This window comes from Acipenser ruthenus, chromosome 11 (genome assembly GCF_902713425.1).
Source record: "Acipenser ruthenus chromosome 11, fAciRut3.2 maternal haplotype, whole genome shotgun sequence".
Lineage (NCBI taxonomy): Eukaryota > Metazoa > Chordata > Actinopteri > Acipenseriformes > Acipenseridae > Acipenser > Acipenser ruthenus.
The window spans coordinates 30,859,041-31,003,219 of record NC_081199.1 but is presented as its reverse complement, the minus strand read 5'-3'; the positions used below and the strand labels follow the sequence as shown (position 1 = coordinate 31,003,219).

The following is a 144,179-nucleotide window of genomic DNA, read 5'->3' as shown; positions in this document are numbered from 1 at the left end:
GCATGCAAGGGTTAAGGCTAATACATTTTATACACACAGGCATGTCTGTAGGTTTCCTAACTAAGGGGTCCTCAGCCCCCTGCTGAGAAATCATTTGGCCTATAATTTTTTACAAATGTTTGAGGATGTTTATGAACCTGAGAACTGGCAGGCTGCATAAGAAATAATTGGGCCTGTCATTTGCCTGTTAAAAGTTGTTTTGATAAAGACCAGAGCCTACCCTAGGTTGTCCACTAATATAATGCCTCTCCTGAACATTTGAAAGTGTGGAGAAACAGGATGTAGAAGCCAATTGTATTTTCAATCTCAGGAGGGGGTCTCCGTGGTAACCTGAAAAATAGGTTTGGGAAATGAGTTTATGTTTATAGCAATACTTAATTAAAAAAAAAAAAAAAAAAAAAGATTTTTTTTTAACAGACACACATTAAAAAAACACCTTAATATCTTATAAAAAAAAACTGACAGGCATGAGTACAGTATTCTCTTATAAGGTTGGTTAAACAGTATCACTTCAAAGAAAGCCTAACCCAACCAGATTAATAATACTGGCAGATGACAATAGACATTCACTAAGAAGCACAATCCCAGTGTTCAATATCATTTTCACAAGTGTCCAGTATGTGTATTTATGGATTTGCTGAGGGATGCTGTCTTGGCTAAGTTACATATGTGTACCGTTATAGCCTGCTATAATTATTCATCAGAGATTGTTTATAGCATACTTTATGACGTGTTTATAGATGAAATGACTAATAGGAATTAGATATGGGTTTCCCAATAGTGAAACAGCAACACCACTAAAAAAAGAAGATGAAACTTTGCAAAATGAGGACGGCAAATACTCAACACAAAAGAAATGTGATCAGCTCTTAAACACAGCAACAGACAGAGACAGAAAAATGTAGACCAACACAAACGTTTAGAGCACTCTAGCGTAAGGTTGAGGAATAAACCGGAAGCATTGTGGTACTAACATGGATCATCATCACTCACATACACACTTTAACCATGCAGAGTAATATATTTTAAATGCTCAGCTTCATATCTGTATTAGACATTGAACACCTACATCCTTTACATCACAACGTATAGATGTTATAGGGTACACAAAAAATAAAATCAATGTATCTTTAAGCAGCATACAGTACAATACTGGTCATTTTTTAAAAGCTTGGTTCATTGACTGTATTAGATGTATGACCAGGCTTTGAATCGTGATGTATACACAGCACAATCAGTTTTCAGAATGCAAATAATACTAAATACAGCTGATGTATCCTGACATTTTAAAATATGCTCTCTTCTATACAGTAGACCAAGCATGCAATGTAATATCTGCCGCAGTGGTATTAGACCAGATGGCTGCCTCATCACAGCATCGAGATTGCGAGATAATGTATGCAGCTTGGTATTATTAGATTATGTGAATTTAAAGAGGTCATGGTGTGCATACAAGAAAAGCAACCTGCTTCATCAGTAAGACATCAGCGTCAGGCTAAAGGCTATTTGAAGATTATACCCTTAATAGCTTTTTTGGCCCTATAGCTGTGATGGGGTACTTCAGATTTTGTAGAAGGTGATGCTAATATTTAAAAAGACTAACAAGAAATAAACAATACACCAGCATGTTGATAATTTCCAACACGTATATATTTCCCCCTCTAAAACCAGTTACATATGTGAACTAAACCGATATTACAATAATAACTTATCTGTTTAAGCCACTAGAATAAAAGTCTTTATGGAAGAAATAATTTGATTGAAAAAGTTAAACCTGTCCATACAGTAATGTTGTTTTTCTAAGTATGCTTGTTTCAACGATACTCATTTCACTAAAACATGTAGTGCTCTATAACAGATTATACACAATAATCCTGCAGTGAGGGGCTCCCGAGTAGCGCATCCGGTAAAGGCGCTCCGCGTGGAGCGCAGGATGTGCCCTATAGCTTGGAGGTCGCCGGTTCAAGTCCAGGCTATTCCACTGCCGACCATGGACAAGAGCTCCCAAGGGGCAGCACACAATTGGCCAAGCGTCGCCCCGGGTGGGGAGGGCTTAGGTCGGCCAGGGTGTCCTCGGTTCACCGCACACCAGCAACCCCTGTAGACTGTTCGGGTGCCTGCGGACTTGCCTGCAAGCTGCCCAGAACTGTGTTGTCCCCTGACGCGGTAGCTGCATGGTGGGCCTGCAGAGTGAAAAAAGCTGGGGTTGTTGCCGTGAGCTGAACCTAAAAATAATTGGTTATTTCAATTTGGGAGAAAAACGGGGTAAAAATCAATTGGCGACCACTGAATTTAATTTAAAAAAATGTAAAAAACTAAATAATAATACTGCATCCCTGTGCATATTGTGTGTTATGTTGTTATTATTATAATTTTTTTTTTTATTTAGTCGTTGCCAATTAGTTTTTATTATTTTCTCCCCAATTTGAAATGCCCAATTATTTTTTAGGCTCAGCTCACCGCTACCACCCCTGCGCTGACTCGGGAGGGGCGAAGATGAACACACGCTGTCCTCCGAAGCGTGTGCCGTCAGCCGCCCGCTTCTTTACACACTGCGAACTCACCGTGCAGCCGCCTCAGAGCTACAGCGTTGGAGGACAACGCAGCTCTGGGCAGCTTACAGGCAAGCCCGCAGGTGCCCGGCCAGACTACAGGGGTCGCTGGTGCGCGGTGAGCCGAGGACACCCTGGCCGACCTAACCCTCCCACCCCCCGGGCGACGCTCGGCCAATTGAGTGCCGCCCCCTGGAAGCTCCCGTCCACGGTCGGCTGTGGAATAGCCTGGACTCGAACTCGCGACGTCCAGGCTATAGAGCGCATCCTGCACTCTAGCGAGTGCTTTAACTGGATGCGCCACTCGGGAGCCCCCATGTTGTTATTATTTTGAACGTAGGGGCCTATGTAGTGGTGCACGGAGTGTGGGTTATATAGCATGGGTGATTTAAAATGTATATTTGGATTTGGGCATGGGGGATTGCACAATCACTTCACGTGCAGATTAAAGTGGGTATTTCTATGGGGGCACGAGGATTCCATAAATTAGTTCATGTGCAGACTGTGCCAGGATTCAAGTGAATGATTGATTAAGCAAGCGAGTCCCAGCACAGCTGCATAAAAGAGTCAGTTTTCACGCCCACAGGGTTGGTGTGTTCAGAGGCAGAATGAGAGGCGAGAAGTAAAGACAAAGTGAAACTAAAAGAGAAAACAATTGCTACACGTGCTAGTTTTAGACTAGCACGATACTTGTTTTGTCCCGTGTCTGTTTGTCTTGGCCACTTGCCATTGTGCTTTGCCTTGTTTAAACCTTTTATTTATTATTATTTATTTATTTATTAGCAGACGCCCTTATCCAGGGCGACTTACAGTCGTAAACAAAAAATACATTTCAAGAATCACAGTAGAATTTATACATTAAACGTGCACACCAGCGCTTCAATAACCATTCTGTGTCATTCAGTTTCTGTTTATTTAACATCATTTATCCATTATGTTTTGGTAGTTTTTCTCTAAATTGTGAAAAAATATCACGAATTTGACCTGCTAAATACAGCCATTTAAATTCAAAGGAAAAAAAATGACAATCTTTTTTCTCTTTCAAGTAAAGATGCAGATAAGTTTATGACTGATGATAGCTTTTTAATGTTAAAACTACATGAGTGAGATGTTATTGCTTTTTCATTTCCTGGACAATCTTGCTCATGGCTCAGTTTGTTCCAGATTTTGCACTGTTACCCTCCTCCTTTCCTCAGCAGTGTTATTAAGCACAGACTTTGGCACAATTGAAGATCGTTGATATGCAGAAAGTGTTGCTTGCATAATGTGTCAGGGTGATTGGAGCTGGTTTTGAAATGAGATTTGAAGTTCTTACTGGTTTGATATTCCCGATAGGAAGACATGAATGATGTGCATAGAATTGTACTATATGACTTTTTATTATTTTTGGTTTGTAAATGTTAATGCTGTGTCAAACCTAACTCATCCGTGTGCCTGAACTGCTCATTGCAAGAACAGCAAAAAAAATAGTTGCTGGCATTGCATTCAATATTTTAATGAAGGCTTAAGTATTGAAAAGCTGACCTATTCAAATAAGTAAAATCATTTATTACATTCAGTGTTGACCAAAGAGTATCAATCTTCAGTAAATGCAAAATATAAAAGTATGTGGGAATTCAGCCTTCCCATAAAACAGAAACTTTTATGAAAAAACAAGGCAAATTTTTTTTTTCAAAATATTTAAAATCATTAAATCCAAATTACAAATGGAGTAAAAATAAAAGTTAATAAGGAAAGTTTACACTTTTCTGTCCCAGCAGTATTTAAATCCAGGGAGCTACAGCTGTGCTCATTGAAGCAAGACTTTAATTTGCTGCACCATGCCAGGGTATTAATGGACAATTATTTATCGCAAATCTAGACCATTTATACCATTTATTGCCTGACAGATTGGAGAATTTTGATCCAAATGTTAATGTATTCATGAAATTGTGTAATTACAAATATTTTTTATCCGTTTAGAAAGAACCAAGCCTGCAGTTTTGTTAAAGACTTTTTAAAATTGTTCTTTTATTTTAAAAAATGCCAGTATTATAAACAAACTGCTTCAATGAGGAAATACACAGGTCTGGCTTCTTGATTAGTTTATGTATAGATAGATAGATAGATAGATAGATAGATAGATAGATAGATAGATCTATAACATTGTCACCAGTCAAACAAATAAACAGGCACATACATAGTATGAGGCAGATTCAATTTTATTGCTAGTTAAAGGTGATTTTAAAAACAACCTTACAAAATAAAGAAGGCTGTACCTTCCTGTAAAACATGATTATAACAAAAACACAATTCACACCAAAAAATTGTACTTTTATGTAAAACAAATACGACACCTCTGCTTTTCCTTAACGGATCTATTTTAATGATCTAATTAATGGCAGATATTAATTTATAAACCTGATTTTTGCTGACGCTATTTCAGGGTATTTTTATTTTGTGTAGTTATGTTAATAATATGTACATTTCTATGTAAGAATCAGTCATGGAGAGGGGGAAAGACAGCATGGCAAATAGCTTCCACTGTTTAGATAATTGAAATAGATCCGGCCAGTTTTATATGTTTATATCTGCTTTATTTAATAAAGGAAAACAACCTTTAATGACTTAGTTAGACATCTAATATATATATATATATATATATATATATATATATATATATATATATATATATATATATAAGAAAAATCCCAGGCAAAACTACACAACATGTTAATATAAAATAAGTTGCACAAATTACAAGGAGCGTTGCATACTTCTGACGCCCCAACATAAATTGAAACAAGGCACTGCACAAGTGATTTTCTTCAGCATGATTCACTAAAGCAATTGCGCACGAAATTACAGAAGCTTATTCTTCAGCTAATAAATGATAGCACAGTGTAACAATTTTTTTTTTATTATTATTCCTGGGTAGTAAGTGTTATTTCCTAATTGCTTATGCCTCAAAAGTATAGAAAATGGCTATTATTCCCCACAAACTTTGCTTTTGTGACCAGGACAGTGATATTTTGAAATGTACCTATTTTCCTGAACATTCCAGATAGATTCAGTGCTGAGTAAACTTGGAGTAACTTCTAGAACTTTCTAGAAGTTACTCCAAGTAACTTTCCAGTAATATAAATAGTAGTATAAATACAGGGGCCTTAAGCCCACCAGTTCAGTTTAGTTCCAGCTGCCTAAGTGGATACATATCTGCATTTTTCTGAGATGGCTTCAAGAGGCTGCAAGCATCCGGCAGACGCATTTTGCTATGTCTGCGGCCAATTAATCAAGACAAGAGCGAAAAGGTACTCCGTGGAAGCATCTGCTAAGATGTGTGAGGCCTACAAGGCATATTTCGGCATGCCTGTCGGGGATCAAGACAAACCCTGGGCACCTCATTTCACCTGCGAGCACTGCAAAAAAAAACTCTGGAAAGTAAGATGGACAATTGTTGCTTGGAATTTTATGTTATAAAATTTGTTAAAATTTTTTAAATTGTAAAAGTTTTTAATTTTAAAATGTTTTACAATTTTCAATGTTATTGAAAAAATATATCATTTATGAAAAATGTTGCGAGAATCTCTTACACATTAGTCATGGGTGAAATAAATGTATTTTTGTAGGATGGTACAGAGGGGAAAAGAGAGCCATGAAGTTCGCTATGCCAAGAATTCGGTGGGAACCCACTGACCACTCAAGCAACTGCTACTTCTGCATGGTGGACCTTTCCAAAAGTCGGACTGGCAAGAATGCACCTGCTTTCATGTATCCGGACCTTCCTTCATCCATCGCCCCGGTGCCACACTGCCATGAGCTCCCCGTACCTCTGGAGAGAGAGCAGCCGTCTTTAGAAGAGAGCAGCAAGTCAGAGAGCGAGGAAGACGTTGTAGATCCAGATGACAATTTCAGAGGTGGAGCTGAGGAGAGAAACCCATACTACCCTAACCAAAAAGACCTCAACGACTTGATTAGAGATCTTGGTCTCACCAAGTCCAATGCCGAGCTTTTGACGTCTAGGCTCAAGCAGTGGAACTTGTTGGATGATAGTGTGCAAGTTGCAGATCAGAGGAAGCGTCACCAACCTTTTTCCAGCTTCTTCACCCGTCAAGATGGGCTCTGCTTCTGCCACAATGTGACCAGTCTGTTTGAGGCAATCAGAATCGCCTGTAACCAGAAATCTCGAAAAACTACTCACTTCTAAATCTTTTGTAGTCATTTTTGTATTACTTTAGTATAAATACATGTTAATTTGGATTCATATGTTGTTTTTTTCTGACTTTATGTGAACGAAAAGACACAAATTCACCCGTTTTCTCATTGAAAATAGGTAAATTTCAAAATATCACTGTCCTGGTCACAAAAGCAAAGTTTGTGGGGAATAATAGCCATTTTCTATACTTTTGAGGCATAAGCAATTAGGAAATAACACTTACTACCCAGGAACAAAAATTGTGTTACATAGTGTAGTTTGTTTCAGCTGAATTTACTCCCAGTGTCCAGGTATTCAGAGTTTTAAGTTTAGAAATCATGTTAAGAAGAGCTGTTATTCATCTGCTTTAATAATATACTACAAACATAAAAAACACTGCTGCGGTTATTGTTAATTCACATTCTGAAAAAGGAATGTTGTATGTTATCATGAAATATTAAGCATATCGGTATGTAATAACTTGAGAATTGATCAATTATAATGATTGGACAATGCTCTATAAAGTATACAGATATGAAGTTAATAATTAACATGAGTAGCTTCCAAAAACGGAGGGAGCATTTTAAGCCCTAGGAAAACAGTTTTGTCGAGAATGAATTGTATTGTACATTTCTCAGTTATAAAAAACAGGGATGGCTGTATATTTTAAGATAGTAAAAACACATCGGCAGCAAAATTGGATTGATTGTTAAAACTTCGCCTGATGATCCCATAGACATTTCTGAGGTGAAATTACGTAATAGTGCGCATGTACAGACTACCTGAAAGTACAGCATGTCAATGTAATATGGCAATTACTTCAAACAATTCATCTACAAACCCGTAAATAGAATACCCAAAAAGTACAGAGATAAATCAGTAGTTTACATGTGCAGTACTTAAAACATGTAAAAGATTTTAAAATTGTCATGGAAATGATGACATTGACTAACATTGCAGGTTTTGTATAGCATATTTAATAACATTCTTTTTTTGTAAGTTCTCTAAAATAACAGAGCATTATATTTGGTTGCAAGAGTATGTACTTATATTTATTATGAAGAGAATAATGTGTTGTAAAACACAGTGGACTGCAGATATTGCTGGCTGAAGTAAATATATAATAGCCTATTGAATAGCTGCTTATAGCTAAATAAGAATAATTAAACAGTATAGCTAATTGTACCAGGATGCAATTTCCATCTGATACAAATTATCTGAAATACAAAGAAATTTCAGATGGCTGTATCACATAAATAGCAGGGTCTTCTATATATATATAAGTTTTATCTGATGAGTCAACTTTATTCGCTTCTATCAAAATGCAATACGACTCAATTTAAACAGTCTACTGCCATCTTCTGGGTGTTTTGAAAGTTTCTTACAATGCAATCAAGCCTGTTATCAATATAAATCTATTAAATGCTATTAGGTGAGGTTTTGTTGAGAAAAAAACATTGTCATTTATTTTAGAGTTTAAAATATTGACAAAAATGTTAATTAAAACCTGTTTAATTCCATACAAATATGTCAGGGAGACACTTCAACTCTGACCACAGACCAGGGTGTTTTTTATTGCCTAAATCAATAACAATTATAATTAGATTTGGCAAAATTACAATCACTATACATTTCACTTTCTGGACTTGAATCCTGGACCCATTCAAATGCAGAAGAGCTTATATATCTGAACACATTTACCATATCTAGGCTACTGCTGATGGCTGCCTTATTGTTCCTTATATGTATTAGCCTTTATAACTCTATATTTGGTCAGAAAATGTCCATCGGGTTGTATCCTGTAATAAAAAAGTGTAAATCCCTTTTCAGTTAATCTGCTACATAGTGAGATAAGTAACGGCTCTTCAGATGATTCGTGATAGATTAGTGATATATATATATATATATATATATATATATATATATATATATATATATATATATATATATATATATATATATACAGTATATATATATATATATATATATATATATATATATATATATATATATATATATATATATATATATATATATATATCTACCGATGGCAGTTAATTTCCCCTAATTGAAACACTGCAGACAAAGGCAGGGGAAATAGCCCTCAATGACAAACCCTTTCAACTGTCTGTGTGTTCTGCAGGGCTAAACTGTTCATTTCTGCAGTGGCAATAAAGTGAAGAGAGTGCAGAGAGGACAGATGGTATCTCTTGCACTGGCTGAAATAAAGCAGGGAATTAGGGCACCCCGAGGTGTATGTACCTATGGCAATTACAAGAAATAAATGGGCACAGAGCCTTAAAGATGCTCCAACAAACTACACAGGAGACAGATAGTGCATCTGCTGAAGAGATTTTATCACACGCTGGAAAGTTATAAACATTTGTGTTGAACGCAGGCTCCTTTCCCCTCAACAACATTATGTTCCTGTTTATTTTCCTAAAAGGTATTTTATCAGTAGGTTAAAACTAGTAAACTAATAGATATTTGTTCTGCAAAAGTCTGCATTGTATATTATTTGGCAATGAGGTAGCAAGCATCACTATATTGTAGTAAATAAATATAAACAGATTTTCTTTATTATAATGCAACGCATAATATAACCCTTAAGCAGTAGAAAATTATCTGCACAATACATCTTAGATGTTCAAAATCATACTTTCTAAGCTTATTTATGACAAATTAGGCTTTCTATCAAAGGTGTTGTCCTAGAAAACATCAGCAGGCAGTAAAACTTGAATAAACATCCCAATGAAATATAATTTGACAACTGACCCCCTGACGTTGAAAAGTAATGCATTTTAAAGATAATGCAGATTGATGGGGACAACAATCCAGCCTCTTTAAAAAAAAAAAAAACACCAAACATACAAGTAGAAAGCACAACACTATTGGCTACTGGATGTATTTGTGACACTTCATGTTAAATTACTGGAAGAGTACTGAATGTTTTAAAATCTGAAACCTATATTACCATAAGAGGCAAACCTAACATCACAGAAGAAAATAAACCTTTTGAAAATATGAGTAAATGTCAACATAATTTACATTATGTATAATTTATTTTATTATTATTACATAATCCATGCCACATGAGCATGAAATATGTACTAATTACATACTGAATTCTTGTTATACAAAAACCATGTACCAGCCCAGGTGATTTTAGTCATAATTTAGTTAATAGAGTAGAATGAAAAAAAAAAAAAAAACACAAGACCTTAACCTTTAAATTGAAAGGCCCTTACTATATATTTTTCTGTTAACATTATTTCTAATTGATCACAGACTCCCTACCCCCACAGCCAGCTCCTACCTCAAATATGTCTGCTATTGGTTGAAGACGACCTGATTAGCAGTCACACAGCAACGTTCTTCTAATGTAATACTATGTTATACTGGAAGAAAGTGTTTTACAGTTGGGAGTGTACACCAGTCCATATTCATATATACTGTGTGATGCATAGTCCATATTCATATATACTGTGTGTATACTGTGTGATGCAGATCATCAACAAAACATATCATTGCATTTATTTTAATGATTTATATTTTGTTGGTCTTCTTTGGTTTTTTGCCAATTACCATGAATGGCTGTACGAAGCAACACCCCTGCATGACAATCACTTAGCATGGTGTTCCAAGAATATGGCATTGAAATGTTAGCAGAGGATACTAATTACAGCCTTTCACTTCTAATAACACAACTTACATTTTTGAGGAAAGGGGGTAATAGTTATTATTTAGTTTGACTTTAATCTTTCATTCACTTTGGCTGTTTTAGTACTGTTTAATGTCCATTTAATCGCTGATTTAAATGGCTGCCACTTGCGCAGAACAGTATAAAATAGAATACAATAGTTGTACTGTTTGTCCTATATTGTTAATTGTGACATTAATATAGAGGGTTTTACAGTATGTTAAACACTCATTTCTAACACAAGGCATTGCATACATATATGCAGAATGTATATATGTTGATATTGACGTTTTGATTTATTTGTATGTATTCCTTGAAGAAGTCTATGAAAATGTATTGCTTACAAAGTAGTCATCAATAACATTTTACTCCAATAAACTTGGTGCAATAAAACTATGTGCAATAAGATTGTCTTCAAGAACCATTATATGAGATTGACAGTGATATCTTAGAATGCTGCATTCAGTATGCTATCTATTAATTATAGAGGTATATTGAAATAAAAAGCCTACTGGCAAAAAAGCAGCTCCATAAAAATACTGAGATAAGAATCATAGTTTTTAAAAAGCATTGAAAGACTACATTGTCTGCTGTTTCATAATCTGTCCTAATGCTGTGTTTAATGAAAGGCTCAAGCTAACTAGTTAATCACTAACAAATGCTGGACTTCTTTTTTTTCTTTTCATTTTCTCTCTCTGGTGTGTACCTTTTCTATTTATTTTGTTGAATTAAATTCTGTATTTTCTATTGAAGGCTTATATAATTTTATTAGCTGGTGAGTAGAAGCCAAAAGTGTATCTTCTTTGTTTGCATTATAATGCCAAGTAAAGATTTTTCTGTCACCAGCAAGCTAATACAGTTTATCATTTGCCTGCCCTTCCAATACTGAACTTTCCAGTTACTCTCAGAGATAAGAAGAAAAAAAAATCATTGAATATTAGATTTTTCTAACAGTAAGCATATACCGGTTTTATTTCCCTGTGTAATGCATTTCTAATGGGAGAATGTCTGTGCTGTTGAGAAACACAGCACAGGCTAGGGTTCATAGAACCTAGAAATAGGATTCTCAATTAAAATGTTTTTTTTTTCCTACTTTTGACAAATTAAGTATTATGGCTGAAGTACTGTGTCTTCAAAAGTACAACACATGGCTGTTCGGGGTAAAACATACAATGTTTGGTTTACTCCTGTTTACGTAGTTCAATGCAGTGGATGGATGTGAAACACAAACTGGATCAAGGTGAAGATTAGGAATTAAACAGCTAGATATTGATAAAAGCTCTAGGTTCTTGCAGGAATATCCAAGTCCAAATCTAGGTCCCTTCCATGTTTCATGCCCACCCAAACACAGCCCTGGTAACTCTCTAAAAATAAATGCTTATGATGTCACAGTAGGACTTCAAAACAACCAAGCCAATATTTTGAGTTCTCATTTAGCAAACACTAACCTTGGAAGAATACATTCTGAAAAAACCTAGCAAATGAGATGTGTTTCAGTTAATGAGCATATTCAGAATGTAATCAATTACAGTTTTCAGATTGAATGTTAAAAGAATAGGTTTTTAAAAAGCAAACCCTCCAGTTTTTTTTTTTTATAAATGTGAAAATACAAGTTATTTTTCAGATCAATCCTTTTAAAAAGGAAAAGTCCTGGCTGAAGTTATTTTCACCTTAATCACTTCTACAGAATTTTTGGCATTTTCGGTTTTGGCGTAGAAATAGCTCATTTGAGAGCTTGATTTGAGAATGAAGTCATTTTTGGGGTGACTCAGGCACTATATAAACACAGTAGGAGTGCTCGCACAGTTGGAAGTTTAGATGATTTATCAATACGCTTTCAAAGTAAAACAGATTTAAAAAAAAGAATATAAGGTTAAGCTAATGAAATGACAAACATAGCATCTGGGGACCTACAACAGTCTGTATGTGATCAGAAAGACAGTGGTTACTGTTTATTGGTCTATTTATTTATTCACCATGTATATATATATATATATATATATATATATATATATATATATATATATATATACATATAGTAGTTCATGGCAGACTGAGTATACAACCATGGGCAAAAGTTTTGCATTACCCTATTGAATTAAAAAATAAAGTCCATTGAAACCTAGCTGCTTAATGTTAAGTTGACATATTGAATTACATGTCACGAAAAAATGACAAATTGAAAAATATGTGACTTTTGAAAAAATATGAAATTTAACATGATATACTATACTAGTATTATGGCTTCCGATAGACCTTTGCACAAAAATGTTGTATTCTTTTTTGATTACATGGTGTTAAATAAAAGACCTAAATGATGTTCATATATTGGTATTTTATTTTTTATTTCTGGGTCACACATTTAAGAGAGAAAATTGGATTTAAAAGCATTTTTCACTATAATTCATATACATCTATACCTGTGATACAAACTATTAAACTTTTTTTGTTTGATTTGAGAACTAAATGGTTTACCCAGGTAATTAGAGTAAGTTGTTTTAAACAGGTGGTATGTTAAGCTTCCAGACTAAGGCATTCCATTTTGAGTGTACATGTTAATACAGTAGACTGCAGAAACCCAATTATCGGTAATTGGAGCTCTCAGTAGACATTTTATATTTAATTTGGCACAGAAACGTTATATTATTTGTTCCATCAGCTGATTTCTGATATACTGTAAATATTTTGAAACAGTGTCTAAAAAGAAATCTGGTTTTGATAAATTTTGCAATGCATGATAATTGTATATTTCGTCAGTGGAAATCTTTCCAAGATATACAATATTATTACAGATGATTTGTCTCACAGTCATGTTCAATTTCACATTAAAATAGAATTCCTTAGTGCCTGTTTACTACATTCCCATGCTAGGTTAGCATTCGATGCAATCTATCTAGACACCGTTGACAATACACTTCCTTTACATTTCACAAGTTTGTATATATATATATATAAAGTGGTATTGTGACAGGTTGGCTCGTGTGGTGATGCCAGACCAGGAAGAAGCATTCAGAAACACAAGTAGTGCAGGGCAAAACTGCACTTGTATTTATTACATTAAATAATACAAAACAAAAAGGCACAAGGGCCAAAATAAACCAACACAAAATTAAACACAAACACAATAAACAAAACGAGTACCTTTCAAAAAATACACCGGTAGCATTCATTTTCTTCTCATAAACAGATTTCTCCTGGCTTTTATAGTATGTGGCTAGAGCCCAATTAATTAATAATGAACAATTACCTAATTAAGGCTCCAGCCACATTCTCACATGTATTTCTGGCAAGGAGGAATTTAACCCCCTCCCTGCCAATCCAAACAATATATATATACACTTAAAAATGGAAATAAATCATAACAATAACTAAATAATATATACATTAATAAAGGGGCATGCACCCAGTTATAGGTATATTACAAAAGTATACAACATATGAGAAAAATACATGATGTCTATCTAATACAATTACAGTGATCTAAGTAAAAGCTCTCCCAATTACATTTTCCTTGAAGTAAAAAAGTAACCTTGACTTCTGACCTTGGTGCACCAAGTGAGGTCATTAGCTGCTCTTGAGTCTCTGACACTCAAAAAGTCTTTCAGATGTGTGGAGATATTAACCTTTAACCTGATGGGATAAATGGTCTATGACCTTTGACATTTAAGTGTCTGGTAAAGTCTCAGATATCTACTAACCGAGACAACCTACAATTCTATTTACAGCACCATTTCTAATTAAATATTAAAAGTAAAACACTTTAGAATGCATTACAAAAATGCATTTCCGTCCTTCCGATGAGGCGTAAAGCTGAGGTCCTATTGTAAGTGATACATAGTTCACCCCAAGTCTCTGTAAGTCACTTTGTATAATAGTAATAACAAAAAGTACAAAAACAAACAATGTGAGAGGCAACCAGGCCTTAGCAGTTCTAAGCCAGGCTCCAAAAACAAAAAACAAAACAAAAAAACTGTTGAGTGAAATCTGTAAATGAACACTGAATGAAACTTTATGGAATGTAGTAAATCAGACTTGCAGTAAAATAGGTGGCAGAATGGACCAAGTCACACAACACAGTCTTAGGGGTAACTGAAGCTCACAAAAGCCTCTGCTGCATTCATATATCTGAAAACATACAATGTAGTATTGGTTAATGTACAATGCAGAAATATATATTTAAAATGTAGGCTCAAGACACAATTGCGGCAGCATGCACAAATATTGAAACAGCTGGCAGTGTATTTTGAATTACCTAATCTTTTAATGTAATTTTATTTCCTTACAAAAATATGAAAACAGACTGAGGAAATGTGTAATTCTGGTGCCTTGGCACTATCACCTTGATTTGTCTTTCAACACATTCAGTTCCTTCCCATGGAATGGGCACAATACACTTCAGTCCATAGTGCGGTGTCACTGTCGACAATATATTTCTGCTTGGAACTTGGCAGAAAGCCATTACCACTGGAATTAGTTGAAATCCTTTGTGTTTTATTGGGGCTTTTTTTGTTTGTTTTGGTGACATTTACAAGCTTTCCTTTGATGCATGTTGCCAAGGGGTCCTTGCCTTGATCCTTTTTGCACCAACAAATGGAAAAAATAACACGAAAACAGTGAATGAAAAATCATATAATAACATCGTCAACAATATTGTAAAGCCTTATGCTCACTAAATGTGCTTTCCTATTGCAAGCAACCATTACATGTGTAATAACCAAGGCTTCCAGAGCAAACGTCTTGCTATATTATCACAGGTCCCCTAATATGTATCATGAATATGCAGATGTTTTTTTGTTTGTTTGTTTGTTTGTTTGTTTTTGTTATCAAGCACCACTCCAGAGGTTTGTAATTGGAAAGCTCTTCCTGATACATTCTTGTGTGTGATTCACTCATGAGGTCCTTTGGCCTAAAGGTGGAAATTGACCTTTACCTTAGGAAGTGATATGATAACAGGAAGTAAGTGTAGATTTTATTTTGCTTGAAAATCTGCTTCTCCCCAATTAAAAAACAACAATAGCATTCACACCTCTAAATGTGTCATCAAACGACCACTTGAAAAGGATACAATGTGTAAAAAAGAATAGTCTGTGTACCTCCATTTTGGGAATACAAGAAGAATCTGTTTCTTTAGTTACTGAACTGCACATACTATATGCATATCATTAATATACTGGCATTTATAAAAACATGTTTTGGTGTAATTAAAATGAATGCATGCACACGGATACAATTGTAGACTCATTCAGTTATAGTTAGATACTCACCTGGGATTTTAAGCTTGCCTTTTTCATTTACCCAGGTGGCCGATGCTGTGATATACCACTATCAATGATTATAACTCATGAAAAATAAACTAATAAACGGAGATCATAATAGATATTTGGGATCTGCGAAATAATGTTCCAATATCCCCAGTGAATATTTAAAGCACAGGAGTCTTATCTTTTCTGCCCTTATTTCAGATTTTATAACTGGATGACATTTGTCATCTGTCAAATTGTTGTATAATGTGTGTTGTATTCATTTGTCAAACCACGGTTTTCTGAGGTTGCTGAAGATCAGCGTTCATTGTAAATACAGGTTTTGGAAGAAATAAACATGTATTATTTAGATGGCTATTTTTAAGGTCTAAGACAAAACCATAGCATTTTTCAAAGTTAAAATGCCGACAACAAGCTGTTTACTCCAAATCGTCATCAGTACCATTTTTTTTTTTTTTGGAAAGGAAAAACAACATATTGCAATAAAATGAATCAAAAATGTTTAAAAACTCCAGCTACTTACAAGTCCCAATATTAGATGTATGGGATGTTTATGTCTGATTTGGTAACTTTATCACAGGAGTTTGAGTTTTTCCTTTCTGAAAAACATCAAGACAATTTGTAGTAAATAGCCTTAAATCTGATACACTTACCAATAGCTGCTGTATATTCATTAGAGTTCAGCCAGCCACACAACTAAAAATTACTACACTAATGAGAAATAGTCTAATTTGCCTATTATAAAGAGAATTAGGCTTGTAAGTTCATTTGAAAAGATAACCTTGAAGCAAACACTATAGTCACGAAGGTCTGTCTACTTGACATCAACATCCTTACACCACAAACCAATGAAGCATTTCCATTGTAATCCTCTGACATCCTAGAGATACTGAAATATCCCACTCTCCAGTAGTGTGGTGCTTATACTCTTGTGACTCATAGGTAAAGGGTTACATACTTCAGTTTTAGGTAAAAACATAGATAATATAATGAAACCGTGCATTTCTTAATTTTCTATGGGACATAACCGAAGCATGTAGAGAAAAAAAAGAAATCAACCTGGATGATTTGTAATTTGACGCTAGTTTGGTAAATTGAGAATTACTGCCAGCTTCAGCCAGGTCCCCTGCACGTGAATATTTTCTCTGATGTGGTGTGATCAATGCTGTAGAAAACCATTTTGTCTAATTCTCCTAGCTACTTAGAGGCACTGCTGAATTATGGGCAACGAATCCAACACATTCATTCTTCCTCTGACATTTTTATAGTCCTCATTATCCGCTTTGCAGCCATCGAGCTGATGTGAGACCTGCAGAGTTTTATGGGTGCCCAGCAGCCCCATTCAAGGCTGGTTTTATATCCTTTAAACATTAGGAAAGAGTGAATGTTGTGTACATGCATTCAAAACTCCCTAACAAAGGTAGCAGGGATGTCGATACATCAAAATGTCCTCTGTAAGAGTTTGTTTTGGGTTATTTACATTCAACGTGATTGGCTCATTAAAATGCTACTAATGTATGCCAGATTCCCCAACATACCTTTTTGTTAGATGTCAAACATGGACATGTGGTGCTTCAGGAGTGTCGTTGAAATAAAAACCATGCATTTGCAATCCAAACCCATCCTGGGATTAGAATACCCTTTCTGGGCTGAGCAGATTTGGGATTTATGGTGCAGCTTTAGTCAGTCATACAACTGCTCACTCTGCTTGGAACATGACATAGGAATCTTTTACTACAGCACCTCACAATGACTAACTTTGTTCTGCTTATTGTGGTTCCAGTGCATTTTTTCAGAAATCCCTGTAATCAAAGCACAATAAAGAATACATTTCTTTCTTTCTTTCTTTCTTTCTTTCTTTCTTTCTTTCTTTCTCTTCATAGGTTTATACCAAGTCATGCCAAACCAAGCTTTTTTTACAGTCAGACCAAGCCTTTCTCTGATTTGAATATACTTCACCTCATATAACAGCACTCGGTTTGAATTTTGAAACTCATCAGTTTTTATATTTGTATTGGTACCGTACTTGAAGTGAAAAGTGAAGTGCTTTGAAGCTTGTTTGACATTCTTGTGACTCCAATGCTTTAACACAGATCATTTTCATTAATCCGTCCCTAAAATTCAGGGCTACCTAATGGGTGTTGTAAGTCTTTTTTTACTATCAATTACTATCGAATAAAAAAGCTGTAACAAGCTTCCACTTGTAAATTCAACAGTTTAAAAGGCACTCAATCATAACCTTCGGCCTCCGTCCGTGATCGTTGGGCAAGGCATTCATGCTCTCTTTTGTCAAACATTTCATCGCACTTGGCTTATAGTGCATTTTCATTTTAAGGAAAGTTAATAATAATAATAATAATAATAATAATAATAATAATAATAATAATAATAATTATTGGGATACAAATCTCAAATATTACAGGATAAAGACTTTTTTGTACATTTATTTTTCTTTTTGCATGGTGAGAAGTTTCACAGTTGCTTTATAGTGCATGGTTAATGATTATTAATTAGGCCACAGAACGTTAATTATTACATTCTGAAGTTTAAAAGGCATTCAGAGTAATGGCTTTCTGTTACTGTTTCACTGTAGTTTTAATAGTTTGCTTAAAACATGTAGACACATACTTGACCTTCTTTATTACAGTCATGTTGGTAACGTCTTTCATTTCCATGCCAGGTCTTAGCTTTGATATAAAGTATTATATACTTTATAAAGTAGTTATATTTATAAAACTGTATATTTAATATATTTCCAATCAAAGCACACTGTATTTGTCAGGCCCTCGGGCTTCAGAAGGAATAAGCAGGTTGTGGGTTAGGACTGGCATATTTCCTAATTTACCACCACAAGTGCATGTGTTCCTCTGTTACAGCGTTTGTTCTACTTAGGGAGTTAGCTGTTTTATTGAGAGAGAGGTAATGCACAGAATTGTGATGATGTATTTGCAGATATTAAATAAATTAAAACACCTATTTATTAACGTGTTGATTTCAAAACAAGAAAAGCTGCCCTTCCCTCGCCTTTACAATTGAGTCCCAATCAATGGTAATTACCTTCCACATTGAGTGTTTTAACAGCCATTTGGAAGAGAATTTTCATCCCATCTGGGGTGCTGACATTTTTATTGCCGTACTGACATTTCCTTTTCTTAAAACTTGAACTGTGGAAGCTGGGATATGTATTGCCTTCTCAACCTTTAATCAGTCATAACTCCTTGCCCAGGACTGCAATCCCACGATGCACTGCAGAGCTGGCACATTTCTAAGGAAACTATGGAAAGTGGGGAAAAAAGGATGAACTTCAAATTCCGTAAAGGTAATTATTCGGAAAATACAAGTATCAGTACACCTATACAATGTAGTTTATTTTGTAAACTTTTTACAGGGTACCTTTTTACAACGTATCATTTGAAGCATTTTTTTCCAAATGGGATTGTTTTGTGAATCTGGTGTTTGTTTGTAGCTTGAAGTTTGTTTGGGGGAAATATATAAATCATGTATACTATATGTGGCAATTTCATATTTTCTTTCTATAATTCTTTTAACATGTCCCAGGGACAACAGAGCTCCACCTCTTCTTCCACCGCACAGAACTGGAATGAATTGTTAGCATCAATTGGCATATTGTGCAATAAGTAATGGATATAGTTAACAAACAACATAAATGTACCGTACCGCTTTAAATACAGACTTTTGTTTGAATGTTTATAATATTACAAGACATCCACGTTTCATTATAGTGTGTGTGTGTTAAGCGGATTCTGCGCCTGGCACTTCTACCGCAGCTGCAGACCAGCAGTCACTGGCTTCTCGGAGCAGAGGCAGGGTATAGGGACCGGCAGATGTGCACAGGAACATTAGGATGCTCAGCCTGGTACTCCACCTATAGAACTGCCAGTGCATGAAGCTGCTCAGGAACCTCGTATGTATTTTTACATATCCCCCTGTTCTCAATCTTATATTCATATAGGCCTTATTGTATTGTAGTGTAACCCCCCGTGTTCCCACATTTTCCACATACATTTATAGACTACTTGAATTAAATACAACTTTTAGATGTTACGCATATCTATTTTGTAAGTACTTAGTAGTTGTACTTAGTAGTTTTATTTTATATACGTGTGTGTGTGTGTGTGTGTGTGTGTGTGTGTGTGTGTGTGTGTGTGTGTGTTGGAAAGGTAACGAAACACAAACAGGTAATGCGTGATAATTCAGAATGTGCGCGACAAGAAGTTAATTATTTTCTTTTGTTAAATTTTTTAAATCTTCATGGCAACGCATGAAGCTCTCCTCACGATATTCAGAGTCGTTCTTTTCCTAATTACTAGGCAGACACGGACATTTAAATATCCCCTCCCCTAAATTACTATGAATTGGTAATATTTTCCTAAATCAGAACAGCATAGCAACGCATTTCCTGAAAAGTACGGCAAAAACATTGTGAGGAAAACTGTCATGACTTGTCCATGTAAACGCCGTCAATGTATCAGCATAAAACATTGAATTAAAATAAATACTAAAAAAAGCAATAGATTCTTCATTTTGTATAAAATGCACCAAATAAAGTTACTAAGTCAGAAATAAACAACAGACATTTCATTTTGTTAGTAGCCTGAAGTTGATTTTTGTTTTTTTTTCATGTTTGGAATTGTATGTAGTGTTTTGTTTAGTTTTCAACTAAACAAAACACTACATACAATTCTTTTTTGTTTAGTTCACTCAGAAAACATGTGCTAATAACTAGCAAATAACTTTGAAGAAAAAGGGAGAGGTATATTTTTTACGGAATGCAGAATAGTTTTAAGTACTGTACAGTATCCTTCTGTCAGCCCATAGACAGCTCAGGAATGCACAGATTTCTTGAGAGTTATGAGCCTTTTCTAACAGAGCCTTCCTTCCTCAGTGGATGGAACCAGGTTCATTCAGCATGAAACATCAACAATACCAATTGAAAAGAAGAGCGTCACTGTCTTTTCTGTTTTTTATGAGGTTGGCCTTCCACTACAATAGAGTGAATGTAGACCTTCAAACAAAATAATTTATGACCTAAGCTAAATTTGACCTAGGGTCTTCCAGAAATGATAGACAAGTGTTCCCAGCTAATCCTGAAAGGCAAGTATTGTGAGCTTTGTTTGTCAAAAGTCAAATAATTCTTGTCCTTATAAGAATTTTTTTTTTTTTTTTTTTTTAAGTGGCATTACTGGCAGCTTTCAAAATCACTGGTTAAGGTCCACCTATACAGTATACTGTATCTTCAAAAAGTCTTTTATAAATATCACTTTTTGTTCTGACAGATCTTGATTTGAAAACATTTGAATCATTTTAGTTTTTTTAAGTGAAAATGCTGACATAGAACTGCAAGGCTGATTGAATTAATTCAAAGACAGTCCCTAATAAAACTTATTTGTGTGAATTGGCCCCAATATTACTTGATGTTGTGTTTGTGTAGATGTAGTGCTATTGGTGTCATCAAATGTATATTGTTCATCATTATATAGTTATGTTGATTTAAAGTAAAAACAAAATGTTTCACTTACTTTAACTCATTAAATGAATAACCTATTCAAAATAAAGAAATACATTAAATCATTTCCAAATTGTATGGGTTTTTTGGGGGGGGGTTGTATTTTAGTTAATAATAAAGTTAATCTTATGTAATTACAGTTTGAAAGCTTTATGAACTGTTTATGGAAATAATAAATAAATAAAAAGTGTACATGCTTTAAGCAGACAAACTGTACACAGCTGTAAATTATAGAATTGTGTTTTAGAACAACAATGTTGTGGTCTTTTGTAATCTTGCTATCTTAAAAAGTATTATCATTTTTATACATGTGCTATTTATCGTGGAAGTGAAACCTCAAGTGTGAAATGAAGCACATGAAGTATGTTAGTTATAAGATTTTTGTACCAGCTGAACTCAATACCCAAATAGCACTGTCCATATGGCGAAGTGTTGAGTCCAGATGCTTGTTATATTCAAACCAATCCTTTTTTTATTTGTGTGATATATTTTTTTAATGTTATGGTACAGACCTTTACCTTAGCTATTTTATAGTTATTGCTTTCAAGAGCATATTTACATAACAGTTTGTGCACAGAATTACACAATAAAAAAGCAATGCAGCGAATACAATACTCTTGAATAACACAGTACAGAAAGATGTTGAAGCACATATTAGACTTAACTCATGGCTATATCTGAAACAGGTTAAAACTCAACAGATCAACCAAATGAGCAGCATGTTTTTAACCTCAGAACTGCAGCTGGAGCTGATGTCAGTCTCATGCAGAGTACATCAGAGATCACAAAGCCAGCTTAAATAATGTGATAGCCGTTTTGTCTCTAAAAACAGCAAGGGGCATGCATGCGCTTTAGCAGCTGGCGCTGAGGTTGTGATAACTTCACTTGGAGTCTTGTAATATTGATAACAGAGATTAAAGATATTAATATCTCTGCATTACTTAAGGTCTGCTGTATGAAGCTGCTCTGGCTTCAAGCCTCTTTAGGGAGCAATAAAAGGTCAGCCAAACTCGTATTGTGTTACTGACTTGTTTCAGTCTTTTGTTTCATACTTTAATCTTGAACTCCTGAGCTGAAACTCCATATCATATTGTCCAGTGTGGCTGCTTTAATGAATCAAGTTCACATGGTTTCGATTTATATGAAGGCTGTAAAGGTGTAAACATTCAAACAGTAAACAGCTACACACATCCTAAGCTGGCTCTGTATTTCACTAAACTTTTAATCTTTTCAAAAAGTTAAAACTTTTATAGTGGATGCGTTGTTAACCACTATTTGAAAAACACAATACGATTTTAAATATAAAAGTAATATAAATGTGACTATAAAAACGAAACAGTCTTCTTTTTCTTTGAAAACAGCCATTTACTCAGCAGTTGTAAATGTTTATTCATTAAACATGCCTTAATTGAACGTCTTTAATGTGGTTTGAATTCAAATAATTTCTGTGGCTGCCCTTTTGTATTTTTCATCTGTCGACATACCCACATAGCTACATAGCTGTTTCTAGGTGGAGCTGAACAGCTAGTTTTTGTGCTATTGTGTGTTTCCCTACACGCCTTTTTCCCACAGCACAAGGGGCCCTACAGTCTTGCGTGCAGGGGCAGGGGGTAGGAACAGCTTTGGCTGAAGTTAAAAATAAAGCCGTCACCAGCACACCCTTCCCAATAGAAATGCTGTTTTTCCATTTCACTTCAGCAAACAGCAAAGATATCTCTGTGGTGTTGGCACATTAAAACTGATCGCAAAATTATAATAAACTATGTTCGCCTGAAATCACGTAATAGGTAATCAGAGAAAGACAGTGGAGTCTATTCCATAGATTTTAATGTCAGGAGACCTAAATACAGCCGTCACTTTAAATCATTAAAATAGAACCCTCCCTGGCATTTTACATGCTTATACAGATACACACTAATGAGACCCATTAGACCCATACATTTCATAACCTCGGTACTCAAAGGACCCTTTATTAATTATCTGAACAGTGTGATATTTAGATACACTGCTGTCTAACTCAATTCATTATGAATATAACCCAGCTCCTGGGTGTCATTCAGACCAGGTCAGGCTTATGTGACCTATATACTTTTTCTTGAGGGGAGAAATATTTCCTTTCCTACTAGTGTTCTGCATGTTGGGAAATGTATAAATAGTTGTGGCAATGTGCCCCGTCCCTGTGTGCATTTGTGTGTTGCGTGCGTGTGTAAATGTTGGTGTATAGTCATTGGTACACGGGATATAAACGGGTCTGTGTTTCACGTGTATTTAAAAAGTGTAGATTTGTATTTAGGCACGAGGAGAGCACAAATCACTTCACGTGCTGGTTAAATGTAATATGTGAGCACGGGGTTGCACAGAATTAATTCACGTGCTGGGATTCAAGTGAATAATTAATTAGTAATTGAATACCAGCACAACAGTATATATAGATGCACGTTTCTTTCACTCAGGGTTGGGTGTTCAGTGAGTGGAGAACGGGTGTGGAGCGGAGGTAAATGTTAATGAAAAGAAGAAGAAGAAGTAGTAGTTGATTTCACTCTGTCACTTTGTTCGTTTGTCTGTTTAAGTGTTTAGTACGTTTTGTTTGTCTATTTATTTTGGCGCAAGTGCCGTGTCCTGTGTTTTTGTTACAACCCGTTTATTTTCTGTCTGTTTATTCATTAAATGCTGAGCGAAAGCATTCGCTCAGCTCCACCAAACTCCACATCTCTCTGTCGTTTGTGTTCCTGTTTCTGGTCTGACGCCACCCACTCCGGCCGTCTTTGTGACAATAGTACATTTAGATAGTGTTGTGGCTGACAAAATAATTTCATAAAGCTTACTTGCCATGCACTACCATTTGTATATAGGTCTCAAGTGTGCACTTAAAAAAACAAACAAACAAACAGATGGATAGTACTAGATATCATTTTATTAATGAAAACAAGCTGCACATTTGAGACCTTGTGATAAAGAAAGAAAGAATTGGAGCTGTAAATCTCGGTGGGCGGAAACAGCTGCACGTACGCGAAACGATTCCCATGCAACGTTGCCAGATCAGAGGTTTTTTCCTAATTAAAAATGTTCAAATTTAAGATGAAGTCAACGCCAAGCATTCCCTTTACAAATATATGGCAGACGTAGTGGTAGAAGTATCACGTGCCAATATGAGAAAACGGTTCAATTCCAGCTAAGGAGAAAGATACAATCGAACAAACAGAAATATACAAAAGCTTGTGAAGCTGAAGAAGCTTTCAAAGGTGAATTAAAAGCACTGACATCAAGCCTCTAGATCCAGACTGTTCTATGTATAGCTGTTTTTGTGTACCTTATTCCGAATGAAAATCTAATCTGTTATATTTGAATTAATGTTCGAACTGTGATTATTAATTATGTTCGTGATACGGCTGGAAAAAAAATCCTGTTTATTTTTAACTTTCATACTATAGTCCGGTTGTGCAGAGCCTAGTTTCACAAATACAGGCCTTCATCACATGGTAACAGGCCTAAGCCTTTACCACATTCCCGCCTGCATGGTTTACAGAACAATGTAATGTTAAGGCAATAATTAGGCCTACTGAAATAATAATAACAATAATATGGGTAGTTATTGCAGTTCTAACACGCTTATGAAAATGATAACCTCATGTAAATCTGGTCATCTTAACGATAAATCATTAATAGAAACTTTCAAGACGCACCCATGTAAAGTAGATTACTGTGAAATACTGTAATGTTATGTAAAGCCTAGTTTATTTGACTTCACAACTGAAAATCATATATCACAGGGGAATTAATTTTGTTGTGGGAAAAGGATATCTAGCCCTAAGGATAAATAATTATATAATTCCCTACCAGTTAACTGTATATGTGGCCTTGTGCTTTTAGTTAGACAGTAGGTACACTGTGATTTGAAAATGAAAGCTATCTCTTCACTGCTAGACGTGGGATACAAATGTAAGATTTAGGTTTCTCTTTAGTACTTAATACATTTTTTTAACGTAACTTTAAAAAAGGAAGATATGGCAGTATTTTAAAACATAAATCTGTTCAATGTTCTGAATACTGGTCGTTTTCCATCATTTCATGTCAATATTGTACAATTAAAAATTTGGAGGGTTCCAGTCCAAATCTAGAGGTTTGTTCTACCTTGGACAGAGGTTTTTTTTGTGTGTGTGTGTCTGATCTGGCAACGTTGTTCCCGTGCAATCAGCTGCGGGCCAAGCAGTAATTGGATAAACAGGGGCGACGGGCTGATTGCAGGGAAGAGTTGGGCAGTACAAAGGGGACGCAGCTACGTGAGTACGGCCCCCTTGCGCTGAGAATGTAACTGACGGCTGGAGCTCTGTTTTGTTTTGTTACGTGTTTGTGTGTTGTGTTTTGCAGAGGAGGAGTAAGGAGCCCGGGGCTGACTCTTTTTAGCCAGGCAGCACACCTGAGCACTGCCCTCACATCAAAGCACCAGCACTCGCCACAACACCAGGGGTTTGAAGAGCACACTTTCGTGCACTGGGACGTGGATTGGGGATAATATTGTGTGTTTTGTTGAGGTCTGCAAGCCTGCCGTGTACCCCCCGATACCATCGCTGGTAGAGGGGTGGCTCTTTTTGTTTATTATTTGTAAATAAAACACAGACGTTTTGGGAGAAAGTATTGTCTGGACATTCACTTTGCTCACTACACCACTCACCCCATTCACAGACCTACAGTATATAATTAGAAGAAATTATTTTGTTAGCTGCAACCACTTTAACCTAATAGAAAGATTCCTGTTTAAAGAGCCAGTGTCACCATCATAGAAGTTACAACAATCCCTGAGAGATGTATTGGATCTTGCTGTGCTGTTTCCTACAGTATCATGATCATTTGAAATTACACTTTTTATTAATTTCTTCAGCGAACTCCAAGTCATCCCGAAACGTGATGGTATATTTACATTTGATGGTATATTTTCATTCTTTCCAGTCAGGTAGTAACAGGTGCACCACGATAACAGTCAATAGATGCACCTATTATTCGGGAATTCCCCTGAGCTAAATTACAAACAGTAGCTGCACAGGTTGCTAGCAGTGTTGCCAAGTCTCACAAGAAAAAAAAAAAGCCCAACCCATTTCAGAGGGAGGGGCGTAGGGGTGTTTATACAAATTCCGTATTTTTTATGTAATAACAGAAAAAAGTATTACACACACACGTTGGAATTATTAAAATATCAACTAACTCTGAAAAAAATAATCTTTCTGTATATTGTGGCAGCAAGAAATAAAACAGAACAGTATTTCCCTATTTTAGTTTTTTTATACGTGTGTTATTATTATTATTATTATTATTATTATTATTATTATTATTATTATTATTATTATTATTATTAGAGCTACAACATTATAATAACTGTTGCACTGACAATTGTATGTGTAGACTAGATTTTATTTTGCTGATATTAGTAATTGTATTCTCGACTGCGCTCAGGACCACAGGTCTTGAAAACGCACTCTGTAATAAATAATTTGTTATCTTGAAATAATCCTGGTGAACTAGATTGCTTAGGTATGGTAGAGCAACAGGACCTTGGGAATACCTTGTACATGTTCATGCCAAGAAAAACATGCCCAAATCATTATCTGCTACCAGCACCTTGGCCAGCTTACAAACCATAATCTGGGTGCAGTGCTTCGTGAAGCTGTTTGAGTTCTCTTATCCTTCCATAAATATTAAACATAGTGAAGGCTGATTGGTCTGATCACAGAATGTTTTTCCTGTCATTCACCAGGGTGTTACCAGAGGGTTTCACACAACTGGATAAATACATCAGTATCCATAATGGCAGTCTATCACACTACACTGGCAATTACACCTATGCATTATCACCACTGTTTTATGGGTAAGAGCAACAATGTGACCATTCTCAGATATTGTTGGTGTTACTATCAAGTTCTCAGTTTTATACAACGAAATTAACAATACATTCATGGTTAGTCAATTCAGAGCATTATATAGTGCTCAATGGTGTACAAGGGATAAATATGTACTTCATAAAATGAAATATTAATCTGAAATTCAAAGGTTAGATGAAGGAATAGAAAGACACTGTAGGCAAAACAGTAAGCATTACATATCCTTGTAAGCTGGTAGTTTTCTGTAGTATTCAAGCCAATTGACCCGATACGTGAATAAACTAATTATTTTTGCTTAAGTCAGTGATATAGCATGATATAGCTGTGACGTGGCCTAGGAAAGCCATAATATGTAATATAATTATGAACTAGTTATAATTATAAGTGCCTCAAAAATGTTGTAAAATATCAGTGATATATATACCTTGTGGCACCCTATCAACAAAATTAATTGCTCAATATCAATTATACATAGTTGTATTGTCAGTTGGAACACTGATACTGTCACATAAAAATATGCACAAAATGTTGCAGTACAGTAGAATGTGACTTAATATTGTTATATCTCTGTGATGGGGTGCAGCCTAGTTTGTGGTGGTTTGGGTTTTTTTGTATTGTTTAGAGTGGATATGAGTGAGTTTGGGATGTGGTTCAGTGAATTTGTGTGAGGAATGTGTGGAATGTGCCTGGGCTAATGAGGTGCGAATTGCCCAATTAGCCCAGGCACCTGTATAAAAGGGTGGTTGGGTATGTTAGTGGGAGAGTGTTTGTAACTGTGAGATGACGTGTGTGAGAGAGAGTGTGAGTGGTTCTTTTTGGTTTGTTTAAAGCCTGTTTTTGTGTTTGTCTTTTTGGTTGGCCATCGTGCCTTTTTATTTGTGTTTTGTTAATTAAAATATTTTGGTTTCACTGCACTTTCTGTCTCTGAGTCTTCCCTCTGCTGCTATCCTGCCACAGGTTGGTGTCAGAAGTGGGATAGCGCCCCCTGGAGACTCAGAGCGGAAGTGCAGTTTTTTTGTTTTGTTTAAAAAAAAAAAAAAAAAAGGGAAGAGAGGATGAGGTGGAGGAAAATGGAGCTGGCCCAGGAGGAGGCAGATGACAGCTGGGAGCTATTTTTAAAAGGGCTCGCGGCAGAGTTGTGCCCCGGCTGTGGGGCATATGGACACACAGTGGCCATCTGCCCCACCCAGTATGAGGAGGAGGAGCTGCCGCTGCAACAGCCCGAGTGGGAGGAGCCCGAACGTCCACAGTCTGAGTGGGAGGAGCCCGAACGTCCACAGCCCGAGAGGGAGGAGTCGGTGCATCCACGGCCCGAGAGGGAGGAGTCGGTGCGTCCATGGCCCGAGAGGGAGGAGTCGGTGCGTCCACGGCCCGAGAGGGAGGAGTCGGTGCGTCCACGGTCCGGAGGGGAGGAGCCAGTGCATCCTGTGTCCGGAGGGGAGGGGCCAGTGCGTCCTGTGTCCGGAGGGGAGAAGCTGAAGGCCCAAACCCCTATTTTGTTTTGGGAGGGACGAGGGCGTGAAGCTCAGGCTCCACAGCAGCCGTTGTTTTTGCTGCTGAAAGGAGCCCAGCGGAGACGCCCGCCACCAGCCCTACCCCCGCTGTCGGAGGAGCCGGCAGCGCCACCAGCCCTACCCCCGCTGTCGCAGGAGCCGGCAGCGCCACCAGCCCTACCCCCGCTGTCGGAGGAGCCGGCAGCGCCACCAGCCCTACCCCCGCTGTCGGAGGAGCCGGCAGCGCCAACAGCTCTAACCCCGCTGTCGGAGGAGCCAGCAGCGCCACCGGAGGGAAACGAGCTGCTGTTCCCGCCTCCGCCACCAGAGGGAGACGAGCTGCTGTTCCCACCACCACCACCCGAGGGAGAGGAGCAGGAGCTGCCTCTGCCTCCACCACCACCACTCGAGGGAGAGGGGCAGGAGCTGCCTCTGCCTCCACCACCACCCGAGGGAGAGGGGCAGGAGCTGCCTCTGCCTCCACCACCTCCCGAGGGTCCGCTGCTGCTGCCGTCGCCTCCCGAGGGTCCGCTGCTGCTGCCGTCGCCTGGGGTCGCCAGGGATCCTGCTTCGCCTGGGGTCGCCAGGGATCCTGCTTCGCCTGGGGTCGCCAGGGATCCTGCTTCGCCTGGGGTCGTTGAGGGTCCTGCTTCGCCTGGGGTCGCTACACTGTGGCCGGAGCCCCATGGAGGGGAGCTGCCGGCCATGAAGAAAGGGGGGAGATCAGGAGACCAGTTCCCCTCGCAGCAGTTTCGCTGCCGGAGATCGTGTGCTCGGAGCCCCACGGAGGGGAAATGCCGGCCATGAAGAAGGGGTGGAGGTCAGGAGACCAGCTCCCCCAGCTGCACTTTTGCGGCAGGATAGTGTGTGGCGGAAGCCCCGGAAGAGGGAGCTGCCGGCCACGAAGAATTGGGGGGTGCCGGACCTCCCACCATGGCCACCCCCATGGACACTGTGCTTCCCTCTCTTCCGGGACTTTGAGACTGAGGGGGGAGGTGGCCATGTAGGCCATGTTGTGCTGCGCACAAGGAGGGGAGGTGTGTGATGGGGTGCAGCCTATTTTGTGGTGGTTTGGGGTTTTTTGTATTGTTTAGAGTGGATATGAGTGAGTTTGGGGTGTGGTTCAGTGAATTTGTGTGAGGAATGTGTGGAATGTGCCTGGGCTAATGAGGTGCGAATTGCTCAATTAGCCCAGGCACCTGTATAAAAGGGAGTGGTTGGGTATGTTAGTGGGAGAGTGATTGTAACTGTGAGACGACGTGTGTGAGAGAGAGTGTGAGTGGTTCTTTTTGGTTTGTTTAAAGCCTGTTTTTGTGTTTGTCTTATTGGTTGGCCATCGTGCCTTTTTATTTGTGTTTTGTTAATTAAAATATTTTGGTTTCACTGCACTTTCTGTCTCTGAGTCTTCCCTCTGCTGCTATCCTGCCACAATCTCCAAAAGTAAAGAAAGATAGCTATTGATTTTACTGCAGACTACAATACATTTGTTTTCTAATGAATAACAAATGGCAACAATAAATATTTCAGATTTTAATTAATATTGCTTGTCTTCAAATGTCTTTGTTGCCTGCCAATTTTGCCTGCCTGATGTCTGCCAAGTTTTTTTCAGCTGAACACTAGCAAATTTGAACTCCTTCTAGTAGGATCTAAAACTCAACTTAAGAATCTGAATATAGCTGCCCTGTTCACCTACAATGCCCTTCATCACACAGGTCCCGAGTACCTCCTCAACCTGCTGACCCGCTATGTCCGTGCCTGCAAGCAGAGGTCCTCTGACTCTGGCCTGCTTGTTATTCCCAAGCAAAAGTGCACCACTCTTGGAGAATGCTCATTTAGCTTCATGGCTCTGACTCTTTGGAACTCTCTCCCAGCTTTGGTGCGTGATGCTCCCACCGTCGCTCACTTTAAATCAACTCTCAAGACTCACCTGTTCTCTCTTGCTTTCCATGCTCTTTAAGCCTGATATCTGCTATTAGCTGCTGTGTTCATGCTACTATTTCATGTATTATGTTACTATCATGTATTTTGCACTTTCCACTGTATTTAATGTATTTTATATATATATCTATATATATATATATATATATATATATATATTATTATTTATTATTATTATTTATTTCTTAGCAGACGCCCTTACCCAGGGCGACTTACAATTGTTACAAGATATCACATTATACATTATTTTACATTATACAGATATCACATTATTTTACATACAATTACCCATTTATACAGTTGGGTTTTTACTGGAGCAATCTAGGTAAAGTACCTTGCTCAAGGGTACAACAGCAGTGTCTCCCACTGGGGATTGAACCCACAACCCTCCGGTCAAGAGTCCAGAGCCCTACCCACTACTCCACACTGCTGATATATATCTATATATCTATATATCTATATATCTATATATCTATATATATATATATATATATATATATATATATATATATATATATACTGTATAGCATATATACTGTATAGCATATATTATGCATTTCTCTGTATTTAAAATATTATGGATTTTCTTGTTGTGGCGGTCCACTATGAAAGTCGCTATATAAAATAAAAATTGATTAATTGATTGTTTATTGCAGAGAAATACATGAAAGCTAGATATGTCAATAGACATTTCTTTACAATGTAATACAACTATTTACAACAGCTAATGATACAATCTGATTTTAGTTTATATTTAAAACACTAAAACATAGCAGAAAATATAATACATACCCCACCCCCAACATATACACAAACACACTTAATCACATAAGAACATAAGAAAGTTTACAAAGGAGAGGAATCCATTTGGCCCATCTTGCTCGTTTGGTTGTTAGTAGCTTATTGATCCCAGAATCTCATCAAGCAGCTTCTTGAAGTATCCCAGCGTGTCAGCTTCAACAACATTACTGGGGAGTTGATTCCAGACCCTCACAAGTCTCTGTGTAAAATAGTGCCTCCTATGTTCTGTTCTGAATGCCCCTTTATCTAATCTCCATTTGTGACCCCTGGTCCTTGTTTATTTTTTTAGGTCGAAAAAGTCCCTTGGGTCGACATTGTCAATACCATTTCGAATTTTGAATGCTTGAATCAGATCGGCGCATAGTCTTCTTTGTTCAAGACTGAATAGATTACATTTTTTAAGCCTGTCTGCATATGACATGCCTTTTAAACCCGGAATAATTCTGGTCACTCTTCTTTGCACTCTTTTTAAAGCAGCAATATCCTTTTTGTAGCAAGGTGACCAAAACTGAACACAATATTCTAGATGAGGTCTTACTAATGCATTGTAAAGTTTTAACATTACTTCGCTTGATTTAAATTAACAGAACCACCCAATTTAAATGGATTTATATATATTTTTTTAATCATACATGTTAGTTTTTTTATGCTGGAACATAGAATGCACTTACGTGGAGGAGTCACTTAAAATCCCAGCACCAAAAAAACTACAGTGTAGGACATATACATGAAAATTCGAACACCCATTTCAATTAATATGGAGACTGAGGAGGATATAAAAAATCACCCAATGGCTGAAAATCGAGTGCATTTGATGTGATTCCCGTTCGTGTTAATTTGGTTTTGATTAATATTTAAATCATAATTAAAATGTAATATATATATAAGCCCATCTGTATGCTGTATCTGTGCACTTAACTACTGAAAGTCAAGCTGCAGGATAGCTACATAATTTTGCATGAATCCAATTCTTGTGTCTTTTATTAGCAGCATGTAAGCATGAAGGTTCTTTTGTACAACTGTGTATGATGTCTCCCTCAGTGCATTATGGGATGATACATTATTTAAATCAGTGCATGCTCACTTTCCTAGATTACCCCCTGTGAGTATTATTTATGACCCAAGCCGATCTGTAAATTCCAGAATATATATTTTGTCTGTGATATCAAAGTCCCAGCATGCTAATGCGGCAGAAGCCTGAAACCATTTTTCAAGCCAATGCTGAATATTCAAAAGCTGTAAGTTGAAAAAAAGGAGTTAACATTAATTAATATTTGTAGCAGTAAAATGAAAGCAAGAGTGAGGCTAATTTTATAGGACAATTAATCATAAGACTCACTAATTACACATAGGAGTCTACAAATGATCTTTTTTCAGGTACCAGAGAAAGAAAAAAAAGAATAATCCTCTACCAATCAAAATCACTGGCTTCCCACCAATGTCCTCAGCAAGAGCAATTAGTGAGAACAGCAGAGGCTCAGTAATTGTGTGCCTGGAGAAGGGAGTGTAAGAATTTTAATTGCTCTAAATAAAGACCACTTGCTCCAACCACTGATTGCATGAAGCAAAAAATCTGCAGGCCAGAGCAAGAATCTAACCACTTCCAGGTGCTCCACACACATAACTGGATGTGAGCAGCATTCCTCAGCACCGGCACTTTCTCACCAAAGAAAACACATCCAGAGAATATACCTGCATGCAGTGTCATCACTTCAATACTTTATGAAAATCAAGCTCATCCAGGAATATTTCCATTTTTGAGCACTTGCAAAATACTGTATATTTACTGTAGTGGGTTGCAACATGATATTGTTACTTTGCTGATTCGTTTTGCTGGTAACCGAAAACAAAACAACCACAACAACTCAAGAGAACTGAAGATCAGTGGCCATCCCAAGCCAATGGTCTCTTTACATTCAGGAGCACCAGGTGCCTGGCCAGTATGGGGCCACTGTAACGCGGTGAGGTGTAACAGTCCCTCCCGATAAATATTGCATTTCCTTCTCCCCGCTTCTGTTTCCTCCATTACAGTCAAGGTAAAGACAACATCATTTTTGCTGTAATATTGTCCAGCCATATAAAAAAGCGATTGTATAGTTTGACCAACTAACAATGACATGATCGCAGCTCACAACAGGTCTGTGCCTCTTCATTAAGTCCTGGTTTCTTGTAAGCTTGTGTTTGTATTCTCACATCCCCTGCAATCTCTGGAACTAATTTGAAACAAAATTAAACTATGCTAACTATGGTGGGAAACAATTCAAGAGAGAGAGAGAGGAGATTGTATGTATTTAGAATAAGTAAAGTGTATGCAGATGGATTTTATTTTCCAAAAAGCCAAGCTTTACACCAGCATGTGGGTCACATCATCTGATCCGAAACTGCTAATTATGTTATGGTTCTAGAATGATGTTTACATTGCCAACAGCTACAAATATACAAGATGAGGCGCTTTCTGTGTAAAATAATAAACGCTGGGAGCAACAAGTGTTCTTTTTAATAGTTCTTTAACTATAAGAAGAAAAAAAACATTCAGAAAGCAATCAGAAAATAATCTTATCCTACTGCTTTCATGGTATGCTTGAATCTTGTATACATCACTCATTTTCATTACTAAAATTGGACATCTACAGTAGAACTGGTTTCAATTAGTGTATGTAAATATGTATTTCTTTATGTTAAAGCCACAATATTATTATTATTTATTTCTTAGCAGACGCCCTTATCCAGGGCGACTTACAATTGTTACAAGATATCACATTATACATTATTTCACATTATACAGATATCACATTATTTTACATACAATTACCCATTTATACAGTTGGGTTTTTTACTGGAGCAATCTAGGTAAAGTACCTTGCTTAAGGGTACAGCAGCAGTGTCCCCCACTGGGGATTGAACCCACGACCCTTCGGTCAAGAGTCCAGAGCCCTAACCACTACTCCACACTGCTGCCCTACTACTCCACACTGCTGCCCAATAAATAAATATATCTTAAATTGCTGACTAAAACAGTTCTTTTGTTCCATATTTATAGAAAAAAGAGAAATAGACATTATTATTAAGCAACCTGTTTGACTTTAAAAGTGATGGATGTTTGTAATGACAGACTCACTATAGATTATACTTTCCAGAGCTTTACTGATATTTATAGATGCCCGCTTATAGCTCATTAGAAACCCTTGCCTATGGCTCTATGTCTGCCATTTTAATGATAATTGACCAGCAGTGTGAAAATTAGATCTTCTATAAAGATTTTTATTTTTCAATGTATTGTACTTTTATCAAAGATATTTGCTGTGTCCAGACTGTTACCCTAGTTTTTAATGGAATTTGTTGCTAAGAACTTCCTGAATTTCCTGAATTAAGCATGCAAAGAATTGTCTTTTTGTTCTCTTTAGTGTCTTATACTGAGGCACCAAGTAATTGACTTCCTATAATTAGCTTTGATCCCTGGATGTTTACAATGCATGAGCCATTCAGGCTGTACTCGTATATTCTGATGATAAAGAAAGTGTTTTCTCACTCCAATCACTAAATCATGTCTGCTTAAAAGAAGGTGTGTTTATTGTCCAGCTTCTTTCCTAAATTGCAGGCCAGACACAGGTGTTTGTATGGAGTCCCGGAGGTGATTCAGGTAATAAAACACCTGTACAGTCGTAAGAATGGCAATAACCCCGTGCATTGAGGTAGCCCCTTTCACTGTTGTCTGGTTTATATGCATTGCTGATGTGTGCCATATCATTTATCATGCCTTTGAAGTTTTGTTGTTGTTGTTGATGTGCGTGTATCTGTGTCTTCCAAAAAAAAACTTTGTAGGAGCAATGGTCACACTACAATTAAACACATGAGGCAGTGAGAACAACAGTGCAGCCAATGAATGTATCACTTACAACCCAAACCTCTCAAGCTCCATTCCCTGTGCAAGAAGGAGCTGTTTGTTTGTTTTTTTTGTCTTCCTGTCATTACCAGTGCTCATGTGCGCCAGTGTGGGAGGTTCTGGGATGTAACTGACAGCTTTGATGTTGTTTTTTATTTTTTTATCATTATTGGCATCCATTTTTGTGGAGGTGTCAGTCTTAATGTGCTGTGTTCATTTATTGCAGCTAATAGCCACAACTGACTTTCTTTTCTTCTTCCTAGCTTTCTTTCTTCTTTCTTTCTTTTTATAAATGTTTTTATTACATTTTTAAATTACATACATGCAATCTTATAATACAAATATAACTTTATATATAACTTTAACATTCGTACATGTATGACTTTAAACCCACAACCCATACCCATATCTTCAGTGATAATTATTGCACAATAGGAATTATTAATATACTTAATTGTATTTACACAGGGACATCTTCCAAAGTTATTTCAAATGGAATACTTTCATCTTCTCTTTCTTTCTTTCTTTCTTTCTTTCTTTCTTTCTTTCTCCTTATTTTCCTCTTAGATTATTTTTACAGTTCTTGGAGTTTTAACAAGGACTGTTTAATAATAATGTATTTGTTTTGTTTTCTACATTATAGATCCCTTGTTGTCAAAACAAACTATGCATCCCATTTTCAAGAGTGTCCCAGGGGTTTTAGGCAGTTTGTCAAAATTGACATTCGCACTGTTATATAAATCTATAAATCCATTCTTTGTTGTGTGTACACATTTTTAAAAAGGAGATTTCACACTCGCTCCTGCATCATGATTTCTTATGCACAAACAGGGTTACGGTTCTCTTGTAGTGGTTATATAAATTAATCTTGTTTTAATATGTAGCATTATGTCGTTTAATAACATATTATAAAATATTATAGCAAAAACCATGGCAAAATTGTATTTTAATATCTGTAGCTGTTAATAACATACTTAATAACCGTGATTATAGATTGCATATTACCATTTATTCAGTACAACAAGCGCTGATAGATCTAGCACCTAATAACTTCCATCTGGTGGTCCTGAGTCAGTATTTACTGTACTGGCCCTCATTTGGAATCTACCTTGAATTAATTTAATCCAACGAAATTATTGCATTCCTTAAAATCCAACGATTAGGGTAGAAAAAGATTTGGCTAACCTCATGTGAAAGTACTCGGTGGTGTTCATGGTGTATCCTCTATTTATAACACTTGGATAACATGTCATGTGATCTATATTTTACAAAACAGATACTGTAGAAACTCAAGAGTGTGAAATGGTTTATTTTTATTCTCTGGTGTCTCATTTATTGTTGATCATATCCTTAAGGCTTATAGTATTGATATACCTGAAATAATACAGCTCAAAGAATAATGGAACTGGAGACAATTGTATCAATAAATGTCTATCCTGCTCAGTAGTTCAATAGCTATGAATAACGGAGTCTGGAATACCACTGTATACATGAGAAGGGTTTAAAAATATGGTCCTCCACACAGAAACAGCACTTCTCTGAAATAGGAAGAACTGCTGTAATATATCAGTGTCAGTAAATTTACTTTTGACTGACCTGGATCAGCCCTGATTAAATCAGAGATAGTGAGGCTCCAGGGAGCTTTGATATATATGAGACCAACTTCACCTGATCTAAGTAAGGGGGTACATAGCCTGGGGGCAACATGTTTTTATGTTTTTCTATAGTGTACCAGAAATTATCCTTTAACACTGGATTTACCCTCAAATTTCACCTGTCATGATGAATAATACAACTCCACTTGAAGAATGGAATTTGTTCTTGATAAGGACAGAAAAAAACCCCAATATATATATATATATATATATATATATATATATATATATATATATATATATATATATATATATATATATATATATATATATATATTGTAAAAGATTCAACCTCACTCGGGTTCGTTGCCCCTTTAAAAATACGACCCAGCACACTCAAATGGATTTTTTTTCAGCGCGGTTGCGCTATTTTTTTAATAAACACAAAAGTAAAACAAAGCACACAAAATAAACACCTAGCTCTTCCGAGCACTAACTACACACGCAGGAACCTAACTACCACAGGACGGCTAAGCCGTTTCCCTGTTCCACAAAACTTAACCACACAGGTTGGCACTATACCTCTTTCCTCGGGACTGCCAGGAAGCAGAGCACTCCTTTCTGCCTCCTTCTCCTTAGCAGCCTCGAGCAGACTGCGTGCTCCCCTTTTAAACTCCGCACCTGGGTCTAATTCTCCAATAACGCCCAGGTGCGGATGATCATTAATAATAAAAACAATTAAACAAACAATTAAACGAAACAATAAGCAAATTAAATGAAACAATAACGCAATCCATCAAACCAAAAGGTGCATTCTTACATGTTTTCTTTTGCAGGGAGGTTTTAACCCCCTCCCTGCCGTCTCACAACCCGCTATATCACAATATATATATATATATATATATATATATATATATATATATATATATATATATATATATATATATATATATTTGCAGTGATCCCCAATGTAGGGAATCTTTAAAGTCTATACACATCTCAGGACACATTTTTTAGCTCCCCATAAAATGCACATAATGGTATAACATCCTCAGGAAAACATATTATATTTACAATAGAATGTAATTCCATTGAACTCTTTAAACTATGAAAAAATGAACTTGATTTTAACTCAATGACATGCAAACATGCCAGAATATCCACATTTGTTTTTCCTAAAAGTGAGTCTAATTAAGTTTTTTTACAGCCTATGTTTTAAAAAACAACCTGATCAAAGCAATGGGTTTAACAGCTAGCTATAACAACATTGCAAAGCTAGCTATAACAACATTGCAAAGCTACTTTGATGGGAATCCACTTTTGCTTGGACTGGATTTACCGTTCTTCTTTAAAGAAATGGGGCCTGGATAAAATTTAAATTATGGCAGCACCATAGTCATTATGACGCTGAAAACTTTGAATGAATTCAAGCCAGTGCTACAGGGTTTTTTTTTTCTTTTTCCAAGCTGCAAATAATTGTGGCAACAGTGATTCAGTTGTTGGAAGCATGCATTTGTGGTTATTCTAGTATTGCTTTTAATTTAAAACTTGCCAATGAATTGCCCTTCTCTGGCTACTCTTAATATCCTTATTATATATATAGCCATAGGTAGGTAGCTACAGTAGTTGTTCTATCTATCTATCTGTCTGGCACAGTCATGATAAAGTACGACGCATTAGAATAGAATTGATTACCAGAAGACACATTCTCACAGCTATTTGAGTCGTATAATGTTTGAACTTTGTTTATTGCACTCAACTTTCAAATTAGGATTAGATACATTGCTTTGCATTGCAGATTACCTGGGAAGTGTGTTTTTTAAAATAAACAGCAGATCATGATGAAACCCTGTAGAAATAATCAGCACATTGTTCAAAATGATAGAACAGCGCTAGTTTTAATTTGGCATGTGAATATAATAAACTGATTAATCAATTATTATTAAAAGCTGTAAAATAATTATACCTAATTAACATTCACAGATTTTGGACCCATACTTCTGTCACATATCTTGAGTATCTGGGCAGCCTTTGTAACTGTAATGAAAACTATTTGTATCAGCATTGTTTATTTTTGTACATCTCAGTATAGCACTTGTTCTAAGAAAATATAAAACAAAAATAACCAAATCAGTTTATTGATATCCTACTTCCTAACATAAAATTCAAGCAAATTATATTTTGGCCTTCACCCTTTCAAAAGTAAAAACATTTTGTGAGAATTTTAATGTAATCTTCCTTGGAGTTTATTTTATTACAAAAGATAAGCCAGGCTATGATTGATGATACTAGCATTTCTTAAACATTTTGATACATTTTTTTTTTTAAAGTCTGACACAGATGTAGGTTTTTTTTTTTTTTTTCTGTTACTCAAATGCTTTGTAGATCCTTGAATAATAATGTTGTTATCACTAACTTAGCCATGTATTTAAACGGCCCACACATTCATATAAAACAGCAAATCCAATGTTAATTTGTCCTGAAAGGGAGATCATCATCATTATGAATATATATATATATATATATATATATATATATATATATATATATATATATATATATATATATATATATATATTAAAATAATGAAATTGAAATAAAACATGAGCAGCATGATACCACAAAACAAAGTATTGGTTGATTTTTTTTTACATTTGACTGAAAGTATTCTTTTGTCACCAGACCTTATGTATGTATATTACTAGTGAGTTTTTTTTATGTGTTTCATTTTTTAAAGGCGCTGTTCAACTGCTGAATGTGAATTAGTTGTGGTAGTTCTTTTGCAATTTCAAAAGATGGCTATAGGTTAAAATAACAGATTTTAGAGGTCAGGTGAAAATTACTTTTCGAATGCCATTGATTGTATTTACCAGAATGAAAAGTGTTTTTGTCATTTTTTTCACAAAGAAAAATGTAATTCCCTTTGTAAGTGTTTTCAAGGAGAGATCATGTCAGAAAATGACTCTGACCCGACAAGTCATGTAAAAATATATAAATGACATTTGTCTTGAGTACTTGTGATTACATGTTTAAAACTGTAAATTATAGATGTGATATACTCACTATTATGATGGAAGAAATACATTTGTGGTGCAATGATTGGAGCAGCCCCTGGTGAAAGAAGGTGTTTCTGCTCTCATATAATAAGCCCCCAATCCCAGTTGTCTTGCTTCTGTATAACTCTCAAATATCTCGAAGCGGATTGACCATATAATACGTGGCATGTGTACTTTGAACAATATACATTTTTGGGAGTAGCTGGAATCCAATAAACCTTGGACTGCTCAATATGGCTGAACTGCCTAAAAGAGCATTTACTGAGCCACTAATTCCAATTATAGCTCCATTTTGTAAATCTGTAATCCAAATATTAAAAGGTCTGACCCTACTCTGCCAATTGAGCGGCAAAGACCTGCACATTCTCAGTGTTCCGTTTTAGAATGTGAAGAAAATATTTCCAAGAGCAAAAGTCTTTGTCTTGTCTCTTGTATCTCAGTGTACAATACAGGAGACTGATAAACAATACTGTGATATATTGTATAAGCAGTACAATCTTATGAATTCTCTGAAAAGTGTTTATAAGCTCAAGTAGTGTAATCACTGGCTCTCTTGATCTTCAACTAATGTCTTCAACAGTCAGCTGGCCCTTTCTCTGTTTCCAAAGTAACCCTGGTTGTCATAGCAACACCCTTTTCGGTATGCTTAAGGTCACCAAAAGAAGAGCTTACCCTCAGAGATCTGGAATAACTAATGCCGTTCAGTTGAAGGCTTGATTTACATAGTCTCAGGTGACAGCAAACTATACAAATAGTCAATTACAGTTGCTTAAAGGAAATGATTTGTTGTAACAGCCACTGTTCAGCCTCTGTGACATCAATGTTTCCATGGAAACAGTTGCTGATTGCACTGCCTAGAATTAAGTATTGATCAAACTAGGGCCAGCACGGTTCAAGTGACTCACAATGTTGCTGTGTAGCAATTTACTGTAGGGACCTATAAAGGTGTGTCCTTAAAGCCCCAAGGAGCCCATTAGAAACAGTTACAGTAGAATATTAGCAGAGGTCAATAATGGGAATCTGATTCCAATTCTGTGAAAAGAACTCAGCAGCCTCCTTTTGTTAGAGCCCCTTCTGTGTTGCATTACATCTACCATGACTGAATAGTTTTTAATAAGGTGGAAATGCTTTGTATTCGGTTTATCATTTACAACCTTATTGATATACAGCCTCACCCCAGCAGTTTAAGTATTTACATATTTAGAAGCTAGCACCAAAAAAAATATGTTTAAATTAATGGATATAATACACCACAAAAAATGGTCTTTTGGGAAATATGCAGGTCCTTAAAAAAAAATTCAAATAAGATGGTCATGGTTAAACAAACCTACTGTTTACAAATCCCATTAAAGGCAAATTTCAGTCAATAGTATAGTGTTTATAAAACAAGATGAAATTTTCTCTCCCTTATCTCTGTATTATCAGTAAAGGAAGGCATCCTGATACCGCTGCAATCATCTGTACTGATTCAGTTTACTTTTTTTTATTTCATTGTTTTATCTCTTTAAATTTTGTTTATAGTTCATAAAACAAAGTCAGAATAAAATACCAGAAGCTTTGGTCATCCTCCAGGGACTTAATTACAGATATCTCTCAAGGTTCCTCTAAACTGCAAAGACATTGCATTTTAACTCCTAACTACTACAGCTCTGGGTGATGGCATAAGTGCTGACACAAATACCTGAGTGAGTCCATTTTTCCTTAATATCCTTATACAGTATTTACTTTTGCTGCGTATGTGGAAAACTAAGTTAAAACAAGCCTTAGCCATGATTCATATAACTGCTGGTACCTGCTATCTTTTTTTACCCTTGTATTGTACATTTACAGTTTTTGTTTCATACTTAAAGAGTAAACAGCTTTAAATGCTTTTTCCATCTCCCTTACTGTTTTATGTTGTTTGCAATCATTCCGAGCGGTTCTGGGTTCTGTTACTCCCATAGTGAGTCATTATCATTGTTCTCTAAATCTTACCTGGCTTTGCACTAGCTTTGAGCCAGTCTGGAGAATCCTAAGTGCCAGGATTGGACAGCGGTCCTCAATCCATTCAAGTCATGTGACTTTTCAACTTCGCTATCTCCACCTGCTCTACATATGTATAGACAGAGTAAATGGAGGCAGTACATATGTCACACTTTTCATTCATCAATACGTCTGTCTGTCTGTCTGTACATTTATCCAACCGTATGTCACTCTTACATTTTTGCATATATCTGGAATACTGCTTATTAAATTGGGATGAAAGTTGATATTAACATTATTTAGTGTAAATTATTGGGAGTATCATTTTGTTTGGATTTATGTCATTTTTACATGTATCTTGAGAACACAATAATTCAACATACTTTAAATTTGTCATTTTTAATATACTTAACACCTTGTGTGCTTACCTATTGACATGTCCAGATCTTAAATATCACTCATCTAATTTTTATTAAACTATTCATTGCCATTATTTGCATGATGTTGATATTACTCATGGTCATCAACTTTTTTTTATCATACTGTTAGCTCAAATTTAGATTTTAAAGCAGTGGCAGGGGATATTGGTTTTATTAGTAAGGGAAGCAGTTTGTTTCTGTTTAGATCATTTAAAAAGCTCCTTTTATGTTAAAAACTGCCATTTCTATCACATATCTCCAACTTCGATCGTAAGAAAAAACGGTCTTTGTATTAAAACTGACTTGTCTTCTCAATCTTGTTTTGCTACACATAAAATAATTGTTGCTTCCTGCATTGAAAGTCAAATAAAGGTAGCATGTCTGTGGCATTGAGCTGCTGCAGTGCCAGGTAACACAGACAACCCTATATTCCCAGTGTCATGTTGCATTATTCTCTGCTCTGTTTTACACATAATATACAAACGGTCTTTTGAAATATGCATGAGGCTCATGATGCCTGTACTAAAAATAAACTAAAACTGGGAATACATTGACAGCTATGTTATTGAGCTCTCCTTGAATTTTTGTTGTCATGGCAGTCACAAATCTTCCTCAAGTAAGTCAGGTCTGTCATTTATTAACAGAGACATTAAATAACTCCAAATTGTTTGTAAATCAACCACTAGGGCTGAGCTAATATTAATAACAATTATAATAATCACCCAGCTGGGTTATTGAGTGAGTGACTGATAGAAACCATTAACTAAATATATTTCAACACTGGGATCAAAGAAATACCAATAATAAACAATCCATTAGGATTAAATGTGGAACTTTTATTAATTAAACACGTATCTTGAATATGTACCTGCGGGGGTGTAAATACATAAATAATATTGACATGTGTCTAAAATGAACTAAACAATTTGCTTTTCACTTTCTTGTACAAACATTTCCATGAAGTCTTATAAAATGAGATCTTTATTGAAAAGAACATAATATTGCTGTTAATAATATCATTCAAATGTATAACCTGAGTAAGTTGTTATTATTATTATTATTATTATTATTATTATTATTATTATTATTATTATTATTATTATTATTATTATTATTATTAATGTCTTGTGGCTTTTTCAACATTTAAATGTACAACAACAAGCACTTTTTTATTGAAGAAAGATTGCATGAATAAACAGTTATACATCATACAAATTATACGATGACAGTTCAAGTGAAATATGCACAATTTCATATCTGCAGCAATGTTAAATATGTGAAATTGTGCACAACTAATAGCCTGCACAGTTTATTTGGGTTATCTTTCATCAATCCTCTTAATTTAACATTTTCTCAAGGCTCAAAATCCCCTTTGGAGCATAGCATCAGGCTCAGAATAAATATACAGTCCAGCATCTGGTTGTGCAATTCATCCACTTTTGCAGGTTGTACACTAAAGATTCCTGCGCCGTTTTGTGATGTTTGCTATGATTCTCGGTTGTTCTTGTTACACTTGCCACTTGTTATAATTATCACTCTCTGTTTGTTTTTGTTTTTTTTTACATTTCAATATTTTCTGTGTTAGGGTACTTTTGACCTTGTTCAGGACATGCTCTTTTGTTGCTTGCCATAGACATACTTAACTGAGGCTGTAGCAGTTAAAGTGTCTTAGTGTCTTCATTGAAGTAAGAGCCTGTGCCATCCACAGCTATGCATTGCAAGAAAAGTGGTGCTGGCTGGGATATAGTCACTGGACCAGTGCATCCAATTATTGTGACCTACAGTGTACTAACATTTTACCAGCAACCAAGTGGTCCTTTAAAAATAAAACATTTAAAAACAACAATTTCTGTGATCTCAACAATTGATTTTGTTATACAGCAATAGTGGTAATGAATCATATTTTATATTTATTAATTTTCCACACCTAATACCAAACTATATTATATCAAGAGGGGGCTGTTATATATTACACTGTGTGAAGCAGTGAGGAAGCTGGTAATTGGCCATATATCGGTAAGGGTGTCCGTAATCCATAATAAAGTATCTTAAGCATAGTCCAGGGTTATTCCCTGGTGTTTTCTGTGTTAACTAACATTAATCATATAAATATCTAATTCTTTGCAGAGTAAACTAGACATATGTCCCTATGTAAAGCTATCAGATTCATGGTTACAAATCCAGCATTAATAGTTATCTATTGAACCACTAATGCACAATAAATACCCACATTTATTTTTCTGCTTTCTTGGTAAAGGGTAAGTGGATCAATTAGAGAGGCCTACAAGTTCAGCATCTTTACATGTAGCATCAATTGTTGAGTTCAGCTGAAGAGGGTCCCCTACATTATCTCCAATCTGTTTACTTCACTTTTGGACCAAAAGCTGAGCTCATTAAGGCTGGCTCTTTTGAAATATGCAACCTTGGCACACTCTTCTCAATTACTAATGGCCCTGAATTGATTTTTAATTAGTTACCGTTTTGGATAGCATCCAATTAAAAGATAGCACTATAAATAACTAACTGTTTGCACTGGCATGCAGATTACTGAAGTTACCAACAGGGTAGGAAAAGTTTTTCACTTCGACTAAGGATCTCATGTGCTCTTTGATGTCATCTTCATCATCAATCTCACCGTGGACAGGATCCAAAAAAAACTGGCCGCACTTTTGAAAAAAAGTAGTGCTATTCTACGCATTTCTGCAGGGGCTTTGTTTATATTAGGGGAATAAGGTGTATAGAAAATCCTTGATATGTGTGGCAATGTCTCTGACCTTCACGCCATCCTTAAAAATGAAAAATATTGTTGTATTAGCATAAATAATACATGCTAAAACTTTACTCAATAATGACTGCATCTTATTGTCATAAGAAATAAAACACAGTAGCCATACTTCACTTTTCCATAAAGATCAATTTTTCCAGTACAGTTGAAACATATTGGGGAAACAGACAGAGCACTGAACAAATATTTTATGTATATTTCATTGATCTAAGTGCAGATTTAAAACCACTGTTGTTTAAATCATTAAAATACAACTCTTTGTGCTGTTTTGCATAACCAAGAAGAGTCACATGGGGCACTGTATTATTCTATTTTTTTAAAATGTTCCATCCCTTGAAGGATAGAAAACATGAAATATCTTATACCTGATGGAAGAGGTACAGGGATGAGGGTAAGCAACTACCTTAAGAATGAGCAGAGCCATGCAGCAGCTACAAGCACAAATGCAATGTCAACCACAAAATCAACAGTGCACACTCCACAGCTCCCCCCATTCTCAGAAACACCTGCGGCAAGATGAAGGCATGAAAGCAAAACCCATGGGGCTCATAAAATATTGTGTGTGTGTGTGTGTGTGTGTGTGTGTGTGTGTGTGTTTGTGTGTGTTTGTGCGTATACATGTGTGTGTGCATGTGTGTTTAAGAAAGCAAGTTTAGCCACAAAAGGAAAACAACAACACTGATGGAGCAAAATAATCACTAAAACAGGAAGACTAAATTAGATGTGTTTTTTTTTGTGCAAACATTAACCGGCATATTGACAAGAAATGATGAAAGTAATTAACAGCCAAGTGAAAAACACGATAGAAGTTCACTAACTCTTGATAGCTGATAGTCAAACAAATGAGAAGTAACTGTAATTTCATCCATGAATCAGAACAATATTTAGAGTTACAATGTGGTTTCACCAATAAGGTAAGCTAGTTCCTTCTTCAGTCCTTTGATTAACAACTGTATATGGGAGTATAATCAGTTAGGAAGGGGTAGTTGTTTTCAACAGTAGTTTAAAAATGTGATGTTCAGTTTATACAGTTGTAGAAGATGTAATATGCCTTCATCAAAGTTCATCGAAATACAAAACATATTTCACTTTTTTGATCTATAAAATAACCCGGTATGCCATAACAAAATGTAATTTATTATAACCAATAATACAATTAATATAGAACAGCTAGTCTTTTACATGTAACTCTCCTTTCCAGATATGGGCTATCCAACCAGAAGCCCCAAAACAGTATGGGAGTCAGTTGCTGCAATACAGAATGTACAGAAGGCTTTTTCAGTTAAAATTTAAAATAGGAGCTACATTAGAAAAGCATGATCCCATTAACAACTACCAGGAGACAAGATTTGCTGCTTCTAGGTGATAGTTGCATCACGTGACCACCTTTGTATTCGGCAGCAATAATTCACTGGCTGCATGCCGGGATTGATCCCCGTCAGGGTATCCCCAGAGGAGACTCTGCACGGAGCAGACTTTGATCTGCAGATTAATGCAACAGGGATCACCAGCCTTTGTCTCCATCCAGCCGCTTACGTCCCTAAATTTGTATCCAGCAAAGGTTGAGTCCCATGTTTATTTGGGTAATGAATTGCAGTAATTAATGCATGCATTGATTCTTCTCCAGTGACTTCTCCAAAGGCCATTCGGATTTTAAATTTGGGGATGCATTTAGTTTTGTAATATTAGGGAAGACAAATACAATAGGTGTAACACAAATGCAATGTGTGGGAGAGGACAAGCAGCAGGGTTATTGTTCTATGAATTGTGTTTTGAATGCATTCATAAAGTCTCTCGATTCAAAGGCATTGTATATTCCAAGCACTGGGTAGCTGTTCTTTTTTCCTTCTCTCTGACGATAATTAAAATGCTAATCCTGAGAGGGAAATGGGCAAGAAATAAAACCATTTGCTATTCAGCCCTTTGCAGCCCCAGTGGCACACTAATAACCTGAAATGCAATTTTATTTAGACAAGGCAGTAGCTGCTGTCAAGTGAATTACCATATAATTGCCAGAAATTATGATCTTGCTAATCAATGAAATATTTGGGCATTAGACCAGCATGCAAAAGAGGAGATTCCATAGTAGAGGCAAAGATTGAATATTAAATACAGTTTTTCACAAAATAACATTAGCATATACCGTTTATTGCTCAATTTCCCAAAAGACCACCCATAACTTGTTCATTATTATTATCATTATTAGATAACAGCCATTTAAAGTTAGGAATTCAGATTGATTACTAACCTTGTTATAAATACCTGTCATCTCAGCCAAGGTAATTGCTTTTCATTTGAAATAAGAGATACTAACCAATACTGTAATACAAAAGCCAAGTGAACTCCAAAAGGGGGTCTCTTTATTTTCGACCACCATTGTGTTAACATTTGGCTTTGCATCATGCTACAATCCTTACTACGGGACCAACATTAATGGTGAGCTTCCACCAGCTCGTTTATAATCTTGACTAACACATAAAATGTAGCTGAAGGACGAAAATGTGAAAGAATTTAACTTTTTTATTTTTATTAATCTGCTTTTCATGATTAAGCTGCAAATAAAAAAATGAGTCAATGCTTTGAATGTATTGGTTACCATTTGAGTAATAAGAAGTCTTTTTATTGCAAAACTTATGACTTATGATTATTCAACAGTATTTATCTTTTTCTCCCTATTGACCAAATTGAAACCCAACCAGTAATGAGACCACCAACTACATAATACAGTGGATGTTTTTAAAGTGTTCAGGTTCAGAAGAAAAGAGCGACCTTAATACGAAATTCATTAATCTCTTGTCGAATATCCTCATGGAGAGTTCAACTAATACAAAGCAATCAAAACAAGACACATCACTATATTTTACAGATGCTGTACCTCCATCCCAACATATATCAAAGCAATAGATTAGTCACTAGTGTGGCTATTCAGTTTTAATATTACATAACCTTTGAATGACCTTTAAATGTATTTAAGGTTTAAGCCTGCCACTATCTAATCTAATTTCCAAGAGTGTACTTAAATATAACAGTAACTTAAAATGAAAGGAGTGGTAATCAAGGCTTTAAAATGTTCTTACCTCTTATTAGCACTGGCAACATTACGACTGGTTCCCCTTTTCTTGTTCTTTTTGCTTGATATTTTTACTTTAATTTAGGATATTGCCATATTTCTAATACAACACTGTAAATGAAGTACTTTTTACAGCCTTGTGAACTGTAGATCAACCTGCAGAACAGGTACCAGGAGACAGAAGTTAAATTTTCTAAAATCTATATGATTCTGTGTTTAACAAAGTCATGATTTTTGATTATTTTAACACTGCAAATAAGAGGTGATCAAGTGGATTGTAAAGTCTGAGATATATGGTATTGTTCTATGGTATTGTTCCATTAAGACCACATATATATATATATATATATATATATATATATATATATATATATATATATATATATATATATACACACTTAAAAAAAGAAGCATAATTGAACATTAACATTGTATTACTCTAAAGATCAGGGTAATAACGTTCTTGCCAAAAGGGATGTGGTTCCTTTAAAGCAGGTTTGCAATTACTCTGCTATCTGTAATTCCGTTCCAGCGTGTGCAGCAATGAATAGGAGCTGATTGCAGAGCCCACACAAACACGAGGAGAACCTGATTAACCTTTCACTGACTCCCAGCACCATGTGATACCCAAGCCTCCCTTCCTCTTAGCAAGATAGCTGTGGAAGAAGATGTTAAATGTAACCTCTGGCGCAATGATAAATTGACAATAAAAAAAATTCAATGGCCTAGTAATTACCAATCACTTTGGGCATCGGCAACATTTTTCAGCTCTGTCACTGCGCATTGGCACGGAGGCTTCAGCTCAAATTCTCTCACTCTTCCCTCTTTTTTAACTTTGTTTTCATGATGCAGATTAGATCTGCCACCCCATTACAGATTCATTTTCCTAATTTTTCATGTCTGCGCTGTGCCCCATCTGCACAGGGCTGATAATTGTGGGGCCCAGCCCCGATGATTAACATCAGCAGAATTAATTATGCCTGCCATTAAGGCTCCCGGTTGCACATGGTGATCAAGAAAAATGAAGTTTCTCCTGGGCTTCTAAATCATCTCACCTTCAAGGAGAGTGATAGTGCACAGACAGCTGAACCGCAGGGTGTACCGTCTACATTCTGAACTAAACAAGTGCCATGCCTCCTTCACAGAACACTTTCATTTAAGATGATTAGTGCTCACTTTTATGAGAATCAATTATGTTACTTATAGAATTGTGTAACAAAGCTGAACAGTGGCTCTGCAGGGGAAGGCCAATGACAAATGTCATTGAGTTAAAGCTCTAAGCTTATCCAATAAAAATTCAGAGTTGTAGAATACATTTCTTCGGGATAATCTCATATTGTATTGCAGGTCAGGTGCAACTCCTTCACTGAGGTACACATATGTGAATATCTGCCACAGTAACATCTATTATATCATCGTATTACTGTAAATATGTCTTTACTGCAGTGAAGGATCATATGTCTCTCCAACTCTAGTACCATTATCATCTGTACAACTGAAACTCTGAACTCTTGTATCTTTTAAAAATATCAACATTTTATGCAACAGCATGTTATAAGAATGTTATAATGTATATTATTAGATGCTTCATACATTTTTGGGTCACACTTTTGACTAATACTACTTTGTCCAATAGTATCTATAAACATGTTATTACAAGTGCCGATGACATTAACAGTTATAATAGTTAATTACAATCACTTTAATCACACTACAAGTACAAAGCTGCATGTCATGTTTATTATAGTACCTTAGTTACATGACTTATACCATTATTGCTATGGCCTACGAGTATTAGTAGTAGTAGTAGTAGTAGTAGTAGTAGTAGTAGTAGTAAGAACTGTTTATTATATTATACACAAATAAAAAAATAATTAAAAGGCATAATGTGTGAAAAATAATAACTAGTAGAATGAAAAACATATTAAAAAGAAAAAGTAGTACCATAAGATTATTTCTAAACTAGATACTAAATGCTGTAAAAGTTATATATATAAAAGCCTTTTAAAAAGGAGGAGAACATGTTGTGTGTATCACCGGATATAAGCCCCCATCCCCCAATACATTCACTAAAAATCATTAATCATTCTAGTTTTCTTTATGTTTTGTCTTTGTGAAATGCTAATTGTATGCTTGGTTCCTTGCATGATATAATGGTAACATAGTATGGTACTATATCTCTTGAATGCACAGCTTCAAACAAAGACTTGATAAAATGCTTCATTTTATGTAATTAATGTAACTGCAACATGCCAAACAAATGTGGAATTAATGTGTTGTAAAGTTTCCCACTGGTATATGGCTTTTATATGTATTTATTTATTTTAATACAGACATATGTTTGCTTGCTGTTTTTCTAATTTCCTAGAAAGAATGGCTCAATGAGGAACAACAATAATGAAACAACTTCTGGCTCTCTGAACAGTGGCTATGTCAAGATAAGATAAGCAATGGTTTTATAGCATATAGCCTTGTCAAGGTTAAGCATTAAAAACGGTGAAAGGAGCAGTAGGTTAAGACAAAATGCTTTCTTCCATTTGCTGTAAGACCATTCTGTAGATTACAGTGAGCTGTGATAACTGTGATCGGAAAACAGGACTTCTGGAACTATTTAATATTGAGGTTTATATAATATATATCCCCTTGGGTCACAATATTTAAAATACATACAGTATAGGCTAAAATAATTGATTATTTTAACATTATACACAACAAGTAATTGTATATATTTAATGCATAATAATAGATTTTACACAGACAAATTCAAATAAGAATTATTGGAATCCCTTATAAAAGGTATTTTGTCACCCATTTTAAGCACATTGTAAGCCTGCACTCCTTTCGTAGTGAGATGTGTATGTTTGAATACGTAAGGCTACTTTGTTAATAAGTGTGGAACAGGATCATATAGAATTACAACTATTACTGTATTATGGGTTTTAAGGTTACTTAACAACACGGTGTAAGATTAGCAGGATAGTGTTGCTTAATTGTAGCAATATATAATGCAGCTGCCACCTAATAATTGCCTTTGCAATGCTTTAACAAAGTACTGTACCAGGTTATGTAATGTAGAAGTAACAATTGAGATAGAAGGAAACCAATCTGCAGGGGATTGCATTTACAGCGGTTACCGTGGAAACATGATCAGTTAGAAGTTTAACCACCAAATAAGTTCAAATTCAGAGCATAACTCAGACTTGTACTGAGAATAGCCTTATACAAGTAAAACATTTAAAAGCATAATAAAGTGAAAGCAAGGCAAAACACAGGCAACGGTCAGAGAATCACTGGGATTTACAAACACTATTGGATACAAGGGGCAATATCCAAATCTGTATGATCATTTACATTGCAAAGTGACCAGGCAAAATGCATACAGTTGAATGTGTTTTTAAAAAAAAAACAACAACAAAAACAATCCTCACTTCCTGTCTACATATTGCATCATCAAAAGAATTGAATGGAAATCCACCACGCCCCCTGCAGTTTTAAAAAATGTGTTTTTTTTTCATTTTGTCTGCCATCTAGTGGAAAGTATAATAAAGTGCAGCTGGTCAGAAAAACCGTGATTGCACATTCCGTAATTTTGAGTTGATGGTCAATCAGTAATCTGGGACAGGTGAATAACTGGTCATGGCTGTAACTGTAGTTAAAGCATGAGAAAAGTGTGGTTAACTTAAAATGACTGATAAAATATACATTAGTAACTGGTAAACTTGTATAAGGTTATAGTTACAGAGCTGTGCCTCAAGGTACATTTTTGCAGCAACAAATGTTTGGCTTTTGGCCTGCTTGGCCAGTACCTGGCTATTTTGGCTCATGTTGAAGGGTCATACACATTATAATGTCCTCTTTTAATTAGCAAATACATTGAAATATATTGGCAGATGCTACTGGTCTTCCTTCAGAAGCCTTTTCTTCTGCATTTGGATCAGGAGTTCCTGGGTTGTTTTTAAACTTTACCCAGTGGAGAAGCATGATTTACCAGTAATTTAACACAACCAAGTAGTACAGTACTGTATTAAAAAACAATTAACGATTCTGTAATCTTTGGGACCAGCACCATGGCAACTGAGAGCGTGCATGTGACCAGAAATAATGTACCGTAGAACTGCTGTTGCATACCCATTGCGTACCCATTTTTTTCTTTAATGTATGGTATATATATTTTATGAATAATATATTTCACGGCACATTCATTTTGCAGATTTTTAATAAATGCTTGTAAAATGTTCTTGTTTTACAGTATATGAATAGTATCTAAGATTCCATGTGTATTCTGCAGAGTAACAGTTAATGCCTATAAGTTGTATTGAGAGCTGAAAGTGTTTGAATAATAGGCTGGACACTCTAATATAACATTTTTCATATTCAACAAAATTGTATAGGCCACTATTAAATGCATTCCTACTTCTGTGACCTTAATGCTGTTCTGGAAAGACTTTCACTTTAAAATTTGACTTTCACCTTTCAGCACTGAAACTGACTTGGATTTGAATTAAGTGACTAAAGTCTGAAGGATTCCAGAGAAAATGATTCCTTATTCCACTCCCACAGGCAAACCAAACACTTTTAAAAAGTAATCCCCATCTGACATCATCACTTAACAAATCAGCTTTCATGGCGGAGAGTAGAAAGGGGAGACTGACACTAAAAAAACAACTGTTTACTCAAGGCTGTAGGAGCCCTGGTCTGGTGGGAAATAAAAAAGAAACCAGCAGGGTGTCTGGGTTTCGTCTTGATTGTCTCACATATCTTGTACATTTCCATGCTGGGCACGTCCCTACTAAAGAGAGCCTAGAGTGATAAAGGTACCATTTCATTCAAAATGAGTCTGTCACCCTTCAAGCTATTTCAAATGCTTCCCCTATTGTTTCAGTAGTGATATAGCACTAGAACATCAGATTTACAGCTTCCACTCATTAGGCAATGCAAACCCCCAACACCAATATGAGGAAATAAACTGAACTTAATTAAACTAAGGATGTCATCACTCCACGATAGAAAAGAGCGGTGTGTGTCATAAGCATCTGCCATAGCCTGCTTCTGTCGACTGCCCTTCATGGCAACTTCTAAATCTGTCATCACACTATGAGCTTTGGTCCTGGGCTCCTTCCTAATGTCCTAGTCAGGAAGGGAATGAGAGGAACATACTGTATCATTTAGAGGCTTCTTAGTGGAGGGTCAGGAATGACATCACTCGGCAATCTACGCAGATGGGGCAAGGTGTAAGGATAGTTTTATTACTGAAACTGCTTGTGTACGTTAAACAGATAAGTAGGCAGAATTTTCTTTGTAGATCTTTTTTTTCAGAATTCTGCTTGTAGTCTAAATTGAAATGATAAATTTTACTTAAAGTGTTCGTTTGAAATAAACAAACTGCCCAATGTACCATATACACCTTCTGGAACTTCTGTAATTGTATGTATTATTATTTAATTTAATGTTTGAATCCTTCAACATTTTATGGGTTTCGACAAGAAGAATTACTTTGTTCATCTAATGAGTAAATCTACCGTGATGGTCTGCAATGGAACAAGAATGTACTAAATCAAACCAAAAGCAGGGTGTGTAAACTACTGTATAAACAGCACACTATACATTAACCATGAGATATGCTCATATGGGCTTCAATCGTGTCACCTACAGGCAATTGCATTCCCCATGGCTTGTTCTGTTCAGCACTCTGTAGGCTACAAAACATACCCAAAGTCATAAGACTTCATGCCATCTCTGTATTTTTTACATCCTTATGCAGCTTTATCTGCTAAAGCCATGGTCAGTGTAACAATGTGATTCTTGTTTCTATATTATTTGTGACATCACATCAGATATGCCAGGCTCAAAAAAAAAAGAATTTGGTAATATAAAAAACAACATCCACCATTTTGGAATGTTCTGACATCTTCCAAGGGCCCTTCATTTCCACTGCCTGACAGGAGAGGTAATCAAGCACACCCTTTAATAATGTCAAAGTAAGGGAACATCTGCAATCACTCATATTTCTATGTTCACTTGAGGTAAATACAATAATACCACCCTTTGATTTTATCAGAAATAATAAATACATTGGACTGGACGTTACATTGTATAACATAATACCATTCTCAGTAAGAAAAAGTCTCCTACATTTAATGTGCATGCATGTAAATAAACCAGTTTTACAGTACCTAGAAACATGTGTAATGCTATTTGTTCATTCTGCATGTAGTTTATGCAGTTAAAAAAGAGAACCTGTAATCTGCTTCAGCAATTCTTGCCAATTCTCTTAAATTGGTAGCATATTGTATTAATCATGTGTGAACATTTAAAAATATATATAAAGTAAAGCTGCTGTCTTAAACTAATCTAATCACATGTCTGTGTGCTCTGCACTGGAATTAGAGGAAATCAATTCAGATGCTAATGAGAAAGTCTCTAATTTATTAGCTGCTGCGGAATACAAGTTACATTAATTTTAACAGTAAACAATTATTTCACAGCAAGATTTATGACTGCATTTTAAACCAACCCCCAACCCCTCACAATAAAATACTTTTTTTTTTTTTTTGTAGATGATTAAATATTGTGCCCTTGCAGCTAACCATTCATTTTCACAAATTTTGAGCATCTGTTCACAAAAGTACCACAGGTAACCTTAATGCAGACAAGGTTGGTAGGATAAGGAGGATATTTCTGGACATAAAAAAACAAATCCAACAAAAAAGTACAATGAAGATATACCAGTTATGTACCGCATATGGGGTTTTATCATATTAAACAAATATAAAGGTACTGGTAAATTAATCTGCTGACAGGTATTGAATAAGGTCATGGATCTTTTATTTCCCTGCTTTCACATCACTATCCACAAAAAAAGTTAAAAACTCAAACTTAATTAAGATTTAGAATTCATTAATACATATCAGTTTTCTCCTGGCTCTCAAAAATCCAATACACAAAACTAAAGAACGATTAATTACTTAATGTATCCATTAAACAAACAATGCACACACCATGGGGAATCGGATTCACTCTTCCCCGTGTCTCAGAATCTGTCTGCATCCATAATGTGAAAGTAAACAGTGGCTACAAAGTGATTATGAACAAGCATGTACTTAGATTGTAATGGTACCTTCATTGTTTGTTCATCTATAATCTACTAAACTATTTGATTCATAAATGAAAACGTTTGTGTGTTGCAGCAGGAATGCCCAGAGGGTCTCATTGTTTAAATCAACAGTGAGGGTTTGTTTCATTCTAACCTACAATTTCACATCCATTATTACTGTGTCCTTGTGTGGGGTTTATTAGAATGTGTTATAATGCTGTTAAATGGAAGTTATAACAGTTTTCATTTAGTATTTACTTTTAAAGATTCATTAACAACATTTGTTTTTATTAATTACAGCCTGTGCTTTTAATGGATTTAAATGCCCTAAAAGAAATTGTTAAAAATCTTTACAATTCTTGTTTAGTTTAGTACAGTAATTAAAATGTTCATCCACTCTAGTGGTTTTGATTATAAAACATGCTTTGCACAGTTCTGCAGAAACCGCATCCCATTTCCATGGCTAAGTGACAATTGGCATTTTGCACATCTGGGATATCATTTACTTACTCATTTCATTTATTTATTTATTTTTGGTTTAGGGAAATAACATCTGTTGCATGCTGCAAAACTACTGATCCTTTCCAAAGATATTCTGCAAATAAACCTCTTAAATGTGACAGATATGAATATAGTCAATTGGTTGTAGGCTGGTATATTAGAGAAGCCTTTGCTTTATGTACAGTAGATCTTGTTACCAGGGCCACAGTTAGTGAAGCTTCTTTGAAAACACAAAGAGTTTGGTTTATGAATGCACCGACCTAGCATAATTGTATTATTGTACATAGTATATAAACGCAACAAGTATATACATTTCTGGGTTATTGTGGGATACAGCATACATACTGAATAAAAAAATATATATAATCCTTGACCTCACATCTGTGTGCCTAGCTCCCTCTCATGATCATGCATAGAACTGCATCTATTTATCTATTTAGACACAAAGAGGTTTATTTTATCATATCCGGAATAAAAAATACAAGAACAAAATATGGAATCACAGCTGATTATTGTAATATTATTAAAGTAAGATATTGATCTTATCCAATATTGTATAGGGTGTATTTGCCATATTAAAAAACATCTGGAAATAATCAACAGTTGTTTAGTAACTATTACTGTCCATAGAATATATATATATATATATATATATATATATATATATATATATATATATATATATATATATATATATATATATAATGAATAGTAATTATGTATTTAAACATACTGTAATTCTTCTAGTATATAATACAATAAATACAACTGTTACAAGTCAAGCATTAGCTTTCTAATATATTTTGGAAGACCTACAGGACTACAGGCAAGTTCTATTTCACATTACCTCATTTGTTCATACAATAAATATATACACATTGATCTTGATGTCACAGTGTAGCAGTGGAGCCTTTATAAAGAACTTGAAGATGATAACAATCACAAATGCACATTTAAAGCAATACAATGTACACTGTACTGTAATTAAAAATCTCAGTTTAAAATTAGAGTAGAGTTTACATAACAAATAGAGTCTGGCTGGCTTTATTCCATCTTTGGCTCCAGTACTGCTCCCCCATAATTTCATAAACAGGTGGCTTCCTCAGGGAAGGATCTTTTAAATTGTACATTTTTTTTAATTTTCCTGCTGAAGGACATTTAAGTTGCCTGCCTAAACTATCAAAAGCTTCACAAAATTATAACAGGTGAATGTATGGTTTTATTGCACCCAGGGGGGGTATTAATGTTAATTTAGCTTTATATCCTTCATTTTCATTGAAAAAAAATGTCTAATAAGTATATTTCATTATTAATCAAAAAGACAGCAGTGTATCTAAAAATCATCTGTATTTCCTCTTTTTATGGCTACCCTAGACATAAATTAAATAACATTATTTTAAAAAAGGTATTAACAGAAACTTAAGCACGCCTTTTCAAACATGTCTAGTCAAGTATAAAGATTTCAGTATAAAGAAGATACCATGCCATTCATATGCAATGATTCTTTTATTCTTAATAGGAATTACTTTTGCTGGGATGAATAATGGTGAATATGGTGATGCACTTATTTAAAACTTGTAATAGTGTGGTTTTAATGTGTAGAAGGTATATCCACTCTGTTTAAAGTCAAATGCAGATGTAGAGAATGGCGATACTGTAGATAAACTACATTTAGGAACCAGATTAACACACACACAAAAAAAAATGCTAAAATGAAATGTATTGCCTTTTTATGTAACACGTTTATGTATGTTTTGTGTTATGTATGTACTATAATAGCATCGGCATAATACTCAGGGGCTTGTGGGTAATTCAGATATCCTCATGGAAGAGTAACTACAGTATTCTATGAGCATTCATAGAGTATCCTCTCTACCCTCTGTTAACAGACCATTAACAAAACATGAATAACATTTGTGGACATGTTTGTAAGCTACAGAGCTAGTTACCAATTAATAAAGAACAAAGTGACACAGAAAGCAAAGCCGTGTGCAGAGGTGCTGGAGCAATGTTTATAGTGGGGGGTGCTGAAAGCCATTGAACAAAACTGTAACCCCTATATATGATGGAAGCCATGCAAAGCCAGGGGTGATACTGCACCCCCAGCACCCCTAGTTCCAGCGCCCCAGGCCATGTGGAAGAAACAAGGAGGAAACACAATATAAAAGTATAAACACTAGAAAGTTTTCTGTGAGAAAAATGTTTTTTAAATGATGTTGCTAGGATTTATTCATACATTATTAACAGTTATGCTTTATTCTTTATGGAAAATATGTTAATAAGCCATTATAGAGCAAGTTCTAGACTGGAGAAACAACCTTTGCACAAATGGTTTACAAATACTTAAAAGGTAATAACAGGCCAGATTTAATGTGGGTTATAGGGTCCCTAGTACCCCATAAATGAACTGGTTTAAAAAGTAATTGTGGTTTACAAGTATGAAACGCGTGTATGAGCTCCAGTGATCTCTTGGGATTCCTGCCAACTGAATTACACCGGTTTGGTTTGCAAACTTTCCCTCTGCTGGTTGATTATGATGAGTGGAGACATAAAATAAACCACTACATAAACAAGCCTGCTGTATAGTATCTATGTATTATGTGCTGCTGTAAGCATCCAAAATAGTTACTTTTGCAACTGAATAGAATAACTTACCATTTACCATGTTATAGGTGTACTACAATAACAATTGCAATAATGTTGTTATAATATATATATATATATATACAGTATATATATATATATATATATATATATATATATATATATATATATATATATATATATATATATATGAGAGAGAATTGTCAGTATTGTTAAATAATTAAAGAAAAAAAGAAGCTGAAAAAGCATTTGCTGAAAAAAAACATTATCCAAAAGTAAGCTTGTAACCACAAGAGTACCTAACAGAGAAAGTCAGAGTCGTAATTAAACCTGATCTCTACTTTACACTCCACAGGGCTAATAACTAGCCTGTTTATTACAGTACAAGAGTCATAAGGGGTGCCAAAACATATTACACTAACCACAGGACGTATCAGTAAGTGATCTCATTTTTCACACACTGTGTTGAGAGCAATTACAGGTAGAAGCACTGGCTTGGAAGTGTCTGTTTGTTTATTTTAAATCTCACGAAAAATAAACAGCGTCTGGAAGCATATGAAACGTATTTTTGGTGTGATGACATTGGGTTTCAATCTGAGTCTCTACTCACTAATTCCAGGTGGAGAGGTTCTCTGGGTAACTGTGCTGAGTCAGTTCCTCCTCAGTCGATCCATCATGGCAGAAGCTGCAGGCAGGTGCAGCCCCACTTCAGAGGAGCCCAGAGCACAGTCCCAGGAGATTCCCAGCCCTGCAACCAGGAAACATCTGTGCTCCTCTCCACCAGGATTTTATTATCTCTCTATCCCTTTGTCTGTAGGCTGGCTGTGGAAGCCAAAAGCGAGGGAAGAAAAATGTGAAAACAGCACTTTTGGAGTTGCCTGTTAACAGGTATGAAGGAAGCAAGTCTGATATTTTCCCTTTTCCAATGTTGGGCAACAGACAACAGGCAGAAGCTCAGATAGTTGAGCAGGTAGAACGCTGCATCCCCAGTAGTTTTATACAATCATCTTTCCCTTATCCGTTCCCTTATCCAAAAAGAAAGATATTATTAACACAAGAAACTAAATATTTGTATAAACTGTGATTCTTCTAAAGAGGTGTGTTTTTAAATAAATACAAATTGATTAATAGAGAATTGTTCAATTATAAAATCGAATTATGAAATATGTGCTTTTTAAACATTTCTGTTACCGTTAATCTGCAGGGTAAGAAAAGATTTGGATATCTTTTGCAGCGTACCACAGTGATGCTGTATATAAGGTTGTATAACAGTTAGCTCTCTGTTTTTTCATTCAGAAATCAATACTCCAATCCAGTCTAATGTCTACTAATGTAAACACCTTTTGACCTTATATATATATTTTTTTGTTCAGAGGTTAAAAAAGGGTGTTAAAGGGTCATGTTCAGTGCTTTAAATGTTGCTGCCTGCCATTTGATGGTATAAAATTGCCTTTACAAAGAACAAGTATGGTACTGAAGATTGTGTACCTCTTAAAGCCTGTCTGCCTGGTGTCTACTGCATTCCACAAGTTTACTTCACATACACACACACACACGCACGCACGCGCGCACACACACACACACACACGCACGCACGCGCGCACACACACACACACACACACACATATATATAAAAAAAATTGTACCACACAATTCTGGTTCCCTTCATTTATTTATTTTTCTATTTTAGTGCCTCAACAAATATGTCAAATTATGATGGAGCAAATGTGATGAATATTAGGCTAAATATATTCACCTAAGTACTGCATCGTTGTTTTTTTTTTTTTTTGGTTTTTTATCAGGAATGCAGTAATTGCATATTAAATGCTGGGACGTTATTACTGTCAAACAACAACTCCCTTTGTGCTGATAAAATGAAGAACTTTCTGGAAGAACTTGATTAAATAGGGCACTACGGCAAATATGGCATTATCAACTGCCCATCAATTTAAAAATAAATCCAAATTAACTAAATATGTTTCTATCTGTAATTGATTTAAATTGGGAAATATTCCACGTGCTTTTTTTTTTGTTTAAGTCCCCCATCCCTCTATTTGTTTTGAGAAAGCTCTGCTTCTATTTTTATTTGGTGGGATTTACTGCCAATATCCTCTATGTGATAGTAGAGGAAACAGATGCTGGGAATTGTTCTCTGCCTAATTCCTGAGAGCCAGGTTCTGGCTAACACTGATGTACTGTCTCTGTTTTTTACTTGCATGCAAAGGGTTGCGGAGAGAAGCTAAATTGGCTTTCTGGTTTCCCTGTTCTCATTCTCCATTTCCTCACAGTTTCCACTTACGTAGGTCCGTTCAGCATCCCCAGTTTTGCACGTGGTTTATTGCAGGCTTCCCTCTTTGTAGAACCGCAGTGAAATGTTTTCCCAGGACAAAGCCAATTTCCATCTTTACAGCAATGCTAGTTTTTTTTTTTTTTTTTCTTGGTGATTAAATAATGTAGCACATTGCTGGAGGATAACATATTATTATTATTATTATTATTATTATTATTATTAATAATAATTTCGTAGCTGTATACAAAAAATACATCAACAATTGCTGTGAATATTCAACTTTCCATTCATGAAGGTTGTCACGCACATACATTAATGAACCCTGTTTTACCTATTGGGAGTACATTGCATTACGTGTTTCCAATTACTGCAGTTTTAACAAACTACGATTTTGCTTAAGTTGTCATTTGGATTTGATCCATAATTTGACATTACATAAAATATACCTTTTTGTATCATTATTATTTTAGCATTTAGAATTCAGCGTTGACCAATCCCCGCTGTGCAAGGTTCTGATTTTACCATAATCAAATGACTCAAAATGGTTGCATTGTTAATCAGTTGTATTAAACGCATAATTTTCCATGGGTAACAGCACCACCTAGTGGAATAAAATTAAACGAAAACAATTGTATCCTAAAGAATAAATGGTTGTATTTGTTTGTACTTGCAGGCTAACAAACAAATATGTTTTATTTATAATGATTCACATACTGTAAATTTAACAACCAATTACTAAATAAGTAATAAAAAAATACATTAAAAAAAGAACAAGCATTGCTTCTTGTATCTAGTATGTACATAATATGCAGGCAATTGTCAGTGAAATGCAAGTCAATACATTATTGGATTGAAACTGAAGTTTTCATGCACTACAGGTGCCTACTAAAGTTAATGCCTACTTGCTTTCAAATCTGATGCTAGATTTAAAAGGGCATTGAACTCTAAGCAATTGGATATTGTATGATCATCATTTGGAACTTTGTTTCTATACATTTCTATAGAACCTATATGTTTTGTAAATAACTATACATACACTGAACAACAGAAAGTTCCATATGAGTTCAATATAAACTAAATGATTCTAGAACCCTATTTAAGAATAATGACCCACTTTTCTTTTTACCTTTAAGATGCCAATATTATATATTTTTTTAACTAATAATTAAAAAAAAATATATAAAAAAAAAAAATATATATATATATATGTATATATATATATATATATATATATATATATATATATATATATATATATATATATATAATTACATTTATTTGAAGCCTTGGGTTATGTTAAGCTTTTTTTTTTTATAGAAAATATGTTCAATGTTTAAAAAGGAACTCCTAGCTCTTAAATGAAAAATAATGACATAATAATAATAATAATAATAATAATAATAATAATAATAATAATAATAAAGTGGGGTATTAATATCACTACTCATAATTGTATTTTGATTGGATGCTAAGTAAAAATTATGCTTGCAATATCTCACCAAGTAGATTTACATATACGTAAAAACATCAGCTGAATAAGATTGGCCTTGCTTCGTTCACAAAGAATTGTGTATCCTAAATGATCAAAAATAAATATGAACCTTGGTGATCAAATAACTAAATAACATTTTATTCTAAACCACTGCACTTTTTTTTCAAAGATTCAAAAACAAATACCGTATTACCAGCAATTCACATGAAGTGTTAAGAAAATGCTTAATTAATTAGTGCTTACAGAAGACTATTTTATACAATGCCTACATTCGGTACTGTATGTAAAAAACGACTTGAATCTTGAATAAAATAGGTACACACCCCCACCTGCTGGAGATAAAATACACTGCATAAAGTTTAAACCAACATTGGCCATCATTTTATTCATAAATGCATATGAGAGCATTCAATCACAGTCATTTTTTTTGTTTTTTTTCGTTAATAATCACAGTAGGCTACATTAATACGTTGAATGTGCTTAGCTTTTAAAACATTTTGGGGCAAAATGTAAAAAGTGAACTAAAAGTATTTAAAGTAAGCATTTTATCTTCTAAAGTATACCCTTTAAATTTGGGGTAGTGTCCAGAACTTAATATGTGCATTAATGAGGCTTACACAAAAATCAAACTGACAGGGTATGCTGTCACATATAGATGGTAAAACATAATTAGAGGTTTGAGACAGATGTGCAACTCCATTCATTATTGGCTTAAGTACTGCTGAGCAACCAGGTTTTTAAAGGAAGGAAGATGTCACTTGTGGCTGTTTGGGACTGATTACCTCATAAACTGGCCTGCCAACTACATGATTTAGAGAAAATTGTGTAGGATGAGACACAATTTATAGACCAACATTATATTTCTCAGTAACCTGTTTGTTTTATTTTAATATGGAATGTAGGCTCTGTGGTGTGTTTATTAGATACATTATCATTTACCAAAATAAAGCACACAAATGCATTGGCTTACACACAAACTTTAGGTGAAAAATGTACACAGTTTGTATTGTCGTGCTACAGCGCAGATAGCTTTGTACCTGATTGTGTTCCTGTGTATTATTAGAATATAAATTAATCATGTTTAAAACACAACCCACCTACCCATTCAAAGTTGGTAAGACCAAGCCTTTAGTGGAAGGTAATAAATAACTTTTAACCAAGTATTCCAAGACAATAAGTACCAGAATTCTGACATAAACTACAAATTACACTCATTCTAAACACAGGATATAATGAACCTGTCATACAACAGACATGAAAATAATAGCTGATACTCCTTAAATCTTTTAATAAGGAAACAGGAACTGTAAATTAAGCAGTTCTCAGATCTTGGTATGTTTGCATTTATTCAGTTTAACAGGAAAGGATTTGACAAAAGTGGCAGGAAATACAGGTTAAAAACAAAACGATGTGTGGAAGTAAATGTGATGATGTATGTGTAAGTCATTAGGTTATCTGTTACGTGTCTAAAGAACACAGGAAGTTATTACCAGTACTTACCAGTATAGGCAGGAAAGCCAAATGTTATCAAATACACTGTGAAAGTTCTAGAGGTGCATTGTTTATACTGTTTGTGGTGTATATACAATGCAAGGCATGAATATACACTACTTCCATAACACTCTTTTCAACATTTAATCAACCAGCTGTGACACATTTTTAAACATAAGGAATACATTAAAAAAATATGGGAATCTATGACACTAATACACACACACACACACACACACACACACACACACACAGAGAGAGAGAGAGAGAGAGAGAGAGAGAGAGAGAGAGAGAGAGAGAGAGAGAGAGAGAGAGAACACTAGTGGAAGCTTTGAGTAAATTGTTGATTCTCATAATGCATCAGAGTAGAAAAATGCAACATGTCTAAGACTTTGCACAGCTGTGTGTGTGTGTGTGTGTGTGTGTGTGTGTGTGTGTGTGTGTGTGTGTGTGTGTGTGTATATATATATATATATATATATATATATATATATATATATATATATATATATATATACTGTATTTGTAGTCACTTTTAAGTTATCCAAAATCAGTTTCAATCTTTTGCACATGAACAGACTCTACTGATGCCTGCAACTTGTGCTGTATCTTAATTAAAAGAGTGCATTGATGCAGAAATAATATTACATCCTCTCAATCTCATTATCACTTTCATTTCAAATTTTATGTACTGGAACAGCAAGCTTGGTACATGAGATATCACTGGTCATCTTGATTATAATATATATATATATATATATATATATATATATATATATATATATATATATTATCAAAACTGTGCAATCTGTAGAACAATTTGATGTTGGATCCACAATAAAATGAACTACTGTGATATAAATACAGTAAACGTAGGGCCGTCAAGTGTTTTTTTTTTGTTTTTTTTTTCATTTTACATATTCGTTGTGAGGCCAGTGCCTGCTTTATTTATATAAAATACACATATTAAAAAGTACATTTGTACATTCAGAACATCTTGTCTTCTGCATTTACCATGCTTGGAAGGAAACCTTTTTAATTATTTGATTGGCACACTGTAATGGCAATAACAGACATCATTCCACCTCATAAAATAGTCATAAATTCAGAAATACTTGTGGGTTTGCTATTATTCTCAAAGGCTCTACCTCTGGTGTTAGATACCGCATTGCCTAGTCCATATACACATCTGCTTCCTAGAGGCTCATTTTCATATTGACTATCAATACCATTGCTGTAAAAGGGCATTTGCTGTGTGGTTTTGGTTTTGTCTAAAGCTCGCTAACCTTTTTATTACATAAACTTGTTTCCGTTTTAAACTGCATCCACTTATAATTCTATCCGAAATGGCACCCGACATTCTACAGTCTAACACTACCGGCAAAAAGAAATACAGCACGATCTTTCAGGCACACAGGAATAAATGTGTTTTGCAGAACAGTAGTCAAAATACTATGTCCTTTGCCAAAGAAAGAAATGCATTCAATTCTCAAACAGTGTTCTAATGTGCGTGATGTCAAAACATAAATTCGGCAAAATAATGCTACTTAAAAAGGAAACCTAAAAACGAGAGAAATAAAGGATTTGGCATAATACATTGTAATCCACCGGACCAGTAGATGGCAATCTTTCTCACAGTTCTATTTCACGTCAACAAATTGTGCTTTGGATGCTGACTGTACCAAATTACCAAATTATCACCAGTTTTTCCGATTCCGTCTTTCAAAAAAAAAAAAAAGAAACAAATATAAATAATCATCTTCTGTTATTTTTTAATATTTTGCTTGTTTGAGAATACACTACAGATCAATTTGAACACAAATGAACCCAAGGCTCTCTTAAAAAGTTTTCATAATATTCCCAATTATTTTATCGCCTCCTCTTCCATTTTATTTTAACGAGTAAGCATTGTTGTCCTCGCAGGTTAGCACAAAGTTTTTTTTTTTTTGTTTTTGTTTTTTTTTCCTTCTTATTAACCTCGCCACACCTATGTCAAATCCTGGTCCTACCGTACTATCACAGCACAACAGTTCATTTAAGTTATGTTTATATTATTAGTATACTATTATTATTATTATTATTATTATTATTATTATTATTATTATTATTATTATTAATAATAATAATAATAATAATAATAATATGCATTGTATATGCTATGTTTCGTATAACACTAAATAAGTGACTGGAAGTCACGTATTTAGACAAGCGACACGAGACGAGCGTCCCGCTGAACAGTTTCCAAATGTTGAAAAGTATGTTAGTGTATACAGTGTAATCTCTGTGTTTGTTTTGTTTCAATGCCAATTAAGACACAGGGCTCAAAGCAAGTGTAGTGTACGAAAAGAATAGGCCTACATATGTAAAAAAAAAAAAAAAAAAAAAAAGTGGCAATATACTTTAGTGGAGTCATGTGTTTAAAACTTACTGTAATGTAGTTCATGGGGGGGTGAAACACAGTATAATAAGCTAATGTGCAAAAAAATCGGAATGTTTGGAAATATTTGTTTCGAGTAATATTTACACGCACGTTAACAAATAAGGTATGGGTACTTCGGAGCTGTGGCGTCTTCCTTGTTTGGGTTTGTTTTTCTAATGTCACGTGTGACGTCCCACTTCCTTTTTCCGTTCTGAAGCGAGGAGAAACGAGATTCAAGGCAAAATGGAGGTGATAATATTGCATACAAATATTAATGTTTACTATAAGGATTAAATGCAACGAATATAAGAAAAGTTAAATGCAAAGTTTTTTTCTGTATTTGTATTTATTTTAGAATGTACATATTTCTTTTGATGCGAGCTGTTCTTGGGTTCTGCCATGTTTAGTTAGGATCATTCGAGGTGTTGCATTCGTAGATGGACTTTAATGATAGTAATTACGGTATTCTGCAGTAACTACTGTTTTATTCGGTATTGTTTTTTAACCCTAGTTTTGTGTACTAGAAAACAAAAACATAAAGGCTGCGTTCTGAAAATGCTTAGCTTATATCAAGACTTTGATTTTAAAACATGATTTGCTAAAGTAAATGTCTGTAAGTTACATACTAACTATATATATATATATATATATATATATATATATATATATATATATATATATAATGTGCGTTAATACTTTCAGATTTAAATGGGTGTTTTCAAGCTTTAAAGTCAATAATGAGTTGTTGCATTGCTTGTTTGTGTCTAGGTATAATATACAATATGGAGGAATGGCGGATGGGAAGAGATAAAATGGCGTAGGGTTTCCTCTTGGCAGAAACTTCTAGGCTGTGCTTGTGGATCATTATGACTAATTTTGACTTGGCATGTATTTAATGTACAGAGCTTGTTATTTTGAACTGTGTGGAGAATCGTTGGTGGAATAGAGATCCGTACAGCCTTATGACAACCGTACCAGAAGAAGAAAAAAAACGCGTAGTGATAGCGCTAGACTGCCTGTGTCGTTTACTGGGCACCAGAGCAACTCCAGTTTATTAATTTAATATGTAAGATGAATTATTTTGAAATCGTAGTCACACGCCATTACATCAATATTGTATCAACAATTGTTTTAAAAACAACATGCAAGAAATTCACGCTGTTTGAACTGTACACAACAAGCGTTGATTGGAACAGAAGATAGCAATGTGCAGAACTTGTCTACTGTCCTGAGACTCAACCCACGAGCTGGAAAAGTGAATCCTTTAAACGACGTCATCATATTTTATCATTATTATTACTGTTGTTACTGTGTTATACGAGTAGTGACGTGCTCATGTTAAACGGTCTACTGCAGTACTGTTTATTAAGATTATACACTGACTTGATTTTTTCTTTCATTGTTTGGACAGGACCATGATATCAAGGAACCTGAACAGCTGAGAAAACTGTTCATTGGTGGTTTGAGTTTTGAAACCACTGATGAGAGCCTGAGAGAGCACTTTGAACAATGGGGAAAGCTTACAGATTGTGTGGTAAGCTGTCTGTAAAATTACTGTATGATCATCCACAGGTGTGCAAAGTACACAATAGTCTGTGTGGGGGGAAAAAATGTACAGCAGTGCATTTAAAAACCTTTAACCAGCAAAACAACGTTGCGTAAAGCACTGCTAAACCTTTGACATTGGTGGGGGTTAAAATAAAATATGAATGTTCTTTATTGGAGCAAGGTAAAAATCAGACAACATGTTTGATTTAATTTTCAGTCTTCTAATTCCTTTTTTGTAATCCTGTATTGTAGGTAATGCGAGATCCATTAAATAAACGATCCAGAGGGTTCGGGTTTGTAACTTACTCGTGTGCAACAGAGGTGGATGCTGCCATGGAGGCCCGCCCACACAAGGTTGACGGGCGTGTTGTAGAACCAAAAAGAGCAGTGTCTAGAGAGGTAAAACCCCCATGCCTTTAACTAGTGTTATTACTGATCCATAGTACAGTACATAACACAAAGGAATAGTAGTCAATGCTAGGCTACTTCCTCTGTGCCCTTCCTTTTCACAGGATTCTGCAAGGCCTGGTGCCCATTTAACAGTGAAAAAAATATTTGTTGGTGGGATCAAGGAAGACACAGAAGAATGTCACTTGAGGGACTACTTTGAAAAATATGGAAAGATTGAAAGTGTTGAAGTTATGGAAGAACGTCAGACGGGGAAAAAAAGAGGATTTGGATTTGTCACCTTTGATGATCATGACACCGTTGATAAAATTGTTGGTGTGTATATTGAACAGTGTATATGCATGTTTAAAATACCTACAATTGGAATATTGCATCACTGGCACCACTTTTGTATTGAATGTACAGTTCCTAGCAGTGTGAGGTGGTCATAAACTAGAATTGCATAATGCGGTAAAACTCTTTAAGAGCACAACTTGTGGTTAATGACAGCTTGTTTCACCAAATTACTTTTGTTTTTCAGCTCAGAAATACCACACAATAAATTCACACAACTGCGAAGTCAGGAAAGCACTCTCAAAACAAGAGATGCAGTCTACTGGTAATCGGAGAAGTAAGTTGAAATTTAGAAACATTTACCATGTTTTTAAGTCCAAACATGCTCATGAATCTGAATACATCTGTGGTGGTTCTGTTTAATTTGTAATGAAAATGCTGTGGAACGTAAAAGGAGATGTAACCATGCATTTGGCAAAATAAATGTATTTAGTGATGCTAAAAAAAAATATATACCGTGTTTACTCGAATTTAAGTCACCTCTGAATTCAAGTTGCTCCCCCAAATACGGACACCATACTGTACCGAGAGTAATGTCTGTAGTGGGCAGTACTGTGTACAGTTGGTGTTCTTAAAGCGCACCAGAATAAATGACCTGCGCAAATGTAAATTGGTACCCTAACGAAAAAACTGGAATCCAAGTCGCTCCCCCCAAATTTGAACTTTTATTTTGGCCACAAAAGTATGACTTAAATTCGAGTAAATACTGTATATTAAACAATCGACACACAAATAATCAATGAACTGCAGTTATGGTTGACTTTGAAAACACGTTACAATGCTTCATGTTAAATGTCTTTAAAGTGCATGAAACATAAACTTGTTTATGAATTGGTTATTTGGTATAGGAAAAAACATGAATTAAATTTACTGTTAAACTCATCAGGAGGATCTTAAAGGATGATATTTAAAAAATCCAGACTTCTCCATATAGCAGGGTGCAGTAAGCTTTTTTTAAAGGCAGTTTCTTAATATGCCTATATATTTTTAAATGCTCTGTTTTTGTAGGCCGAGATGGGGGATCTGGCAATTTTATGGGTAGAGGTGGAAATTTTGGAGGTGGAGGCAACTATGGCCGGGGTGGAAACTTTTCTGGCAGCGGTAAGAATGAGGGTGAATGCATCCACTTTAATCTGAAGGAGTGTGGTGATAAGTGTGTTGTTATGTAAGGTGTGTGTGTATATATATAGAACAAATAAAAACAGTAACAACATTGTGTTGTAGGAGGCTATGGAAGTGGTAGTGGTGGTTATGGTGGTGATGGTGGATACAACGGGTTTGGTGGAGATGGTATGTTAATTCATTTATTTATTATGCAGTATAATAACATGTCTGATGATCACATTAATTCTAATGTGGAATGTAAAACTCAGTAATGTGTAATAGGGCTGTCAGTTAAGCCTCCAAATAGGAATCAATTAATTGGGCACACAAAATCGAATTGTTCGAGTAAATATCGATGATTGTACCGCCCACATACATTTTGTGCACAATTTATTTACAGGCTGTTTGCCAGAGATACAAGCCTGTTATCCTCCTCTGGATTCAAGATGCCATGCTTTTTTTTTTACATTGAACGCACAGAGGGGCGTACTTACAAAGCATTTTCAAAATTGATTCGCTGGTAGGGTGGGACAAGCAAATCAGATGCTAGTTAACACAAGCACGGCAGGACGTTTGTGTATTTTCGTTGATAAACTTAAATAATGTTATTAACTATGTGCATTACAAACATGTAATTATTTAATCTATTATCCAGTATTTATATCGATGTATATACTGAGGAAGGGAATCGATTGAAAAATCGTTTTTTGATTTAATCGTAGCAGCCCTAATGTGTAAAACTCTTGTTTCCTTGGTATTGAAAGGGGGTCAATCACAGTGTACAGTTTATTTTTCTATCAGACCAATTAATCAACTAAAGAGTTAATTGCAGATACACATTTTTTTTTTGTCTGGGCATTATAGGGTTCAAATCCAAAGTAACACGTGGAAAATTATGCAAGCCATCACAAACAGTATCACGTGCAGATACTGTAGTTGGAGAGAACAGAAAACGGAGGGTTACGAACAGTTAAAGGGAAAATGCAAATCTTGTTTTGGGATAAATTAGACTCGGAAGGTAAAATCATTGGAAAAGAAAGGTGTTTCATTTGCAAGCAAGGTTTTTCTTACAAGGAGAGCATGAGTAGTTTGCAGTCACCCCTCGTTACTTTAACCAGTTGAATTGGTCATCCTATTACTACAAAGTACGTATTGGAAGATCAATAAACAGAATGCTCTAGATGGCGACTGACATTTATTTAGCTCTTGCATCCCTGTGAATACGTATAACAGGATTTAAAAATTTTTTTTTTTTCAATATTTCAGAGAATGCATAAGTGTGAATAAATTGTGTAGGCTCTAATTTACCAGTACACTTTTTTTTGGGGGCACCGATCCCTGAACAGTAGAGTTAATATAACAACGTATTATGTATTGGAATCTGTGCATTTGATAGATTCTGTAAGATACGTAAGCTGTTTTTTTATTTGTTTATTATTATTCTTGGTTTTGTTTTGCTCTTTGAATATAATGTTTTAAAAAAGGTTGTTCATAAGGAGCCCATAAGTGTTACTTATGTTTGCTTGAAAGACAGAAAATCCATTCTCAGTTCTTGTGCATTATATTTTTCTGTTAAACCGTTTTATGGATTGATGTTCTGTGAACATTTGTTACATTTAGTAAAATAATAAAGCTTTTAAAAAGACCAAATTCCAATTGGGGTTTTTTTTTTTTTTTTTAAAGATTTATATAGATTTTTTTAACTATTACTATGCAGGACAGCTGCTATAGATCATTACCTTTATTAAAAAATATGCAGAGATTAATCCACCAGTTAATCAACTAATGCCCATAAATTAACCGATAAAAAACTTTAATCAAGTGACAGCCCTAATATATATATATATATATATATATATATATATATATATAATGTGTGTGTGTATATATAAACTTAATATAACATGATTAACAGACTTTAGGGTTTAATATGCTGGACTTGGTTTATCTGGGTTTTTTTAATGTAAGTCAGTGATTAAATAATACAATTCTTCCTGGAAGGAAACTATGGAGGTGGCTCTGGCTATGGAGGTGGTCGGGGAGGGTATGGAGGTGGCGGTGGTGGATATGGCAACCAAGGTGGTGGATTTGGTGGATACGACAATTACAGTGAAGGAGGTAAGATTTATAAAAGTTGCGCAATTCCTGAAAATTAGGCACTGTTTCATCAGATCATATTTTTGCTCATAATTTTGTCACGATCAGTATATTTTAATATAGTTTTGCTGACTGCACTTCGTATACCTGTTAATATAAATGTTATAAGTTGGCATCTTACACCCAACCTTGCTAAGGGGAATTGCCTGTATTTTGCAAATTTTGTTTAGGAAACTATGGCGGCGGTGGTGGAAATTACAATGACTTTGGAAACTACAGCGGGCAGCAGTCGAATTACGGACCCATGAAAGGGGGCAACTTTGGAAGGAGCTCGGGTGGACCTTACGGTGGTACATACAATACCTGAATGTTGGATTGACTTCTATTATTTAAGCTGCAACTGTTTCATTTACAGATTTTAACTTTTTTTTTTTTTTTAGGCAACTATGGCTCTGGAGGTGGCTCTGGTGGATACGGTACGAGGAGATATTAATTTTTTGTAGAATTGGTAAGTTACATTTAATATTGCACTGTTGTGTAGAATACCTATTGTTAACTTAGTGTAATAATTTTCTTATCCTGTATCCATTCAACAGGCTACAGTTCTTAGCAGGAGAGGAGATGAGCAAGGAGTTGTCAGGAAAGCTGCAGGTTACTATGAGGCAGTCGTCCAAGTGCATTAGAGGAACAGCAAAGTTACTGCAGCTTAAACAGGAGAACAATTCTTGTTGAGGACTGTATCCACTAGCTACAGACTGCAAAAGTGTAGCTACTAATGAAATAGTGTCTATTAGATGTACATTCCTGAGGTCTTATTTGTTGCTAGATTTTATTTTATTTTATTTTGTTTTGTTTTTTTGCAAGTATATGCCCATGTAAACTGTGGTAGTGGTATCAGGAATAAAAACAAGGAACCTTTTTTAACTAAACTTTTGTAGTCAGTTTTTCAATCGAGTCTAAGATGTCTTAACTTAAGAATGTTAGTTATCTATTCTGTGGTGATGTCTCTTGCTATTTGCTTGTGTATGCGTTATCTGTGTGCCTGTATTAAAAGGAAGTGGGAGAAAGCACTTCACCTTGTGAGCGGCAGGTCACCGAAGTTAGGATCGGTAAACTATTTCTAATTTATTTTGCAACATTATTGCATAATATTTTAAATCCATGTCTTGTTTTTTTTTTTGTAAAGAATGTAATTTATTCTGAATACCAGGTACAGTGACAATTTAACTGATCATCGTTTAAATATGTCTAGCAAAATTAGATGGTGAAGTGTAGTGTATCATTGGTTTTAGAAAGCAACCAGTTAAAATGATTGTGCTATCTGTTTATTACAAAACTGTTTTCTATAAACATTTTATTAAGGCTAGATCTGACAAATAAAATTCTCTGGAATGCTTAATGCTATGAAAATGAATTATTTTCTAACCTGAGGACAAGTAGCTTCAGCTAGTTCTTGGTTTCGAATGTGGGCAGAAATAAAATGCAGGATTAATTTAAAACAGAAAAAGTGTGTCTCCAAACAGATGAATTAAGACAGGACTTCTTCAGCCCAAGCAGTGTGGACAAGTCAGTATAATGTTACTCAAAGACAAGGCAGCAACAACAGCTACATCTTCAAAGAAATCATGTGATAACTTTGATAGTGAGCATCTTTCTCAAGACTAGGTATAACTTCAACGACCAGACGACGGTATGAAAGAAAGTCTAGGAAGAGTTCTTCAACTTTTGGAATCTCCATGAGTCATAGCTACTTCAGGTGACAGTGAAAAATACACAATAGGTCTAGACTTTAGACCTGAAAGGAAGGGGAAGTGAGTATAAGGTTTGCTTTTCAAAGAGTACTTGAATTAAAGAAGATGGAGCAATAACATAAGGAAAGGTAAGAGTAACCACTTTGCTTGATTTACAGGTCGGATATGAAGCCATCTTTCATCATTATCGGTGAAAATCAAATATGACAAGTTAACATCGAAGGTTCTGGATGGGTAAGGCTGAGGTGCATTTTTAACAGGGTAAATCTGAAATTGGATCCATAGCTGAACCACATGCCTTGCTTTTCTTGTTTAATGCTTATCAGTTTTTTGAGTTTGCACAATTTGAAGATCAAGAAATTATGACATCACTGATTTAACATTGGAACACTGACATACTATTCTACAGAATCACTTGCATGACAGCTTGGTAGCTCTTTTAGATCAGTAAATTAGAACCTACATTGTCATACATTCTTCTAAAATAAAGTGTCAGTGGTGAATTCATGTACAAGGCATACTTATGCATACTTTTATTATGGGTTACTTGGGGTAATATCTATATCCTTGGATATGCCCAGTGGAATTGATTTAATGGTGATTGCTTTCACTTTCTACCAGCAACTGAAACATATACAGTACATAAATATGCAATTGAAAACTAGGTTGGGAGATTGGATATTATAACTGGAATTTACAATTTTGTAAAGTTTTTAAAAAAATACCCCCCTGCCCCAAAGCCTTGGTCATTACAGAGCTATACTGTTCTGTAGCTGTTTTATAGATGAAGGACATATAGGACTTTGATACTTTATTAATACATTTCAAGATCAATAGCACCGTGGGATCCTGCAATATACTACAGTGATATGTGAAATTCATACAGGCACTCAAGAATTTCTTTTGTAATTTTGCACTTGATAAGGTACCAACATAAGTTTTAATAAACAATTCCTTGTTGAACTTGTATTCCTGTTTTAATTTTAATTCTTTATCCATAGCAAAAATAAATATGTATGTACAGTATATATATATTCTAGCCTTCACCTAAAAGTGAAATGGATTAAAATCGTGACCAGAATTTTGTTTTCATACACAACAAAAACTACCTTTTGACAAACTTCAAATAGCAGTAATAACTGTATTATATTGCATGAGATAAGAACATAAGAAGAAGAACATAAGAAAGTTTACACACGAGGAGGCCATTCAGCACATCTTGCTTGTTTGGTTGTTAGTAGCTTATTGATCCCCGAATCTCATCAAGCAGCTTCTTGAAGGATCCCCAGGGTGTCAGCTTCAACAACATTACTGGGGAGTTGGTTCCATACCCTCTCAATTCTCTGTGTAAAAAAGTGCCTCCTATTTTCTGTTCTGAATGCCCGTTTATCTAATCTCCATTTGTGACCTCTGGTCCTTGTTTCTTTTTTCAGGTCAAAAAAGTCCCCTGGGTCGACATTGTCTATACCTTTTAGGATTTTGAATCAGATCACCGCGTAGTCTTCTTTGTTCAAGACTGAATAGATTAAATTCTTTTAACCTGTCTGCATACGAAATGCCTTTTAAACCCGGGATAATTCTGATTGCTCTTCTTTGCACTCTTTCTAGAGCAGCAATATCCTTTTTGTAACGAGGTGACTAGAACTGAACACAATATTCTAGGTGAGGTCTTACTAATGCGTTGTAAAGTTTTAACATTACCTTGATTTAAATTCAACACTTCTCACAATATATCCAAGCATCGTTGGCCTTTTTTATAGCTTCCCCACATTGTCTAGATGAAGACATTTCTGAGTCAGCTTAAACTCCTAGGTCTTTTTCATAGATCCCTTCTTCAAGATGAATACTCTTCAGCTGTTACGGTGTTCATATGCAGTGTGCTGCCAAGGTTAATAAAGGCATAAGGTTTGATTTTCATTTTATTTAAACACACTAGCACATTACATTAAAAAAAAATTCCTGAAAACCATATTTCATGTATGCGTCCACATTTAAGGTTATTGTTACCAACTGAAACGTGTTCTTTATCAGGAAAAAAATAAAAGTTCTGGAACCAAGTGGTTATTCCACAGTTCAGTCAAGTTTTTTGCTCCATCCTGGCTCTATACAAACAGTATTTCTATTATTTTGTTTCCTAATTTGACATTTAACTTCATTTTGCCAGAGAGCCAGTTTATTTTATTAAGGACGTGTGCTTTTACAATTGTGACAGTACGGCAACTATGTTTGTTTGTTTAAACTTCTTCTCAAGCTGTAAGCTATCTTACAGTAGATGCTTAGATTTTTATAAACTTGAATGTTTGTTTAATATGTCTGGGAAACACTGAGTAATGTATGTATTCTGAGGTAAAGCCATGGACAGCAAGAAATACTGGAATCTGCTCCCATTAACAAAAAGTTGTAAATAATTCAATTTGGGTCATTCTTGTTGGAATTGCAGTTGGTTGATGATTTCCTGGCTTACTAATAAAACTAGGGTGGTAATTGAAACAATTCTACAAAAATTCTGGAACGCATTCATTCCAAAAACCTTTGAGCATCATGTATGTGTGAGATCTGGGTTCCTGTGAGCTCTTTCAGTCACAGTACATTGCCAAAAGGACAAAATGATGGCCAAAAATGAAATATTTACTATGGGAGTGGTTTGAACTTTACTGGAACTAGCATGCATACATTAACTTGTCTATCTAGATCCACTTCTCCATTTCTGACTTGCGACACTTTTTAAATGTGTCAATTGCGCAAGTGGCTTCATGCAGGATTCGATACCCATGGAAACCATGAATATTGCAGTAGACAAGGTCATTTCTGCAAATATACCCTTTGGTAGTTACATTAATGAGGAAACAACTTCCATAGTAAGTACTATTATCTTTGCAAATTCCTATCCTAGAGACCTTTGTCCTTTATTAGAAAGTTAGAAAAAGCAGCACATTAGAATGGCTTAACATATCCCATACATCAGTTATTTTATATTCAATCGCTAATAAACTATAGTAGCTTATTTTCAGTAGGAGTTCCCAAGCTGCCATTGCTTTGATGGCAAATAAGAAGTGAAAATAGGCAGGGGGAATTTTCAGCTTTTTATGAGTTTTAAGATAAATGCTTACAAGAATAATCCATACAAACAAAGAACAATTCTGATATTTATACTAAATGGACAGTTTATTTACCTTTTTTTAATTTTTTTTTTATAAAGCACAACAAAATTAAAGCAGTTTAATTTAGCAGTAAGAAAAAAAATGACAAATCGATCAGTTTGATAATCTTTAAATCATTTATAAAATATCTGGTTTTAAATCACACAATGATTTGCAACACAGGATCATTAGCATACTAAAATTAGATACTTAAAAAATCTATTAAATATTTCAATAGCAAATAAGATAGAATAGAAATTATTTACAAACCATAAGGAAAATACTTTTGAAAAAAGACATAGCATTAGTAGTACAAAATAAGTCTATGGTAGATTCATTACAAATCAGTATAGTTATATACAGTATGCATAAACTATATTTTAATGCAGCAGAAATATACTTCTCTTTTAGAAGTGCAATGGCTAAAGGATACTATAATTTGCATAGGATTTGTTTACTTTAAGCAAAACCAGAAGAGAGATTATGGTAATGCAGTACAAAAAAAATGTCCATGTAAGCAAGAAATATTACGATTTCACTTTATTCTTGGGTTCTGTCTTTTTGCTCTTTGGAATGAGAAATACGCTGCCATCGGTGGTCTGCTGAAGCGAATATTCACTAGGGGAATAGGGCTTCCCGTCCTCATCACGCAACATGCTGAAGACTTCAAGATACAGGTCATTGAGCTGCTGCTTTAGCTGAAGTAGGCTTCTGTCATTCTCCTCCTTCTCTTTCAGCTGCTTCTCCTTCTCGTCTTTCAAACTGTCGAGGTCGTACTCCAAACCCACAATGTTCTCCATTTTCCGCTTGCGACAGTTCTGAGCCGCGACCTTGTTTTTGCCTCGTCTGCGTATATCCCGAATCAGAGCCAGCTGGGCTTCGTTGAGCTGGTGCTTGGACATGATTTCATTGAAGTCATCCACAGGAAGGTTTATAATGTTGTCTATGGGGAAAGGGATCCGAAGCGCCTTTGCACGCTGCTCATCTCTCGAGAGACGAGACTCCAAGCGGCTTCTACTCTTGTCTTTGGTGAAGGGCGGTTTGATGTGGCCAGGGCTTGTCGGCAGTTCCTTCTTTGGTGTTTTTGACTCCAGATTGAAAGTTTGGTTTGTCTGTGCAGTATAAGGTGATGCCTGATAACCATCCCCATGGTAGGACAATGGAAACATCTCTGCAAACTCAGGCTGGACACTTCCAGGACTGCTGTCCATGTCTTCCATGTCGGAGTCACTGTTTCCAAAAGGTGCATCTCCATAGATGGAAGACTCCATTGAGTTTTCTGGTGAGGATGCAACAGGACTTGCATCCATTGAAAGGCCTGAGTCAGAATCTGGCAATTCTGGTATATTCTGAGGTGGGTTACTCTCGAAACCTTCAGCCACTGTAAAGTCAGAGATATCCATTGGTTTTAGAGGTGGCTCACTCAGTAGGTCAGGTAGCGGTGTGTTAACATTATCTGTTGGTGGAATGTTGTTAATGTTTGTGTTTATAAAAGTAGGGTAAAACATTTCACAAATGCTGCCGGAGCTGAAGGGTGCGTTCAGATCAGAGGTGTTTATAGTCATCTGATTTAGGTTCTCGGGTGGAACAACATTAGTAAAGGTGCTTTCAAATGAGTTGAGAAATCCTCCAGGGCAGCCTGGATCAGATGCGTTTGCCATGGCTTCTGCTGAATTTGACATGTAAAAGTTATAATTTACATTCTGAATCTCTGGAGGCTTGTCGGGGATTGTGTAGCTGCTCAACTCTGTCAGATCTGGCATGTTTAGGCATTGCTGTAGAAAAGGAAAACCAATATAAATAAAATGCATATTTTCCAATCTTAAGAGAGAAGTCAATCAGCATTTAGAAACATACTGAATCACAATAAATAAGCACTTTTTTTTTTTTAGTATGTAAGCACAAATTATCTGAATGGCTATACTAGTTCTTAATCTGTTCGTACTAATTACATGCTTTTTAAACTTATATTTACTTTTGTTTTTAGCCTTGATGGAAGCCTTGTTGTATTTGTTGTTGTTATTAGTATTGCACTTTTAATATAACAGTGGTAGAATAATAAATAGTACACTTATTGGAAAAGAAAATGCAGGGTATAATTGCTGTAAATCCCTGATACCTAAATTATTGGGGATTCTGTGAGTGCAAAACAATTTAACATCTGCCTTTACATTAAAATAAATGCCGTCAAGAATACCCTTTCTACCAAAGCCTGGCATTGAGTGCTCTGATGTATCCTTTTTTTTTATATATTCAAAACATGTGAACTACGGTAACTCAATCGCTCAAGAATTACCCGAGTGCATCAGCTGCCTGCCTGTCCATTTAATATCTGTGGAACAAAGGTGCGTTTGTTCTCTGAATAGCTGGCTTATTACCTCGCGTGAATTCTTTGGGTGTTTGTTACTCTCAGAATTGCAGCTTATGAATTTGGTTATTGTAGTTACCTGCAGCTCGGGGATAGAAAGCAGCTCCTGCCAGGCTTGCTCAATGTCCTGTGCAGATTTGTGATCGGGCAGTGGAGACGTGAGGAGAGAAGTCTGAGCTTGCTGAGGCTGGTGAGGAGCCATTAGGACCGGGCTGCTTCCAGTTGGGACTAGAACTGAAGGCTCAAGTGCAACTGGGGAAACCTAAAACAATAAGCAAAAAGAATCAAAGTCACTGAGTGTATGGCACCACATTGATTGTATAACAAAACTAATGTATTTTGCTGTTGGTATGCTTACGAGACAGAAGTGCAATTTATAAACAAAATGTAGGCGCTGGTATTGTGCTAACCATGCCAATTACCTGTAAAGCAAAATCTGTTTGTATTGTTTATGTTAAAGGTATTCTTGATTTACCGCAATATCTTCTACCAGCGGGAACGACTCTGCCAGGAGCTGCATGCATTCATCAAACGACAGAGCCTCTCCGTCGTCTTCTGAGATAACAACATGCTGAAAGGAAAAACACAACAGCTTGGAAACAAAACACCTTACAATAGAATTGCTTACTTGCTATCAGCTGTGTAACAGAGCCTTAGAATCCAGACCTATACACAAACTGTTCTAAAAAGGCTCATAATGAACAGAAATATATATTCATCTAAGGTACAATTTAGTCTGCATTGTTTTTTTTTTTACATAGTTAAGAATTGCTCTGCATTTAAAAGGGGAAAAAAAAATCTCCAGTTAATACAAATATTTCTGGCTTGGAACTGCTGGCAAGAAATACAATAAAATGCAAAAATAGAGCATTTTAGACAGCCCTGAATGCCTTTGACATAAACCTACACATTGTTAATGAGCCATATATTGAGTATAATATATTAAGTACACTCAGTTGCCTAGGCTCCCATTCATATTAAAGTGGAATCTGTCCCAGTACCCCCCCGGATACCACTAACACCAGTGTACCTGTGAGGCCTCTCTGGGCACTGGGGAAGCTTCAGGTTTAATGTGTTGTGCTAGCCGGGGAACAAACTCCCCTGTCTCTTCATCCAGCTGTAGCTGAGCAAGCAGGGCTTTCTCTTCCTCTTTCTGGAGCTGCTCCTGCCTCTCTTTATCAAGTTTCTTCTGTTTCTCAAGCTCGTACTCCTTCTGTCTGTGGCTGTAATCGAAAACTTCACGCCCTGCGCCAAGATCTATGTCCTGCCTCCACAGGATGTCAATCAAATCCATGTCCTGCAACACCACCCAGGAAAGAAGACAACAGTCAGAGAAAAAAAAAAGTCTGTAACTGAAACTTCTGTGTGGCCAAAAAGAAATACATGAGTAAGCCAGCAAAGACAAACTTCTGCATGAGAGTTATCGGAATACCAGGGGTGGCGATACACCCAGTTTCCATAAGAAGAGCCTGTTGGTTAATTTCACAACCTCTCATGTTACAAGGTGATTGTAACATAGAACAGCCATGGGTAATAGATGCATTTCTCCTTTTTCTCCATGTAGGATGGTGTTTTCACAGCTCACAGAAGCCTCATATATATGTCATTAAAAAAACAGACACAACCACAAATACAGTGCATTTCAAAATGTTAAATTGTAAATTAAAATACAAAAAAACATTCAAAACTAAAAAATCCATCAGAAAATACAGAACATAATGTACAACTGATTACCTAACAGCAACTATTGTTTCCTGTTTTTTATGTTTTTTTTTTTTTTTAAGAACACAATACTTACAGTATGTACATTTTTTTAAATGTACTGTGTTTCAAGTCTTTTAAAAATCCATGTTACTTATTCTTTTCAAACAAGGAAGAAATGGGATGTGCACACATTTACAGTACCTGTTGTCTTTACCTGTTATCAACACTGAACTGCGGTTTGGTTTGTGTTTAGTAAGGGTTACAAAATAACCCTTACTTTGAACAGAAGCTTAACAGTAAGTAAACCCAAATTGTAATGCCAAGTTATTGAGTGTTCTTGAATATGACGGTCAGAGAGATGGGGAACCAAATACAGGTTTGACCCTATATATATATAATTTATTATCTAACTTGGCTTGTTTCCTTGCCTTTGATCATCTTGCTTAATGCACAGTAGTAGATGATCTGCGTGAATGCATTATTTTTTGTAAGGCTAAAATATATTTAGTTAAGATAGCTAGCATCCAAACCAGCTACATCTCTTCTGTAAGATGTTATAAATTAAAACTTCTGATTTTTAAAGGAAGTTTTAAAATGTTCTTAGCACTTGCAATATGACCACCCACCCCCTTTTTCTTCTCTTGAAGACTCTTTGGGTCTTTACTTATTTTTTACAATTCAATTTGGAATATGCAGACAATATAAAAAACAAAACAAAACATGGGACACAATAAAAGGGGGACCTGTGATAATTGCTAGTAAGTAAGAAGCATTGGTTTGCACTCTTAACAGCACACTGATATGTGGTTGTACCACATTATCATGAATTGTTACTGGTACTGCACAATGGTGCAAGGAAAGTCTTAAAAGCTGCCCATCCGGTCTCCATCAAACTTGTTTTTTTCATTTAACTGAATATCCCATTAGAGTGGGTGTTTTTTTTTTAATTTTTTTTTTTAAACTTCCTAAAAAGGCAACAACGATGCAGTATTTACAGGAAATGTTAATCAAACTGCCAAATACTAAGCCATGCATTATGTAGAGATGATGAAAGCCACACCCAATCTAAACTGTGTGCAAGTTCACATTTTGAATGTAATCTGGTATTAGTTGCGCAACAGCCATCAGATTGAATCTACACGTTTTTAGGGTGTATTAGGGTGATTGACAAATAGTTACATATTTCATATCAATTCAAAAGAATTGGCATCCAAATCTGAAGATTGCAAAAATACACTCAAGGTTCAAAACCACCCACATGTTTATTTTACCAACTAGCTAAGGGAAAAAGAAAAGGTCTTAGGATAGACCAACCTAAATTATTTAAGAGCAATTCTGATCAATACTAATTGATGTTATACCTGTAAGAAAAGCATTACACAAGATGCAACATTCCCAATCCATGAGAACAACTTTTTGCAGGCACTCAACTCCTTTTCTCTTGTCACGTGTGGTTTATGTATCATCTACAAACAGAGGAAACGTCCCCTCAGAATGTGGCCCAGAAATCATCCCAACATGGAACTGGACCTGAATCTAGACCTGAGGTAACCCTCAGGTCTTTTGTGGACCAGTGTCAGACCACCTTAAATAGACAAGGGCAAATGAAACAAGTAAGTCAGTGGCACATAGTCCCCTCCACTCCATGTATGTAAAAAAAAATAAAAAAAATAAAAATACAGCTATCATTATTATGAAAATTAAAAGTGTGAATGCCACCTCCATTACATCTGTGTGGGATAATTAAATATAGCTGTTTACGTAGCCAAATTAATTATTGTTGAGCCCACATTGAAAAGTAAACATGTGCAACTGTAGTAACCTAACCTGTGCTCAGGCACCGATGATATGTCATTGGTGACATAATGGAACAGCTCATGAAAGACGGTTACCATAAATGGGGTTGGGCACTGGAAATGCAGCTATGAGCCTGCTACTAAAAAGAACACTAGCCTGCTAAGTGAAGGCCACTACTTAACTCGAGGGACATTCCAAGAGGCTACCCAGGTGAAGGGACACACAACGGAACAACCTGTCTCATTCATATTGCTGTGCTCCTTAGAAGTTAACTAAAATAACAACTGAAAGTAATCAGAGTCCTTTGATCATAAGCAAAAAGCCTTTGGGATTTAATATGGTTCTTGATAAACGGACCATCACAGATACCATCAGCTTTATAAATCCTTTTCCAAGAACTTTGTTTACAATAGATAATATTTCATAATTGTCCTGCCTTGTTGCAAAAAAAAAAAAAACCCACACATCGAATCACAAGGAAAGTTCTTCAGACATGTGATTTTTCTTTTTTTTTTTTGAAGAAAGACAAATTCACTTCCTCTATCGATTAAGATCTTGCCTCACTTCCCTGGAAACGATCCACTGGAAGATTTCCTTAAAGTTGGGGAATACCCAAAGTGGAATGAATTTCCTGATAGTTTACTGTATTAAGTTAGTTAGTCTAAATAAAATGGCCCAAGGTCCATTCCTTTCTAACACACCAATTGCCCCTATTACTGTAAGAGGATCTGATTTAATAGGGCAGAATTTATTTTTTAACTTGTGTTTCAGATATTTACCTGGTAGGCTATTCCATGCATTTATAACTCTCTAAAAAATAAAAAACCTCACTTAATACAACTGTAGGCTACAATTGTATAGCGTTTGTATCTCTTTATTTATAAATCGCTGCTGAAATCATATCACTATTGCTATGGACTGGTTTTATCCCTTAAGGACCTGTTCTGCAGTGCCTCTACTGAGCTGTTTAACAAGAACATTCTTTCAGGGTAAACTTCAACACTCCCAGAATTCTATCAGTAAAAAGAAGAAATAGAAAGCAAACATGAGCATGTATTTTACAACCGGATTATTTAATACCATTCAGGGTTACTTAACACTCTCAGTTTGCCTGCCTTTAATCATTTCAGCAGCAGTCAAAGCATGTCAATTAACCAGGAAAACAACTGGTTAAATGCATGAGAATGAGAATGAGAATTTCAGCTGAAGCAACCAAAAAGAACAGCACAACTCACAACTGTCACTCTTAACTGTAGATAAATTTGTAGGCATGTTTGCATGTCGCCTTGCTAATGTGAAGAATGCACTGATTGTGTTAATCAAAATACTTCCAGTAGTGCTTATAAAAGTACATTTGTTTTATATGTTGCATGCTGTTAACAGATTGCAGTACACAAATGCACTGCTTGTCTCATTTTAAAGGTTTTTGTCCGTCCACCCCCCCCCACCCCACCCCACCCCACCCCACCCCACCCCCCCCCCACTGTTGCTGCTTTTTACTATCTGATGAGAGTGGAGTCATCATATTTATAAAAACTTCCCTTCCTGCAAGATTGTATCACCCTGCATCATATATAATAATATAGTTACTGCTTCCATCAACCCTTTCTGCTTTAGACAGGCAGTAATTATGGTAACATTTCTTGGGGAAAGTCATGTCTGGTTGAACCACCCACTTTGACAACATGATTTCAGTGTTTTGAAGGTCTGTTTGAGTTTACTATCATTAGAGCTGCATAGCTTTTGCTTCTAACTATCAGTTTTATTTTTTGATAACATAAGTGTTCAGTTTACAGATTCAGAGATAAACTGAGCTACTTACAATTAGTTTAAGAACTTTTTTGTTGAGTGCTTTGCCACAATGATTATTCAGATCATTAAAAATATATATATATTAATGGGAATTGTATTTTAGTTGAAAATCCAGATGAAAACTTGAAAACACAGTAATTGTAATCAAGTCAACTATTTAATCCAGATTTATCTGGCTCTAGACCTGTAAATAATTAGCTAACCAGTTCTTGGAATACAATCTATGGGGCTCCTGGGTAACAGTGTGCATATCAGATAACAGCTGCTTTAACCAACTGACTGCATTCAACTTTAAAATTCACTCCTCTTTCTTTTGTAAAGTAAATGAACTTTGAAACTCCTGGGTTACAACCATCGAAACCTTACATGTTCAAACCACAAAGTGACAGATGATATATATATATATATATATATATATATATATATATATATATATATATATATATATATATATACTATTGTAAAAGATTGTAGGGATTGATGTAGGGATATGAAGTTGAGGATTATAAAAAAAAAAAGTCAATGAAAATGATGTAACAAGTAGCTCTTAACACATAAAGAAATGAAGGCAAGGCAGTTAGAATAAAGGCACAGCTGTTGAAAGGCAGATAAACCTACAAACTCTCCCTATGTTTTTGTATGGCTGGTGGGTGTTATTGTATATCTATCAGTGTTATTGTATATCTGTCAAGAGAAGGGATTTGTCTATTCTTTCACAAAAATATCTTGGCATACAGTTAAATGACGACATTTTAAGTGAGTGACAAACTTACATGAGCTTTATAAATGTTACATAAATGTGGCTGCTGACATTAAAACACAGGTTACACCCATTGGTTAAATAATCCTGTTTCTCTTGAATTATAGTTTGAGATTATTTAGTTGCCAACGAACACGTCTTCTACTTGCGCCTCTTTCCTTGTAGCATGTTTCTAATAAAATTCCTTTGTAATGAATAGACTACATTTAATAAAAATAATCTCTTGAGCTATAAAGTAGAATGCCATATTTGTTTTCCATACTTGAAAATGGCCTTAAAAAAAAAAAAAATTAAAAAATGATGTGTCCCTAAAAGGGTTTGGCTGTTGCCATCCATATTTACTTTTATGTTCAACATGTGTTCCTTTTGAAAAACAAAAAACAAATTAAAAAGGTGTATATTGTTTCAAAATGTTTCCCATTGTCTATCTTGTATTTCTTGATTTGTCGCATCGCAAATCATTATCTTATCATTCAAACTTAAGTGTAGCGTCCCATGATGTGATATCACAGTCCTATGGTGTGATGTTTAAAATTGGTATGAAAAATATCATGAATAATGCTTTATACGGTAAATTTGCACAATGTCAAGGAAAACGGAATAATACAAAGCTATTCAAATCGTTTTATTTTAGTTAGGAAGTTTTTGATTAAGAAAATCAACTGACAGGCGTCAGCTATGGCAAAACTGATTACCTCATTTATAAGACTTTCAAAAAGTGTTTTGGCCAAGGTAACAACAGTTATACATATAGATTTGAGAGTTACATTTTTTTAGTTTCCCAACCATCATTATATATCCATTTTTTTTAAAGATAATGTCACACCATAGGACATTTTTTAGTCTACAAATGAACTAAATCCTGCAAAAAATGCATGAATTAGATCTGGTGTGGACAAATGTGTGTTCAGAAACGTAAGACCCTATAAAATCCAATGCAAGGTTAGTTATGGTGTTCTTTTAAACTTTGATTTTTTTCAATTAAGTCAGTTTTAACCAGAGTAATTCCCCATTAAAGCCCATGTTGTTTGGCCTCCTCAATACATTGTAAACGTGTTGTATTTCAAACAATGATAATGGAGGCAATGATAACTGTATAGAAACTAATTTAGAGTAAGACATTTTAAAACATGGTTAAATCATTCCACGGTGCAGTTTTTCATGTTTTTATATAACTTTATAGTGCAGATTATGAGGAAAAGTCTAATTTTTTACTGTAAAAATAAGTACTTGTTTATTTATTTTAAAGAAAAATGCATCATTTAAATTGATGAATTTAAACAAAGCCTTTACTAGGACTGTTTTCTTGACTTTCTTTACTTCAATACATCACTTTTTGTTTTGTGAGTTGTTTTATTTTATCCTTATTTCTTTTTCCGATCTTGTTTTTAATTTATCCACAGAGAGGGCAAGCTTCTCCACATTGCTCTTCTAATAATTCTCAATTTAACCCCACCAATCATCACCAATCCATGGCTGGTTTTCAGATGTGAAATTCTGCCATCTGAAGGCTTAGCTGAGACCTAAGTTGAGACCACAACGCTTTTTTATTCCCCTTGTAAACCAGATTCCAACCCAAGGCTCCAGAGGTCAAAAGCTAGTTTACTCACTGTCCCTCTCCAACTTCCAATCCTGTGTTTATCATAACACTTGATAGATATAGCCTATGAGGCATAAATAAGTTGTTCTTTGTATGTTAGGATGCCTTTACATTAAACCACCTCTATCATTTTTATCATTTAATAGTTAAACATATTTACAAGATTGGATACATTACAGTAGTGTTAACCACATAACCATGTTTACTAAATTGTATCCATTTAACTGGAATTGAAATGTCAAAAATGCAAATATGCTTATATTATGTCACTCCTCAAATGAACACTGGGAATGCATATTACATAATGTTATTTGGTGTGTTGAGGGTGTGTGATGTTTTGTGGCTAGGCATTGAAAACATGATGATAGCATGAGCAAGTCAGTATTTTTTATGAAATCCATCACAACGCTGAATTTAACATCCAACAACAAATAGGAAGAAGTGAAAGCCTTTAAAACTGCCTCATACAATGCATCCCAAGACATTTTAAAAGCATACCTCTCATTTCTTTGATTTACGAACTGCAGGATAAATGTATAGGTCCTAGAAAATACAAGCTAAGATGGTCAAACATTAAACAAAGGACTGGGAGATTAGACAGTAATGAATTGGATCCCTCTCCACCCTCGCTCAGCATTACTGATTGGCTCTGATTGGCTCAGTGCTTAAGTTACACACTGCAGCACACCAGAACCAGTTCATGAAACCTTAGCTTCACAAGATATCTAAAATGGCGCCGGACCGAACAAGGCTGTTGCAAAGGGGGCGGTGCAATCGAGGTTCACAGTGATTTGTACTACAGATTTTGTTTCCTCAACGTTCTATACATGAAACATTTATTTATTTCTTAGCAGACGCCCTTATCCAGGGCGACTTACAATTGTTACAAGATATCACGTTATTTTTACATACAATTACATTTTTTTTTTTTACACATTACTTTTACATACAATTAATTACCCATGGTTTTTACTGGAGCAATCTAGGTAAAGTACCTTGCTCAAGGGTACAGCAGCAGTGTCCCCCACCTGGGACTGAACCCACGACCCTCCAGTCAAGAGTTCTGAGCCCTAACTACTACGCCACACTGCTGCCCACACTCCACACTGTGAGGGTTGCGACTCTACCCCAAACCTCACAGGAAATTCTACAAGGCTCAGCATTGGTCCGGCCTGTTTCTGCAGTGGAGAATACTTATAAGTGTCTCAGTTGTTAACTAGATTGGAATCAAATAATAATTAAAAATGCATATTGTATCCAGTGGGCTGTAGTCATGGCCCATATTAGAGTAGTGCAATAAAAAAATTAAAAAATCAACATTTCAATAATTTTACTTTTAAGGCAACAGAGTAAGGGAAAGAGTAGCTATCTATTTACAAATCCTTATAAACTATACAAACTCATGAAATAAATTCCTGTATTTTTTTTTTTTTTTGGGGGGGGGGGGGGGGGGGATTAATATAAGAAATGCATAAGGCTGATAATATTCACAGCCTCTGAAGGCCATGCACCCTAGCAATCAACCTTCCAGGGCAGCAACAGCTACACTGGTTTGTAAATACTGTGCAGGAAATGACTGCAGCAATGAAAACTAACCCAAACCTCCTTGTCCTCATTGGTGTCCTTTTCATTGGTGCCCTATAGTCAGTTATACAGTTTAACCAAATATCTAATATGTTACCTTTCCTTCACACAGTATTGCAGCTTCACAGCATATATATATATATATATATATATATATAATGTTGATTATGTGTTGCCTGCGATTGTGCAATCTATCCATTGCAGACTGGAGAGACTAACCCGCTGATACTCGTATCTACACAGAGATCACACGCTATGGGGGGACCGGACTGGCTCAAGGGAGAACTGACAACCAACATCGAGGCATATTGTAAATACAGTATTGAACAAGCGCACAGAGGGCTGGGGGGAGGGAGGAATGGTTATATTTTTTACTGGACAGATGAAAATGAAACAATCTTTAGAATGTCCGTGTTTTCGTGAAATACAGTCATATAAGAAACGGTCTCTCGGTATCTCCGTAGCTTATAAACCCCCCTACCAACCCCAATGACTTTGCAGAAAATTCTACAATGTGTGAGTCGGTGAGTGGCGCAGGATCGGAAACAACGCCATAAACGCTTACAATTTGAAGTGCACAGTCGCCAATAATGTACCGTACTTAATTGGATTGTCAAGGAAAAAATAAAAAAATATCTCAAACCCGGGTTAACAAAAAGTCATTAATACAATTACAAAAAAAGGATTGTCATTAGAACTTGATACACTTCAAACCTGTAATATATTTGTGTATTTTAATACGAATAAATACATAAATACATTTTAAACTTTTAATAATAATCAATACAATGTAATGACATCCACAATGTGTTGGGCTATTCTTCTTCTGTGGATGCTGATGCTTTTAAATTGCATTGACTGCCTATTATTATTATTAAAATAATGACGGCACATACTGTTAAGACCAGTTCAAACTAGTGCAGCAGTAGGCTATGAAGTCAATGGCAATGCACTTACCTGTTGACTCTGGTACGTTTTCGGCAATTCGATCTCCATTATTTTGAGTCTTTTTAATCCTTTTCTTTATTGATAAAATCACAAATAAAAATAAATAACTTAAAATAAATATAATGTTCCAGCAGCCCAAAACGTACGCAATGTATCACGTTGGAGTTTTGGTATATTCTCTCGTCAATGAAAAATATATGGAAAGCCCCAGCACCACCCAGACCCAGCCCACTTGAACTGCCGCAGCCAGTCAAGGGCGTTCAGAGTTACTGCGGAAGGATCGTCCCCCGCTGAATTATACAAATTGACAATTTAGTGCAGCTAATTAAATAATACACACAGTGGGTTGTTTGGGTAATACTGGTAAAATAAGGTCCTGGCACCCGCCATTCTTTGTTATGAAATGTTAAATTGACGATTTGAAAATATGTTGTTGACAAAGAAAATCTACAACGTGCAGTAGCGGGTAAGGTCTGCTACAGGCAAAGCCAGTGGTTACACTGTATTTCCAACCTTTACCTTTTACTGACAACAATGTATAATGCTCCCGTCATAAATCGGGATGGTTCCATTATCGTCTTTTCATTCTCACCACGTTGAAATACAATATATGCTCAACACATTATTATGAAAACACATGAATTATGAAACAAGATTGCGTGAGAGAGAGAGAGAGATAGCGCGACAGCGAGAGTCACATGCCAATGCACGTGAAATTTGAGACGCTACAGATAAAAGCTAGTTAAAGTTTAGTTAATGTTTTTGAAGTTGAAATCCTTGAAGTTGTTAGTCTCTCACAATTACTGTACGTTTATTACCTTACTATATCAAGGTCATTATGACTGAAACAGTTATTCAGTAGTGAAAATGTAGATACGCAATGTAGATTATACAAAGCAGATTATACAGAACATATTTGCATAATGAAAAAAAAAGTAATCTGTGGGACAGACGTACTCAAAACTGGGCAACTGGGTGTTTAAAATATGTTGTATATATTGTATATCATTTCCCTGGTCTGACGTCACCCCTGCAGCCATCCACATCACAAATAACTATTTACTTTTTTTTTTCATAATACCCATGATGAAATACAGTTGTATACAAAGTATGAAGCCAATATCTCAACGCATTGGGTCTTTGTCATTGGGAAACAAAAAAGTCACATGACTCAAGGTCAAAATGAAGGGTGCCTTTTGATGTTGTACATAGAGCTCCATAACAGTGATTAACAACATATTGAGGACTGGTTGTGCTTCACTAAACATGAATGTTAAATAAGTATTATAAGATGTTACCAAGTTAAAGTTTGGTCATGACCATAGGGCACTGAGATATTGAATAGGTTACAAAAATGAAATTTTTTGTTTACTTTCCTGACTTTTCACCTACACACTAATATATCATAAAATACTTAAAACACTGAATTAGTGAATTCACTTTACACGCTCAGGAAATGACAATGGAGCACCCTATAAGATGTTTTAGTGACAACTTTTAACAATATAGGGAAGAACCATATATGCACATGCCCCCTGTTAAGAGTTACTTTTTTTTAGTAAGCATAATAGAATACAATATCATTTGTTTCATTATGTACAAACTCTATGACTGACAGACCTTGAGGAGCATGGAGAGATATGGTCAACACATTTATTGTTCAATAATAAGGTGTACACTGAAAGCCTTTTCAATTCAAGACATGATGATTAAACGTCATATTAAAGGTATAATAGGGAAAGAAACAACAGCAGTGTGGAAGCTTGTGGGCGTTTCAAGTACTGGCTAAAGTTCACACTGAAAACAAATTTAGTGTAAATGCTGTAACATAATAGAAAATGTCTACATATGTGTAAATAACTTAATTTTATTCTGTTTAATAAAAAAATGTAGATTATTCAAAAATAACAATGATGCAGCCCTGCAAGGTCAAAAGTTGCTGTTGCTTCAGATGATGTAGGTCACAGTCATATTTCACACTTCGCATAGTCGGTTCTCCTGTTAACCATCTAATTATGGTATATAGTAGTGTGTGGACCATGTGCAATGCGTTAAGTCATTCCAATAAAATCAGCCTTTCACCAATGTGTAAGCAAACTTCCTAACGTATTATTTTTAACATTGTGTCACAAGTTTCTCTTAATAAGCAGGGGGTTTTACAATGATATGTTCCTCCTAAAATCCGCAAGCGGCCTCCACCTACTGTAGCTACAATTCAGTCTCTAAAATACGGTCTGAATTCGACTTAAAACTTAAGTTCTTTAGTACGGCGCGGGCACGACACGCGTGCACGATTGGCAGCTCCACGTCGACATTCTTCCAGATGCAGACTTCTGTTATACAGAGAGAGGTAAACCTACGCGGAGGTGCTCCGTTGTAAAGGCAGATCAGCAGCTGCTCATCTAAGAGGGCCGACAACACCATTCAAAAATCCCAAAAAATAAATAAATAAATAAAAAGAAAAGAAAAAAATTCACGTTGCGAGTTTCGGTTGTCAAGATGCCTGTTGCTGTATACCAATTCCTTACATTTAATCTTATATTTCACAGTCTGTCTGTCGGCAGACTATGAAAGCGGCAGCTGGAGGCGTAGTGTGCACTTACTCCAGTCAGGTATGTACTGTACTTATTTTTGTCTCAGTATTAGCAACACAACTCAACATCTTTACATGAGTACCATTTATGACTTCGTGTACTTATTATTATTTTCTTATACGTGAACCAAGAAAAAAAAAATTTCAACTTTCAGCAGTCAATAAATTTTATAAAATGTGCATGATAGATCTCCTAATGCATTTTATTTTCAACAGTTTAATCTAGGCTACAAGCGGCCTAATATTTATGTTGCCATGTAGTTTTTGTTCCATAATGATTCTAGCATGTGTTATTATCCTAATACACGTCGTATCAACAGCAAAAGCAATACAGGTGTCACTTTCATCGTAATTCAGACATAAAACAGAAAAATAGATGAAGAACAAATGCGTACCTTCCTTAATAAATAAATGGGTCACTGCTTTCAAGAAACTACATCAAAGCAAAAATCAGAAAGCAAAAAAAGTCTTGATTTTGGAGTTGTCTGTTGAATGAAAGTTGTTCCTAACTTGTTAACGTTTAGACACGTCAGCTGTTTAACATACTGTATTGACTCTCCCACATGGTGATACCAAAAGCCTGGTACACACAGTTCAGAACAAATGTAGATACGGAACACTTTTGATAACTTTTCCATTGCACCATACACTTTTAAAACTTCATTTATAAAACTGATATGTGTTTTCTTTCTGTATTATTATATGTGTTGTTTTCTGTATTATTATTATTATTATTATTATTATTATTATTATTATTATTATTATTATTATTATTATTATTATTATTATATACTGTAGCATTTGATCTGGGGAGAAGACACAACTAGACCTATTGTAAGCAACTAAATAAAGTGCTGATTTGATCAATCTACATGCTTTCAAAAGACACAGCAGATTTTATTTTTTATGGCATTTTACAGCACTGTGGATGTAACTGGATGCATCAACTATTCAGTGGTTATCCCAGTACCCCTTAGTGGTAGATGCCATCCAAGTTCAAATAAACTTCTTAGTTGCTTAGTTGTAGATTTGTAACATTAACATGTGATTTTCTTCTCTTAAAGAAATAGGAGTTAATTAAAGGCTGGAGAAGAAACGTGTAATGTGTCAAAATGACACTGGTGTTGGAATGGATGGCTGAAATAAACCTTTGGTGTTGCTGAGGTTTCTTCTAATTTATTGCAGAAAGTATTTCAAATGAAAGCTACTCCTTTTATTTCTTGCATTTCAGGGTGCTGCACTGCAAAGATTCGTGACAACAGTGATGCCTTGGACGAAACTGAGGGTGCACAGTGGCTTTCAAAGTAAAGTTCTGTAATACACTTAGATTCTAATTGTTTGCAGTCAGTGCATTACAGAACTTTGTTTTGGGAGTTTACGTTCTGTCTATAGGAAAATAAATGGTATCTCTAAAGGTTGTGAAAATGAAATGCATACAGTACATTGATTACTTTATTAGCCAGTTGCACATGTATCATTTTAATCTGCTGTTTGTTTCTGACTGATTCATTTTGATCCTTCTGTATCCGATCCTGGAATGAACTACCTACATGTAAAGTAACCAGACCAGCATGGATGGGTGCAATGGCCTCCTCTCATTCGTAACTTTTCTTATGTTCGTTATGTTCTCATATGCGTTTTGTACATTTTTTAAAACCTTTTTAAAAATTGATGTTATTTGTATTCCAAGCTAATTGGTCAAAAGCACCATGATCAGGTTTAAGGGTAATATATTATGATACTGTGGCTGTAAACTTGATCAGCATTTAGATACATTGGATGAAATTTGTAACAGTGTAAAAGGTTACAGAGAAATCCATATTTATAGTGGGAAAGGCAGATGAGAACAAAAGATCATCACAACCAAATTAAGGTATATGTTTTCATGCAATATTAAACATGCTTTTCCAGGCATAGTTTAGTCATTCTCAGAAACCTTTGATGTATATTGAATTGCTTTGAACCTGTGGTGTGGTGTAAAATAAATATATGTTACAGTCAGTTATAATCCAAGAGTAAGCAATGATACAGCTTAAATGTATGTGGCTATCACATTTAAATTCAAATACTTTTGAAGTGTTACAATTCATTTTTCATGCTTTGCTGACTTTTCTCTGTACTTACTAGAACTATTTAATTCAACATCCACTGCTGTAAATTCCAACAATGACTAGCACTAGTTTATCCTGCTTAGGGCTACAAGAAGAACTGGTACTGCTGTGTTTTAGCAGGTGAGACTGGTTGACGAGACTAACAACACTGGTTATACCGAATTAAAAACAAAACAAAAAAAGAAACAGTCAATTTAAGTCATGGATGTCTTGTCAACATTTCCATGTAATTGTTTTATGTAAATCTGTTTCTGGGCTTTAACTATAAGTTAGGTAATACACAAAAAATTTAATTCAGTAATTCTGTATTCTTTTTTCTAGCAAGTCTTCTAAAATAAAATAATAAAAACACTGGTCAATAAAGATTATTAAATTGTCTACCCTATCTGGAAAATATTATTTATACATTTTTAAGAAAAAAAGGCTGATCTCTACAGATTATAATATTAATGTCTGTGTTCCTAATATGTATCCAAAAAGTCACTTTACAGCTTTTATTTAAACGTTTGGACCTCCACAACCCCAGAGTGATGTCGTTTGGAAAGTATTTTACCAAAGTGAAATGTAGATATTGTAACTTTCCATAAACCCATCACAAATGAGTGGTAAAACTGTATTTGATTATGTTGAGTGCGAAACAACCGATGGGGGAGATAACACGGATAAAATACTGAAGAATTTTAGGAAGGCTGCAGAAATACTATCTTTATCAGGAATGGTGCAAAAATACCATCTTTCTGGTGTTCCCTTATATAAGTTTACCACAACAATCTTGCAGATTTCCGGGTTTATACTGTGCATTTACTATAGCTACCCTGATTTTCCATGTTTTTAATATGCTTTACCATACCTCTCTGGGCTTTCTCATTCATTCACTATGCTTAATTACACTTTTCTGTGTTTTTACTATGGAACGCTTTTATAAGGGTATTCTAAAATCTCGTTCCTAATATATTTCATTTTCATTCATTTTTCACCTAATGTCCTATTGACAAGAGGTCTTGTAATAAATGATTGTTTAACAAAAATATTCCTTTTAAAAGTTCCCTATAGTAAAAGCACAGCAAAATGTAACGAAGTACAGTGGCAAGCATTGTAAAGCACACAGAGGTATGGTAAAGCATTTTTTAAAACATGGCAAACTGTGGTAAGTGCATAGTATAACCATGGGAAAATCATGGGTAAAGTGCAAAATGACTTTATCGTGGTAAACTTGCGCCAAACTATGTGGCACAGAACAGTCAGTTTATTATTATTATTATTATTATTATTATTATTATTATTATTATTATTATCAATTAATCAATTAATTAATTTCTTAGCAGACTCCTTTATCCAGGGCGACTTACAATTTTTACAAATGCAGTGTGGAGTAGTGGTTAGGGCTGTGGACTCTTGACCGGAGGGTTGTGGGTTCAATCCCAAGTGGGGACACTGCTGCTGTACCCTTGAGCAAGGTACTTTACCTAAATTGCTCCAGTAAAAACCCAACTGTAAAATGGGTAATTGTATGTAAAAGTAATGTGATATCTTGTAATAATTGTAAGTCGTCCTGGATAAGGGCGTCTGCTAAGAAATAAATAAATAAATAATGATATCACAGTACAAAGTATTGCATTATAAAATATCACATTACAGAATATCATACTAGAGATACGAGCAGTAATGAAAGTACAATAAGATCAAATTCAAGTAAGAGCAAAATAAAGAATACAGTAAGGTATAAGTAAGAGCAAGTTTGACTAAAAGCAGTTATAACTTATAGTAAATATTTGCTTATATGAGTAAAATCCAGTAAGAACATTTAGTAAGTATAATAAATGGATGAGAACGACTTCCCAATAAGAGAAAAAAAAAACAAAAACATGAGTATGGTTACCTATACGAGTAAAATGAAATACAAGGTACAGTTATAGTTAGGAGCAGCAGTTGAATGCAGCAAGGTATGGAGCAGTTCAGTGCAAGTACAAGCTGATGCAAGTACTGGTACAATTGAGTGACATATAGTCCAGTATAGTTGAGAGTTGAGGTTTACAGATGCTGTAAAGCCTATGGTTGAACAGAATGCACATGCACATGGAGATACTCAAAGATACAGTTTTACACAATACATTTTATAATTAAACGGGATTCCATGTTGACTATTAACTGCATTTTTCTGCAGTTCCCCCCTCCTTCTAAAACAGGCACAGCCCTGCTAATATCTGCAGAAGGTGGTATGAAAGTTGCAAAAAACTAAAATAAAAGACATACAAATTGCCACATGTTTTTGACACAATTTCTAGACAGTAAGGAAAAAGAAAAAAACAAAACATGTTTTACCTTAATTAAATAAGCAACCCTCCAACAATTATTTGACAGAATGATTATGGAATGTATGGGGATGTAGAACCAATTTCTCATTCTACCCATCCTAATATCCCTCAATTAAAAAGCTTTAATGAGCCAGGTATCTCACTGGTGTAGTCAAAATGATTAGACTGGTCATATGCATCAAGGAATGCCAGAAGTGCTCAACGGAGTGTGCATACAGGTGTGGTGTTACTTTGTGGTATGCTTTAAAAGTGGTATACCATGTACTGTGCTTGCCCGTGCACGTACAAATTATTTCAGCTTAGAAAACAAGGCAATGCCTATCTTAAAGGGGTACGATGTACTGAGTTTAGCCCTTAAAGTTATTTTTAAGATATATATTTTTTCACAATTCAGGAAATTTATGATGAGCAACAAATTGGGTTATGTAAAATTGTAAACATACGATTTTGTGGGTAAACTACAGTTTGTCTTGTTTGTAGTGATTTGTGCAGTAGCCAGTCACATCACTGACACCATACCATTTTCTGGCGTTACACGGGTCAAGTTTTGGTACACGTACCACATTCTGACGACGTACCACTTTCTGGCCCTACACCAGTAATATTTTTTTTTTAACTAAATTGTCCTTTATTTCCATCAACACATCATACTAATACCAAAACACCACTACTAGACTTTAGTTCTTTATCTGAAAATAGCTCAGTGCGTATTTGAAAACATAGCCCTTGACACACATATACAGTATGAAATAAATATTTGAAAAACTACTCACATAACCAATACTAGGGGAAGCGACAAAACCCACGACAGTCTGTCTTTACTTTCACAGTCACACTACATTAAGCTACTCTAATGTTTGCATGAATGTAACGAATGTAATTGACGTTAACAGGCGAGTTTACCTTGTAAATTACAGAAAACTGTTGTTTCTTTGCAATGCATGCTGGGGTGAGGTACATACCTCATATCCTAATCATCACCGTTGACCCCTGACCCCCTAGCGTTTTCATTACACACAACACGGAAGCAGCATGGCGTCCAGCAGTAACATCTCCGAGCTGCAGCAAAATGCAAAGGAAAGATTGAGAATAATTTCGGGTCATTTACAAAAACCTGCAAACAGGGAGCAGCTCCGTGTCTCAGCAAACGAATGCAAAGCAGAAGCGGCGGATCGGAGTCTCGAGAAAACCGGGACCATCCCTAAAAGAAGGTGGGTGGTGTTAAAAAGGGATGTCGAGCTAGTAGGATACTAACTGACAGTTGGTTTACAAATGACCCCGGATTGCATATGAAGTACAAGATTGTAGATTAAAGTTTAGAGTATCCCTATATATATATATATATATATATATATATATATATATATATATATATATATATATATATCGAGTCCATTGCGTTGTTGACTGTTAGATGTTTATTAACTTGGCGCCATTCTTTTCTTTACAGTAGGGTTAGCACAGCCTGTGTGTCATGCACAATGTAGACATTCATAATCTTATAAAAAGTGGGTGCGGTGGTGCCAGATAACTACAATAGCCTAGAGAAATAACATTATCGCTCTAAAAAGTTGACTGTATTTATCTGTGTTTGTACTGACGTTGTGCTTGAACCTGCAAATGCTTCTTGCAAGTTAGTAAAGTACAATTTACGGAATAAAATGATATAGAACTAGTACGTTCTTTTTTTCTTTGGATCACGATTTATTGCGTTAAATAACACGTCTGAACGTTCTGTGGAACTTGGTTCTTTGGTTCTGGCACGCTATGGCGTTCTTTGGGTGTATTTGTGTAATACTTTGAAAATGTATGTTTAGTATTTTATGATTACATTATCTAGCTATTGTGTAATCGTGATTGAGAAACTTGCGGTACCGGTAAAATAACTGTTAACTATTTGTTGACCTGTATACATGGCATTAAGAAGGTGGAAAAAGGACACAGGTTAGACGAAAAACAAACAAAACAAGTTTTAAAGTTCTGGTCTTGCTCCAATGTGCATTTTTCATGAAAAACATTATTTATTTATTTATTTATTTATTTTTTAAATCACAGTGCTAAGCGGTAATTTACATTGTAATTAATTGTATCTAAAGTAAAGTTTAACAGTACAAACTCAAAGCTGATAGGATAAGGTGATCAGTGGCCTGATTCTTGTTTTCTTACGACATTATTGGTATAGTGACATCTAGTGTCTGACAAGTATGCTAATTATTATAATTTACAAAAATTACATTTATTTACATGTTTACTGGAAGAACTAGAAAACGTGGGCTGGTATGCTGAGTTTGTTTATGTTGTACATTTGAAAAAGTTTTGAAAAATCTTTGTGCACCACCTTGTTAGAAATTACAGCAATGACCAACACTTTTTTTTTTTTTAGTCAGACCTGCTCATTATGTTTTTTAATGAATCAATTCATTCTTGTTCAAAAGACTGCTTATGAACCCAGGTTCGGTGAAAGCGATAGCCAGTCAAGTTAAAGTTCCTTAAATGAAAGAACAATCAGAACAATCACAGCCATTGTTTACAGCAAGCCACGCTGTTGGTTTCCCTGTGTACAGACACTAAAATATCCTTGCCATGCATTTGTCACTGTGATTGTGTGGTTGACATTGAACCTCAGCCATTGACCACCTTCAGTAGCTTGGAGAGAACAGCGACCCTAGTACAGTGCTCTCCATCTACTGTACAGTACTTTTTGTGAGCAGAGGAGCTTTGAAGTTTAGAACCTTAACAGTGCAGTAAAGCAAGAAGAAATAGTTTTTAAACAAGAACACAAAGATGGGGAAACCGCACTTACTTTGGTATTGGAAAGCACTGTTCCTTAAATATGCTTGTCAAGTGTATATTTTAGCCTTGGTATTCGGTTTTGTTATAGTTGCACTCATATTTTTGTTTCTGTATTTATCAAGGTCAGTACATTAGGTTACAATGTACCTTCATTATAAAATCCAGTACCTTTTTGTTTATAAATGAACCCCTGATTTACTGGATTACATTTTTAACGAGATTGAAAAGTTTTGTAACTTTTAAGAAACCAAACCGAATTTAACTCCCTGACTGTACAGTAGCAAGAAATTTGCAATTGTTTGAGCTTTAGGGGAACGACTTAATCTTGCGTTCCCTGAAATTCAACCAGGATGGCAGCCCACACTTGCCGGGTTAGAAGGACTGCCACTCGCTTTGACTCCATAGGTGTTGGTTCTGAATTTACTCATTGACGGAAACAGCTTATGCAGACAATAGTTTTGGTATACTTTTTTTTTGTTTTTTTAAATTTAGTTGTCGCCAGTTGTTTTTATTGTTTTCTCCCCAATTTAGCAATGTCCAATTATTTTTAGGCTCAGCCCACCTCTACCTCAAAATGGAGCGAGGTAACCAGTGGTGTACCACAGGAATCAGTATTAGGTCCTCTGCTATTCCTAATCTACATTCATGATTTAGATTCTGGTATAGTAAGCACACTTGTTAAATTTGCAGACGACACAAAAATAGGAGGAGTGGCAAACACTGTTGCAGCAGCAAAGGTCATTCAAAATGATCTAGACAGCATTCAGAACTGGGCAGACATGTGGCAAATGACATTTAATAGAGAAAAGTGTAAGGTACTGCACGTAGGCAATACACATGTGCATTATAAATATCATATGGGAGATACTGAAATTGAAGACTGAATCTATGAAAAAGACCTAGGAGTTTATGTTGACTCAGAAATGTCTTCATCTAGACAATGTGGGGAAGCTATAAAAAAAGGCCCAGGGGTCACAAATGGAGATTAGATAAAGGGGCATTCAGAACAGAAAATAGGAGGCACTTTTTTACACAGAGAATTGTGAGGGTCTGGAACCAACTCCCCAGTAATGTTGTTGAAGCCGACACCCTGGGATCCTTCAAGAAGCTACTTGATGAGATTCTGGGATCAATAAGCTACTAACAACCAAACGAGCAAGATGGGCCGAATGGCCTCCTCTCGTTTGTAAACTTTCTTATGTTCTTACCACCCGTGCGCTGACTCGGGAGGGGCAAAGACGAACACACGCTGTCCTCCAAAGCGTGTGCCGTCAGCCGCTTGCTTCTTTACACACTGCAGACTCATTGTCCTGCTGGAAGATGAATCTTTCCCAAGAACCAGGTCTCTTGCAGACTTCAGCAGGTTTTCCTCCAGGATTTCTCTGTACTGTGCTACATCCATTTTGCCCTCTATCTTCACAAGCTTTCCAGGCCCTGACGCAGAGAAGCATCCCCAAAGCATGATGCTGCCACCACCATGCTTCACGGTAGGGATGGTGTTCTCAGGATGATGTGCGGTGTTAGGCTTGCGCTAAACATAGCTCTTAGCGTTGAGGCCAAAAAGCTCTATTTTTGTCTCATCAGACCATAGAATCTTCTTCCACTTGGTCTCAGAGTCTCCCACATGCCTTCTGGCAAACTCTAGCTGAGATTTAATGTGAGTTTTTTTTCAACAATGGCTTTCTTTTTGCCACTCTCCCATAAAGGCCAGTTTTGTGAAGCACCCGGGTTATTGTTGCCGTATGCGCAGTGTCTCCCAGCTCAGCCGTGGAAGACTAACTCCTTTAGAATTGCCATAGGCCTCTTGGTGGCCTCCCTGACTAGTGCCCTTCTCGCCCAGATACTCTGTTCTAGACAGATTCACAGTTGTGCCATATTCTCTCCATTTCTTAATGGACTTTACTGTGCTCTGGGAGATATTCAATGCCTTGGAAATGTTCTTGTAGATTTTATTTTTCACTTTGACATGGACTTTTTTTTGTGTTGATCAGTGGCAAAAACTCCTAATTAAATCCATTTTGATTCCATGTTGTAACACAATAAAATGTGGAAAAGTCCAAGGGGGGGTGAATACTTTTGAGAGCCACTGTATGTTCTTATGTTCTAATTAAGCAAATAATGTTTTAACATTGCAAAGACTGAAAAAAACACACGTACACACCAAAGTATATATTGAAATTAGTGCTGTCACTCGATTAAAATTTTTGATCAGTTAATTTATGGGCATTAGTTGATTAACCTGTAGAGTTAATCGGTAGATTCATTCGTGCACATTTTTAAAAATGGTAACGATCTTATAGCACCTGTCCTGCTTGTAATACTAAAAAATCAATAGAATCTTAAAAAAAAAAAAAAAAATACCAATGGGAATTTGGGTCTTCTAAAGCATTTGTTTTATTATTTTTCTTAGTAAATATCTCTTTGTATTTGTACTGTGGTATTGAGATGTACCCAGCCCTGTGGGCACAAAGTGAATAAACTAAACTAATTTTTTTCTTTTCTTTTTTTTACATTATATTATATTCAAAGAACAAAACCAAACCAATTATAATAATTAAAAAAAAAAAAACAAACACATATGTTACAGAATCTATCAAATGCACAGATACCAATACATTGTTATAGTAACTCTACTGTTCAGGGATCAGAGCCACAAACGGGAAATCCATTTATTGTTTTTTTTTTTTTTTTTTTTTTTTTTTTTTTTAATATCCCCTTCTGTTGACAGATTACATAGATATCAAGGACATTTTTTAACAAATGATTTGCATGAAAGTGTACTGCTAAATTAAAGCCTGTACATAATTTGTTTACACTTATTAGTTCACTGAATTAATATTGAAAAAAAAACCTTCCTTTTAAAATCGTAAAATCACAGAAGTTGGAAACGCGACAGGCTGCTGTATATGGTGATCAATTACTAAAATGAATACATTAAAAAATGTGTTTTTGTGAAATTTGTCACGTGACCGGTTATACGTCTAGCATATTATTCAACGTTTAACCACTTCGTTAGAGTTTATATGTTTTAAACATTTAAAATTCCCATCCCTAATAAATGGGTTCCATTTTTATTTTTTAAATAAAAATAAAATATATTTAAAACAAGTTCTTATTATTAATATTTGATTTATGTGATTCAGATTTGAGCTACAATTCTCAATGTCCCATTGCTACTGTGTAGGCAAGTTAAAATCAGAACAGACTACTGTGTACATATTAAACCAAAGCAGAAAACGGATTCAAATCCACTTAGTCTAGAACTTGTAACTTTAAAACTAAGCCTACTTAAGACAGGCCATTACCCTGTTTTTTAGAAACTGAATAGCAGACTAAAATTCTAAGAATTAAAACTAAGACATACGACTGTTAGTATAGCAATATGACATAACTCACCATTGTAAAGCTGATCATTTGTTGAAGAATTGGGGGTTTTGGGTAATATTTATGGCTGGTTTCACAGATCCTGTTTGGATTGCAGACCACAGAGCTCTGATTTTGGTCTGGGATCATCCCATAGAACTACCCATTGTAAACGGATGCTGCTGACAGACAACAAGAAGCAGCTCTCTGCCAGTTGACCGGGATCACAAGAATTTCTTTTAAAAGGAACTTTAATAAACATCAGTACACAATAAAGTTGTCCCACTTATCCACACCAGTAGCTGTTCTCTTTTTCCACTGGGTTGTCCATTGTGAAACATTGTTTTATTTGGGGTAGATGGCTTTTATTTATTTTTATTATCTTTAAACTTTCAGTTGTCGTGGCCACAGTAGGAAGATAATGTATTGCTTTTCAAACATTTTAAGTAAACATTCATGTAGTTGATTTTGGACCAGGGCTTACAAATAATACCTTTGTTGTGCTTTTATATTGTGATGCAAAAGGCTCAAGTTACTGGCTTTCAGGCCTTGCATACGTTTTCTTGACGAATAGAAAACAAATATTTAATTGAGAAATGTACACCTGGTGTAACAATAGGCCGTTCCCTCATTGGGTCATTGACTGATTTTTATATTTTTTGCCACAGTGAGACCTCTCGTGGTAGGTTGTCCATATATGCATCTGTACTATATGTAGAAGTTTGGGAACCCATGCATTAGGCGTTTGGTCTGTGAAATAGGGAAATGTACAAATGAAATAAAAAACTGCTATATTTGAATCTTATGTGAATTAGAAATGTTTTCATTACAGGCAGGATATTCTGAAATGGAATGGCTGGGGATATAATGATTCCAAATTCACGTTTAATAAGAAAGGTCAAGCTGAATTTACAGGCAAAAGGTAACGTTTGCTTTTTAATACACATTACTTGCATCTTGCTGCTTGGTTTGTTTCATGTTCATTTTAAAATACTGTACAGTGTGTTTTTTATGTAAAACTTTCTGAGACCAGGTGGGTCCAATTTAAAAAAAGAAGTAGCGTTACCAGAGAAAGGTTCCCAACTCCTATTGTTCCAAGCATCACATCTAGAAATATACACATTCAGATTGTACTTAAGTATTAGATTTAAGTGTCTTGTATAAAACCAAAACAAGTGAAAAGATTAACTAACTAGTAGTTTGCAAACTAGAATGAAATTGTTTTGTGTTTTGTCATTAGTCTATTTTTCAGTAGCCAAGCCCTTACACACAGGCCTGCCTTTTGTTTGGCATGCCATCTACTGTACTAGTGTTAGTTAATGTTGAAATATATTTTGTTCCAATATGTTTTTAAAAAGTGTGTTAAATCCTTGCTGCTGTCACGTACTGCTCTCTATTAGCCTGTACCAGCTTCCTCAAACTCGGTGTAGCACTATTGCCATCTTGTGGTATATATTATGTTTTGCACAAAATCAATCTAAAGAGTCGATTTATCTCAAGGTCATCAAAATGAAAATCTGACTTAAAACGCTTTTAACAATTGTTAATTTTACAGCAGTAGGATTATTTATAATTAAACCTGCTCTCCTTCCTCTAAAAGGAGTGCTAACTGAGATTTTACAATCAATTTTCTTATATCTTACCAGTAACAGGAGAAGGATCCATTTTCTTGTATTGAAAATCTTTAGGTTCTTTGCATGTTGTTGTTGGTTTTTTGGGTTTTTTTTTTTTTGTTTGTTGTTATACACTTTCCCGGAAAACAAACAAAAAACAAAACTGGTTTATCAAGTATGACACTGCAGATAACAATTAAAAACAAACAAAGAACCAAACGCTTTGACAGAAGAAATGATAATATAATCGAAAATATTGCTAGTGCTAACAAGAGGCAAGAAAAATGAAGGGAGAGTAGGCAGTTCAGTCTCTACGCCCTCCATTCTTTGTCAATATCAGTGTTAAATCGTGAGGTGGTTTTATCATTGTTAATCTAAGTTTATTTTCTGAGTACTGTGTGATAAAATGATATAAAATAAATAAAGGGAGCACAGTAAAACTATTCAGGTGTGTGGTACCTAGTTTTTGCACTCCTCTAGCCTGCGATATTGAAACCCAAACATGTATTAGTGTCAGTTTATTTGGAAGAAAATGCACTTTGTCAGACACGCATTAAATGAAAGATAGATACTGAAAAATGTTGGTGCTCTATCATGTTACGCTAGGAATAGAAACAGCTGTTTATCATTAAATAAAGGCCTACATCAATAAATGTCAACACATGGTTTAATTTGACTAGCCTGGCAGAAGCTGCCCTGCCAGCTCCAGCGATTTTAAATATTTGTAAAGATAGATGCATCAGGTTGAGATTAAAGAGTCCATTCCACTTAGCCTCTAGTTTCAGTAATGCGTCCTTTCCCTGTTTTAGGTACCGGCTCAGTGGCATGGTCTTACCTGCCTTAAGAGAATGGTTTGAAAAAACCTTTGGAGCAAGCCTGGAGCACAAAACACCAGCCAGGGTACACATTTATTGATTTATTTATGGCAAATAGTGCAGTACTATAGTTACTAGCAAATCAGCTTTTTTTATTTAAAGTTTTAGTCTGATAACAGCAGCTTTTTGAATTTTGTAAAGATTGAAACCTTACTCCATCTATTTACCTTTGTCTTCTTTATGGAATAGTCTGCTCTTGACCCCAGTGAAGTCCCACCACCTATTCTCAATGAAGGATTTGTCCAGGACCTTAAAGGTACTGCCATACCATTCTCTTGTGAAATCGAAGACAGAATCTTTAGAGCTCATGGTAAGGAAGTTTGTATTTCCTCTCTTAGTTTTGCTTTTAAGAGTGACTGTTTTTAAACACTGTTTTTCCTCTACATTTTTCCATAGGACACTGCTTACATGAAGTATTTGCACTTCGAGAAGGAAAATTTGAACGAGTCCCAGATTTGGTGGTGTGGCCAAGTGAGTTTAAAAAAAAAAAATGAATAAAGTTTGCCGTAATGAAGGGGTTAAAGTCACTACAGTGAGAGTGAGTAATATTAATATGTATGATTTGCTACATGTGCCGTTGCCTAATAAGAGGCACCTAGGGATCTGACATCTAGTTTTTGATTGTTTCAAGTAACTAAGTACAGAATGTAAATTATGTTCTTCAGATTGATTAGCAAATGTCATGGCTGTGCCTATTTTATCATGCAAATGAGTTGACTGGTTACTGAAACTTGATTAGCAATGTCCCAACTGAGCAGCAAATCATAGTGATAATCCAAGTGCTCCTCTACTTTTAAATTGGAAAATGGAAATCCATGTATTCTGCCTACCTCTTGATATAATTTGTTACACAGTTAACATCCCTGAAAAATCTAAAAGCTCCTTGTAATGCGGCCTTGTAGATACTTGTAGATATTATTACTGACATTCTTAGGTGTTTTCACATCAAGTAAAAAATGTACAGTAGATGGGTACAGGTAACTAAATTTGGTATTTTTTATTTTTTAACATCCAGTCTGCATTTGAATATTTTGTATTTCCTTTCTCCTGCAGATTGCCACAACGATGTGCAGAAAATAGTGGAACTGGCTTGCAAACATAATATTTGTGTTATGCCTTTTGGTGGTAAGTATTGCATAGATGAATAATAAGGGATTACATAAGTACAGGTAGTGAACCAAAAAATGGAAAAACCTAGGTAAATGAGGGACACCAAGTATATTGAAAGCAAGGGCTTCCACATTGGTGTGGCTCATGCGTTAATTAAGCAAATAAAATCTCTGCATGCTTAGGGTCATGTATAAAAATGCTGGACAGGCCTGGTTACCTATAATTATGGCTAGCATGGCTGCAAAAGGAGACCTCAGTGACTTTGAAAGAGGGGTGATTGTTGGGGCGCGTTTGGCAGGAGCTTCAGTGACCAGGACAGCTCAACTTGCTGATGTTTCACGAGCAACAGTGTCTAAGGTGATGTCGGCATGGAACTCCAAGGGAAAGACATCATCAGCAAAGGGCAACAGTGGGCGGAAGCACATACTCCAGGATCGTGATATCCGTGCATTAATTCGAAGTGCAAAGCAAAACAGGCGAGCAACTGCATATCAATTGACTGCAACTTTCAACCTGGGGCGCGAGCAGCCAGTTTCATCAAAAACGGTCCGCCGAGAACTCCACAGTGGGATACCATAGTGGCCCAACGCCCTATTAAGTGACTTCACATTGGTATTTCCATTTTTTTTGTTCACAACCTGTACAGACATAATACTTAGGGGTATTTTTTGGCTTTATTCCTGTACCCCTAGTTTTTTCATTTCTTCTTTTTGCAAGGTACTCCCAAATCTCCCCTTTGGTTAGCAAGCTGGATGACATACAGACATGCAGACATATGTACATACAGACATACATTCAGACATTGTGTCCATTTAGAGATTTGCTATACAGTATTCGAGACATTTGTCAGGACTAATAAAGATCCGGTTGCCACCCATAAGTGCTGCTGTGCTGTCCTTACTTTTTTTTCTTCACATTTGAATGCGGTTTTCTGCAGTTTTAAAGATTCTTCTGCTTAGTACAGTAGATTATCAATGATAAATCAATTTGTCATAATCACTGATCTACCAGAGCGTAGTGTTCTTTCATATCGTTTCAGAAATCTAATTAGTCAGCAATACAGAAATTTCTAATGACTCTTGGCAGACTATTTGTTTAAGTGAAGGAAAAATCTGTTCCCTTTTGGGTGAAGTTTGGGTTGGAGATGCAGTTTTAGAAAGGCAATACAGAACTGCTTTTAAAGAGAGATTTGCTGGAATAAATGTAGCGACTGCACTGAGGTACTGCTTCAGTGGTTTTCTGCTCATTAAAATACAACATCAGTACGCTACATTTTGACCGTCCTTGTCTCTACCTAAAACTACAGGTTGTCCTTTCAAACTCATAAAAAAACCTTATGGTATACTTCTAAAGAGTTCAATGAGCCATATATGGACAGCCCTGCTGTATAACATTTAAATTCTCTTCCCAACACAGATACCAAGGTTCTTTACAATTGTAGAATACAGAAACATTGAAATATCTGTAAAGAAACTCTCTTGTTATAGCAGTTACAGCTGCTATCAGGTTTACATTTTAATACAGTTTAATGCAAGTTCTTCTCCTTATTTTGTCTGCACTGCCTCAGAGCATCAGTGTGCTGGGGGAGAACAACTTGCAACTGGCACAGCTGAGCAGGACTGTTCAGAGTGTTGATATTAACCAGTGAGAGAAGGGATAGAAAGGTAACATGTCCTTGTTTCCAGGGGGGACCAGTGTTTCCAATGCTGTGGAGTGCCCTTCAGATGAGAAGAGGACCATCCTCTCCTTGGATACTTCACAAATGGTAGGTGATAAAACTCCAGGAACTAAAGCTTAAATACATAAAACTCAACCCAGCAGACCAGCATCTGCCTTTCTTTAGAAATAGCAGGACCAACTTAATCACACCATATTATCTTTGTTTGTATTCACTAGGTTTTGAATGGGGTTTAGTCTGTGTATATGTGGAATTGTGTGAAGGTTATACAATCTGTATACCTTATACACAATAACAAACCATTCTTTCCATTCACGTCCACAGACTGGTGCACATTGTACAGAAATGCGTATGTCGTATCATGTTTATAAAACCCTAACTGTTACTGAAGTCTTAAAAGATACTGAGAAGGCTTGCTCATACTTTTTTTTTTTTTTAAAGTAAGTAATTATTTTGCCAGCTGCTTTTTTTTTCCACTTCACCAAACAGCCAGCGTGGGCATTTCATATTGGCAGGGATTGCCAGTGTCTGAGATCTCAGGCTAAATGGAGAGAGCATGTGGAGAGTAGAAGGGTAATGATGCAGTGGGTGCTGTGTGGATGTTGGGGTTGAAGTGAATTGGCAGGGCATTAAGAGACGTTCTCTGCTTCGCTCTTGCCTGCTTTATGCTGCCTCTTGGGAACTCTTCAGCACTGCCTACCTGGAACCTAATGAGCCCTAAAGCACAGCACACTATTATTTCAGACTCCCATTTCAATTACAATGTATTCAACAATCTGAACTAAATGATTGCTTTAGAAGTTGCAGGATTTTGCAATGCTATACTATCAATAGCATGAATTCACGTTGTGGTCCTAAACTCACAACCCTCTGCATCACAGAGTTAGCGGCATTAACACCAGTGCAGTGACCTCTCTATAACCATATACTTTACACTGAGAAACAATTTGTTTTCTTGTTTCCTTTTACTCAAGCAGAGTACATTCAGTTTAAAATGTGGTGAGCACAGTGGTGAAAAGCAGGATTACACCTAGTTCAGTTATATTTATTTATATTAATTATTGTGGTTGGGTGGGTCATTCCTTTCATGGCAAGATTTTAGTTTCCATAGTGAGGTGTTTGATGTGGCTCATTTTGATGTTCTGATATTAAAACTCCTACATTTAAATGAATGCAAGGCTGGAGTAATTGGAATGCATTTAGAAACTGGAATTCATTCAGATTGGACAGCTTTACAGATTTCTACAGCGGACCAGCACAGACAGGTTCTGAGTCTCTGTGACTGATATGCAACTGTTTGAATCACGACACTGATCTAAATGGTAATGTTAGGTTGGCAGGATTTATAGTTCAGCCCAGAAGTCAGAGGACTTGACTGTTTCTAATTAAATTAAGTGAGATAAAATAACAATGGCGGTATACCAGGATATAAAAATCACATACACTTTTATTTGCAATTTGACATTTTATTTTTCATCATCAATTAAAAAAATGTATGTGTTTGATATATTTTTAGTGGTTTTCATATACAGTAATTAAAAGCTTTTAAATAGTATATTTATATAATGTACACTATGTATATACATTATTCATCTGATCGTCTTTTGTAATACTTTGTTACAGAATCGAATATTGTGGATTGATGAGAAGAATCTAACCGCACATGTGGAAGCAGGCATTGTTGGACAGGATCTGGAGCGGCTTGTAAGTCACATTTATAACATTAACACTGCAAGCTGCTTTTCACTTGAAGCGATTGTGTCTAACACAGTTATTCCATAAATCGTACCTGCTTTGCACCTCCAATAGCTACATAGGTCTCAAATGTGCAGTTTTGAAAGGAACACATATTATAGCAAACGTGGCTTGCAAATAGATTATAGACCATATATAACGATGGGAAGTGCTTAAGAGGTGGGATTTATGGAATAGTTTTGTTAATTACATTGTTGTTAACTGCAATAAGAATGTGTAAATGTTGTCCCACCTCAAATATAATACTGCGATGAGGAATGTAAACTCCGCAGAAGCTAGGGATGGGAATTTCGAATAGTTTCCTATTCAAATACACAGGTTCCAAAATATTCTTGTATTTGATTCCCCGAACGCTACCAGTCCTGCTCTTACGCTTCCAAGAATAAAAGGCAAATGTGACTGTGTAGTACAAGGAGACAGCATATGTGTAAGCCGGTAAAGTTTAAGGTCACTCTTCAGAGGAGCCAGCCAGGTTCACGAAGTGTACAAACAACGTCCAAGATGATATTTATTTGTTAATACTCTATTAGGCACAGGGTTTCCTTTTTGTTTACTGAATTAAAATACAGAACTCAATGAAACTTTTACAAGACGCAGCTGGACAGCAACGTCACAGCGGGCATCTCCTCCAATTAAAGCAACAGTAGCATAATGCTGCACAGTACAAAACAAAGTCCCAAATAATCATTTTTGTAGTATTCAGAATAAAATAACACATCTCATATAGCAATCTAAATATTCTACATCTGTCAAATTCAAACAAATAATAACATTCATAACATAATCTGAATAGTGCAGACATTGGGACCTGGCCAAAATAATAGAAAATGCATTCCAACATTACAATAGTTTAACATTACTACCAATTACAACTAGCCATTAAGTACTGAAGTCAAGTTACTTAGTTTATTCAATAACCTGTAAAATAATTCAAAACAAGGAACATACCTGGTTGTACTTTTAATGGTCAGTGCAAATGTTGACGTTACTCCATCCACTCACAGAAAGTCAACAGTAGATGTTTTACATTGAACTGCAGTCAATAAAAAAAAAAAAAAACTCCTTTCTTATGAGTCACTGCGTTGTTCTACTTAGCATTTGTTATGTTTTTTATATTCATCATAAAGTTAAATTGCCTTTCTAATTTCAATGTTACCTACGTTTGGCTTCCTTCTTTTAGCACTTGATATATAATATTTTATTTCAGTTTACACATTAAAAGGTCGCTGGTGCCATGCTCCCAGACCCGGAAGCTGTTTCACGACTGCTTAGCAACATCTGCTGTGTGCAGTCTACAGGGATCTGTTCACATTAGCTAAAAACAAGGCAACACAATTGGCAACAATTTCAAACAGAATACGTTTACTGTAGAATGTTGCTGTTACAAGCATTTCATAATTTATTAGGTTCCTTGGATTTATGTCTGACTTAGGGTTTAAGACTGACTTGTCAAGTGTCAGCATCTAAAAAGAAAGACGTGTTTGCTTCTACTATTAGCTAATATATAAGGCTTTTCGCATACTCAAATATCTGATATGCTATTCGAATAGTTTTTGTTTTTTATTTTCATGTATTCGACTACACTGACCCATTTTGGTCTTCAAGCATACGGTTGGTTTCTTAAGGCCGAGGCAATCGTGGGACGGATGGTGGCTGAAGGCCGTCAGATCCTCAATAAAAAATATATATATATAATTTTTTTTTTTTTTTTTTAATTGAGGATTTGAAGGCCTTCAGCCACCATATATATATATATACATATATATATATATATATATATATATATATATATATATATATATATATATATATATATGTATATAATGTATATGTAGTATTTCTGTCCCTTTGTGTATCTCAATTCTGATTTTGTATTCACTGAAGAATTCCTGAATTCTAAAATTGCAAACATAAAGGAATATTTATTGAGTATAAATATTGAGTCGGCTTCTATTGAATACAAAGAGGTGAAAACTGGTAGTGAGGGAAGCAAGTGGTGATAATGTAACGGTAGTCCCGGGGAAAATGTGGGTGCATTACCTCACTTGGCAGAATGTTGAAGGGCATTGATTGAAACTCAGGTGCAGAACAGATGGCTCCATCAAACTAATTCAGAAAAATGGAAAACTACAGCCTGTTTGATGTACAGGAATGTGTGTTCTGCATCTCAAATAGATGTCGGTATTGTATATAGAAAGCTCCATTTCATCTACCAGATGGCTTAACATTAAAACTCATCCTTCCTTGAGAAAATTATAAACCATGGCTGGGCTGTTTTGATTCTGGTCTGTAGGCTTCCTGCATGTCTCATTTTCAGTTAAAGAGGATGGATAATGGAAGAGTTTAGTTGGCCTGCTTGTGTGTTTTTTATGACATATTCATTGGCACCTTTTTGGAATGCATTGTTTTCATTCTCCATAGGCTACTTTTTGGACACATTATTCTTACTTTCATGCCAATATTATACCCAATGTAAATGCAATGTGATTGTTTTAATGGAAAAAACTGGGTTTTTTGCTCATGCTATTTTGCTGCATGACTGGAAGTACTGTACGACTGCCTTTTATATAACAGTCTGAGACATTCTAGGTTTTATCAGGTACTTCATTAGACCTGACTCTGTAACCCATGTGTCTAATTGAGCTCCCAGTAAAGCTACAGTATATGAATTAAACAAACTGCTTTAAATTATTGTTTTGATTCCTAATAAATATGTTCTTACGTCTTGTTAGCAAGTTGCATTGCTGAAAACAGCAATGGTTATATTACTGAATAGGATATTATATGTAGTGAATGAACTTGAATGAGATTCATTTCGTCTTTAAAAGATAGTATGGTAGACATTGATTATATACACTGAGTGTACAAAACAGTAGGAACACCTTCCTAATATTGAGTTGCACCCCCTTTTGCCCTCAGAACAGCCTTAATTCGTCGGGGCATGGACTCTACAAGGTGTTGAAAGCGTTCCACAGGGATGCTGGCCCATGTTGACCCCAGTGCTTCCCACAGTTGTGTCAAGTTGGCTGGTAGTGGATCTCTACTCCGAATAGCTCGTTCCATCTCATCCCACAGATGCTCTATTGGATTGAGATCTGGTGACTGGGCAGGCCACTGCAGTAAGCTGAATTCACTGTCATGTTTGTGGAACCATTCCTGGACAATCTTAGCCTTGTGGCATGGGGCATTATCCTGCTGAAAAAATCCATTAGCAGATGGATACACTGCTGCCATGAAGGGATTCACCTGATTGGCAATGATGTTCAAATATCCTGTGGCATTCAAACGTTGCTCCACTTTTATCACGGGGCCCAATGTGTGCCATGAAAACACACCCCACACCATCACACCACCACCACCAGCCTGCAATGTTGACACGTGGCATGATGGATTCATTTACTTTTCTCCATACCCTAGTCCTCTCATCAGCGTGAAACAGCAGGAACCGGGATTCATCAGACCAGGCAATGTTTTTCCAATCCTCCAGTGTCCAGTGTTTTCGTTCCTTAGCCCACTGCAACCCCAGTTTCTTGTGTTTTGCTGAAAGAAGTGGAACTCTATTAGGTCGTCGGCTGCCATACCCCATTCGTGTCAAGGTACGACGAGTTGTGCATTATTTTATGGGTCTTTCGTCACCAATGCTGTACTGGACTGTCAGTTGACTAACTGTAGCCCGTCTGTTGCTCTGCACAATTCATGTCAGCCTCCTTTGGCCTCTTTCATCAATGAGCTGTTTTCGACCACAGGCCTGCCGTTGGCTGGATGTCCTTTGGGTGGTAGACCATCCTTGATACACACGGGAAACTGTTGAGCGTGAAAAACCCAGCAGCGTTGCAGTTCTTGACACACTCAGACCGGCGCGCCTGGCACCTACTATCATACCCCGTTCAAAGGCACTAACTGTAAATCTTTTGTCTTGCCCATTTACCCTCTGAATGGCACACATACACAATCCATGTCTCAATTGTGTCAATGCTTAAAAATCCTTCTTTAACCTGTCTCATCTACACTGATTGAAGTGGATTTAACAGGTTACATCAATAAGGGATCATAGCTTTCACCTGGATTCACCTCGTCAGTCTATTTCATGGAAAGAGCAGGTGTTCCTAATGTTTTGTACACTCAGTGTGTGTGTGTGTGTGTGTATGTGTATATATATATATATATATATATATATATATACACATATATATATATATGTGTGTGTGTGTATATATATATATGTGTGTATATATATATATATATATATATATATATACATTTTCTATTTGTCTCTGACATGCTTTCCTGTAATTATGTATGTCTTACACACACTGTAAGATGTAATATGAAGAAAAGGAAGTACCATATGTAATTTAATAACATTCATTTAGATCATGCATTTACAAAACAAATTATTTTGTGAAAGTAATGAATGCTTGCCTGTCTCAGGTCACACAAAATGTTTTAAATCCTTTCAGATTTCAATGCCTGTGTCTGCCTTTCAGGTACGTGTTGATTCATTGCATCCTGAAACCAACGCCAGCATAAGATCTTTTTCGGTGTTTATTTTCCTTTTAACAGTTTGCCATTAAGTCTTAAGCCGCCACATCCAAATTACCAGAACATTCTGTTAAATTAGCGGAAAAGAACAACACAACACGAAACGGACACATTGGAAGCTACCTAGTTCCCAGGCAAGTGCGAGAACGAAATGCAAGTTAAACTAGCATCTCGGGGAAGTGATTAATGTCATTCCTTGCTCTAGTGTTCGAATAATGAAGAAGGTGAAACAGAACCATCAAGTCAATCAGGACATCAAGGTAAAAAAAGCGACCTTTGTCTAGTAATTGACAGCTTAATTAAGATATTGATTCGGCTCAAAACACGGTCACGTGAACAAAAATAAAAACCTAAAACTTAAAGCTCTAGTTCTTTCCGTTTCAAAATAAGCTGTATCTGCGTATTTCTAGTGCCAAATTTTTCAGCAGTTTTTACTGGCACTTACTGTCTTTACAAGTTTAATAACTTTAATTCTGTCATCTAGGGAGGACCTTTTGTTTATCCACGCTTTCTCTCTTCCTTTACAAGAGAGGGCTGTTTTATTGAATACGGGTAAAAAAAATTCCGTTGAATTTAGGACATACCATTTAAAACCATATTTTTCTTATAACAGTAACTCTGTATAAGGGTGCTTAATACAGGTTTGAGTCCGTTGCTGGGTAAGAGAATTGTGGTAGCTGGTCGCTTAATACAGTTAAATAAAAGCACAGATATAATTGGGAGGAATTTAAAGTGGTCACTTAGACCAGGTGGTCGCTAAATAAAGGTGGTCACATGAGCAAGTTTGACTGTGTGTGTGTGTGTGTGTGTGTGTGTGTGTATATATATATGTATATATACAGTGTATATATATATGTGTATATATATATATATATATATGTATATGTGTATATATATATATATATATATATATATATATATATATATATATATATATATATATATATATATAATATACACACCTTCTCAAGAGTAAGTGCTGTGGCAAGATTTTTTTTTCTTTTTTTAAGTATGTTCTGTATTTTAATTTGGCTTTTATTTTACTCCTTTAAAACAAAATATTTGTGAATGTTGATGAAGCATGTTCAGGTTATGAAATTAAACTGTCAAGGCTGGAAAGCAATATGTTTGAAAAGTGTTTTCTAAAGGTAAACCTCTATTCTATCCTCCTAATATTTTGGCATTGCAGTGTAGAAATGTTGCCTTGTTACTGTGGTTACAGGAGACAGCAGTCTTATCACAATTTTATATATATATATATATATATATATATATATATATATATATATATATATATATATATATATAATGTAGTCATTTGGGAATTGTTGTAGGGTATAAATGGAGGAGCACAATATGGGCTACTGCTCTTGTACCGTTTTAACAGGAGACGCACAAGAAACATGATGACTCCATATTGATATAGTCTGAATCCCTTGATCTTAGGAATCACCATTTGTTGATGGTGATGAGACACAAGTGCACACACCTTATTCATAAACTGTACACTCATGAACAAAGGGAATGTGAATTACAAAATCCATTGCAATTTACATCCTTGTAGAACATTCTGAAAATGATAATTCAATTATAATTTACTTCCTTGTGTGCTCTCTTTTTATTGTAGATTTGTTTTGAAATAACCACATTTGTTGGGTAACAATGTTTTATTGTGGCAAACATAACTGTTGGTTGACTATTATTATTATTATTATTATTATTATTATTATTATTATACCATACATTTTATCACTAAGTATTTGTATTTTTCAAGTTAAGGTTGAGTAAATAATTTTATTTTGTGTACTATTCTATATTGTATTAAATAATGATAAAATCAGGATTAAATAAATCATTTTCATCAGGATTAACACATTTCTTTAAAGAAAGTAACATATTCAACCAAAGTTTAAGGATTATTCAACCAAATAAACATTATTAGGGCGCATTGAAAGGTGAACAAATGTAAAAATGAGATATGTTTTGTCATCTATAATAAATAGCTTTACAGGAAACGCACGTTCTTTCCGCAAAAAACAGTCAAGTCAGATACACTTCAGAATTCTTAGATCCTCCTTATATCCTTCCTCTTATATCCTCTCTCACAAATGACAATGATAATGATAAATGTTCCTGGCCAATCAGGGCTGTATTAAATGTGACATCATCATCTACCTGGTATTATTTTATATATTATTTTAAACATGATAAACAGTAAATGCATTGCAATGATTTACTACAGAGAAGACTGCCCTCCACTGTTCCACCGCAGAACATCACGTCAGAAAACTGGTTCTAGTATACATCAAGGAATATATATATATATATATATATATATATATATATATATATATATAATTATTTGATAAACAGCCATTAATGTATAATTAGAGCACAAGCACGGTGTATGATCCTATATTGTACCCTTTATAATTTTCGCTCACTGAATGGTACCACAGTTGCAATAAAAGTCAGAATAATCTGGTTAACACATTTCTTTCATCCCCATTTATTTAATATACAATTTTACACTGGGGCTGACAAATTGCTGAGTCAGGACCCCAAACAGTAGGCTTCATTCTTGAAACTTAATTGCATTTCTTTGGATGCAAATAATTAAAAGGTAGTATTTAGGAATCTTTGTAAACACTCATATTCACGTTGTATTGGGCAAAGTCATTATAAATAATACAAAGTAGTCTGCACTGTAAATGTTTATTATGTTACTATTTACTTCCCATCTCAGCATAATTGTGTGCCGTTTTAAAATGTTTTATAGTATCAAAAACATTAACCTCAAGATAAAACTATAATTAATTACTCACAATAATACACTTTTTTTTATTAAAGCCAGCATAAAAATGATCCAAAGGGACTCTGTATAACTTTCTGTCGCTTTGCACTTTCTGACTCTTGTGTTTTCCTTTGGTTTTCTGGTGCTGTAAGAAATGTATCTAAACCCCAGAAACACATACCAGAGCATTTATACTTCTAAACGCAGAAACATTGTGTTTCACTGAAACGACAAGTTGAAAACAGCAAGGATCATGAGCAGCACAGAGCGCTCTCAATAGGCACAATCGCCAGATGCCTGCTTCATCGCTATATATCAGAGTGGAAATCCACGCATTCGAAATTGTGCATACGTAAAGGTGGAAAATGTGGATGTGATAGATTCTGTGTTTTTTTTGTTTTTTTTTTTTTTTAAATTTGAGCTGCTAAACAAAGATTAAATAAGTATACATCGTGGTTTAGAGAATGTATAATACTGTTAATAAAAATTCAAGATCATTATTTTCTCTTACAATGACCCTTATGAAGTACCCCCAGGGGTACACATACCCACGGTTGAAAACCTCTGATCTAATACAACAGTTTTTCTTAATGTTCCTCATCACTGTCCCTCATCTTGCTGGAAATAAAAGTGGGTGTGTACTAAAAAGTTGATTGGCGTTTGCTGTACAATATAGCCCTTTTACATTCTGCTTTGACCGCTCCATAAACAAGTTATGGTTACGGTTATCGTTACCGTTCCAGGCGTGACCGGGGCTTTACAGTTTAATAAATGTGGCGTATTAGCTACTCATTTCAAGCTTGTATCGCGATACACGCAGGTGTTGTAAAGTATCGCAATGCATCAATACACGATGAATCGTCTCACCCCTATTCATAAGGTGTTAATACCATATTGTGGGAAATATCGCAAAGCTGTTGAATAATAACATCTGTACAGTTCTGCACATTTGTTCATCTAATAACTGGGGAATTGGTTGGTCTTTTTGAAGTATCTGGGCTTTTTATGCTCCTGATTTTCCATCCCCAGCTCAACGAGAGTGGTTACTGCACAGGCCACGAGCCAGACTCAATGGAGTTCAGCACACTCGGGGGCTGGGTGGCCACCAGAGCCTCTGGCATGAAGAAGAACATCTACGGAAACATTGAAGACCTGGTAAGTTTAATTAGGGGTGTTTATTTAAACTGAAGCCCCTGTATTAGTGAAGCTAACACACTGCATAGGCTCTCAACCAGTTTTGGCCCTGCTTGTGTTGATTACATGTGTTCATTACTAGTTCATCTAAGCTAGTGGTATTATGGATAAAAACCCATCTCGTTAACCAGGGGGTCCTGGAAAGCAAGCACACACAATCAAGTGACAATCTTTATGCAATACAAAATACAATACACATACAGTCCTCAAATATTATTAAAATAAATTATTACATAACCTACCATTAAAACCTAAATCTTAACGCATACAAATACAAAGTGTTCCTTTGTTTGCTGTGTTTATCCTAAGTAAAAGTCCTGAGAAACACCAAATTGTATCTATCTAATTCTTAATCAAGATATAAACACTGAAAAGGGTAATAAAAAAGTACTGAAAACATGAACTTTAGTTTTAATACATAAGTAGCAAAATATCCTCACCACCTCCTGCGAGCGGCTCTTAAAACAGTGTTCTAATTTCATGGCTATTGAAGAAATGTTGTTAGTTATGGAATAGTCCACCATGTTGTAAAAAAAGGTATTTGTTGAGCATTTGTAAATACATGAATGGGGCCTGTTCACAGTACTTCTTTTTAATCTTAGCATTTTTTTATTTTTATTTTTCTGTTGGGCAGGTTGTTCACATAAGAATGGTGACACCTAGAGGTGTGATAGAGAAAAGCTGTCAAGGACCACGGATGTCTACAGGCCCTGATATCTATCACTTTATTATGGGATCAGAAGGTATTTCTTATGTCATTTTATTTTTATACCACTGAACAGACCATATAAAGTGTATACACTTTTTTAATATTATTTGCTTAAGTAGCATGAAATGAAAGTTTTGTTTTATTTATTTATTTTAACAAAGACCAGATCTTTTTGTTTGGAATCCAGTCAAGCCAGGCCTCTGTTGAAACTGATCTTTTGAAAGAAGTGGAAAAGTAAATATCCCCCAGAACTTCCCAAAAACTATGCTATGAAAACTTGAAGCTATGATAAATCCTCAGTAGGTTGTACCAAATTTTAATAAAGATACACTGAATTAGCCAAAAGTTTTTACAATCCTTCTGACAGGCATGTGGAATGCTGATCATTATAGACCTTTTCCTTCTGTAATGAGGGAAATGTGCAGTTTGTGTACCAGTTACACGCCTGCCCTTCTTTGTGCAGTTTTGCCCTTTTCAGACCCAACAGAGAATACTACCATATGCCAGCTCCTCCCAGCTTAATTAGGGGATTCTGGACTCAGTAGAGCTTCTACTGCCATGGTAATGTTAAACATCTGCCTGCAGCCATTAGCCTGCTCAATATAAAATGTTGTAGATCCTAAAACACTTTGACTAAATATTTGAACACAGCTTTCAATTGTCTATTTTTGTATATGTTGGCATTAAATACAATGCAGTTAAAAAACAAAATAGTAACTTTGTTAGCTGACCTTAAATCAATTTTTATTAGTCTTCAGGATGCGAGGAAAATACTAGTAGTGATATGGGGGGGGGAGAGGAAACACCTAATCATTAGCTGTTCTCCCTCTCTGTAACCTGGAGATTTCAGACAAACTGTGCTTTGCAATGTTTGTATTCCTTGTCAGTCGAGAAGTCTGTTTGAGGATTGGAGCTTGCTATGGGACACAAAGCAAGCTAGTCCCTGTGGTAATCTCTTTGATTGAAAACCCCCTCGCTCAACACTCTGACATTTAAGAAGCATGCTTATAATCTCTCAAGATTTCAGTATTTGCTACGAAAGTGCACTGAAAAAACAACAGCAGCATGTCTTGAATGTTTTATAGGATTGTATTGATGTTGCTATTAAATTCAATGATTCTTGCAATAAGAATCTTGGGTGCTTGGATATTGGTATTATGTCAGCAGTGTGGAGTAGTGGTTAGGGCTCTGGACTCTTGACCGGAGGGTCGTGGGTTCAAATCCCGGTGGGGACACTGCTGCTGTACCCTTGAGCAAGGTACTTTACCTAGATTGCTCCAGTAAAAAAAAAAAAAACCCAACTGTATAAATGGGTAATTGTATGTAAAAATAATGTGATATCTTGTAACAATTGTAAGTCGCCCTGAATAAGGGCGTCAGCTAAGAAATAAATAATAATAATAATAATAATGTGCCACTGTGACAGAAACCGAATGATCTTTGGTCTTTGGTGGTAAATCGCCCTCCTGACCTGTGGGGGCGCTAAGTAACCGGAACAGAGTACCCTGGACTGTTTGGTCTGACAATTCATTCCCAGGGTTAAAAGGAAGTCAGTCATCTGGAAAGGTGGCGGAGCTTCGGTGCACTAACTCATCGACCCTGAAGGGAAATGATGTGGCAGCCGCGGATTGGAGGAGTGGCTGCAATCGTTTACCAAGGGGTCATGTGTGACAGTATAAAAACTGTGGAGTAGTGGTTAGGGCTCTGGACTCTTGACCAGAGGGTTGTGGGTTCAATCCCTAGTGGGGGACACTGCTGCTGTACCCTTGAGCAAGGTACTTTACCTAGATTGCTCCAGTAAAAACCCAACTGTATAATGTGAAATAATGTATAATGTGATATCTTGTAACAATTGTAAGTCGCCCTGGATAAGGGCGTCTGCTAAGAAATAAATAATAAAAATAATAAATAAAAAGGGGATGAAGCGACGTAATCTGTTCCTTCGTTTTGGTTAAAGAACAACCTGGAAGGACCTGTGTTTTGTGAAATCGTATCGTGAGTGTTTGTTTTGTTTTGTCTCCAATTGTTGCTTGTAATTTAGTAGACGGCTAAACACATCCGGAGCTGTCGACAGAGGCCAGCACCAACCCAGACAGCACTTCACTTGTTACAACAATAAATTGTATTATAGCACCGCGAGCACTACAGCACTCACCCAGGACTGGTGACCGTGTTTGTGTATTGTGTTTGTACTATTGACTGTGCTTATTGTTTTGGAACTGCAATTTTGTTATTTAAAACAGTGCAATACCCATTGCTGGGTATTGGCTCGGAAATATTATTTACGGTCACCTGACCTGGATTATAAATCAAACTGCTTGCACTTGGATTACCGTTGTCTGCCTTTTCATTTAACCCTTTGCGGTCCATTTATTCAGTGCCTGTCAGGCGCATCAGGTCCAATTTATTTTCACACAAGCTGTTTGTTTTTCATGTGCTGTTTAAAAGTAATTTTAGTCGCAGTAAAACAGGTTTAAAAGGCACTGCATATCAACAGGACACTCTGTAATGCATCTCCAGCCCTGCCCCACTCCTTGTTCACTGTATTTATCACATACCTCTTCATAGTAGTGCATACTGATAAATCATCTCCTGGTCACTCATTTTATCACCAAACTCCTCAATAATGCTATCCAAGTCATTATTTTCTTTGAGCGCTAGATGTGGAAACAGCTGTCTTGTTTGTTTATGTCTGTAGTGAAGGGACTGTGTATTGCCCAGATCCGCCTTCGTTTTTTTTTTTTTTTTTTTTTTTTTACAGGCGAAAAAAAGTGACGGAAAGGAAAAATTGTAATGTCGGTCCTGGTCCGACATAGGGCAGCAAAGGGTTAATCAGCGCATCACTCCTGCACCTGTACACTGCAAGCCACTTTGCCACAGCCACACAAAAGGAAATGCTACGAAATTGTATTTACCATAATACAGACTTTTGTTTTTGCTTCAGTAATGCAATTCTTCCCGTTTTGAAAACATTTACAGTACATTATGATTTCCAGACTCAAAGCCATTGAAGTTCTATGAAATAACACATCAAAATATAATCTGGGTTGTATTTATGCTCACAGAACATGAATCTTCCATTCTAGGCAAATATATACATATTCATTAGCTCTGCTCAAAAGAATTTGTTGTCTTTTGTAAACTTGATTGATTCTCTGTGTGTTTTTAAAGTGCTGCAACAGGGTGCACAAGTTACTGAAGATACCGGCTTCAGTGGTCCGAAATGCATCTGCAGGTCATCAGGAATTGTGAAACACTTGCAACATATTGTATTACTGTTTTACAGTTTTAATGTATGGCTTCAAAATGCAACTATTACAACAAAGCTGTGTGTACAGTATCTAGATCCTTAACTTCCTCTAATTAAAAAGATCTGATGGTAACGCAGTAGAAATGCTTTTGAACTATGTTGCTGTCAAAACCCATTTTTTACTGCACTGCTTTTTATGTGTTTAATTTTCCATAGCAAATTAAAGCCGCTTTTATTAAAGCAAGGTGAATATAAATCAGATTAATAATCTATTACATTTTACCCCCCGGTGACAAAGCACAGCATTCTTGGTAAGGGTTTTGCTGACTGATAAAATCCCCAGTATTGAGTTTTCTGATTGCTGTGTCTCTGGCTGTTATTGGATTTTTAGACATGAATAATCCCATTTTCAATTTAAATTGGTCAGATAAAGTAACCATAAACAATTGACTTGTGTAGTTTGCACAAACTTGAAAGGTAAACGTTTACAATGCAGATTGATTGAATTCCCTGTTTTTTTTTTGTTTGTTTTCTTTTTAAAAACACGTTTTCTGTGCTACTGCATCTTTCATTGTGGATAATGTTATGAGTGAAAACAACAGAAATGCTTTTTTTTTATTAAATAGGCATTCCTTTTCTTACGGCTGTTTGGAACTGTAGTGCTCCTCAATTATGTACAGTTTTTGTGTAAGATAGATTCCCTTGTGGCTGTTTATAATATTTTTCCATCGTTTACCCTTCTTTGCACCCTGTTGGCCTCAGGATAGCTGAGGTCATTTCAAGTTTTTCACCACTTTGAAGCCGCTTTGCCCCTCAGTTGGTCAAAAAGAAAATTAAAGCAAGCGGGGGGAAAAAAAAGGATGGTTACAGTGATGTGCAGGAAACGTCTGCAACCTGCTATTTTTATACCTTCTTTAATTATGTAGAAAATGATATGCATTTGATTTGGTCAACCTCAATGTTAATTCAGGAAAATATTACAGTTTTCTATTATGAAAATACAATTGCGTGTAATTACACCAACAGAAATGTAATTTTTCACCCAGTTGATTTCTTCACACTTGTCCTGGCACACAGAGTGAAAGTCCAGAATGTTTTTTACTCCAGGTCTTTTCAGACCACATAGTGAATGAAAAAAAAAAAAAGTTCACAAATGCTGTAACACAGGGGTAAATACTGAAGGACTGTTCAACGTTCAGAAATAGAGAATGGGAAATAGTCCAGTGTAATTCTGTTTTGTAATCTTCAGTCAACAACTTCCTAGTACTTTGGGCATGTTGGCTATTAAAACAAAACGGTTCTGGAGAAGAGAGCAATTACCCACTGAAGCAGAAACAATGCATCATTTGTTGTTGGACATTTTATTTATTTTTTGTTAACAAAATATTATTGAACTACAGACCCTGAGGCAGGGGCATGGGATCTCAAGAGTAATGAGGGATTACATTCAGCAGTTAGGCCACTAGAGAGCAGCGTGGAGTGTCATATTAATGGCTCATTAACACACAGCACCCGCAGCAACTGCTAATGGCTGTGGCTTTCCAGTTGTTTATGTGTAATTATTGTAGTTGTAATCAGTAATGAGTTTCACTGTTGGAGTTTGTGATGGCAGTGAAGGTTTATCTCACTCAGTTTTTGGTAAATAATATTGAATGCAGGGAATGTAACAACATTTTTTTTTTTAAATGATAGGTGGCTGTGAAAGAAGACACACTAGCAGAAAATCTGTTTAAGAATCTAGGTCATTGTGGCCTGCTAATGTGTGTGTCTGTCCTCCGTAGTTAGGCTAATGAAAACCATATCTTCAGGACTGCGCCCTCTGAATTTGGTGAAACTTTCACTGTAATGATGGCTGATTGAGTGGTCTGTTCAGTTATGAAAGTGCAAGCCATTTTTTTTATAAAGCTGTGCTGTGCATGAAGATCTTGGCGACCTGCCTTTTCAATGTTATTTACACACCGTGTTGCACTTGGGGCATGCTGTGTAACTGGGCCTACGTTAAAATTAAAAGTATTTAGTTGTGCTGTTTTACTGTGAATCTCATTATCAAAGACAAGTCTACATGCAACAGCTTACCTAAAACCATATCCAGATTTTGTGTTTTGTGTGAGTTGTGTGTTGATCCCCTCCTTTTAGTATCACACTATACATTAGCAAAGCAACAAAAGTCCCCTGTGTTGATTACAAAAATCTAAGCAGAGTTATAAAATATTATTGTTATTTATTTATTTAGCAGACGCCTTTATCCAAGGCGACTTACATAGACTAGGGTGTGTGAACTATGCATCAGCTGCAGAGTCACTTACAACTACGTCTCACCCGAAAGACGGAGCACAAGGAGGTTAAGTGACTTGCTCAGGGTCACACAATGAGTCAGTGGTGGAGGTGGGATTTGAACCAGGGACCTCCTGGTTATAAGCCCGTTTCTTTAACCACTGGACCACACAGCCTCCTATGAGTAATATCTAGGCATTACAGTTAGAGTGGCCCCTGGCACAGACTTTAGCAGTAATTTAAAAAATACCATAATCCATTTCGCTGTTCTAGTATTGCCATGCCATTGACCATCTCTATCGATATTTAGCTCCCTTGGGAAAAGGTATGATAAACAAACATACTGAAATGTGAAACAATGTGAAGCTGGCTCTTCTGAGTAAAAGCATTATAATTTTTCTGCCTTTTTTTTTTTACATGAACGACAGACAGTTTATCTGCAAGTTAAGTTGCATTTAGTGTATTGTGAGTAATGGAATTTTAATTGGGAGATATTAAATTTAACCTTGTTACTCAGGCTTTTCTGTGTGGAAATAGCTTGATCGCCTGCGATGGTGCACTCTTTGTTTGATTTTAAAATGGCAAAATGTTACAAAGACAAATACATGTTTAAACCTGGCTTGTTTAATAAAATGGGTGTACTGTAGTTCAGCTAATGGATGAACTGATATTTTTTATTAATAGTATAAAGACAATTAAATGGCACAGTGCCCTGGAAATCGCAGCAGTGACTGACCATTTGATCTGAGGCCTGAAGCCACAGAGAGAGAGCGCTTCACTGCTGCTGCAGTTCAAGGGGCAGCAGGATCGCTCACTGAGCTAATAAATTACCTCTAATGTGTATCTGCTGCCTTCTATTTACTTCCTTTTGTTTTTTCTGTCAGTAAATCCCAAGCATTATTACCCCTAGAGTAGAGTGAAATCTGCTCAGTAGGGTAGAGACGTGTATTAAATATTATTGCTAATGCACCAAAGCATACAATTTGGTAATATCTATTTGTTAACGCATAACATGACAGAATTAAAATGTGTTTGATTTGATAGAAAATGGTCTGGGGAAATCTTTATTGACCGAGAAATGATTTCAAATCCCCCTATTGTTTGTCTGAACTATTGCAATTTGTTTCATGTAGGAACGCTGGGTGTTGTTACCGAGGTCACAATAAAAATAAGACCGATTCCAGAATATCAGAAGTATGGCTCTGTGGTCTTTCCCAACTTCGACCAGGGAGTGGCCTGTTTAAGGGAAGTAGCCAAGCAGGTAAGTAGCAGTAGAGCTGTCTTTTTAATATGCTTGTGTGTGACAATTAAAACGTCATGATCCAGTTCTAGTATTTCCTTTACGGTCTGGGGTTTATGTTAAAGTAACCATGTGCCATGACATCTGAGCATCTGCTAGCCCAGGGCTAAAGGCAACGGAATTGTAATTTGCTACTTCTACTCTTTTAACTTTAATAAGGGCACCAGGAAACCCTACATGACTTCAGTTCCTTAACAAATACCATTACTGCTCTCTGAAAATGTAAAACATCTTGCGTCTCAGTGGCTCAGGGGTTTACTTTGAAATCTAAGTAACGGTGAAACACATGGACACAGAAACACACACCCAGACTGCATTTACATTTATTTATTTAAAATGTGTGAATAAATAGGCAGATTGAGTTTGGTTTTAACTCTCTAATTACTACAGTATCTGGTGTGCAGAGCACATGGGGATAACTCTTACCATGATGAGGTCCAGCACATCCTTGCAAGAGCAAAGGATAACTGTATTCTATTAATTGAATGCATTCGTGTAACTACGAGAATACTGGGATACGTGTTCCATCTCTGTTTATCCACAGAGCAAGGATAGCCCCAGCAGTGACAGTATATGAAAACCTATAATGCAGCCATTGGATAATGTGGTTTGCACCAAACTATAGGCAGAGTTATGGTCCTGTGTGATTTTAAGATGTAACGATTCAAGCATTACGTAAGGCCGTGAGACTGGATAAGAAAATGTTGTGCCATAGATCAATGTATTACTTGCTGGCGGTTCACGCCTTGTAATAAAATTGGCAGATCAGTTTGATCGTTGTAATTGATAGGACTCAATGCAGTCTCCAACTTCATGAAGACGTTCAGCCAATTTTTACTAAAACTGCTGTAACCGGTGAAGCCGAATCACAGATGAAACCATTATTGACCATTAAGCTGTTGAGATTTGTGTGGTCTTGGACAACCCAGTCTCGGTGGAATTTAGTCATTACTGCAAGAAGGATAAATTAAGCGCCAGCCTTGCTTGTTCTTGCCAGTGTACAATTAAGTTATTGATCATTTTCCTGTGTTTTATTGGGATGGTTCTCTGAATGCTTCCAAAAAACATGAAGAACTCTCTGGAGAGGGGTCCCCCTGTGCCCCCCTAAGCATAATTTATTTTCAAAATGCATGGGACTTAGTCCTTGTTAAAAGGTAGCTTCTTAAGGTTCAGAATTGCCTGCATTAATCCATAATAAATCACTATGTTTTGCACAGGTTTATTAGAGGGTAATCTTCTCTAATCTAAAGCTTGTTAAAAATGCTATGGGATCCTTCTGTTTTAAATGTATCTTTTGTGATTTTACATTCTTAATTCTAATAAACCATTCTATTAATAATAAACCAAAAATCTAAATGGGAAACTGAGATTCTTCTGCAACTCTATGAAAACATTACATATGACTGATTTTGACATTTGTGTTTCAAACTAAATTAGCAGTCTTCTATATATTGATATTTTGTTAGTCAGATCATTGATCAGATCTGTGTATCTTATCATATACCCTAAGAGTGTTTACTGAAGGACAATGAAATGTGGTGCAAAACTCAGCAGTGTGGAGTAGTGGTTAGGGCTCGGACTCGGACTCTTGACCGGAGGGTTGTGGGTTCAATCCCAGGTGGGGGACACTGCTGCTGTACCCTTGAGCGAGGTACTTTACCTAGATTGCTCCAGTAAAAACCTAACTGTATAAATGGATAATTGTATGTAAAAATAATGTGTAAAAAATAATGTGATATCTTGTAACAATTGTAAGTCGCCCTGGATAAGGGTGTCTGCTAAGAAATTAATAATAATAATAATAATAATAATAATAATAATAATAATAATAATAATAATAATAATAATAAGGAAATTAGAATACTTTACTTCCTTTTGAAAAATATGAAAGCTTTAGTGTGTTTAATGACAGACTGTTTGTTATAATTGAATATCATATTTTATTTAAACAGAGATGTGCTCCAGCCTCTATTCGATTAATGGACAATGAACAATTTCAGTTTGGTAAGACTTATGTTTTTTTTTTTTTGCATTTTAAGTTGTGTGTGTGTGTGTGTGTTTAATGAATCGAGTACCTTTTCTTTATGTTGTTGACAATAATAATAATAAGAATCTATTTTAAATCATTAGTATTTTTTACAAATGTGATCAAGGATTTCATGAATAATGCTTGTCTGTTAGTAAAAATACATTTTACTAAGACATTATAATAAACTCTAAGTACTTTAATCTAGAATGAAATTGCCACTCATAGTATGTAAACATTGGTAAAAACATGTCTGTATGTTGTTATTGAAAACCTCTACTATGTATAATCTATACAGTAAACATTCAATCCATTTAAATTTGAAAACCTGCATCATAACAGTGCATGGCCTGAAGTGGACGTGCAGTACAGATCTGTCAGTATTGTGCTGTATGTAATTAATCTAGAACTCGCTGAAAGACCCACATCATGGGATTTCCAGGCTGTTAATCATTGCATTGGGGTTGCACTGGGATCTCACTGGTAAATTCCTCATTAGGATGGAAGACCTCACTGCACACCTCCATTGTGACAGGGGACTTTTTTTTTTTTTTTAGTGGCCTGACAAAAAATGGTGCATATTGGACTTTGGTTTAAAAACTTGATTAATCTGGCCCTTAGTCTTTAACAGATCAATTTCTGACCTTACTTTAAATTAACAGTTTTAAACAGAATGGGAGACCCTTTTTTAAATTTAAACACCCTGCTGGGTGGTAGACTACAAGTGATAACAGTGTTTCCCGTATATTTCAGATGTGTTCATGTGTTGACCCCCTCAATTGGTTTTCCAGATCGATTGTTTCACAAACCCTTTCACCCAAACTTACACATTAGCCTATTTACATTGTGCTTGGTCACGTTTTCTTATAAAACATACATACTCTTAGGTTTTAACTTAACGAGAAAAAAGTTACTTTTTGAATTATCTTTTGTTTCATGCAGTTTTTCTAACACATTCTTAAAGTGAATATTAGAGTTTCACCTCAAGCAGACACCCTTAGAAACTGTATGCTTCCCTTGGGACCTCATTACTTGGTTACTTGCAGTGTATTTTCGGGATTTCTACAATGTTTGCACATGTTGGCGCTAAGCAGGCAGGATGAAGTGTCTCCTGGGTTTTTGCTAACAGCTAAAATACAGAGCCATATAATAACTTCCACTGCATGGGCTTTTAATGTTTGTCTTGGCTCCCTAATTATCTCAGTCTTCTCAATGAGCCGGTCAGGCATTTCAACATTTTGAAACGCCTGAGACTAAGCTGAATATGAGGGGCCTGAATTTGTAAAATGAATACAGCTATAGATATATTGATGTCCTCAAGATGAAAAGAAAGGATTTAGCTCTAATGATGTTAGAAGTAAAGCGAGAAGAGGCATATTTAGTACGGCACATTGAGATTTCCTAATTGCTCCCCTGTCTGCCTATTCAAAAATCCATTGATCGTATCCTTTTATCTTTCATAGTAGAAATCCGGGTTTGTTTAGTGAGTTTCCTCCTGATTCGTTGTTAACTGTATTTCCATTAAACAGTTACCCTTTCCAGAGAAGTATGTGAAGTCAGTCGATTTATCTGATTGTTTAAGGAGCTACTGTACATGGACGGTTGAGCCATCACCCCAGTCTACACTACCCCCTCTAATTGACGGCTGTGTATTTAGGGTGTTTAGCTCGTTAGGTTTCTAAAGGGATGATACTGTCTGTTGTCTGTTCACAAACACCAGTGTCTAGTTAATTATATACCTGGTGTTTCACTTTATCTGCACATTTTTGCTAGCTAAAGTTCTTGTACTATATGGCTTTTACTGTTGTGTTGGCTTATTGGCCAAACAGTATGGCAGTGAGTGACAGTCTCCTTGTTTCAATCTTCTCTGTAGGACATGCTCTGAAGCCCCAAGTATCTTCAATTTTTACTTCGTTTTTGGATGGTTTGAAAAAATTCTATATTACAAAGGTATGTCGACGTTTATGTTGTCTGTCATTTAAAACAGTTTAGCAGGGCTCTGTCTCGTGAAGGTTTGTATAGCAGTGGAAGACATTTTAAAAAGTCTAATCCTGCTAATTCACTGATTTAAATTTACAGATTTTAGATCATGCTTTTGGTGCCTACATAAAAAGGGGGGTTTGATCTAAAGTATTCTGTGTAATTCAATAATCACATAGTAATGCATGTGTGTTTTTCCACTCAGTTCAAAGGGTTCGATCCTAACCAGTTGTGTGTGGCTACCCTATTGTTTGAAGGGGACAGAGAGAAAGTTCTTCAGCATGAGAAGCAAGTCTATGATATTGCTGCCAAGTTTGGGTGAGCATTACTCTGTGCACTCATTTCCCTCTCAACTGGCATCATTTTCATTATTGGGCTCTTGAATATTGTACATTTAAAATAAAGCCGGTAAAATAATAATACTATATATATATATATATATATATATATATAGATATAGATATAGATATAGATATAGATATATATTATTTTGCCCCTGTGTGTGTGCTGTTCACTGTAATCAGTACAATATACAATATTAGTACATATATTTACTGTACACATGTATTCTATTTTTCAGTTGTGTTCTTGACTTTTTTTTGTAAATATTTTAATTACATTTTTAAATAACTTTCATGCAGTCGTAAAATTTAAGTCTTCATATATAATAACCTTGAACATTCATACATGTATAAATCTAAACCATACCTTTAGTGATAATGATTACACAATAGGAATAAAATGATAACAAATGTTACAGCACTGTTTAATACCTTGTGCATCTGCATTTTGGGTGTTCTTATTGACTTTGTTTAACTGTTTTAAAAGCCTGCAAATTGAAAATTAATAAAGGTTTTAATTGAATTACTTTATATAAAAAAATATAAATAAATTAAAAAAAAAAAAAAGCCTAAACCATTATGCTTTTAAAAAGGAAACTGGCTGTAAACAAAAGTTTGATAAATTACCTGTAGCCCTCCCCTTATCGCCAGTTGTTTTGTACTGTTAGAAAGAAACAGAAAACATCTCACTCTGTGAACAGGATGAGTAATGGAGGGGTGTTTTTTGTCTGTCTATTTTGATTCATTACTGAGCAGATCGATAGAAACCATAGTAGAAATAAATAAGTCATCTGTCATACACACTAAATCGCCCCTTCAAACCCTAATGAGCAATTACTTATATATAACTATCCTGTTTGTAAAAAAACACAAATTAAAGATATATATATAGAGAGAGAGAGAGAGAGATCGAGTTAAAATGCTTCCAATCAGGTGTTCTCCAGAAAAAATACACTGTTTCATTGATACATTGATTTAACTTTAATAATGCATCTCTTTTTCACATATCCATTTTACTTTTATTTTCACACCAAACTCACCTTTCTAGTTAGAATTATTTGTGGGCTGGCACTGTTGCTGGAATAATTACACTGGTTAAATGTGTAAGATGTGAAATGTTTTAGGGCACTTCTGTAGCTTATGAATGGGTTTAATTTTGCCTAGAATGTGCTGGAGACGGCTCTTTCCTATTGGTAGATAATACATTGTGTATTGCTTAAAAGCATAAGTGCACAACAATTCTGAAGATTTTTGAGGAACTAAAAGAAATCTTCGGAACTCTTTCAGCACTAATTACATTAACAAAAAAACTACTATTTAAATAGTGTGTGTCTCTGAAAAATGGTTTTCTTATAATTGTAGAGCAGTCTGCAGTTTTAGAATGGAGCTTTCTTTCCTTGACCTGTGTACCTGTCTATGGTGTTCTCTATAACTGGAAAACACTCAATAGTGCTGAATATAGAAATACTAAAACATTATTTTTCAATGTCTTCTTTTTAAAAGACATTGATAATGACTTCTAGTCGACACGTTTATGCTTGAATTTGTCTGCCGTGTTGTAAAAGTTGAAATGTATAAGAAATATAAAACAAACTATAAGAAAAACCTTAACATTAAACTGTTGAAATTATTGTGAGCTGTAAAAGAAAATTCATTTCTACGTGTATGCTTCAATGATAAAAAAAAAAAAGAATTATATAAGAAGAAAAAAAATGGCCTACAGCATAGATGTTAGCTAAAGTAATTCTTCATAACCATATATGTGTGATTTATGGAATTATTTAAATTTAGGTCATCATATTTAACCAACATCAAATCCCCTTCCCTGTCTGTTTCCTGCCCATTTTTTTTTTTTTTTTTAAAGTATAATCTTTAGAGACTTTGACCATTTAGAGACTTGATGATTTAAATGCAGCTGTAGATTTCATTTCCCAGCTTGATGGCAGGGTGCTGCTATAAATTATCTGAAGAAACGCAGAACCTGGTGAACTTCAAACAACCGCTCGACTGTGTGGCGGGTGTAGGGGGCAGCCCTCGGGCTTTGTATGAGAGTATTAAGCTGTGCAGGAGCGCTTCTCTAATGGGGTCTTGCGAGGCTTTAATGCGTATATCGTTGTGCTTTTTGGGTTTCCTTGTTTTGAAAGCAGTTGGCTATTTTAAAATGTAGAAGAACAACCTTTTCTTTCATGCATATAAAGCAGTTCTTTCTGCGTTTCAAAAGTAAAAACTAGCCAGGTTTGTCACCTTACGGCATTGCTCACTGTTTCTCTATACGTATGTAAATGTATTATTATTGTTAAATCTTCATGTCTTATGTATTTTTTTGCAAAACCTCCTTTGCTTAAAGCCCTACCTTTTTAATCTTTGTTGAGTTGTGCCTTGTATGTTATGTTAATTTATAATCGTGAAAAGGTCCAGCAATGTCATGAAAGCATTTGTAAACTCTTATCTCTGTTGATTCTCTTGGTGGCATTGATGATTTTTCTTCCATTTACCCTTGAATGGAAAACATTTTCTCTGATAATTAAAAAAAAAAAAAAAAAAATTACACAACTGGGGTCTTTCTGATCTCTAGATTGATGCCTGTGAGATTTAAACTCATTAGTAATTATAGTTATACAGAACAAAATGTTTAGGAAATCTGTTTATGTGTGTGGCTTTATAGTCAACCATAAATAATTGTGAACACTGCTAAGCTTGTGCCTTAAAAGCAAAATATATTTGTCATGTTAAACAGAAGAACAGAAAAATGTTTTTTACCGCAGGTTGCTTTGTTGAATATAAAGATGGTGGATGTGCCTTCTAGTTCTGTAGTCAAAGCACAATCAAATAGTTTGATTGAACTGTGTTTTGTATGAAGTTGGGGATTGCCTATAAAACACAGCACAGGCTAACAATTCAAAGATTTAAAGATATAACCACCTGTCATGATGTTTAAGTTTAAAAGCAATAAGATTAGCAAGGAATCTCCTTTGCCACAGTGACCCAGGCGAGAGAAATTTCAAGATTTCATTTAAAAACCAAATACATTGTGCATCCTTTGTAATTGTGTCCAGTAAACCATATGCAAATGCAATTATGTGCTCTTGTTATTGGTCTATGATTTATAACAGCAGTGATTTATATTAATTTATTGACGGCTTTGCTATTGATCTACTTTGTGTTATTGGTTGTTCTAGTTTGACACTAAGACAGCTGTGGTATGGAGAAGGCAAGGGGAATGAAAAGATTGTTAAATATTAACCATGTTCTCCAATTTCAGAGGCCTGGCAGCTGGAGAGGATAATGGGCAGAGGGGTTACATGCTGACATTCGTCATTGCATACCTTCGGGTAGGTCACTCTCCCATCTCAATTGTATCTTGTCGTAGATTTAAGAAAAGTAAAAAGCCCAGGAGCCTTTTAAAGCGGAGCATTTCTTTGGAGCTGAAAGGATCTGTGCGCATCAGTGCACAAAATTGAACAGCCATAAAGAAATTTGGTCAAGCCATACAACAGCTTAGGTCAAACAAAGAGTCCCAAATACATCTGACTTGAAAGAGCACCCCACTTCTCTGCCTCTGAGGCTATCTACAAGCTCCATAACCTGTACATCTCCTGGAAATCCCAGTCACTTCAAGTTATTGGCCAGAAATTTAGATTCAGATACTTCATCCAATTTGCCTTTTTTTCTTCACGTATGCATGTATTCAACAGTGTATTTGAGGCAGTTTGCAGTATTTATGTCCGTAACATTGTACTGCTGTACTGTGTAAAATAAAAGTACACTTTTTTAATAAGAGTATTTAAAAAAAAAAATAATAATAGATCTTTGTAGATATGCTGGTAGCAGTGTGTTACCTGAGGTGTCTTGTAAACAGCTATATATAAATCTGATTGTATAATACTAAATGACAGTACAGTATGCAATTGACAAGAATAGCTAGAAGACAGAGATCTAAAGGGTCCATGAATTGTGTAAATTATGGATTTTAGCTGTCTGAAAAATAATGTGAAGTGCCCTGATTTTTTAAGCTATCTAGAATCTTTATAGTAAAACTGGGTTGAGAGCTTTGAATTAGTAATGTTCAGGATGTTTTTAAAGCATTCTGGCATCAAAGGTACAGGAGCTGTATTGAATGTTTACACAGTTGACACTTAAGATGTCTTTATGCTCTCACAACATGTACTGTTTAGTTTGCCTGTTATAACCTGTCTCTCTCCCTTTTTTGATAGGACCTGGGGATGGATTACTATGTTATAGGAGAATCATTTGAAACCTCTGTACCCTGGGACAGGTAAAACAAATGAATGTTTTGTATTATTGCCATAATAAAGTAGAATCCCTCAATTACGACCACCAAGAAGACAGGGGAGAATGATTTATGGAGAACTGGCCTTAAACAGAGGGAGATCTTAAGATTGTGAGAAACAGTCTACTGTTTGTACCTCACATAGTGCATATTGGTAGTTCTAGCCACTGTTGTGATGCCTGAGCAACGGCTGTTGCACCCAGACACATGATACCAATGACAGTTACATTATATATTAGACAGGGCTAAAATAGCTGCATAGGCTTTACAGTGCTGTGCTCTTAGTAAGTAGGATTTGGAACATGTTCTGTCAGTAGGATGTTTTTCACATATACCGTAATGATGTATTGCATACTGAACACTCTTGATAAGACAGCTAGTCCGAATGAGGGACTGCTACAGGGACTGTTGAAAGGAATAATATTGTGATGAGTTTCACTGGTGATAACCAGCAGCTGTCTGCTTTCACTCCTGCATTGATATAACAATGACAGCTGGAATTAAAAATAAATAAATGACATGCGAGGCAGAATTAGAACAATCTTTTAATGAGGAATTCATTTAACGCAGACATTGTAATTGCAGATAATTGTACGATTTATAAATGTGAAATGCGCTAACAGCATGCTTTGAATAAATACAGGACTTGAGGCACCTTGTTAAAGTAAGCCAAGACTGTCACACTTGGACACACTGCTCTTTGATATTCTTAGAGGATTGGGTTGTTATGTATAGATATAATGTATGTGTCTGAGCTGATGTGCTCAGAAACCTTCACGTGAACATATGCGAGGGAGGCCATTCTGCTGTGGGAGTGCAATGGGCCACTGGCTTTCATGAGGAGTGGCAGTTATTAGTAGCTGGTGAAATCCCATCACAGCAAGGCTATTGCAGCAGTAATGATCTGCTGTTCTGTAAACTGTCTTCCTTTCTAATCCAGGCCATAAGGTTTCTGGGAAAGGGTCTCATTATCTCTGTGGGGTACTGTGTGTCTCTAAAATGTGAAATAAACAGTTGTGTTTTCTTCTCTTGGGTATTGAATCTCCTGAAATGTAAAACAAACTGTTATTTTATTTTCTAGGGTACTGGACTTGTGCAGCAATGTAAAAGAGCGAATAATAAGAGAATGCAAAGAAAAAGGAGTCCAGTTTCCTCCACTCTCCACATGCAGGTACATTTTTACTGTGTATGTTAATTGGCCTCCCAATCCAAAAAGGCCACTTAATAAATATATATCACGGCAAGGTAAAACATGAGTAGGCAATCTGCCCCTGCTGCCTAACCACCCAGACCACCCAGTTATTCCTTGAAGTAGCTTGTTGGGGGTGTCGGTGTCCTGGGAATTAGGGTTAGGATTAGGGCCCATTCCCCATCTAGCCGCTCGGATTGTCTCATTTGTCCCCTTCATTTGCCCCTGCATTTTCTACTGCAGACCCACTGTGGAGAAAACTGAATGTTAACTTCCCGTACAAATGCCCAGTTAACTTTGTCAGATGCCAGCCTCCTTTTAATAGGAGCCTGGGAGGAAGGTGCTATCGGTTAAATTGTGAGCATTTTTGACCTTCCTCTTTGACCTAACCAAAGACATTGACAAGTAACAGTGCAGTCCCTTTGCTCTTGCAGAGAGATTACAGTGGCACTTGATTATTCTTCTGGCATTCATTTCCCCTGCACCCAGCAGGCAGTCTTCTGTGACAAGATTGATTTAAGCATTTAACCTCTAAAAAGTCACGGTGCTGACTGACGTGGGGAGTGAGTGGAAGGCATGGTGCCCTGAGAAGGCGTCGCAAGAATAGATGTTTTTGAACAGGAACGTTTATATCAGCCCTACAGAGATGACTGTGTTTTAGATTACTTTCACTTTGAAAGAAACAGAACTGCGTAGGTGGGCCTCTCTGCTGCGATCTGAAAGTGTGTTAATTGTACTGAACTGCTATTTTTTACTATCACAAAAATGCTTCAGATCAGTCTGTTTATTCCATAGAAGTTGGTGAAGGTAAAAATGTATCACATCATTCATAAAGGAATGCATTCATTTAAATGTATTGGTAAAGTATTATTTGAATAGCTTAATTCCCAATATTGGATTTTCTAAGGATTCATTTTTAAGCATCTCTTTTATTTTTTTAATGTAATTTTACAAAAATTGCTTGTGTGTATACAGTATATAATATACTCTGATAATAAATGCTGGTGTATATAATGTACAGGGCTGTTTAATCAAATGAAACTACATGGGCTGATGGCTATTAAATAGCATGATAATGTGATGAGATTAAAAGTGACAGGCCAGGCAGGCTGAAGCCATATTTGTGAAAACATTACTAGAATTGAGGTCAGAGGTAAGTAATGAAAAACCTGACCCCTTCTTGCATTTTCTAAATACTTTTATTAAAAACTATGTTTAGCTATCCAGGAGACTTGTGCTTTTAAAAAATCTAGTGCCTGAAACTGTATGGGAGAACCATGCATTAAAATCAGACTGCACTTTCCCTCAAAGCAGGGAATATGAATCTGAATTAATTTAACACACATCTTAAAATGCTGTAAATTGCACCAGTGATTTTCAGAAACCCATGTAATATGTGCTTGACAGAGTTCTAAAACTATGACGCTTTGTGAAGCTGAAGCAATGTTAAGAGGTGGTCAAAAAATATTCTAGCTGTCATTTTTCAAGATCTAGGATAGTAAGTGTTTGTGAATAAACCACCATTTGGTACATCCCTTAATGATCTGCCCTGATAATTTGTGTTTGAATGTAAGTTGCTGTGCTGTGTATTTGCACATGAACGCTAACACCTCTGTTCTCTCATTATCTAGGGTGACACAGACCTATGATGCAGGTGCTTGTGTTTACTTCTACTTTGCCTTTAATTACAGAGGACTCAGTGATCCCATCCATGTTTATGATCAAATTGAGGTAATCTTGCACTTAGTTGTATTTAATATAGTAAATATGATGAGACCACAAAGAGATTTGTAAAAGAAATCTTTAAATAAAATAGTATAGTTTAACTTGGTGATCTAAACAGTGCGGGTATATACATTTGTTGCCATTTTGATAAATTGGGCAGTGCCCTTTTTAAAAGGACGTTTCTAAGTACAAACCTTGTTGTGTTCATTTGTTTCTTCAGCATGCTGCTCGAGAAGAAATTCTTGCCAATGGAGGAAGCCTTTCACATCATCACGGAGGTAACTGCAGTTCTTGTACAGTATATTGGTCCTATCCAGCTACAGATTGCTGCAGTAGCTTTTCCCTTTTAAATCTTTAGTCTGTAACACAGCTGGAAATGCAACTACCCTCTGGGCTAAGTCAATATCTATGGTCTTAAATAGTGATTCTTTTTTTTTTTTTTTTTTTTTTTTTAATCATTATACCCAGCTGGGGATACATAGCCCTGGTGATGGTGAAATAGCTGTCCAGAGTCAGAAGATACTTCTCCCTGCGGTGAACATCATCATCATTTTTGTACCAGCCTTTCTAATAATCAATACATTACATATTGCATGAGCCTTCTGTCTCCGGATCAGATTGTAGAGGCTGCTACTCACTTGTTTGCTATAGTTTAGCAGCTGCAATGACTACTGTCATAGTTTACTACAGTTATTAGTGGCCAAAATATGCTTTTTAATGAGCTGACATCATGTTGTCTTTTAGGTATCCTACAAACTACAACTAATGAACAAATAACAATTCAAATCTGTATAATCCCATATGTATTAATATAGTAGGTAAATTGAGTGACCGACTGGGAGCCTAATTACTTTTTACAATATTCCCTAGCTTCCACAGCAATGAGTTACAATATTTTTTTTTATTTGTTTGTTTTTTAAGGTTCATAAAATAACTAATTTTTTTTGAGGGGGGGGGGGCTAGACTAAAAACAGTACCCTATCTGGTTTAAACAATATGGTTACCTTATCTGTGTTTCCACCCAACTTATTGTTTTTTTATACATCACTCCATGCTATTAATCACTTGTGTCAAAATGCCCCCATGTAATGAATTAGTTAGGATATTTAATCCCAATTTTTATTAAAGGAGGGAAACTTCAAAATTAAAAGATTGGTAATAAAAGAAAAATCTGCTTGCTTCTGTAAATGATCCATTTGTTATCAGTTTTATTTACTGACCCAATGGCCTCGCAGTGATATTCTCAGCTGAGCATTTAACTGTCATTGAGAGAAAGGAGAATATTGATGCTGTTTCTCTTGTAGTGCCTAGCTTGTAATTGTGATTAATAACAGTTGGGTTTGCTATCTGGATACAGACAGACTGGTTTGTCTGCCCACAATCACGCTGTGACAAATGGAGCTAGTTTTTTGTGTATCAAAGAAAACAGATGTAGTCTGGGACTGCGGGGTGGGAGTGCAGGAAAGGAAATATACATTTTAACCTAGTGTTTACAGCAATCCTTCTGTGTATAGAGTGTACTTCTCACTGATCACAGTATGAATCTAGTAAAATAAATGGGAGGTTAAATCAATTACATGTACATAGTTTACTATAGTATCTTACTGTCTGCATTTTTAAAAATGTTGTTGTGGGTTTTTTTTGGGGGGAGGGGGGGTAGTAGCTTTTATATTTTTTAAATTCTTCTATTTTTGAAAATCTTTGTGGAAGAAAATGTAATTGTAAGGGTTTTTTAGGTCATGAAGGACAAATGGAAAAGGTTACAGAACATTGATTACCCCAAAATAAATCAATCATTCTTGCAAATTTGCCTTATTGTACAGTACTCGCTGTCTGCCCTTTTAAAATGGATGCTTTCTAACAGTAATATTAAGCTTGCACGAGGTCACCTTTTGTAAGTGTGTGTGAGTGTGTGTGTTTTTTTTCCGCACATAATTGTAAGGGCTAATGGTATTCTTTGCCTCTTTTGTGATGAGGCTTTTAAATAAAACTCTGAATACTTACTCCAAAATCAAACAAAAAAAGTGAACCTGAGTGAATACTTTGGTTTCCTTTTCATGCTTTGTGAAAGTTTGTTACATGTTTTCAGAATCCCCAACATAGTTTGTACACGGCTTTACATTTTTCATTTGCCTGATAAAATCACTATTCGATTTATTACAATAACACCATAAACTGAGGAAATTTGACAAGATAGATGTGTAAATTATCACTGTGACAGAGCTAATGATGCACTCCGAGGACCTTCTGTTTTGTTTTGTTCTTTGGCTGGGGGGGGGGGGGGGGGTGGCTTCTTTCTTTGGAGCCACACAAGCGAGTTGGTTAAATATTCAAGGGCTGTTCATTCAGTGGTTGCTCTGTGATGTCAAAATAATTCCTTCTGGAGCCAAGTGCACGGAGAGTGGAAGAGACGGTCTGGCAGTCTTGCTCCTTGCAGTGGCTCCAGTGTGTTCCATTTTGTCAGGTGATGCTGATCTTTTCTGGCTGATTTTACATTTGTAACCACAAGCCACTTTTAACTAAGGCTGTATTAACAAGTGCAGTTAAGGGTGAAACTTTATCTCCCTAAGCTCACTAACTGATTTACATCCTAATATTTCAGTTTCTTTTTTCTTTATCTCCCTCAGCCTTGGCAATCAGGGAGGCAATAAGCCAAGGGACTCTGATGCCAGTGATACTGCATAGAGGGACCTGTCCTGTGTGCTGTTTAGGAGTGAAACGGATCTTGTTGATTTCACGGCTTTACGGTTTTGATTGAACAAAAAAATTATAATTTTGATTAATCGTGCTGTAAGGTGAAACCGATGCTGCTCACTCCTGCTACTCGCTTGTCATGCCTAATCTTTTGCTGCTTATTGGAAAAGCACAATCAGTGTGATAAAGAGGCCCTTGCTGGAAACTGACCAGTAGTTGCTGGCAAATCTGTAGTAATGTGTGCTGGAAAGTCCTTTAGGATGTATACCTGGCTTAAAGGTGTCCTGTTGAGTTGGCTTTCAAGGTAAAATACTGGTATTGGGCTCTAGTTGCTCACTGTTGTATGCTTCGTTATTTTAAGCATCAATGTCTGACACAGCTTTCATTACATGGTAGTTAATTGAGAACAATGACAGTTAGGTATTAAGACGTTATGACAAATTATCTACCGATAATGATCCCTGTGGAGGATATTAATGCTATTATTAACCAAACAAATATTTGTAAATGAAGACATTTTTTAAAATGTGTTTTTTAGGTTACATTTGGGTCTCAATCGCTTAGGCTACTTGCCTCAGGCCTTCATATTGTATTTAAAGAGAGGGCATCTGCCTGTAGGATAATGGAGGATATGCAAAATCTTATTGGTTGAGACAGTCTCTGAGGTTTCTATAGAAACCTTGTTATGCCCCAAAGGGGTTTGGTATTGTTATTCAACATTTATTGAAAATGGGGAATTTAATATTCATCATCATCATCTTATTTTTGAAGAACAAATTAGCCTTTAATAGGTGGTGGGAAATTGAGTTCTACAAACGTTCATTGTCGCTATGGAATTTCTGGAGTTTGTTGAGGGTTTATTTTTTATTTATTTATTTTTTCTTATTCACTAGGCTTTTAGCATGAGAATAATTCACATTTGTAATATAACGGTAATGTAACAATGCATTGATTTCCAAAAAGGGGAAACTTAGCAGGCAAAAACCTCTGAGACATAAGTCTTGTTTCCAAGTTGCATGACCACTGTTATAAAACATATAACATTATTATGAATAAAACATATGTATATATAGCTAATAGACTTGCTTGCATACATTGCTGTAATAAATTACAATGCACGTTTGAAGACATGTCTGCTCTGTATGGAGACCAGGGGAGTCTGTATGCAAAGCAATTCCACCGAGTATGGGTTAGATGATCTTGATCGGGCTACTCGGTGGCCTAGAAATCTGCAGAAGTAATTTCTTCCTGGATGACTAGCATGTTCTGAATCCAGGCCCTCATAATAGGGCTTAATGCTGTAAAAATACAGTGTTCAAGAATTAGTCATTGTGGAGGCCGGTTTTGATCAGATCCATGTAGCTATCACACTGGTGCCTATAAAAACTGCCCATCATCTGCGCCAAAGTCATCTAGATTTCCCAACTTGCTCAGAAACTAGACAGTGTGCGGCGCAGGCTTCCTTTGGGAACACACTGAGCCTAATGAGTTTAATAGTCTGTTGGGCTCCATAAATCACAGAATGCAAAACATTTCTCCTTTTTGAATGAAAGCATTTATCACACAGTGTTTACTCACTCACACTTGCAAGATTGATCGTCTCCCAGCTGCCTGGTGAACACTCAAGCATTCTCTGTTGTTTTTTTCCAGTGGGCAAACTGCGGAAGCACTGGCTGCAGGAGACCATCTCGGATGTCGGCCTGGGAATGCTGAGGTCTGTAAAAGAATACGTGGACCCCAACAACATTTTTGGAAATGGAAACCTCCTATAAGAAGCATCAGTTTCTTCCTTCTTTTTACTACCAGAGACAAAGTTGAAAATGGCATTACTTAAAAAAAAAAAAAAAAAAAAGCTTTATTACACTCAGTAAACAGGATTTGGAGTACTGATCCTTCTGTTCATAGTGTGTGTAGCTTTGAGCAAAGACATTGATAGAATGCTTAATCAAAGCATTATTCCATTCCTGTGTTTGTAGGCTTTGTGTTTTATATACCAATTTCTATTACTATGCATGGTAATGTATATAGTTGCACTTACGCTGCTGCAACAATATTCTCATGTTCTATCTAAAAATCATCCTCGCTGTCATGTTTCATTGTTGTTGTTTTTGTTACTCAAGCTAATAAAATACGTGATATTATAATATTGACTTGCTCCCTATGGTGCGCGTCACATGCAATCATTTGTCACAAAATTTCCTGGCAGTGTGTCTTAAATTGGAACTAATAAATAGATACTGTAGAATACAATGCACGTAAGCAATTTGAATATTGCTCCTAAATATTTATTTGTATTGCCATTAATAGGTGCTTCTTTATGAAGTTCAAGTGTACATTTAGTTTGTAACCTTGTTTTGAGAAGTTATGTTTGTCTAAAGAATTTTCTGAAAGCAATAGCAGATGCAGAACCATTCGCTAACGCCCTTTTACGTATTTGTGCCTTTACTCCATTAGTTACTCTCCCTTTCTACTTCGGTGTACTAATTTAAATACCAGTAGTCTGCAGTGATGGGCAAAGCTTATTCATGCTTAATGGGTGGAGCAGTTAAGGATGTGCAACACACTAGCCAGTAAGTGCTTATTGGAAAAGCACTGTGCCTTACATTGGTCAGTTATAACCATATTTTTAATTTATTGTCACTTTTTCTTTTGCGATGGTATTTCAAACTAGCCTAGTTGCTATGATTGGAAGACTGTTCACAAATAAGTACATGTTCTCCTAAAATTAAAAATGCATTTATTTATTGTTTTACATAAAACAAATGCATATATTCTCCACTTGATCGTGGTGGTTTTGTTTTTTTTGTTTTTTCTCCATACCATCTGAAATTCGGGTTAATTGCTAATTGCTTTGTTTAAATACTTCCCTGTTTCCTTTGACAGCAGTGTATGTAAATAGGGCTATAATGGGAAAAGGAATATAAATCTTTGTGTACAAAGAATATTCAATTGACCTAAACAGCAGTGGCTCTTACCAAGGTTATGAAAATAAAAAATCCAATAGTGCATGTGAGTCTCTAGTGTTTCTCTGTCTGGAAACATGTGCAAAGTCAAGGGATATAAAAAAAATATTTAAAGTACACTCTACTCAATTGATTCCCCCTCCCCATCTTCCATTGCACGATTAAAAAAAAAAAAAAAAAAAATTTAATGTGTTTTTTTGTTTCTTTTTTTTTAAATAAACTCAAACGTATTTTTGCTGTGACAAATACCTGTCTACACAACATGTACTGCAGATCCGAACTACAGTACAGTGCAAAGAACAATTGTAGAAAAAGACTAGGGTATGATTTTAGTCTAATGTACTATTAGCAGTAGCTTCCATTCTATCACTGTATAAGTTTGCATTCAGATTTCGAATTAAGGCTAGACTTGCCTTTTGTTTTTTTTATTTATTTTTTTTGTTTTGGGGTTTTTTATTTTATTATTATTTTTCATTTTCTGTAAAGAACCTTATTGTTTTATAAGGAACCTGCATTTAAAATGATGATTATTATTTTTTTAATTAGAAGAAGCAGTTTTTTTTGTGTGAAAGTCCACTGCATTCACACCAGCTCTGTTTATTTAGAGAGGAACACCTTCTCCTACAAATTACCTGGAAAACCAATTACAGCCAAATTGCATTTTGTTTTCATATAATTAATATGTATGGGTTTTTGTAAACATGTTGACAGATGAGTGAGTACCCTAGAATCACGATGTTTATTTTAATAGCTGCAGCATTTCAGAGGCAGTATAATGTTATCATGTTACTAAATTGTATTCACTCAAAAATAAATAGAAATTAATCTTGTCTAATAATAAATAAAAAAATAGTACTGTATGTACATCTTGTACTAATTTTAATATTTGTGACTGGTAATGTAACCAATACCTGAACTTACAAAACTAAACATGTAGGTCAAACTTTATGAAGTTCAGTATACTTTTTCTAGCAATAGTTTTGAATGAATGTATTATTAATCATGAACAAGTGCTGGTTATAAACAATAAAGATCTGTAAGATGGGAAATTTGCCTGCAAGTGACGCCCAAAAATGTAATATTGACTATTTTATATAGTGGTTTAATCTTTACTGGAGCTAGTATAGGGTGTACTTGCAGAAATGTACTATAGCCACATTCAATTTTTTTCCCATGTATATCAATTCCTAATAAATAACAAAACTGCTCACGAAATCTTACTTTGCATCCATTTTTTTATAATGTGACCTTAAAACATACTTCTATAGTAAATATTTAATTTAAGGCTGTATTCTAGTCTCTTTCAAATGAATACTGCTACATTGATTTAATTCTATTGAGGAGGTAGCATTCGCACAGCAATGACATTCTTGTGAAGTGTTATTTTCTTTATATATATATATATATATATATATATATATATATATATATATATATATATATATATATATATATATATATATATATATATATATACAGTGCCTTGCGAAAGTATTCGGCCCCCTTGAACTTTGCGACCTTTTGCCACATTTCAGGCTTCAAAGATATGAAACTGTAATTTTTTGTGAAGAATCAACAACAAGTGGGACACAATCATGAAGTGGAACGAAATTTATTGGATATTTCAAACTTTTTTAACAAATAAAAAACTGAAAAATTGGGCGTGCAAAATTATTCAGCCCCTTTACTTTCAGTGCAGCAAACTCTCTCCAGAAGTTCAGTGAGGATCTCTGAATGATCCAATGTTGACCTAAATGACTAATGATGA

General features: G+C 35.7%; 3 protein-coding genes across 8 annotated transcripts; 2 read left to right on the top strand and 1 right to left on the bottom strand.

The window, feature by feature from the left end:
• Positions 1-66,123: 66,123 nt before the first annotated feature.
• LOC131739471 (heterogeneous nuclear ribonucleoprotein A3-like) lies at positions 66,124-72,398 on the top strand. 4 transcript variants are annotated; one of them, XM_059033654.1, is made up of 11 exons: positions 66,124-66,228; positions 67,391-67,513; positions 67,780-67,926; positions 68,040-68,250; positions 68,456-68,545; positions 69,277-69,369; positions 69,493-69,558; positions 71,374-71,490; positions 71,700-71,819; positions 71,910-71,945; positions 72,066-72,398. In XM_059033654.1, the coding sequence occupies exons 1-11, from the start codon at positions 66,223-66,225 to the stop codon at positions 72,077-72,079; spliced, it is 1,023 nt and encodes a 340-aa protein (XP_058889637.1). In that variant the 5' UTR covers positions 66,124-66,222; the 3' UTR covers positions 72,080-72,398. The 4 variants fall into 4 exon arrangements, with proteins under 4 accessions (XP_058889637.1, XP_058889636.1, XP_058889639.1 ...); XM_059033653.1 differs by having other exon boundaries at positions 71,910-71,977; XM_059033656.1 differs by lacking the exon at positions 69,277-69,369 and having other exon boundaries at positions 71,910-71,977.
• Positions 72,399-76,290: 3,892 nt separating this feature from the next.
• LOC117426908 (nuclear factor erythroid 2-related factor 2-like) lies at positions 76,291-96,856 on the bottom strand. 3 transcript variants are annotated; one of them, XM_034045119.3, is made up of 6 exons: positions 88,943-89,210; positions 81,794-82,017; positions 79,759-80,025; positions 79,204-79,299; positions 78,808-78,990; positions 76,291-78,135 (listed from the first exon to the last, which is right to left on the bottom strand). In XM_034045119.3, the coding sequence occupies exons 2-6, from the start codon at positions 81,896-81,898 to the stop codon at positions 76,888-76,890; spliced, it is 1,899 nt and encodes a 632-aa protein (XP_033901010.2). In that variant the 5' UTR covers positions 81,899-82,017; positions 88,943-89,210; the 3' UTR covers positions 76,291-76,887. The 3 variants fall into 3 exon arrangements, with proteins under 3 accessions (XP_033901010.2, XP_033901013.2, XP_033901011.2); XM_034045122.3 differs by lacking the exons at positions 81,794-82,017; positions 88,943-89,210 and adding an exon at positions 96,726-96,856; XM_034045120.3 differs by lacking the exon at positions 81,794-82,017 and having other exon boundaries at positions 88,943-89,208.
• A 60-nt stretch (positions 96,857-96,916) lies between these two features.
• LOC117426120 (alkyldihydroxyacetonephosphate synthase, peroxisomal-like) lies at positions 96,917-143,626 on the top strand. The gene is made up of 20 exons (XM_034043438.3): positions 96,917-97,163; positions 102,941-103,030; positions 104,531-104,621; positions 104,786-104,906; positions 104,993-105,067; positions 105,650-105,721; positions 107,392-107,471; positions 109,008-109,088; positions 117,505-117,630; positions 118,304-118,412; positions 125,036-125,163; positions 127,155-127,206; positions 129,102-129,178; positions 129,414-129,526; positions 132,812-132,881; positions 133,764-133,825; positions 134,922-135,011; positions 136,661-136,760; positions 136,975-137,032; positions 141,099-143,626. Exons 1-20 carry the CDS (start codon positions 96,985-96,987, stop codon positions 141,218-141,220), a joined length of 1,896 nt encoding a protein of 631 aa, XP_033899329.3. The 5' UTR covers positions 96,917-96,984; the 3' UTR covers positions 141,221-143,626.
• Positions 143,627-144,179: the final 553 nt, after the last annotated feature.

Coding starts and splice junctions, on each gene's coding strand:
- LOC131739471 (XM_059033653.1), top strand. Junction 68,251..68,455: donor CACCGTTGATAAAATTGTTG/GTGTGTATATTG, acceptor TTTGTTTTTCAG/CTCAGAAATACCACACAATA. Junction 69,559..71,373: donor CAACGGGTTTGGTGGAGATG/GTATGTTAATTC, acceptor TCTTCCTGGAAG/GAAACTATGGAGGTGGCTCT.
- LOC117426908 (XM_034045119.3), bottom strand. CDS start 81,898: ATGATACATAAACCACACGTGACAAGAGAAAAGGAGTTGAGTGCCTGC. Junction 79,300..79,758: donor TGCCCAGAGAGGCCTCACAG/GTACACTGGTGT, acceptor TTTTCCTTTCAG/CATGTTGTTATCTCAGAAGA. Junction 78,136..78,807: donor TTTCTATCCCCGAGCTGCAG/GTAACTACAATA, acceptor CCTTTTCTACAG/CAATGCCTAAACATGCCAGA.
- LOC117426120 (XM_034043438.3), top strand. CDS start 96,985: ATGGCGTCCAGCAGTAACATCTCCGAGCTGCAGCAAAATGCAAAGGAA. Junction 104,622..104,785: donor AGCACAAAACACCAGCCAGG/GTACACATTTAT, acceptor TTTATGGAATAG/TCTGCTCTTGACCCCAGTGA. Junction 109,089..117,504: donor GACAGGATCTGGAGCGGCTT/GTAAGTCACATT, acceptor TTCCATCCCCAG/CTCAACGAGAGTGGTTACTG.